Genomic DNA, 144,179 nt, shown 5'->3' with positions numbered 1-144,179 from the left:
CAATCACAGCTCAGCTTCTATTTTGCTACAGTTAATTAACCTGAGCTCTGATTGGTTAATATAGGCAACAAAGACATTCTCAGTATAACAAAGCTAATATATGTTGTGAAATGCTTCTATTTGCTTAGTTTTTGCCTTTTAATAATTACATTTCTATCTATTTGTTTTGTGGTTTTTGTGTGCAGAATAAATTTTTGTTAACACATTCTATTTTGCTAACAGCAGTCATTAACCCGGGCGAAGCCGGGTAGTACAGCTAGTGTCTACATAAATATACACTCACCGGCCACTTTATTAGGTACACCATGCTAGTAACGGGTTGGACCCCCTTTTGCCTTCAGAACTGCCTCAATTCTTCGTGGCATAGATTCAACAAGGTGCTGGAAGCATTCCTCAGAGATTTTGGTCCATATTGACATGATGGCATCACACAGTTGCCGCAGATTTGTCGGCTGCACATCCCAAAGATGCTCCATACAAGGCAGGATGGATCCATGCTTTCATGTTGTTTACGCCAAATTCTGACCCTACCATCCGAATGTCGCAGCAGAAATCGAGACTCATCAGACCAAGCAACGTTTTTCCAATCTTCTACTGTCCAATTTCGATGAGCTTGTACAAATTGTAGCCTCAGTTTCCTGTTCTTAGCTGAAAGGAGTGGTACCCGGTGTGGTCTTCTGCTGCTGTAGCCCATCTGTCTCAAAGTTCGACGCACTGTGCGTTCAGAGATGCTCTTAGGCCTACCTTGGTTGTAACGGGTGGCGATTTGAGTCACTGTTGCCTTTCTATCAGCTCGAACCAGTCTGCCCATTCTCCTCTGACCTCTGGCATCAACAAGGCATTTCCGTCCACAGAACTGCCGCTCACTGGATTTTTTTTCTTTTTCGGACCATTCTCTGTAAACCCTAGAGATGGTTGTGCGTGAAAATCCTAGTAGATCAGCAGTTTCTGAAATACTCAGACCAGCCCTTCTGGCACCAACAACCATGCCACGTTCAAAGGCACTCAAATCACCTTTCTTCCCCATACTAATGCTCGGTTTGAACTGCAGGAGATTGTCTTGACCATGTCTACATGCCTAAATGCACTGAGTTGCCGCCATGTGATTGGCTGATTAGAAATTAAGTGTTAACAAGAAGTTGGACAGGCGTACCTAATAAAGTGGCCGGTGAGTGTATATCTATATATGCACATACTCTAGTTCTGTATCAAACATATCAATAAATATATCTATCTATGCACATACTCTACTTCTGTATCAAACATATGAATCCTGGGAGTCCGCAGCATCCTCTGCCCTAGCGCTTTCATGATTTTCATCTCTCTCTCTATCTATATATATATATATATATATATATATATATATATATATATATATTAGATGGTGGCCCGATTCTAACGCATCGGGTATTCTAGAATATGCATGTCCTCGTAGCATATTGCACAGCCCACGCAGTATATTTCCCAGCCATGTAGTAAATTGCCAAGCTACGTAGCATATTGCCCAGCAATGTAGTATATTGCCCAGCCACTTAGTATATTGGCCAGCGACGTAGTATATTGCCCAGCGATGTAGTATATTGCCCAGCCACAGAGCCATGTAGTATAGAGACTTAAAAAAAATATATTTTTTTATTATTTTTGACATGACATATTTTTACTATTGATGCTGCATAGGCATAGGGGATTACGGAGTAGGGGAGGGACTAATCAGACTTATAAAGTTTATTAACATATAAATATATATATATATACATACACACTCACCTTCCGAAGTCCCGTTGAAGTCCTGCTATACTCACCATCCGCTGCCTTTCCCTGGGACCGGAAGCTGCCGCCTGCAATGGAGCGGTCCCGGGAGCGGGAAAGGCGGCGGAGGGTGAGTATAGCAGGTGTGGTTTTTTTTATTATTTTTGACATGACATTTTTACTATTGATGCTGCATAAGCATAGGGGATTACGGAGTAGGGGAGGGACTAATCAGACTTATAAAGTTTATTAACATATAAATATATATATATACTCACCTTCTGAAGTCCCGTTGAAGTCCTGCTATACTCACCATCCGCTGCCTTTCCCTGGGACCGGAAGCTGTCGCTTGCAATGGAGCGGGAGCGGGAAAGGCGGCGGAGGGTGAGTATAGCAGGTGTGGTTTTTTTTGTTTTTTCTATTATTTTTGACATGACGTATTTTTACTATTGATGCTGCATAGGCATAGGGGATTACGGAGTAGGGGAGGGACTAATCAGACTTATAAAGTTTATTAACATATAAATATATATATATATATACTCACCTTCCGAAGTCCCGTTGAAGTCCTGCTATACTCACCATCCGCTGCCTTTCCCTGGGACCGGAAGCTGTCGCTTGCAATGGAGCGGTCCCGGGAGCGGGAAAGGCGGCGGAGGGTGAGTATAGCAGGCGTGTTTTTTTGTTTTGTTTTTTTATTATTTTTGACATGACATATTTTTAGTTTCAATAGATTTTTATTTTCTCAATAAAATTTAACAGCAATTTTCCCTCGCAGGGGATTATTGTTCAATTGTAAATCATGTAACATAAGAACATGAGTCGTATAAAAGGAACGACTAAACTTATATAAAGTAAACATTTAAAACAGTAAGACATAGACAAAGGAAGAAAACACATAGGGATGGGGGGGGGGATTAAATAGCCATTGAGCATTATGCAACAGGAATGATTGTAAATAGAATTAGAACCATCACAAGGATAATAACAAGGTCTGCTCCAGGTTATTATTAACATCCAAGTCCATCCAGGGACACCAAGTCTGGTAGAAAATATCCCATGTATCATTTCTTGTGGCCTGAATACGTTCGTAAAGAAGTATGGTGTTCATTTTGTCCATAACCGACATCATTGAGAGCGAAGGAGTCTTCCATCTTGACGCAATGTGTAGCCTTGCTGCCATGCAGAGCTGGGCAACCAAATTGTGAAATTTATTAGAAAAACCCGGCACCTTAGTCCCCAGAAGAAACACTGTAGGGTTTAATAGAACTCTCCCACCGAACATTCTCTCCACCACGGACCGCACCACCCTCCACAGTGTCGAAACCACCGGGCACCCCCACCAGATATGCTCTAGGTCGCCCCGCGCCCCACATCCCCGAAAACAACGGTCCGATGTGCTAGGGTATATGGCGTGTAATTTACTTGGAACTAGATAGGTTCTGTGCAAAAGCTTAATAGATGTCTCAATTAACGAAGTTTGACAACGTCCCTTGGTAAGTGTAATACAACTTCTACGCCATTCCTCTAGGGACATTGATACATTCAGATCTGTTTCCCACTGCTCCATGAATGTTAATTTTTCATCACCCTGGGTGTCATTTAAGGATGAGTAAATGAGTGAAATGGTTCCTCCTCCCAAGGGATCCACCATACATCTTTGTTCATACCCAGTAGGGCGCGGAGGGACCCTATACTGCATGATCTGGTTAGCGAAATGGAATATTTGACACATGCGTAATGCCTCTCTTGCTGGTGGGGTAAATTTTTGAGTGAATTCTTGTCGGGTAAGTAACGTGTGGAAAGGGGTGCAAAGCTGCCTCAAGGTGAAAATGCCATTAGAGAACCACCACGAGAAAGGGCGAGGGTCTAGCCCCGGCAGAAAGTCAGCATTATGGAAGAGGTGCGTCAACAGGGAAGATTTAGATTGGAGATTATGCTTAAACCTCTCTTTTCGCCAAATGATTAAAGAATGGAAGGTGAATGGTGCTGTTATGTGTAGACCTTTTGGGAGTTTCTGCTTAGTCCAAAAAAGACCTGGGAGGGAGAAGGGCGCCAATAAGGAGGATTCTAAACCAATCCACCTAGGTTGGGTGTCTTTATCAGCACAAGATGAAGTTAACTGGGCTAGTTGGGCTGATTTGTAGTACAACATGAAATTGGGTAAAGACAATCCACCCAACCTCCTGTGTCTAAATAGGGTCTTTTGTCTGATCCGGGGTCTTTTTCCCAGCCAAAGGAATTTTGAGATCATGGTATGGATCTCATGTAATGTCTTAGACGGTATCGGGATAGGTAGGGACCGGAAGAGGTATAAAAATTTTGGGAGGGAGACCATTTTGATGGCATGCAACCTACCAAGCCAAGAGAGTGCCATGGAGGACCATCTGGTAAGATCTGATTGCAAACTCTTTATTAACGGGAGATAGTTCCATTTAAATAAGGATGACTTGTGTGGGGTCAAGTTTACTCCCAGATAGGTTAGGTAATGATCTTTTTTAGTGAATTTAAATTGGTAAACTATGTTATTCTGCATTTCTCTTGGGGTATTGATGAACAGGGCCTCTGACTTATCTATGTTAATTTTAAGGCCTGAAATCATCTCAAAATCATGTAGGACTGCAAATAGATTCGGAAGTGTGACAGTTGGGTTGGTGAGCGTCAGAAGTAAATCATCCGCAAAAAGACTTGTCTTACACTGCTCACCCAGGTCTCGTGGCCCATGTATATTGGGGTTGACTCGGATTGCCTCCGCCAGGGGCTCCATAGCTAGAGCAAACAGAGCAGGAGACAGCGGGCAACCTTGTCTCGTGCCTCGTTGTATATTGATGGGAGTAGGCTTGTTAGAGGGCAATTTTAAATAGGCCGTAGGGTTATCGTATAATAACTTAAGGCTTGATATAATATTTGATGGAATGCCGAATTTTGCCAAGACTTCGAATAAGTAGGGCCAGGAGATTGAGTCGAAGGCCTTCTCTATATCGAGAGCCAGCACCAAAAGGGACTGTTTGAGGTGGTTATCTGAGTGTATGAGGTTGAGGTTTCGTCTAATATTATCTGGGCCTTGCCTTTTGGGTATAAATCCTACCTGATCACGATGAACCAACGCAGGTAGAATGGCGTTAAGCCTGGCAGTAATGATGGACGTGAAAATTTTAAGGTCTACATTCAATAGGGAGATGGGTCTGTAATTTTTGGGGTACAAATGGTCTTTCTTTGGTCTGGGGATAATTGTCACATGGGCTGTATAGAATTCAGACGGCATTTGTTTCCCATTTAGTAGAGCATTACAATATTGTTGGATGTGTGATGTAAGTATGTCCCCGAATTTTTTATAATAGATCGCAGTAAGGCCATCAGGCCCGGGAGCTTTATTTTTTTTGAAGTTTTTAATCGCTAGTGTTACCTCCTCTGCAGTGATAGCTGTCTGAAGGGAGGCAGCGGCCAAGGTAGATACCTTAGGGAGAGTCAATTTTTCTAGGAAAGAATGGAGACGCCGCGGAGGGGGGGGTTTGGGGGCAGTATATAGCGTTTGGTAATATTTGTGAAATGTATTATAAATTACCTCTGGGTGGGCCGTAGTATGACCAGACGAGTCCCTGATGGAGGGAATATTATTTAGAAGCTCCCTTTTCCTGAGCATACGGGCCAGCATGCTGCTGGGCTTGTTGGCATGCCTGTAGAAAGATGACTTAATCCATGTCAAAGCTTTTTCAGTTCTGTTTGTTAATAGTGCATTTAATTGTAATTTAACATCATGGATCTGTTTTATTAAGTAAAGTGACGTGTTAGTTTGGTTTGCCTGCTCCAACCTAGAAAGTTTGTTTTCTAATTGTGACTGTTGTTCTGATCTTTGTTTCTTTTTAGTAGAGGCAATTTTAATTAGAGATCCAGTTATGAATTTTTTGTGCGCTACCCACACCGAGCCAGGAGAAACTTCTCCAGTGTCATTGGTTTCAAAATAGATATTCAGGTCCTTTTTAATGTTTGTTGAAATGGTAGGGTCCGTAAGCAGTGATTCATTCAACCTCCATTTAAAAAGTCTAGAGGTTACAATGTCAAATTTGAACATTGATAGGACTACGTCATGGTCTGACCATGATGAAGGAATATGTCGGGAAAAGAGGATAGAGGGGAGGGTTGCAGTAGTGGTTAGGTGAAGGTCTATTCTTGAGTAGGACTTTTGCGCTGGTGAGTAGTAGGTGTATCCCCGTGTGGGCCCATTCAATTCCCTCCAGACATCCGCAATATGGTTTTCCCTCATCAGTTGGAGAACCTTTTTCCTATCGGCTTTTGTGATGTCCATACACTTTAAGGAGCTGCTATCTAGTGATGGGTTTATAGTAAGGTTGAAATCACCACACCAAATAAGGTGTTGATATGTGAGTGAGGAGAGTTTTGATAAGATTAGTTGAAAGGTGCGGGTCTGAGCTTCTGCAGGAGAGTAACTATTGACGATGCATATGTTGAGGCCCTGGGAAGTTCCGAGGAGGATGATAAATCTACCCTCTGGGTCGGAGTATGTGTTAGTGCAGTGTAGAGAAAAGTTATTTCTAATAAAGATGGCCACACCTCTCCTCTTACGGTCCCAGGACGACAAATAATGTTGTGAATAGTGCGAGTCAAAGTACTTTGGGAATGAGGAGTTGGTGAAGTGAGTCTCCTGTAGACATATTATATCAGGCTTCTGTTTCTGATAATCAAGAAAGGCCTTCTTGCGCTTCATGGGCGAATTAAATCCCCGGACATTGTGAGAAAGGACTCTACACATAATTGAGTGTGTGTCTATTGCTAATGAACGTGAGACAGTAAACTAAGATCACAGTAACCTCTATCCCATCACTGCGTTTGGTTATTTTGAAATTAGAATGACTATCTCCAAAGGGAGACATGGGGAAGGAGACGGACAGGGGGAAGACAACGACAATCAAAACAGATAGTACATTCAAGAGGACATTAAGTCCGAGAATTATGGCGATCTGGGTTCCCATAATAAGTAGTAAGCCAGGGAGGCCAGGTCATCAGCACATATGTCTGTGATAGGATCTTGTGCTTTTGGCCTGAGGAGGGAGTGAAAGGTGTTAAAAAGTTTCTTGGGGTTGCTGGATAGTGAGATCAGGGTGGTGTAGTAGGTCTGTTTGGCGAGGTGAAGGGCAGAGTTATAGGTTCTTAACATAAATTTGAAGTGTGTGAAGTCTTCTGGTGTGCGTGTTTTCCTCCATAAGCGTTCAGCAGTCCTAGAGCATCGCTGGAGAAATCGGGTTTGCGATGTGAGCCAGGGCTGTTTCACTCTGTGTTTGGAGGTTCTGAGGGTGAGGGGAGCTACTTGTTCAAGGGTGCTTCTAAGAGTGTCATTGTAGTGATGTACAGCCAGATCAGGACATGAAAAAAGGGATTGGGGACAATGATGAGTGTAGGGAGTCTGAAAGTGTATGAGGGTTAATGGCATGTAGATTTCTGAATGTGTTGTAGGTAGGAGAGTGCTGGGGTGGGGGAGGAATTGTGAGTGTGAAGGATAGAATGTTGTGGTCAGAGAGGGGAAGCGGTGAGTTATCTAGGTAGGAGATTGAACAGAGCCGTACAAAGACCAGGTCCAGGGATTTACCGTCTTTGTGTGTTTCAGAGGTTGAGAGCTGTGAGAGGCCTAGAGAAGTGGTTAGTGATAGAAGCTGGGATGCAGATGTGGAAGTGGGGCTGTTAATGGGGATGTTGAAGTCTCCCAGGATAAGGGTTGGAAGTTCTGAGGACATGAAGTGCGGCAGCCAGGCTGAAAATTGGTCCAGGAAGTGGGTGGGTGAGCCTGGGGGCCGGTATATGACCGCTACTCTGAGGGAGAGGGGACAAAAGAGCCTGATGGTGTGGACCTCAAAAGAAGGGAATAAGAATGATGGAACTGGGGGTATAATCTGGAACGTGCATTGTGGGGACAAGAGTATGCCGACTCCACCACCAGGTCTGTTTGTGGGTCTTGGGGAATGGGAGAATTGTAAGCCACCATGGGAAATGGCAGCAGGGGAGACCGTGTCAGAGTCCTGGATCCAGGTTTCAGTGAAGGCCAACAGATTCAGAGAGTTGTTCACAAAGTAGTTGTGCAGGAAAGGAAGCTTGTTACATACAGACCGTGGATTCCAAAGGGCACAATTGAAAGAGAGAGGTGAGGGAGTGCAAGTAATATTAATAAGGTTAGTATGGTTTTGATATGAGGTAGGGTAGCGGTTGGGGGATGGGGGACCGGGGTTGGGGGAGATGTCCCCCGAAATCAGTAGGAGTAAGAAGATAAAAAGCAAGTAGTTTTTGGAAGTGTATGAAGTTTTTTTGTGCAGTGTGTTTGGGCAAGATGGGCTGAGATTTTCCAGGAAGGTGAGAAGTGCATGGGAGCTGTACATGGGAGAGGGAAGGAGAGAGGAGCTGATGTATATGAGTTGTGATGTAGGGGGGATTGGGCGGTGAAAGTGGATTGCAAGGGAATATAGGAGGATAGGAATAAAGCACATGGATAGAAGGGAGAGCAGAGTGTGTGTTACCTCACTCCTGCCCTGGCTAACTACCATGGAATAACTGCTGTATCACGACGCTTAGCTCAGTGACGCTTTGCATCCGTGATGCGTGCACCCCCACATGCGTGCACCCCTAAGGATGGTTCTAAATTTATAGTCCAGACTGCTGGGTCAGAAGAGATGGATTGTGGGACCAGGGTGCGGATAATTTGGCAGCTGGGGCCAGCATACCAGGGGGTGGTTAAATGATCAAACACATTGTGGCAGGCAACATGCTATAACACCTTCACCTGATAGTATCTAGAGTAGCCACAGTCATGGATATACATCAAACAGTGAGTAGATCGTACAATGCAACAAATGAATTACCGTATATACTCGAGTATAAGCCAACCCGAGTATAAGCCGACCCCCCTAATTTTGCCACAAAAAAACTGGGAAAACTTATTGACTCGAGTATAAGCCTAGGGTGGAAAATGCAGCAGCTACCGGTGAATTTCAAAAATAAAAATAGATGCTACATACCGTTCATTATGGCCCCATAGCTGTGCCATATAGTGCTCTGCACCATTCATTATTGCCCCATAGCTGTACCATAGAAAGCTGTGCCATATAGTGCTCTGCACTGTTCATTATTGCCCCATGGCTGTGCCATATAGTGCTCTGCACCGTTCATTATTGCCCCATAGCTGTACCATAGAAAGCTGTGCCATATGGTGCTCTGCCCCGTTCATTATTGCTCCATAGCTGTGCCATATAGTGCTCTGCACCGTTCATTATTGCCCCATAGCTGTGCCATATAGTGCTCTGCACCGTTCATTATTGCCCCATAGCTGTGCCATTTAGTGCTCTGCACCGTTCATAATTGCCCCATAGCTGTGCCATAGAAAGCTGTGCACCATTCATAATTACCCCATAGCTGTGCCATATAGTGCTCTGCACCGTTCATAATTGCCCCATAGCTGTGCCATATAGTGCTCTGCACCGTTCATTATTGCCCCATAGCTGTGCCATATAGTGCTCTGCACCGTTCCTTATTGCCCCATAGCTGTGCCATATAGTGCTCTGCACCGCTCCTTATTGCCCCATAGCTGTGCCATATAGTGCTCTGCACCGCTCCTTATTGCCCCATAGCTGTGCCATATAGTGCTCTGCACCGCTCCTTATTGCCCCATAGCAGTGCCATATAGTGCTCTGCACCGTTCATTATTGCCCCATAGATGTGCCATAGAAAGCTGTGCCATAGAAAGCTGTGCTGCTGCTGCTGCAATAAAAATAATAAAACACATACTCACCTCTCTTGCTTGCAGCTCCTCAGCGTCCCGGCGTCGCTCCGCACTGACTGATCAGGCAGAGGGAGGCGCGCACACTATATGCGTCATCGCGCCCTCTGACCTGCACAGTCAGTGCGGAGAGACGCCGGGAAGACGGAGCGGCGCCCGGCGTGTGGAACGCGGACAGGTGAATATGACATACTTACCTGCTCCCGGCGTCCCGCTCCTTCCCCCGGACAGCTGGTCTTCGGTGCCGCAGCCTCTTCCTCTGTCAGCGGTCACCGTTACTGCTGATTAGAGAAATGAATAGGCGGCTGCGCCCCTATGGGAGTGGAGTCCATATTCATTTCTCTAATGAGCGGTCCCACGTGACCGCTGAACAGGGGAAGAGCTGCGGCACCGAAGACCGTGGGACGGGCAGGGGGAGCGCCAGGAGCCCCGGAAGCAGGTAAGTATGCCTCAGCGCCCTCTCCCCCTCACCCGCCGACCCTGCCGCCGACCGTGACTCGAGTATAAGCCGAGAGGGGCACTTTCAGCCCAAAAATTTGGGCTGAAAATCTCAGCTTATACTCGAGTATATACGGTATACCAATCTTTAAGCAGGCACATTAAAATATGTTGCTAGATAGTAGAGTGGCAGATGACAGACAGCAGACAGAAAGCAGATGAAGTGTATACCATTAGAGTCTATAGCAGCAGATGAGACAGCAATCAGAGGTAGGAAGTTGCACCATTTGAATATGTTGCAGGAGACAGCAAGCAGAGGGACTTTATACCATTAGAGTCTATAGCAGCAGTTGAGACAGCAATCAGAGGTAGGAAGTTGCACCATTTGAATATGTTGCAGGAGACAGCAAGCAGAGGGACTTTATACCAATTTGCATGCTCAATTTAGGGTGCCAACCTCTGCGGCAAGGAAGGGTAAATAATGATGAATAACTAATTGGGCAAGGATTGAGGCTCTATCCTCCCTTCCACCTAACTGACTTTGACCCGATTTAATTTATATGCCCTAGGAATTGTATGCCAATTTGTAAAACTTGTCTGATTAGGATCATATCTAGTAGTTTATTTTTAACTAGCTGTACTACCCGGCTTCGCCCGGGTTAATGACTGCTGTTAGCAAAATAGAATGTGTTAACAAAAATTTATTCTGCACACAAAAACCACAAAACAAATAGATAGAAATGTAATTATTAAAAGGCAAAAACTAAGCAAATAGAAGCATTTCACAACATATATTAGCTTTGTTATACTGAGAATGTCTTTGTTGCCTATATTAACCAATCAGAGCTCAGGTTAATTAACTGTAGCAAAATAGAAGCTGAGCTGTGATTGGTTGCTATTGGCAGCCTGATAAATCCCCAGCCAACAGGAAGCCCTCCCCCCTGGCAGTATATATTAGCTCACACATACACATAATAGACAGGTCATGTGACTGACAGCTGCCGTATTTCCTATATGGTACATTTGTTGCTCTTGTAGTTTGCTTATTAATCAGATTTTTATTTTTGAAGGACAATACCAGACTTGTGTGTGTTTTAGGGCGAGTTTTATGTGTCAAGTTGTGTGTGTTGAGTTGCGTGTGGCGACATGCATGTAGCGACTTTTGTGAGATGAGTTTTGTGTGGCGACATGCGTGTAGCAACATTTTGTGTGTTGAGTTGCATGTGACAGGTTAGTGTAGCAAGTTGTGTGCAGCAAGATTTGTGCATGGCGAGTTTTGCGCGTGGCGAGTTTTATGTGTGGTGCATTTTGAGTATGTGCAAGTTTTGTGTGAGGCAACTTTTGCATGTGGTGCAACTTTTGTACATGTGGCAATTTTTCTGTGTGTGCACGTTTTGCATGAGGTGAGTTTTCCATGAGGTGAGTTTTGCACGTGTGGCGAGTTTTGCGTGAGCCTAGTTTTGCATATGGCGAGTTTTGCATGTAGCGAGTTTTGAGTGGTGACTTTTGTGTTTCGACTTTTATGTGGCGAGGTTGGTGTGTGTGTGTGGTGAAATGTGTGCTGAGGGTGGTATATGTGTTCAAGCACGTGGTAGTGTGTGGCGCATTTTGTGTTTGTGTTCATATCCCCGTGTGGTGAGTATCCCATGTCGGGGCCCCACCTTAGCAACTGTACGGTATATACTCTTTGTCGCCATCGCTCTCATTCTTTAAGTCCTCATTGTTCACATCTGGCAGCTGTCAATTTTCCTCCAACACTTTTCCCTTCACTTTTTCCCCATTATGTAGATAGGAGCAAAATTGTTTGGTGAATTGGAACGCGCGGGGTTAAAATTTCACCTCACAACATAGCCTATGACGCTCTCGGGGTCCAGACGTGTGACTGTGCAAAATTTTGTGGCTGTAGCTGCGACGGTACAGATGCCAATCCCGGACATACACACATACATACATACACACATTCAGCTTTATATATTAGATATACCTGTATGTAATCTCCTGTATATAGTATATACCTGTGTGTCATCTCACCTATATATAGTATATATCTGTGTGTCATCTCCTGTATATAGTATATACCTGTATGTCATCTCCTCCTATACATAGCATATACCTGTGTCATCTCCTCCTGTATATACTATATACCTGTAGGTAATCTGCTCCTGTATATAGTATATACCTGTGTGTCATCTCCTCCTGTATATAGTATATACCTGTATGTCATCTCCTCCTGTATGTAGTATGTACCTGTATGTCATCTCCTCCTCTATATAGTATATACCTGTGTGTCATCTCTCCTGTATATAGTATATATCTGTGTGTCATCTCCTCCTGTATATAGTATATACCTGTGTGTCATCTCCCCTGTAAATAGTATATACCTGTGTGTCATCTCCTGTATATAGTATATAGCTGTATGCCATCTCCTCCTGTATTAGCCCTCGTTCACACGTTATTTGGTCAGTATTTTTACCTCAGTATTTGTAAGCTAAAATGGCAGCCTGATAAATCCCCAGCCAACAGTAAGCCCACCCCCTGGCAGTATATATTAGCTCACACATACACATAATAGACTGGTCATGTGACTGACAGCTGCCGGATTCCTATATGGTACATTTGTTGCTCTTGTAGTTTGTCTGCTTATTAATCAGATTTTTATTTTTGAAGGATACCAGACTTGTGTGTGTTTTAGGGCGAGTTTCGTGTGTCAAGTTGTGTGTGTTGAGTTGCGTGTGGCGACATGCATGTAGGGACTTTTGTGAGATGAGTTTTGTGTGGCGACATGCGTGTAGCAACTTTTTGTGTGTCGAGTTGCATGTGACAGGTTAGTGTAGCAAGTTGTGTGCAGCAAGTTTTGCGCATGGCGAGTTTTGCGCGTGGCGAGTTTTATGTGTGGTGCCTTTTGAGTATGTGCAAGTTTTGTGTGAGGCAACTTTTGCATGTGTTGCAACTTTTGTGCATGTGGCAATTTTTCTGCGTGTGGCAATTTTTCTGCGTGTGCAAGTTTTGCGTGTGGCGAGTTTTGCACGTGTGGCGAGTTTTGCATGTGGAGAGTTTTGCGCGTGGCGAGTTTTGAGCGGCGACTTTTGTGTTTCTACTTTTATGTGGCGAGGTTGGTGTATGTGTGGTGAAATGTGCACTGAGGGTGGTATATGTGTTCGAGCACGTGGTAGTGTGTGGCGCATTTTGTGTGTGTGTTCATATCCCCGTGGTGGTGTGATTATCCCATGTTGGGGCCCCACCTTAGCAACTGTACAGTATATACTCTTTGGTGCCATCGCTGTCATTCTTTAAGTCCCCCTTGTTCACATCTGGCAGCTGTTAATTTGCCTCCAACACTTTTCCTTTCATTTTTTCCCCATTATGTAGATAGGGGCAAAATTGTTTGGTGACTTGGAAAGCGCGGGGTTAAAATTTCACCTCACAATATAGCTTTGACGCTCTCAGGGTCCAGACGTGTGACTGTGCAAAATTTTGTGCCTGTAGCTGCGACGCCTCCAACACTTTTCCTTTCACTTTTTCCCCATTATGTAGATAGGGGCAAAATTGTTTGGTGAATTGGAAAGCGCGGGGTTAAAATTTCACCTCACAACATAGCCTATGACGCTCTCGGGGTCCAGACGTGTGACTGTGCAAAATTTTGTGGCTGTAGCTGCTACGGTTCAGATGCCAATCCCGGACATACATACATACATACATACATACACACACACACACATTCAGCTTTATATATTAGATAAAGTATAAATAAAGTACCTAAAGTTTAATCGTTGAGATTTTTGTTCCCTAGACACATTTACATACACACTCAATTCTGCTCCATACTGTATGTACACTTACATACACTCAGCTCTGCTACATATGCACATTTCCATACACTGTATATACATTAATCTATTTTGCAGTTCCTTCCAGGTCATGTGATTAATTACATGATCTGAAAGGTCCTTAAGCAAGTTGGGTGGAAGGTTCTTCAGCTGCTCACTCAGGACATGCAGACTCTACAGCAGGGCCGGCGTCAGCACCCGGGCAAGCATCTTCTCAGTCAGTGCAGGGCCAGGCACATAGGGGTTAAGAACGCAGCCAGCGTGACATTGTTTGTGGGCGGAGAGAGCACGTTCTCCTTCTCTGCTCTCCGCCCCTGGCTGCACTGCTAAACTTATCAGGCAGATTCCGGAGGAGCTCCTACCTGTGCCTGAGTGAGTGACATGCTATCCCTGTATATTCTGACAGTCTTGGTGACCTGGGGCGGCCATGGGCTGGGCGGCTGCAGCTGACACATATATATATTATATACTAGATTGTGACCCGATTCTAACGCATCGGGTATTCTAGAATATGCATGTCCCCGTAGTATATGGACAATGATGATTCCAGAATTCGCGTCAGACTGTGCCCATCGCTGATTGGTCGAGGCAACCTTTATGACATCATCGTCGCCATGCTGTGCCCGTCGCTGATTGGTCGAGGCCTGGCGGCCTTGACCAATCAGAGACGCGGGATTTCCAGGACAGACAGACAGACAGACAGAAAAACCCTTAGACAATTATATATATAGACTAGATTGTGGCCCGATTCTAACGCATCGGGTATTCTAGAATATGCATCATGTCCCCGTAGTATATGGACAATGATGATTCCAGAATTCGCGGCAGACTGTGCCCGTCGCTGATTGGTCGAGGCAACCTTTATGACATCATCGTCGCCATGGCAACCATTATGACATCTATGTCGATACTGTGCCCGTCGCTGATTGGTCGAGGCCTGGCGGCCTCGACCAATCAGAGACGTGGGATTTCCATTATGACATCATCGTCGCCATGCTGTGCCTGTCTCTGATTGGTCGAGGCCTGGCGGCCTCGACCAATCAGAGACGCGGGATTTCCAGGACAGACAGACAGACAGACAGACGGAAAAACCCTTAGACAATTATATATATAGATTATATACTTCAGCAGCCGCCCAGCTCAGGCCCCCAGCACAGCCTGTATAGATACTGTACAGTATATATAATATACTAGCTGAAGAGCCCGGCGTTGCCTGGGCGTAGTAAATATCTGTGGTTAGTTATAGCACCTCACTTCTCTTATTTTCCCATCACGCCTCTCATTTTCCCCATCACATCTTTCATTTTCCCCCTCACATCTCTCATTTTCTCCCTCACACCTCTCATTTTCCCCCTCACTCCTCTTACTCCCCCCTAACACTTGTCATTTCGACCTCACATGTCATTTTCTGATCACTCCATTATTTTCCCTCACTCCTCTCATTTTGCACTCACACCTTTTCATTTTCACCTCACACCTCTCATTTTCACCTCAGTATATACATGTTTGTCATCTCCCTTATATATAGTATACACCTCTATGTCATCTCCTGTATATAGTATATACCTGTATGTCATCTCCCCTGTATATAGTATATACCTGCTGTGTGTCATGTCCCCTGTATATAGTATATACCTGTATGTCATCTCCTCCTATATATAGTATATACCTGTATGTAATCTCCTCCTGTATATAGTATATACCTGTGTGTCATCTCCCCTATATATAGTATATATCTGTGTGTCATCTCCTCCTGTATATAGTATATACCTGTATGTCATCTCCTCCTCTACATAGCATATACCTGTATGTCATCTCCTCCTGTATATACTATATACCTGTAGGTAATCTGCTCCTGTATATAGTATATACCTGTGTGTCATCTCCTCCTGTATATAGTATATACCTGTATGTCATCTCCTGCTGTATGTACCTGTATGTCATCTCCTCCTGTATATAGTATATATCTGTATGTCATCTCCTCCTGTATTAGACCTCGTTCACATGTTATTTGGTCAGTATTTTTACCTCAGTATTTGTAAGCTAAATTGGCAGCCTGATAAATCCCCGGCCAACAGTAAGCCCACCCCCTGGCAGTATATATTAGCTCACACATACACATAATAGACTGGTCATGTGACTGACAGCTGCCGGATTCCTATATGGTACATTTGTTGCTCTTGTAGTTTGTCTGCTTATTAATCAGATTTTTATTTTTGAAGGATAATACCAGACTTGTGTGTGTTTTATGGCGAATTTCGTGTGTCAAGTTGTGCGTGTTGAGTTGCGTGTGGCGACATGCATGTAGCGACTTTTGTGAGATGAGTTTTGTGTGGCGACATGCGTGTAGCAACTTTTTGTGTGTCGAGTTGCATGTGATAGGTTAGTGTAGCAAGTTGTGTGCAGCAAGTTTTGCGCATGGCGAGTTTTGCGCGTGGCGAGTTTTATGTGTGGTGCCTTTTGAGTATGTGCAAGTTTTGCGTGTGGCGAGTTTTGCACGTGTGGTGAGTTTTGCATGTGGAGAGTTTTGCGCGTGGCGAGTTTTGAGCGGCGACTTCTGTGTTTCGACTTTTATGTGGCGAGGTTGGTGTATGTGTGGTGAAATGTGCGCTGAGGGTGGTATATGTGTTCGAGCACGTGGTAGTGTGTGGCGCATTTTGTGTGTGTGTTCATATCCCCGTGGTGGTGTGGTGATTATCCCATGTCGGGGCCCCACCTTAGCAACTGTACAGTATATACTCTTTGGCGCCATCGCTCTCATTCTTTGAGTCCCCCTTGTTCACATCTGGCAGCTGTTAATTTGCCTCCAAAACTTTTCCTTTCATTTTTTCCCCATTATGTAGATAGGGGCAAAATTGTTTGGTGAATTGGAAAGTGCGGGGTTAAAATTTCGCCTCACAACATAGCCTAGACGCTCTCGGGGTCCAGACGTGTGACTGTGCAAAATTTTGTGGCTGTAGCTGCGACGGTTCAGATGCCAATCCCGGACATACACACACACGCATACACACATACACACATTCAGCTTTATATATTAGATATACAGGACAGGTGCTGGGGGCCTGGGCTGGGGGCTGTTGAAGTATAAGTGCAGCGCCCCAGAGTCCTGGTCGATGCAGTAATGTCGCTCTGCCGCTAAGGGGAGTGATGTTGCGTCTGATTGCACTAAAGGAGTTCACCTGACCAGGTATCACACACACTACACTTCACACTCCGGCCACCAGGGGGAGTGGTTCTATCTAGTAGGCCACTCCTCACACTCTGGTAAAACTGGGGGTTGGACAGGAAAACAGGGAGAAGTAACTGGGAAGAGCTAAAGAGAGGACCTGTCAGGGATGGGATCCTGGCAGATTGATAAGAAAGGACAAGAAGGAAGAAACGGGAATACAGCTAGGAGGCAATAGGACCAGAAGGAGTTGTGCTGTAAGATCGAGGCAACATCCTTCTGAGGCGCAAACAGTCGGTGGCCGGAACGCCGAGCAAGTAAGAGACTCTAAGCATTACTTCAAACCACGGCAGGACAGCCAATTATAGGTTGGCTGTCTCACTTAAACTCCTAAGCAGACAACGGAGGCAGCTGTGGGAGAGGGGCGACTCTAGGGTCCCAGAAGAACTCCAGGCCTACCCCGTCATACGGGTGCGTTCTATCCATATCATCTGGGGGACGGAGAGAACGAACATCAGAGACAGACACAAGAGTTGTGAGGACTATCCCGGGGTGCTCAGCAGGGAAGGACTACAACACACAGGCGCTAGAAGGTAGACACTAATTCCCACCTGTTAAGGGAACTCCTGATGTGCCTTCGGACCGGCCGGTCTCAGACAGCCCTGTTAACAGTGCTCTGGATTGAGTACCTCGAGACCTTCAGTAAAGAGGTAAAGAGACTGCAACCTGGTGTCCTCGATATTCATCGCGACCCACACCACACCACAACAACATCACTCTCCACTTTCACTTGACGCCCCTCAGCAGGGTCACGGACCGGGTCTAGCCACCGTGACACTCCCAGAACCGAGACAGAGAGGCCCGGTACCGGATACCCCTCGGCCCTGCGGCAGTGGGGGCGCTCCATCTTGGCGTCACGAACAGGATCTACTTAAGCCTGAAGAATCAGGTCATGTGTGCCTTGGAACTGTGATTTATTGTGCTAGAACTGTGACTTATTACAAAGACTGTGCATTGCTGTTGCTGCCAAGAGTTTCCGCCACAATTCGCCATCGCCGCACACGGAGGGAGGAGCCTTAGCTTCGTGGGCGGAACCGGTCAAAAAGAGCATGGGACGAGAAAGCGCAGTAAAGCGCCAACCCCGGAAGAGGAACCCCGACCTCCAGCAGGTTAGTAGGAGGAAGGGACGGCCATGTCTGAGTCGGGAGGAGCGGAGGCGGCGGTCGCAGCCGTGGACACAGAGGCAGCTCCGGTCCCCGTAGCGGACGTAGCCGTGGCCCTAATACCACCACCGGTTGCCGCAGAACCCGCTGCCCCCATCAGCCAGTCGGACACTGCCGCTACCACAAAGGCCGTAATGCCCTTCTCTATGCCGTACCTGCCCGGAGCGGCCTGGCTCCCGCGATACTCCGGGGAGTCGCATACATTAACTGACTTTAAAGAAGGGATCTGCAGCCTGCTCGAGTTCTATCCCCTGAAGGAGCCTCAGAAGGTTCATATGATAATCGGCCAACTCTTTGGGGCGGCTCTGAGAGAAGCGAAGTCCTGGCCCGCCGCGGATAAGGGAACGGCACAGCAGGTTTTCGCAAAGCTTAAAGCCACCTTCGATACCCGTACTGCTACGGAAATTAAACTGACTTTCTATGGATGCAAACAGAGACCGCAGGATAGCTTACGGGACTATGCCCTTAATCTCCAGAAGGCTCTGCGGGCCATTAAGCAGAGTGACCCCGACAGCATGCAGGATGAGGATAAACTCCTGAAAGAGCGGTTCATTGAGGGGCTCCTGTGCAGTCACCAAAGGGGCCAATTGCACTTCCTGGCCATTCAGAATTCAGACTTGACTTTCGCGCAATTCAAGGATAAAGCTATCCAGGCGCTGCAGGAGCGACAGCCCAGCCGTGCAGTGCCTCCCAGGCGTCCCGCTCTCATATACCACCAGGATGTGGCGTCGGATGCCCCAGTCGCCGCCGAGGCCGATGCCCAGAGCCTAGAGGACGACTCCCCTGCAGGACTCTGCCTCCAGATGCAGGAGCTGACCAAGAGCATTGCTGCCCTAGCCCAGATGGTGCAGTCCCTACAGGAGGCCCCCAAGGAGAAGATCCAGCTGGCCTCCAGACCAGAAGATGTCCCTTGGATGCGACAGAGGAGGACTCCGCCGACCAGAAGCCGGGACGACGATCACTTCCATCGGGACGGACGACCCATCTGCCGCCGCTGTCACCAGGTGGGTCACCTTGCAAGGTACTGTCCTTTAAACGAGCAACCCCTGGGGCAAAGGGCCAACCCCCAGGAGTAGGACGATCAGGCCCACAGCATTGGAGAGCCAAATACGTTGGAGGGCGACCAGTTCTTCCTGTTGTGATCAACGGTATCCCCATGAACGCTCTGCTGGACACCGGTTCTCAGGTGACTACTATGCCTTATGTGCTTTATAAACGGTATTGGGAGGACACCGATATTACTCGGGGCCCCGATGACGATTTCACCATAATAGCCAGTAATGGTCAGCCATTGCCACAAGTGGGGTATAAAGAGGTCACCATCAAGGTGGGGCGGGTGGAACTGAAGGCCCAAGGGAATGTAATTGTTGATATTGACCGCCGTGAATGTAATCCCATGATGACTATCGGTACCAATGTTATAGAAAATTGTCTTGCAGAAGTTATTGTCTTGTTACAACAGGTAGCAGAAACCGCTGGCTACAGTGAACAACGTGCCCTGCAAAAAGAAATCAGAGCTCTGATGCAGAGACAGCAGGTAGAGATGACGTGGTGAAATTGGTCGTGTCACTGTGAGTGATTCAAACCCTATCGCAATACCCCCCAGGAGTGAGATGTTAATATGGTGTCGGGCAGCCATAGGCCTCAGGGGTAAGGACTACCAGGCCCTGGTAGAACCCGTATATTCAGACAATAGGCCTACTCTCCTGACAGCCAGGGGGGGTGTTCGACGTCCGCCAGGGGAGGGTGCCCGTACGTGTCCTTAATTGTGGGGAGGAAGAGGTCCACTTCACCAAGTATGCCACGCTTGCCAAACTGTTCGCTGTCAATAATAGTGTGATACAGACACCTGGGCCCTTGGTCCCGTCTAACCTGACGGAGGACAACGGTTCTGCAGGGCACTTGAAAGATTGGTGTCGGGAATTGCATGTGGGCACTGACTCCACCCCATCCCATCAGAAACAGGGGGCCTACAGGGTGGTTCACGAGTACGAGCGGGTATTTAGCAAACACCCCTTAGATTTTGGACAGGTGAAAGGGATCCAACATCATATCCCCACGGGAGATCACCGGCCCATAAAAGAGAGATACCGCCCTGTACCCCCAGCTCATTACCAGTGTGCCAAGGACATGTTGCGAGAAATGAAGGAGGCTGGGGTGGTGAGAGACAGTTGTAGCCCCTGGGCAGCTCCATTAGTCCTTGTTAAAAAGAAAGATGGCACAATAAGGATGTGCGTTGATTACAGGTAGTTGAATCGCATTACACATAAGGATGCATACCCACTGCCCAGGATAGAGGAGTCTCTGGCTGCCTTAAAATCTGCTAACTACTTCTCTACCTTAGATCTCACCAGTGGGTACTGGCAGGTTCCCGTGGCTGAGGCTGACAAAGAAAAGATGGCCTTCACGACACCGATGGGTCTCTGCGAGTTCAACTACATGCCCTTCGGATTGTGCAATGCCCCGGGGACGTTCCAGAGGATGATGGAGTGCTGTCTGGGACACAAGAACTTTGAAACCGTACTGCTGTATTTGGATGATGTTATTGTCTTCTCTAAGACCTACAAAGACCATCTGAAGCACCTGGCTGAGGTGTTTGAAGCCCTGTCCAACTTTGGCTTAAAGGTGAAACCGTCCAAGTGTCATCTGCTGAAACCCAAAGTGCAGTACCTGGGCCATGTGGTGAGCGCTGAAGGAGTAGCCCTAGACCCCGACAAGGTCACGGTGATCAAAGACTGGCCGAAACCCAGCAACCTCCACGAAGTCCGGCAGTTCCTCGGGCTGGTACGCTATTACCGGAGGTTCATTAAGGACTTCACCAAGAAGGCCGCGCCCTTGCAAGACCTGTTGGTGGGCGAATCAAAGAAGACCAAGGGGAGGAACACCCCATTTGATTGGAACGAGGGGCTGGAAGGGTCCTTCACTTGCTTGAAGTCGGCACTGACGGGAGAAGAGGTACTGGCCTACCCTGAATATGACCAACCGTTTGTGCTGTATACGGATGCCAGCAATGTAGGATTGGGGGCCGTGCTGTCCCAGGTCCAGAAAGGCAAGGAGAGGGTAATCGCTTACGCCAGCAGGAAGCTTCGCCCCACGGAAAGGAACCCTGACAACTACAGTTCCTTTAAGCTGGAATTCCTTGCCATCGTCTGGGCAGTGACAGAGAGGTTCAAACACTACCTGGCCTTGGCAAAATTCACCGTCTTCACGGATAACAATCCGCTGACGCACTTGGATACAGCCAAACTCGGGGCCTTGGAACAGCGGTGGATGGCCCGGCTGACCATCAAGTACCGGGCAGGATGCAAGAATGCGAATGCCGATGCCTTTATCCGAATGCCCAATTTACCAGAAGCAGGGGAGGACCCGGAGGCACTTGAAGAGGTGGAGCTGCCTGCATTCCATCGCCCCAAAGCCGCTCAGTACTCCCATCATGTGAAGAACAGGTACAAGAACCAACAGGATGCCACGCTGAATCCCCTGCCCCATCACGGATGGGCGGAGACCCAGGATGGTGACCCCGCGGTCCGTCGGGTGAAAGAGCTCTTGACGCAGGCAGGGTTGCATCCCGGCCCGGATGATCCACAGGAGACACGACAGCTGTGGAAGGGGAGAAGCAAACTGTTTATCCATGATGGCAAGCTGTGCCGGAGGAGCATCGATCCACGTACTCATGAATTGGTATGGCAGATAGTGGTGCCAAGGTGAGATGCGCCCATGGTTCTGGGAGCCTACCACGATGGAGCCGGACACTTCGGATGGAGGAAGCTGGAGAGGCTACTCCGAGGGAGGTTCTATTGGATTGGCATGAAGAGAGCCATTGAAAAGTGGTGTCGGGAGTGCGGTCCATGCAGCCTACGCAGGAAGGACCGTGACAGCCAACGGGCTCCCTTGCAGCCCATCATCACCAAATGGCCGCTTGAACTGGTCGCGCTGGATCATGTGAAGCTGACACCTAGCCGGTCAGGCTATATCTACGCTCTTACCATCGTAGATCACTACTCCAGATTTTTGATGGTTGTACCTGTCAAGGACCTCACGGCCAGGACAGCCGCCAAGGCCTTCCAGCAGTACTTTTGTAGACCCCATGGCTACCCGGAGAAGATACTGACCGATCAGGGACCAGCATTCGAAGCAGAAGTGTTCCAAGAGTTCTGCCATCTGTACGGGTGTAAGATCAGAACCACACCGTACCATCCCCAAACCAACGGGATGTGCGAAAAGATGAACCAAGTGGTGATCAACTTACTGAAGACCTTGCCCGTAGAGGAACAGAACCTGTGGCCAACAAAGTTGCCTGACTTGGTGGACATATACAATCACATCCCAGTAAATTCCACCAAAATGCACTCCAGCGTACCTGATGCGAGGAAGGTCTAGCAAGTTACCCGTTGATCTGGACATGGGGGTCCTAACCCCCGAGGATACCTCGCCGGATGTCGATTGGGATAGAGCGGCAGCAAAGGTACCGCAAGGTACAGGAATGCATGGAAAGAATCCTCGCTCAGGCCAGGCAAAAACAGGAAAGGGACTACAACCAGCACGCTCCTGCGATTCCCTTGCCACCTGGTGAGCAAGTACTCAAGCGGAAGAGAAGGCTACACAAGCTTGACGACCAATGGGAAGCGGAACCGTATACCATCCTGCCGTCCGATTTCGACAATATTAAAGTCTGTCTCATCAGCAAAGATGGGGGAGAGACCTCATCGGCAGTATCCAGAGACCACCTTAAAGTATGCCCTGATAAGTTGAGAGAGAGGGAAACAGATCCAAGAACCTCCCCACCTATGGAAGAGAAGATGATACACACTGTTCTTGACGATTTTCGCCAGTCCTGGACTCAGATAAATCAGGCCATCGTGGTACCTGTCCTAACGTTCCGTCAACCGAACCCACTAGAACTGACGGTGGTGCCAGCTCGTCCAGGCCTGCAAACTCAGCAGATCCAGCCCGAAGATGCCATGCCAACTGTTGAACCGGCAAGCCCTTCTTCTGCTATCGGCGAACCTGCTGTACCCACTGTTGGTAGCAGCAGCTCTGAGAGCTCCAGCCTGCCAGTGCTACCCAGACTCACTAGAAGTGTAGCCAGAAGACAGTGCACTACACCAGCGGTAGCAAGTATAGCGGGCCCTGTGAGACCGATAGCAACCCCTGCGCTGCGAAGGTCTACACGCAGCACCAAGAATCAAACTCCCCTCCGCTACAAAACTTGGAGGTATTAATGAGGGCTGCTATTTAGTTGAAAATGTTTGTGTGCATATCTTTTGTTACAGGTTTTAAAATGGACAACGGAGTAATGGACAGTGAATTGCTCCAAAACTTTCAAAAGGGGACCCCTTTGTTTACCCGGGGTCCCCGCTGTTTCAACCACTGAACTGAGAGTCAAACTGTGCATGACCTAACTTTCGCAACGTTCAAGAGTCCTCACCTCCCATAAAGGGAAGCACTGTTATGTTTAGTTGTTCATGATATTTCAAAATTTTGCATGTGTTTTCTGTTAACATGTATTGTTGTTCTTATTTTCCCAGTCTGGGAGTACTGGATTTAACCGGGGGGGAGTACAGCGCCCCAGAGTCCTGGTCGTTGCAGTAATGTCGCTCTGCCGCTAAGGGGAATGATGTTGCGTCTGATTGCACTAAAGGAGTTCACCTGACCAGGTATCACACACACTACACTTCACACTCCTGCCACCAGGGGGAGTGGTTCTATCTAGTAGGCCACTCCTCACACTCTGGTAAAACTGGGGGTTGGACAGGAAGACAGGGAGAAGTAACTGGGAAGAGCTAAAGAGAGGACCTGTCAGGGATGGGATCCTGGCAGATTGATAAGAAAGGACAAGAAGGAAGAAACGGGAATACAGCTAGGAGGCAATAGGACCAGAAGGAGTCGTGCTGTAAGATCGAGGCAACATCCTTCTGAGGCGCAAACAGTCGGTGGCCGGAACGCCGAGCAAGTAAGAGACTCTAAGCATTACTTCAAACCACGGCAGGACAGCCAATTATAGGTTGGCTGTCTCACTTAAACTCCTAAGCAGACAACGGAGGCAGCTGTGGGAGAGGGGCGACTCTAGGGTCCCAGAAGAACTCCAGGCCTACCCCGTCATACGGGTGCGTTCTATCCATATCATCTGGGGGACGGAGAGAACGAACATCAGAGACAGACATAAGAGTTGTGAGGACTATCCCGGGGTGCTCAGCAGGGAAGGACTACAACACACAGGCGCTAGAAGGTAGACACTAATTCCCACGTGTTAAGGGAACTCCTGATGTGCCTTCGGACCGGCCGGTCTCAGACAGCCCTGTTAACAGTGCTCTGGATTGAGTACCTCGAGACCTTCAGTAAAGAGGTAAAGAGACTGCAACCTGGTGTCCTCGTTATTCATCGCGACCCGCACCACACCACAACAACATCACTCTCCACTTTCACTGGACGCTCCTCAGCAGGGTCACGGACCGGGTCTAGCCACCGTGACACTCCCAGAACCGAGACAGAGAGGCCCGGTACCGGGTACCCCTCGGCCCTGCGGCAGTGGGGGCGCTCCATATACACTGCACAGTACCACTCCTCCTGTCCTGTATATATACACTGCACAGGACCACTCCTCCTGTGTATATATATATATATATATATATATACACATACACTGCACAGTACCACTCCCCTGTATATATACACTGCACAGTACCACTCCTCCTGTATATCTATATATATAATTGTCTAAGGGTTTTTCCGTCTGTCTGTCTTTCTGTCTGTCCTGGAAATCCCGCGTCTGTGATTGGTCGAGGCCGCCAGCCCTCGACCAATCAGCGACGGGCACAGTACCGACGTAGATGTCATAATGGTTGCCATGGCGACGATGATGTCATAAAGGTTGCCTCGACCAATCAGCGACGGGCAGTCTTCCGCGAATCACATACTACGGGGACATGCATATTCTAGAATACCTGATGCTTTAGAATCGGGCCACAGTCTAGTATATATATATATATATATATATATATATACATACACACACACACACTGCACAGTACCACTCCCCTGTATATACACTGCACAGTACCACTCCTCCTGTCCTGTATATATACACTGCACAGTACCACTCCTCCTGTCCTGTATATATACACTGCACAGTACCGCTCCTCCTGTCCTGTACAGTGCCTAAAAGTAGCATTCAACCCCTTGCAGATTTAGCAGGTTTAATAAGATGCAAATAAGTTAGAGCCTTCAAACTTCAAACAAGAGCAGGATTTATTAACAGATGCATAAATCTTACAAACCAAAAAGTTTTGTTGCTCAGTTAAATTTTTATAAATTTTAAACATAAAAGTGTGGGTCAATTATTATTCAACACCTAGGTTTAATATTTTGTGGAATAACCTTTGTTTGCAATTACAGCTAATAATCGTCTTTTATAAGACCTGATCAGGCCGGCACAGGTCTCTGGAGTTATCTTGGCCCACTCCTCCATGCAGATCTTCTCCAAGTTATCTTGGTTCTTTGGGTGTCTCATGTGGACTTTAATCTTGAGCTCCTTCCACAAGTTTTCAATTGAGTTAAGGTCAGGAGACTGACTAGGCCACTGCAACACCTTGATTTTTTGCCTCTTGAACCAGGCCTTGGTTTTCTTGGCTGTGTGCTTTGAGTCGTTGTCTTGTTGGAAGATGAAATGACGACCCATCTTAAGATCCTTGATGGAGGAGCGGAGGTTCTTGGCCAAAATCTCCAGGTAGGCCGTGCTATCCATCTTCCCTCGGGTGCGGACCAGATGGCCAGGCACCTGGCTGAGAAACAGCCCCACAGCATGATGCTGCCACCACCATGCTTGACTGTAGGGATGGTATTCTTGGGGTCGTATGCAGTGCCATCCAGTCTCCAAACGTCACGTGTGTGGTTGGCACCAAAGATCTCGATCTTGGTCTCATCAGACCAGAGAACCTTGAACCAGTCAGTCTCAGAGTCCTCCAAGTGATCATGAGCAAACTGTAGACGAGCCTTGACATGACGCTTTGAAAGTAAAGGTACCTTACGGGCTCGTCTGGAACGGAGACCATTGCGGTGGAGTCAGAGGCGTAGCTAAGGGTTCAGCTCAGGGGGGGCGAACCTTCTGAGTGGGCCCCTAACCCTTGATTACAACTATGGTGGCACACTTTAATCATGGGTATAGGGGGAACCTCAGTAGATGATCCTGCTGTAATCGAAAATGTATAATGGCCCCCGCTTTAGCCCCCACGTTGTATCTTTCTTGGATCCTGGACTCTGTCCCTTTCTGTGGGCTGCAAATTGCAGAAAATAAAAACAGCCAGTAAATGCGTATAGAGTCCATCATATGGGAATAGGTCCCTGAATTAAACCAGGAAACCCTAAAAGGAATACTCTTGTCTGGACAAGACCCTAAGGGTATGTGTCCACGTTCAGGATTGCATCAGGATTTGGTCAGGATTTTTCATCAGTATTTGTAAGCCAAAACCAGGAGTGGAACAATTAGAGGAAAAGTATAATAGAAACACATGCACCAATTCTGCATTTATCACCCACTTACAAATACTGATGAAAAATCCTGACCAAATCCTGATGCAATCCTGAACGTGGACACAAACCCTAAAGAGGTGAATGGAAAACAAGAGGAAAGCAGAAGAAAGGGGGGGGGGGGGGGGGGGGAGGTAAAATATCACACAATGAAAGAAGAAAGTGCGCCCCCTGTATGTCATCTCTTCTTTTTTTCCCTTCTCCCCATTTGCGGGCCATGTTATTCAGACTGAGTATACATATGCATCTATATGTGATTGTAATTATCTATACTCACCTACTGGCTGTTCCCATTTTTATTCTATTTGGTTTGTCATCATATATATTTAGGCTACTTTCACACTAGCGTCGGGCTCCCCGACGCTAGCGTTGTCTCCGCCGCACAACGGGGGCAGCGGATGCATTTTTTCAGCGCATCCGCTGCCCCATTGTGAGGTGCGGGGAAGTGCGGGGAGGTGGGGGCGGAGTTCCGGCCGCGCATGTGCGGTCGGAAAAAGCGGACCGTCGGGAGCAAAAAACGTTACATGTAACGTTTTTTGCTCCCGACGGTCCGCCACAACACGGCGCAACTGTCGTACGACGGTTGCGACGTGTGTCAATGCGTCGCAAATGTGTCGCTAATGTTAGTCAATGCAGAAAAAACGCATCCTGCAAGCACTTTTGCAGGATGCGTTTTTTCGGCAAAACGACGCATTTGCGACGTATTGCAGTTAACGCTAGTGTGAAAGTAGCCTTATACTCAACTTTATGGGGATTTTTATGATGTTTGTTACCTTGTATTTACTGATATGAGATGACACACACTGGACTGATAGGACCCTGACCCCAGCTGCAGGACCACATTACAAGAGATAGAGAGAGACTGAGAGACAGACAGAGAGAGATAGACAGAGAGACTGAGACAGAGAGAGCGAGACCTAGACTGAGACAGAGAGACTGAGAGACAGAGAGAGACTGACAGAGAGACAGACAGATTGAGAGAGAGACAGAGAGACTGACAGAGACTGAGAGCGAGACAGAGAGCGAGACAGAGACAAACTGAGAGTGAGACAAAGACTGAGCCAGAGAGAGACTGCCAGAGAGTGACAGAGAGAGACTGACAGAGACCGAGACTGACAGAGAGACACAGAGAGAGCACTAGACAAAGACTGAGACAGAGAGACAGTGAGAGACAGAGACTGACAGACTGAGAGAGTGACAGAGAGTGACTGACCCTGAGAGACAGAGACTCAGAGAGACAGAGAGAGCGAGACAGAGCGAAACTGAGAGAGCGAGACAGAGAGTGAGTGAGACAGACTGAGTGAGACAGACTGAGTGAGACAGACTGAGTGAGACAGACTGAGTGAGACAGACTGAGTGAGACAGACTGAGCGAGACAGACTGAGCGAGACAGACTGAGTGAGACAGACTGAGTGAGACAGACTGAGCGAGACAGACTGAGCGAGACAGACTGAGCGAGACAGAGTGAGCGAGACAGAGAGTGAGCAAGACAGAGAGTGAGAGCGAGACAGAGAGTGAGAGCGAGACAGAGAGTGAGAGCGAGAGAGCGTGAGTGAGACAGACAGAGAGAGCGAGACAGAGTGAGAGGGAGACAGAGAGCAAGACAGAGAGCGAGACTGACAGAGCGAGAGAGACAGAGAGCGAGACAGAGAGAGACTGACAGAGAGAGACTGAGAGAGACTGACAGAGACAGAGCAAAACGGATGCAAGAAATCTCAGGGACTTGTCAGGAGGGGAGCAGTGTCCTGCCTCCTCCTTATTGCACAGTGCAGTCACCTCCAGCCCCCTGCAGCCTGAGCTCCTACGTCGTCCTGTCTCCTGTCCTGCTCCTGTATGCAGGGCTCAGGGAGGGAAGAAGCAGCGTCCTGAAGTCTCTTCAGCTGCAGACACCACACAGCCGGCAATGTGTGCATGTCTGCAGTATGCTGGAGGCAGCAGGTACAGTGCTGGCACCCAGCGTCCCCGGGTACATGCTCCTCTACAGGACAGATCGCGGCAGTGCAGGGAGATTCTGTCCCTGCTCTGCTGCAGAGGCTAGCTCAACTATATTGGCGTGCAAGTAGGCTAATATAGTTAAGGGTAGCGTAGCTCCAGGTGGGCCCCCTCTGAGCTCGGGGCCCAGGGCGACCGCACCCTCTGCCCCCCTGGTAGCTACGCTACTGGGTGGAGTACGTTACTTATGGTATTGACTGAAACCAATGTCCCCACTGCCATGAGATCTTCCCGGAGCTCCTTCCTTGTTGTCCTTGGGTTAGCCTTGACTCTTCGGACAAGCCTGGCCTCGGCACGGGAGGAAACTTTCAAAGGCTGTCCAGGCCGTGGAAGGCTAACAGTAGTTCCATAAGCCTTGCACTTCCATATGATGCTCCCAACAGTGGAGACAGGTAGGCCCAACTCCTTGGAAAGGGTTTTGTACCCCTTGCCAGCCTTGTGACCCTCCACGAACTTGTCTCTGATGGCCTTGGAATGCTCCTTTGTCTTTCCCATGTTGACCATGTTTGAGTGCTGTTCACAAGTTTGGGGAGGGTCTTAAATAGTCAGAAAAGGCTGGAAAAAGAGATAATTAATCCAAACATGTGAAGCTCATTGTTCTTTGTGCCTGAACTACTTCTTAATACTTTAGGGGAACCAAACAGAATTCTGGTGGGTTGAGGGGTTGAATAATAAATGACCCTCTGAAAAAACTTTTCACAATTTAAAAAAATAAATAAACAAAGACATAACATTCTTTTTTGCTGCAGTGCATTTCACACTTCCAGGCTGATCTACAGTCCAAATGTCACAATGCCAAGTTAATTCCAAATGTGTAAACCTGCTAAATCTGCAGGGGGTTGAATACTACTTGTAGGCACTGTATATATACTGTTATGATCCTAGTGGCTGAGGATCGCAAAACGGACTAGCTAAGTTAATGAATATAGACACGAGCTCTAGGGAGGTGGTAACTGGACTGACCGCAAACCTGATCCTAACCAAACACACTAAAGGTAGCCGGTGAATGTGCCTAAAATCCTGGACATCTCGACGCAGCCTTAGAAACTATCTACTCCTAGAGGGAAAGTAAGACCTTGCTTGCCTCAGAGAAATCACCCCAAAGATATAGGAAGCCCCCAACAAATAATAATGGTGAGGTAAGGGGAAAATACAAACGTAGAAATGAAAACAGATTCAGCAAATGAGGCCCACTAATACTAGATAGCAGAAGACAGATAGGGAACTGTGCGGTCAGTAAAAAACCATATGCAAAATATCCACGCTGAGAATACAAGAACCCCCACACCAACTAACGGTGTGAGGGGAGAAACTCAGCCTCCTAGAGCTACCAGCAAGCAAGGAAATCACATATTAGCAAGCTGGACAAGAAACAAAAATAAACCAAGAAACATATGAACACTGATGATCAAAAAAATGAACAAAGAAAAACTTAGCTTCTCTTCAAGAGACTGATAACGAAGGCATGCAGGAGAGCTCCAAAATAGCACTGAAGACATTGACAGCAGGCAACAACTGATAGCTGGTTTCCTATTTAGCTCACCTGGACTAAGAGATAACGAGACAGCTGATCCAGCCTCAGACCTGCAGAATGACAAGGAGCCACCAGAGGGAGCCCAAAGACAGCACTCACACAGTACCACTTGTGACCTCAAGAGGGAGCCCAAAAACAGAGTTCACAACAGTACCCCCCCTTGAGGAGGGGTCACCGAACCCTCATCAAAACCCCCAGGGCGATCAGGATGAGCCACATGGAAGGCATGAACCAAATCGGCCGCATGAACATCAGAGGCGACAACCCAGGAATTATCCTCCTGACCATAGCCCTTCCACTTAACCAAATACTGAAGCCTCCGTCTAGAAATACGAGAATCCAAGATCTTCACCACGTACTCCAATTCGCCCTCAACCAGCACCGGGGCAGGGGGCTCAACAGAAGGAACCACAGGCACCACATACCACCGCAACAAAGACCTATGGAACACGTTATGAATGGCAAACGACGCTGGGAGGTCCAAATGAAATGACACCGGGTTAAGGATTTCCAAAATCTTATAAGGACCGATGAAGCGAGGCTTGAATTTAGGAGAGGAGACCTTCAGAGGAACATACCGAGAAGACAGCCATACCAAATCCCCAACACAAAGTCGGGGACCCACACCGCGACGGCGGTTGGCAAAGCGCTGAGCCTTCTCCTGTGACAACTTCAAATTGTCCACCACATGGTTCCAAATCTGCTGCAACCTATCCACCACAGAATCCACCCCAGGACAGTCAGAAGGCTCAACCTGACCCGAGGAAAAACGAGGATGAAAACCAGAATTGCAGAAAAAAGGCGAAACCAAAGTAGCAGAACTATCCCGATTATTAAGGGCAAACTCGGCCAATGGCAAAAAAGTCACCCAATCATCCTGATCAGCAGAAACAAAACATCTTAAAAAAGTTTCCAAGGTCTGATTAGTTCGCTCGGTTTGGCCATTCGTCTGAGGATGGAAGGCCGACGAAAAAGACAAATCAATGCCCATCTTAGCACAAAAGATCCGCCAAAATCTGGACACAAACTGGGATCCTCTGTCAGACACAATATTTTCAGGGATGCCGTGCAAGCGAACCACATTCTGAAAAAATAGAGGAACCAAATCGGAGGAGGAAGGCAACTTAGGCAAGGGCACCAAATGGACCATTTTTGAAAAACGATCACACACCACCCAGATGATCAAGAAAAACTAAGAAAAAGGATATGCATAACACTGGGATCGACCAAAAAGATAACAACTTTATTCAAAAAGGCACATCAAAACGAGACATACATTTAAAAGCATTTAAAAATGGAAAAAACAGCACATAGCTAGTAAGCTACATGCAACCCCCCAGACAGTTGGAGACAAATGTCATTTTAGCACTGAACAATGTGACAAATATTTAGAGAAGGTGCGTGCATATGAATTAAAACACGTACACTAATATATACTCTTATACCACCAACGTGTACCCTACAGACATCAAGCAGTATTAAGGACAAAGGTATAATATACACACAAATTTAGGCTCAGAGTATGCCCCCTCATGCACCCTAAGAATTCCAATGAAAGCAAAACAATATATAAGATGTTAACCAGAGAACTGGGGGTAAGATAACCACATATTAGATAAAGATATACCACCCAGAAACAATAGCCAAGTTGTAAAGGAATATATCACCTAAAGACCAGGAGCGAGGCAAATAGTAAACTCCAAAGGAGCCTAAAGTGCAAAGATGCCGAGTAGAGATGAGGTAGTTCAAATATAAAGTGCTAATACTGGGGAGAGCTTGAGCCCCATGCATATCGATGCTACAAGGGCATCTTCCTTTGGAGTTTACTATTTGCCTCGCTCCTGGTCTTTAGGTGATATATTCCTTTACAACTTGGCTATTGTTTCTGGGTGGTATATCTTTATCTAATATGTGGTTATCTTACCCCCAGTTCTCTGGTTAACATCTTATATATTGTTTTGCTTTCATTGGAATTCTTAGGGTGCATGAGGGGGCATACTCTGAGCCTAAATTTGTGTGTATATTATACCTTTGTCCTTAATACTGCTTGATGTCTGTAGGGTACACGTTGGTGGTATAAGAGTATTGTTGTGAATTTGGATTCTGGGCTCCCCCGGTGGCCGCTTGTGGAATTGGACTTGTCATCCTCTTTCCTGTTTCACCTGGTTCCATCAGTAGTGGGTGTCGCTATTTAAGCTCATTTCTCTGGTGGTTTCTTGCCGGTCAACAATGTTATCTGATGCCTCTCAGTGCTTGTTCCTGCTTCTAGACAACTACTAGATAAGTTGGACTTTTGTCCATGTTTTGTTTTGCCTATTTGTTCCAGTTCACAGCTGAAGTTTTGTTACTGTGTCTGGAAAGCTCTCGTTGATCAGGGATTGCTACTCTGGCGTTATGAGTTAATGCCAGAGTTTAAGGTAATCTCTGGATGGTGTTTTGTTAGTGTTTTTCTGCTGACCATGAAAGTATACTATCTGTCTTCTGCTATCTAGTAAGCGGACCTCAAATTTGCTAAGACTATTTTCCTGCTGCGTTTGTTGTTTCATCTGAACTCACCGTCATTATATGTGGGGGGCTACTGTCTTCTTTGGAATATTTCTCTAGAGGTGAGCCAGGTCTTATATTTCCCTCTGCTAGCTATTTAGGTCTTAGGCCAGAGCTGGGCATCTAGCGATAAATAGGAAATGCTACCTGGCTATTTCTAGTTGCGCGGCAGGCTTAGTTCATGGTCAGTATAGTTCCATCTTCCGAGAGCTTGTCCCTCTATAGGCTTGCTATGATCTCTGCCTGCAGAGATCATGACAGTTTGACCGGCCAATAAAGTGTTAAAGACCCAGGTTGAGAAAGGAGAGTTATAAGAAGTCTGCTGGAATTTTTTTTTTTTTTTTTTCCCTCCAGTCTGCCTTGCTGCAGTCTTTTTTCTCTCTCTCCTCCTAATCTCTGTATGCTCTGTGTGCACCTGACAATAATGGATCTCCAGAGTGTAACTGCGGGTTTGAATAATCTCATCACGAAAGTACAAAATTTACAAGATTTTGTGGTACATGCTCCGGTATCTGAGCCGAGAATTCCTTTGCCGGAGTTCTTCACAGGGAATAGAGCTAGCTTCCAGAATTTCCGAAATAATTGTAAGCTTTATTTGTCTCTGAAGTCTCGTTCAGCTGGAGACCCTGCTCAGCAGGTTAGGATTGTGATTTCCTTGCTCAGGGGTGACCCTCAAGATTGGGCCTTCTCATTGCCAGCAGGGGATCCTGCGTTACGCGATGTGGATGCGTTTTTTCTGGCCTTGGGCTTGCTTTATGAGGAACCTCATTTGGAACTTCAGGCAGAAAAAACTTTGATGGCACTATCTCAGGGGCAAGACGAAGCTGAAGTTTTCTGCCAAAAATTCCGTAAATGGTCTGTGCTTACTCAGTGGAATGAGTGCGCCTTGGCGGCAACTTTCAGAGAAGGTCTCTCTGATGCCGTTAAGGATGTTATGGTGGGGTTCCCTTTGCCTGCAGGTCTGAATGAGTCCATGACAATGGCTATTCAGATTGATAGGCGTCTGCGGGAGCGCAAACCGGTGCACCATCTGGCGGTGTCTATGGAAAAGACGCCAGAAAGTATGCAGTGTGATAGAATTCTGTCCAGGAGCGAGCGACAGAATTTTAGACGGAAGAATGGATTGTGTTTCTATTGTGGGGATTCTACTCATGTTATATCAGCATGCTCTAGGCGTACAAAGAAGCTTGATAAGTCTGTTTCCATTGGCACCATTCAGTCTAAGTTTATTTTGTCTGTAACCCTGATTTGCTCTTTGTCATCCATTGCCACGGACGCCTATGTTGACTCTGGCGCCGCTCTGAGTCTTATGGATTGGTCCTTTGCCAATCGTTGTGGTTTTGATTTAGAGCCTTTGGAGACTCTTATTCCTCTGAAGGGGATTGACTCCACCCCATTGGCTAATAATAAACCACAATACTGGACACAAGTAACCATGCGTATCAATCCGGATCACCAGGAGATTATTCGTTTCCTGGTGCTGTATAATTTACATGACGATTTGGTGCTGGGATTGCCATGGTTGCAGTCTCACAACCCAGTCTTGGACTGGAGAGCAATGTCTGTGTTGAGCTGGGGATGTAGGGGTATTCATGGGGACGTACCTTTGGTTTCTATTTCGTCGTCCATTCCCTCTGAAGTCCCTGAGTTCCTCTCTGATTATCAAGACGTCTTTGACGAACCCAAGCTTGGGTCGTTACCTCCGCACCGTGAGTGCGATTGTGCCATAGATTTGATACCGGGTTGTAAATATCCAAAGGGTCGTTTGTTTAATTTGTCTGTGCCGGAACATGCTGCTATGCGGGAATATATAAAGGAGTCTTTGGAAAAGGGACATATTCGTCCATCTTCTTCTCCCTTGGGAGCTGGGTTTTTCTTTGTCTCAAAAAAAGACGGCTCTTTGAGACCATGTATTGATTATCGGCTTCTGAATAAGATCACTGTTAAGTATCAATACCCATTGCCATTGCTTACTGATTTGTTTGCTCGTATAGAGGGTGCTAAGTGGTTCTCTAAAATTGATCTTCGTGGGGCGTATAATTTGGTGCGGATCAGGCAGGGGGATGAGTGGAAGACCGCATTTAATACGCCCGAGGGCCACTTTGAGTATTTGGTCATGCCTTTTGGTCTTTCTAATGCCCCTTCAGTTTTCCAGTCTTTTATGCATGATATTTTCCGCGATTTTCTGGATAAATTTATGATAATATATCTGGATGATATTCTGATTTTTTCTGATGACTGGGACTCTCATGTCCAGCAGGTCAGGAGAGTTTTTCAGGTTCTGCGGTCTAATTCTTTATGTGTGAAGGGGTCTAAGTGCGTTTTTGGGGTCCAGAAAATTTCCTTTTTGGGGTATATTTTTTCTCCCTCTTCCATTGAGATGGATCCCGTCAAGGTGCAAGCTATTTGTGACTGGACTCAGCCCTCCTCTCTTAAGGGTCTTCAGAGATTTTTGGGCTTTGCCAACTTTTACCGCCGATTTATTGCTGGTTTTTCGGATGTCGTTAAACCACTTACTGATTTGACCAGACAAGGCGCTGATGTTGCTAATTGGTCCCCTCATGCTGTAGAGGCCTTTCAGGAGCTTAAGCGCCGTTTTGCCTCTGCCCCTGTGTTGCGTCAGCCTGATGTGAATCTGCCTTTTCAGGTTGAGGTTGACGCTTCGGAGATCGGAGCTGGGGCAGTGTTGTCGCAGAAAGGTTCCGACTGCTCCGTCATTAGGCCTTGTGCCTTCTTTTCTCGCAAATTTTCGCCCGCAGAGCGGAATTATGATGTTGGGAATCGGGAGCTTTTGGCCATGAAGTGGGCGTTTGAGGAGTGGCGCCATTGGCTCGAGGGGGCTAGGCATCAGGTGGTGGTATTGACTGACCACAAAAATTTGATTTATCTTGAGACTGCCAGACGCCTGAATCCTAGACAGGCGCGCTGGTCTTTATTTTTTTCTCGCTTTAATTTTGTGGTGTCATACCTACCGGGTTCTAAGAATGTTAAGGCAGATGCCCTTTCTAGGAGTTTTGACCCGGACTCTCCTGGTAATTCTGAACCCACAGGTATCCTTAGGGAGGGAGTAATTTTGTCGGCCGTTTCTCCTGATCTGCGGCGGTCCTTGCAGGAGTTTCAGGCGGATAGACCGGATCGTTGTCCGCCTGATAGACTGTTTGTTCCGGATGATTGGACCAGCAGAGTCATCTCTGAGGTACATTCTTCTGCATTGGCAGGTCATCCCGGAATTTTTGGTACCAGGGATTTGGTGGCAAGATCCTTCTGGTGGCCTTCCCTGTCACGAGATGTGCGAGTCTTTGTGCAGTCATGTGACGTTTGTGCTCGGGCCAAGTCTTGTAGTTCTCGGGCTAGCGGACTGCTGTTGCCCTTGCCTATTCCTAAGAGGCCTTGGACACACATCTCGATGGATTTTATTTCAGATCTGCCTGTTTCCCAGAAGATGTCTGTCATCTGGGTGGTCTGTGACCGTTTCTCTAAAATGGTCCATTTGGTTCCTCTGCCCAAGTTGCCTTCTTCTTCTGAGTTGGTTCCTCTGTTTTTTCAGAATGTTGTCCGATTGCACGGTATTCCTGAGAATATTGTTTCTGACAGAGGTACCCAATTTGTGTCTAGATTTTGGCGGGCATTCTGTGCTAGGATGGGCATAGATTTGTCTTTTTCATCTGCTTTTCACCCTCAGACTAATGGCCAGACCGAGCGGACTAATCAGACCCTTGAGACATATCTGAGGTGTTTTGTCTCTGCTGACCAGGATGATTGGGTTGCTTTTTTGCCATTGGCAGAGTTCGCCCTCAATAATCGGGCCAGTTCTTCCACCTTGGTGTCCCCGTTTTTCTGTAATTCGGGGTTTCACCCTCGATTTTCCTCCGGTCAGGTGGAATCCTCGGATTGTCCTGGAGTGGATGCGGTGGTGGAGAGATTGCATCACATCTGGGGGCAGGTTATGGACAATTTGAAGTTGTCCCAGGAGAAGACTCAGCGTTTTGCCAACCGTCATCGTCGTGTTGGTTCTCGGCTTTGTGTTGGAGATTTAGTGTGGTTGTCTTCTCGTTTTGTCCCTATGAGGGTCTCTTCTCCTAAGTTTAAACCTCGGTTCATCGGCCCTTATAGAATATTGGAGATTCTTAATCCTGTTTCTTTCCGTTTGGACCTCCCTGCGTCCTTTTCCATTCATAACGTTTTTCATCGGTCGTTATTGCGCAGGTATGAGGTACCTGTTGTACCTTCAGTTGAGCCTCCTGCTCCGGTGTTGGTTGAGGGTGAGTTGGAGTACGTTGTGGAGAAAATTTTGGACTCTCGTGTTTCCAGACGGAAACTCCAGTATCTGGTCAACTGGAAGGGTTACGGCCAGGAGGATAATTCTTGGGTCAATGCATCTGATGTTCATGCTTCTGATCTTGTTCGTGCCTTCCATAGGGCTCATCCTGGTCGCCCTGGTGGATCTGGTGAGGGTTCGGTGCCCCCTCCTTGAGGGGGGGGTACTGTTGTGAATTTGGATTCTGGGCTCCCCCGGTGGCCGCTTGTGGAATTGGACTTGTCATCCTCTTTCCTGTTTCACCTGGTTCCATCAGTAGTGGGTGTCGCTATTTAAGCTCATTTCTCTGGTGGTTTCTTGCCGGTCAACAATGTTATCTGATGCCTCTCAGTGCTTGTTCCTGCTTCTAGACAACTACTAGATAAGTTGGACTTTTGTCCATGTTTTGTTTTGCCTATTTGTTCCAGTTCACAGCTGAAGTTTTGTTACTGTGTCTGGAAAGCTCTCGTTGATCAGGGATTGCTACTCTGGCGTTATGAGTTAATGCCAGAGTTTAAGGTAATCTCTGGATGGTGTTTTGTTAGTGTTTTTCTGCTGACCATGAAAGTATACTATCTGTCTTCTGCTATCTAGTAAGCGGACCTCAAATTTGCTAAGACTATTTTCCTGCTGCGTTTGTTGTTTCATCTGAACTCACCGTCATTATATGTGGGGGGCTACTGTCTTCTTTGGAATATTTCTCTAGAGGTGAGCCAGGTCTTATATTTCCCTCTGCTAGCTATTTAGGTCTTAGGCCAGAGCTGGGCATCTAGCGATAAATAGGAAATGCTACCTGGCTATTTCTAGTTGCGCGGCAGGCTTAGTTCATGGTCAGTATAGTTCCATCTTCCGAGAGCTTGTCCCTCTATAGGCTTGCTATGATCTCTGCCTGCAGAGATCATGACAGAGTATATATTAGTGTACGTGTTTTAATTCATATGCACGCACCTTCTCTAAATATTTGTCACATTGTTCAGTGCTAAAATGACATTTGTCTCCAACTGTCTGGGGGGTTGCATGTAGCTTACTAGCTATGTGCTGTTTTTTCCATTTTTAAATGCTTTTAAATGTATGTCTCGTTTTGATGTGCCTTTTTGAATAAAGTTGTTATCTTTTTGGTCGATCCCAGTGTTATGCATATCCTTTTTCTTAGTTTTTCTTGATAGTCTTTCTCATATGCATATGGTTGATCCCTGACTCACTTATGCTTTGTGGTGCCCGCTACCTTCTTTATATACACCACCCAGATAGACATTCTCTGAGAGACTGGAAGATCCGAAATAAAATCCATGGAAATGTGCGTCCAAGGCCTCTTCGGGACAGGCAAAGGCAAAAGCAAACCGCTGGCACGAGAACAGCAAGGCTTAGCCCGAGCACAAATCCCACAGGACTGCACAAAGGAACGCACATCCCGCGACAAGGAAGGCCACCAGAAGGACCTAGCCACCAAATCTCTGGTACCAAAAATCCCAGGATGGCCTGCCAACACTGAAGAATGAACCTCAGAAATAACTCTGCTGGTCCATCTATCTGGGACAAACAGTCTCTCTGGTGGGCAACGGTCAGGTCTATCCACCTGAAATTTCTGCAGCACTCGACGCAAATCTGGGGAAATGGCAGACAAAATCACCCCTTCTCTGAGGATACCAGCCGGCTCTGAAACTCCCGGAGAGTCAGGCACAAAACTCCTAGAAAGAGCATCAGCCTTCACGTTCTTCGAACCAGGCAGGTATGAGACCACGAAATCGAAACGGGAGAAAAACAACGACCAACGAGCCTGTCTAGGATTCAGCCGCTTGGCAGACTCGAGATAAATCAGATTTTTGTGATCAGTCAAGACCACCACACGATGCTTAGCTCCCTCGAGCCAATGTCGCCACCCCTCAAATACCCAACTCCCGATTACCAGCATCATAATTCCGCTCGGCAGGCGAAAACTTTCTTGAAAAGAAAGCACAAGGCTTCATCACAGAGCAATCAAAGCTTCTCTGCGACAAAACAGCCCCTGCTCCAATCTCAGAAGCATCAACCTCGACCTGAAAAGGAAGAGAGACATCAGGCTGACACAAAACTGGAGCCGAAGAAAACCGGCGCTTCAGCTCCCGAAAGGCTTCCACGGCCGCAGGAGACCAATTAGTCACATCAGAACCCTTCTTGGTCAAATCCGTCAAGGGTTTAACCACGCCAGAAAAATTAGCAATGAAGCGACGGTAAAAATTAGCAAAACCCAAGAACTTCTGAAGACTCTTAACAGATGTAGGCCGAGTCCAGTCATGAATAGCCTGGACCTTGACTGGGTCCATCTCAATAGTAGAAGGAGAAAAAATAAAACACAAAAAGGAAACCTTCTGTACTCCGAAGAGACATTTTGAGCCCTTCACAAATAAGGCATTAGCACGCAGAACCTGAAATACCATCCTGACCTGCTTCACATGGGACTCCCAGTCCTCAGAAAAGACCAAAATGTCATCCAGATACACAATCATAAATTTATCCAGATATTCTCGGAAGATGTCATGCATGAAGGACTGAAACACAGAAGGAGCATTAGAGAGTCCAAAAGGCATCACCAAGTACTCAAAATGGCCTTCGGGCGTATTAAATGCTGTTTTCCATTCATCCCCCTGCTTAATACGCACAAGGTTATACGCACCACGAAGATCTATCTTGGTGAACCAACTGGACCCCTTAATCCGAGCAAACAGATCAGATAATAATGGCAAAGGATACTGAAATTTGACCGTGATTTTATTTAGAAGACGATAATCTATACAAGGTCTCAGAGAACCATCCTTCTTGGCCACAAAAAAAAATCCTGCACCAAGAGGGGAGGAGGACGGGCGAATATGTCCCTTTTCTAAAGACTCCTTTATATAACTCCGCATCGCGGCATGTTTTGGTACAGACAAATTAAAAAGTCGTCCCTTAGGGAACTTACTACCAGGAATCAAATTTATAGCGCAATCACAATCCCTGTGAGGAGGCAGGGCACCGGATCTGGGCTCATAAAATACATCCTGGTAGTCCGACAAAAACTCAGGGACCTCAGAAGGAGTGGAAGAAGCAATTGACACCAAAGGAGCATCGCCATGAATCCCCTGGCAACCCCAACTTGAAACAGACATAGCTTTCCAATCCAGAACTGGATTATGGGCCTGCAGCCATGGCAGACCCAAAACGACAACATCATGCAAATTATGCAGCACAAGAAAGCGAATCACCTCCTGATGTACAGGAGTCATGCACATGGTCACTTGAGTCCAATATTGAGGCTTATCCTCAGCCAATGGTGTAGCATCAATTCCCCTTAGTGGAATAGGGAATTCCAAAGGCTCCAGGACAAAACCACAGCGCCTGGCAAACGACAAATCCATCAGATTCAGGGCAGCACCTGAATCCACAAAAGCCATAACCGAGTAGGATGACAAAGAACAAATTAAAGTAACAGACAAAATGAATTGAGGCTGTATAGTACCAATGGTGACAGGTTTAGCGATTTTTTTTAAGCGCTTAGAGCATGCTGAGATAACATGAGTAGAATCACCACAGTAAAAGCACAACCCATTTTGACGTCTATGACTTTGCCGCTCAATTCTGGTCAGAATTCTGTCACATTGCATAGACTCAGGTCTCTGTTCAGAAAACACCGCCAGAGGATGCGCTGATTTGCGCTCCCGCAAACGCCGATCAATCTAAATGGCCAAAGCCATTGAGTCATTCAGACTTGCAGGCGTGGGGAACCCCCACCATAACATTCTTAGTGGCTTCAGAAAGACCTTCTCTGAAATTTGCAGCCAGGGCACTCTCATTCCATTGAGTAAGCACTGACCATTTCCTAAATCTTTGACAATACACCTCTGCTTCATCCTGCCCTTGAGAGAGGGCCAACAAAGCCTTTTCTGCCTGGTTCTCAAGATTAGGTTCCTCATAAAGCAGTCCAAGCGCCAGAAAAAAACGCATCCACATTCAGCAATGCAGGATCTCCTGGCACCAGAGAGAAAGCCCAATCTTGAGGGTCGCCACGTAACAAGGAGATAACAATTTTAACTTGCTGAGCGGAATCACCAGAGGAACGAGGTCTCAAAGATAGAAATAATTTACAATTATTCTTAAAATTCAGAAACCTAGATCTATCTCCAGAAAACAACTCAGGAATAGGTATTTTTGGCTCTGACATAGGGCTATGAACAACAAAATCCTGAATGCTTTGCACCCTTGCAGCAAGATGATCCACACTAGAAGTCAGACTCTGAATATCCATGTCTGCAGCTGAACTCAAAACCACCCAGAGATTAAGGGGATGAGAGAAGCTGGACAGACTGCAGCAAAGGTAGAGGAAAAAAAAAAAAATTGTACTCAGGACTTCTCTTATCCCACTTCTGCGATACATTAAACACTTTTTGGCCTGCTGTACTGTTATGATCCTAGTGGCTGAGGATCGCAAAACGGATTAGCTAAGTTAATGAATATAGACACGAGCTCTAGGGAGGTGGTAACTGGACTGACCGCAAACCTGATCCTAACCAAACACACTAAAGGTAGCTGGTGAACGTGCCTAAAATCCTGGACGTCTCGACGCAGCCTGAGAAACTATCTACTCCTAGAGGGAAAGTAAGACCTCGCTTGCCTCAGAGAAATCACCCCAAAGATATAGGAAGCCCCCAACAAATAATAACGGTGAGGTAAGGGGAAAATACAAACGTAGAAATGAAAACAGATTCAGCAAATGAGGCCCACTAATACTAGATAGCAGAAGACAGATAGGGAACTGTGCGGTCAGTAAAAAACCATATGCAAAATATCCACGCTGAGAATACAAGAACCACACCAACTAACGGTGTGAGGGGAGAAACTCAGCCCCCTAGAGCTACCAGCAAGCAAGGAAATCACATATTAGCAAGCTGGACAAGAAAAAAAAATAAACCAAGAAACATATGAACACTGATGATCAAAAAAATGACCAAAGAAAAACTTAGCTTCTCTTGAAGAGACTGATAACGAAGGCATGCAGGAGAGCTCCAAAATAGCACTGAAGACATTGACAGCAGGCAACAACTGATAGTCCAGGTGAGCTAAATAGGAAACCAGCTAACAGATAACAAGACAGCTGATCCAGCCTCAGACCTGCAGAATGACACAAAGAGCCACCAGAGGGAGCCCAAAGACAGCACTCACACAGTACCACTTGTGACCACAAGAGGGAGCCCAAAAACAGAGTTCACAACAATATACACTGCACAATACCGCTCCTCCTGTCCTGTATATATACACTGCACAATACCGCTCTTCCTGTCCTGTGTATATACACTGCACAGTACCTCTCCCCTGTATATATACACTGCACAGTACCACTCCTCCTGTCCTGTATATATACACTGCACAGTACCACTCCTCCTGTCCTGTATACACTGCACAGTACCACTCCTCCTGTCCTGTATATATACACTGCACAGTACCACTCCTCCTGTCGTGTATATATACACTGCACAGTACCGCTCCTCCTGTCCTGTATATATACACTGCACAGTACCACTCCTCCTGTCCTGTATATATACACTGCACAGTACCACTCCTCCCGAGGTCATTCATCCGTACCTTTACAGCCTTTTTACTAGGCACTGCTCCTAATAGCCAGTTTCCTACTCCACACTGATGAGGGGCAAAAACCCCGAAACAGCTGTCTGTGGATGGATACCATGCTTGGCATAGGTGGTTTTCCTGTATTGGATGTTTTCCTTTATTGGATGCTGCCTTTCCCATGGTTGTTCCTTCCCGGGGAAAGGCCTGGCTATTCATTGCTTGCGTTGAGAAACACATGATGGTGTCTCCGCAGCTACTCTACATGCATTTGCATATTTCCCATAAGGGATGGGGGCAGTGTTCTGGATCACTGCGTTGAGAAACACGTGATGGTGCCTCCGGCGGTGTGGGATGTTTTTGGTCTCCCCGAGGTCATTCATCCGTACCTTTACTACCACTCCTCCTGTCCTGTATATATACACTGCACAGTACCGCTCCTCCTGTCCTGTATATATACACTGCACAGTACCGCTCCTCCTGTCCTGTATATATACATTGCACAGTATCGCTCCTTCTGTCCTGTATATATACACTGCACAGTACCGCTCCTCCTGTCCTGTATATATACACTGCACAGTACCACTCCTCCTGTCCTGTATATATACACTGCACAGTACCGCTCCTCCTGTCCTGTATATATACACTGCACAGTACCACTCCTCCTGTCCTGTATATATACACTGCACAGTACCACTCCTCCTGTCCTGTATATATACACTGCACAGTACCGCTCCTCCTGTATATATACTGCACAGTACCACTCCTCCTGTCCTGTATATATACACTGCACAGTACCACTCCTCCTGTCCTGTATATATACACTGCACAGTACATCTTCTCCTGTCCTGTGTATATACACTGCACAGTACCACTCCTCCTGTCCTGTATATATACACTGCACAGTACCACTCCTCCTGTCCTGTATATATACACTGCACAGTACATCTTCTCCTGTCCTGTGTATATACACTGCACAGTACCACTTCTCCTGTCCTGTATATATACACTGCACAGTACCACTCCTCCTGTATATATACACTGCACAGTACCGCTCCTCCTGTCCTGTATATATACACTGCACAGTACCGCTCCTCCTGTCCTGTATATATACATTGCACAGTATCGCTCCTTCTGTCCTGTATATATACACTGCACAGTACCGCTCCTCCTGTCCTGTATATATACACTGCACAGTACCACTCCTCCTGTCCTGTATATATACACTGCACAGTACCGCTCCTCCTGTCCTGTATATATACACTGCACAGTACCACTCCTCCTGTCCTGTATATATACACTGCACAGTACCGCTCCTCCTGTATATATACTGCACAGTACCACTCCTCCTGTCCTGTATATATACACTGCACAGTACCACTCCTCCTGTCCTGTATATATACACTGCACAGTACCACTCCTCCTGTCCTGTATATATACACTACACAGTACCACTCCTCCTGTCCTGTATATATACACTGCACAGTACCACTCCTCCTGTCCTGTATATATACACTGCACAGTACCACTCCTCCTGTATATATACACTGCACAGTACCACTCCTCGTGTCCTGTATATATACACTGCAGAATTTGCAATAGCGATCACTCATGTAAGGAGTGAAATCTGGCATTGTACTATACCTATATTTTACTGTATCTGGGCATCATGAATCGTGGTATGTGTTAAAGGGGGGGGGGGGCCACTGAGACTCTTTCGCCCGGGGCCCTCAAAAACCTGGAGCCGGCCCTGCTCTACAGGCCCCAATACCTTCCCCTCCTGCTCTGCACCAATTAATTACATAAGTGTGGGGCTGGAGGCGAGAGAGCAGTTCTCTTATTGATCAGGAAGGACATTGTCTCAAATTTCTCTGTCACAGGAAGTTGCCTCCAATCTATAAGACACACTCACTTATTTGCAAGATATTTTTCTTGCTAAAAGTGTGTCTTATAGTCCACAAAATATAGTAACTGCTAAAGTAATTCCATTTCTCATTTATTTATACAACTATCTTATTTATTTTTGTCTTCCTCAACCCTGGGCCTCCCTCCCCCAGTATATATTACTCTCTTCCAGCTGTATATAGACACCCTGCTAATCTTTTTTTTTTTTTTTTTTATAACAAACTTTATTGGTTCCAGAGTAAGGGTACCGTCTCACTATACGATTTACCATCGATCACGACCTGCGATACGACCTGGCCGTGATCGTTGGTAAGTTGTTGTGTGGTCGCTGGGGAGCTGTCACACAGACCGCTCTCCAGCGACCAACGATGCCGAGGTTCGCTGGTAACCAGGTTAAACATCGGGTTACTAAGCGCGGCCCTGGGCTTAGTAACCCGATGTTTACCCTGGTTACAAGCGAACGCATCGCTGGATCGCTGTCACACACAACGATCCAGCGATGACAGCGGGAGATCCAGCGACGAAAGAAAGTTTCAAACGATCTGCTACGACGTACGATTCTCAGCAGGGTCCCTGATCGCAGTAGCGTGTCAGACACTGCGAGATCATAACTATATCGCTAGAACGTCACGAATCGTACCGTCGTAGCGATGAAAATGCCACTGTGTGACGGTACCCTAAGACGATACATTGACCACAGCCATTCAATTAATTGCAATCATTAACCAATAGTACAAGATTTGGTCAATATTCCAAATTACTTCCTTGCAAGGAACCAGATAATTTTTAACAATAACCCAGACTTACACAAATAAGTATTCTGTGCTGCCTAATTGTAATCAAAGGAATGTAATGGATAATTATTGTTAGGAATTTTAATTTATATCAATCACAAGAGTACTTTGAGTAAATAAACCATTTTTCCCAGATAACTTTAAATTGTTTAACCCTGCCCAACCCTGCCCAGGCGACTGGCTATGATGGGTTCCATGATACAATTATAATGAATTTTTCTCATTGTCTCCTGCAATGAAGGAATTGTAACACTTTTCCAATTCTTTGCTATATTGACTATGTAGATGTAAGGGTGTGGCTTGTAGGTACTGTGTCCTTGTATTGGAGTCGCTCAAGTTTCAGAGATAATAAAGCTGTTGCGGGATCCCACACTTTGTCATATACCAGTACCCCTGAAATCATACTATAAACCTTTAACCTGTAAATGCGGATTAGGGGACATGACCACCAAATGTGCAACAAATCACCCACTTCTGAATGACACCTCTAGCATAAAGCTGATGTTTGTGGGTATATCTTATTGAGACGATACAGGGTGAAATACCACATGTACAAGATCTTCCTAGAGGTTTCCAAATGGTTTATGCTATGTGATTTTTTGTCTATCTGGAATGCCTGTGACCATTCTTACTGTGTAAAAGTACAGCCTAAGGCCCTTTCTCATCTTGTAACAAAAGGCAAAGATTAAGGCTATGTGCACACGTTGCGGATTTTGCTGCGGATCCGCAGCAGCTTTCCATGCATTTACAGTAATATGTAAACCTATGGAAAATGCAATCCGCAGTGCCCATGCTGCGGAAAAAAACACGTGGAAACACTGCAGCTTACATTCCGCAGCATGTCAATTCTTTGTGCGGATTCCGCAGCAGTTTACACCTGCTCCACAATAGGAATCCGCAGGTGTAAAAGTGCAGGGGAATCCGCACTAAATCCGCATAAAAACGCGTCAAATCGACGGTAAATCCGCAGGTAAAACGCAGAGGTCCATTCTATGTGTGCACATACCCTTAAGCTCAGTGAAAGAATTTATAGCTTTATATGCTCTAGAAATCCCTTTAGAAGAGTCCTTATTAATAGAAAAATAGTATTCATAATCAGATTTTAAGCTTTCTGACTCATTTTTTATACTGTTCATAAAATGTCTGATTTGAAGATACTTGAAAAAGTCTCTCTTATTAATTCTATATTTATCCACCAGTGAAGAAAAGGGAGACAGAGCATTAGCTTGCATCATGTTCCCCAGTTGAGTTATTCCTCTATCCAATTATCTAGCTTAACCCTGCTGTTCTGTTTAAATTTCACATACACTTGTACTGTTCTGTCATTTTTAACAAAAATTAAAAAAAAAAAAAATTCCCACAGAGAGTACCCCCCTAATGACGAAAAGTCAGGGAGCCTCAAGTCTCAGAATCACACGCTGAATTTTTATAACATTATAGAATTTCAAAAACGGTCATTTTTGACCTAACAGAACAGCAGGGTTAAGGAATGGAATGGCATACTGCAGTGTTTCGAGCAAAACTTTATCCAATCTAAAGGGGACCAGTTTATATCCTATGTTTTTATTCCTCCAAACGTTTAGTCCACCTACAATTATAGGGGAAGTATTGGGAGAGAAATTCCTAGATAATCTTAGGTGCCATAAGAAGTGAGACATTTTCTCATGTTCTACTATACTAGATTCTAGATCTACCCAAAGCTTAGAAGTGTTGTCATTCCACCAGCACCTTATTTGGTCTATCAAAGAAGCCTGATAGTACCTTTGTATATTTGGACATCCCAAACCCCCCTTATTAAGTGGTAAATATAGAATGTTTGCTGAAATTCTGCCTATTTTGAACGTTCCAGATAAATCTCAATATTAAACTCTGCAACTTCTTCAACATAAGTGCTGAAACCAATATAGGCACGTTTCGGAAATAATATATAGTATCTTAGGAAGCAACATCATTTTTACCACAGAAATTCTTCCAATCCATGATATTGGAAATTTACTGTATTTCTAGATTTTCCCGGCTATAGTTTACATTAACGCATGAAAGTTTTCTCTTTCCAGATTTTTGATGGGGAAAATGAGCTAAATACCCAGGTATGGGATAGCCCCTGCTGTCCAACTATAGGGAAATATCTGCTTTAATGAGTTTTTAAGGCTATGCTGAATACCCATATCCAAAATCATTGATTTAGAAGCATTAACTTTATAGTAGCTAGTGTTTCCAAAGCCCTTAATAATTTGAGTTATGCCTCTTAACGACTCCATTGGGTTTGCAATACTTAAGATCACATCATCTGCAAACAGCTTTATTCGATGGTCTTTTTTCTCTATCCTTATACCCGTAATATTAGTGGCGGAACGAATTGTCTGGGCAAAAGGTTCCATTATTAGGGTGAAAATCAGAGGGGACAGTGGGTACCCCTGTCTTGGACAGTTAATGATTGAAAATGAATTGGACAGAACTCCCGAAGAATATATTTGTGCTGAAGGGCAGTTATATAAGGCCATGATAGAGGATAGGATAAGGCCAATAAATTAAAATTTCCTCAACACTTCGCTGAGGCATCCCCAAGGTAATCAGTCGAATGCCTTCTCCGCATCCACCATGAGGAGCAGAGAGGGCATTCATATATTAATGAAGAGGAGAGTACCTCCAAGGTTTGGCGGTTTTTAACAAACCCCACTTGATCTCTATGGACAAGGGCAGAATATCAAGTAGTCTAACTGAAAGAACTTTATGTTAAATTCAGATTTAAAATTATAAACTAGATTGGTCTAAAATTAGAAGGGGTATCCAGAGTTTTCCCAGGTTCGGGAAAGGTAATAATCAGTGCTTTGAGCATTTCCTTAGGAAAAGTTTCTGATTTAATTAAATAATTTTGTCATGTACAGAGACAGGGAACTTTAATATTTTTTGTAATATTCATTTGTTAACCCATCACGGCCTGGAGCTTTATTTAACTTAAGTGAGTCAATTGCTCTAGAGACTTCATCAATTGTGAAGGGGTGGGATAGTGTGGTTAATTGAGTCAAGCTAAGACACGGTAGTTTAACCTTATCAAGAAAGGATGTAATTATATCCATGTTTGGTTGTGAGGTCATTGGGTTAATTCCTAAATTATATAGCTTGTGATAGTAATTTTCAAAGCTCCTGGCTGTAAAATGATTTAACCCCTTCAGATGGATTTACTTCGTGGGACTGACCTGAGCATCCGAAGGTATGAGATATTGTTGTTTGTTTTATTTTTTCTTTGTTACAGAACGAGGGTCTTCAGCTGGATTACCAGTATAATAAAATATTACAACAACCTGTGTCTTTATTTCATTAAAATACTTTGTAATAATGTGTGTGTGTTTTCTTAACCATTTCATACTATTGTATTAATAATGGATAGGTGTCATAATTGACGCCTCTCCATTATTAATCTGGCTTAATGTCACCTTACAATAGCAAGGTGACATTAACCCTTCATTACCCCATATCCCACCGCTACACGGGAGTGGGAAGAGAGTGGCCAACTGCCAGAATAGGCGCATCTTCCAGATGTGCCTTTTCTGGGGTGGCTGGGGGCAGATGTTTTTAGCCAGGGGGGGCCAATAACCATGGACCCTCTCTAGGCTATTAATATCTGCCCTCAGTCACTGGCTTTACCACTCTGGCGGAGAAAATTGCGCGGGAGCCCACGCCAATTTTTTTCGCCATTTCACCCTTTATTTTACAAGCTACAGTGCCCAAATTTTGCACATACACACTACTAACATTAGTAGTGTGGAATATGCAAAAAAAAAAGGGATATGAGATGGTTTACTGTATGTAAACCATGCCTCATATCCTGTTTGTGAAGGAGAAATGAAAAGCTGGCAATTGAATTACTGGCTTTTCTATAGAACACCGCTGCATATTTCTCGCAAGTCACGCTGCTGGTCCATGTGTAATCCGTATTTTTCTCGCCCCATAGACTTTCATTGGCGATTTTTTTGCGCATTACGGTGACAAACGCAGCATGCTGCGATTTTGTACGGCCGTAGAAGACCGTATAATATGGATCAGTAAAATACGGCTGATAGGAGCTGGGACATAGAGAATCATTGGGCCGTGTGTTATACGTATTTTACGGGTGTATTTTCTGCGCTCATACGTCCGTAAAACTCGCCAGTGTGACGCCGGCCTTAGAAGTAGTATCCATTGAGGGCCATAAGGTGTGATTAAAGTCGCCTACTATGATGAGAGAGCCATATCTGTTCATCTTAGCTAATGTTATCATTTTCTTGACAAATTTGCATTGTTTGGCATTGGGCGCGTTTATAGATATCAGGGAATAACAAGATTATTAATTAACCCCTTCACGACATGCCCCGTACTAGTACGGCGCATGTCGTGTCTCCCCCTTTGATGTGGGCTCCGGCGCTGAGCCCACATCAAAGTCGTGGCATGTCAGCTGTTTTGTACAGCTGACATGTGTGCACAACAGCGGCAGGAGGAATCGCGATCCACCTGCCGCTATTAACCAGTTAAATGCCGCTGTCTGCGGCATTTAACTAGCGCTTCCGGCCGCGCGGCCGGAAATGCGAGCATCGCCGACCCCGTCACATGATCAGGGGTCAGTGATGCGTCGGCACAGTAACCAGAGGTCTTCTGGAGACCTCTAAGGTTACTGATGCCGGCTTGCTGTGAGCTTTACCCTGTGGTCAGCGCTCATAGCAAGCCTGCAATTCAGCTGCATAGGAGCGATCTGATGATCGCTGCTATGTAAGCAGAGCCGATCAGGCTATGCCAGCTTCTAGCCTCCCATGGAGGCTATTAAAGCAAGGCAAAAGTAAAAAAAAAAATGTTTTAAAAAATATGAATAAAATGAAAAAAATATAAAAGTTTAAATCACCCCCCTTTCGCCCCTTCCAAAATAAAACAATAAAAAAAAAAATCAAACCTACACATAATTGGTATAGCCGCTTTCAGAATCGCCCGATCTATCAATGAAAAAAAAAGGATTAATCTGATCGCTAAACAGCGTAGCGAGAAAAAAATTAGAAACGCCAGAATTACGTTTTTTTGGTTGCCGTGACATTGCATTAAAATGCAATAACGGTCGATCAAAAGAACATATTTGCACAACAGTGGTATCATTAAAAACGTCAGCTCGGCACGCAAATCATAAGCCCTCACATGACCCGAGATCCCGAAAAATGGAGACGCAAAGGGTATCGGAAAATGGTACAATTTTTTTTTAGCAAAGTTTTGAATTTTTCTTTACCACTTAGATAAAAAATAACCTAGACATGCTTGGTGTATATGAACTCGTAATGACCTGGAGAATGATAATGGCAGGTCAGTTTTAGCATTTAGTGAACCTAGCAAAAAAGCCAAGCAAAAAACAAGTGTGGGATTTCACTTTTTTTTGTAATTTCACCACACTTGGAATTTTTTCCCCGTTTTCTAGTACAAGACATGGTAAAACCAATTATGTCATTCAAAAGTACAACTCGTCCCGCAAAAAATAAGCCCTTACATGGCCATATTGACAGAAAAATAAAAAAGTTAAGGCTCTGTGAAAGAGGGGAGTGAAAAACGAAAACGCAAAAAGGTTGCGTCATGATGGGGTTAAACAATGTAAAATGATGTATCTACCGTTCTTATCTATAATTTGTTTGGTTATTGAGAATGCCACTGAGTCTTTTATGGCACGCTGGGGATGAGAATATAAAAAGGAAATTTTTTGTTGTTAAGCCTACAGAGATAGTTTTCATTCAGGTGAGTTTCTTGAAAACAAATAACGTCGATCTCTTAAATGGGGAGTTTAAACCCTTAGCATTAATTGACATTATTTTAACTACCATGCTGACATTAAAATGGATTGCTGTAAAAAAGGTTGCATTGAGAGACCATGTACTAAACATATATCTGTTTCTGCTGACATAAGTGAAATAGAAACATTTACGTGAGCATAACTTCTTAGGGAATAGAGCAATATACATACAAAAAAAAAAACATTTCCTCAGAGAACCTGAGACAGAAGTTGACCAGGGAGTGAAGAGCTCCTGGTTAGTTTGGGGATCGGATTTCGATGGCGTCCAAAAAGGACCTAAAAGAGAAAAAATAGCAAAAACAATAAAGAATCGTGCCAGCGTCGGCCATTTGTGTTGCAGCATGGGCCTGGAGCAAAGTCATTGCCAAGGGCCCTGTGCGGTGATGCAACATGGTACCCTTCAATTATAATAATCAGGAACCCGAAGGGTTATAGCAGAAATGAGCCATGGTACAAGTCCCTCAGGTGTTGCGTCTTCTACTACTGGATGCCTTAGACCATTCAGTTTGCAAGTGATGGGGAACAGGACTCTCAGAGTTCATGGATGAGCAGTCAGAAGTCAGGTTCCAATTTTTGCACAGAATCATAGCATTTTCTGGGGTATTAGCTATATGTCTGACACCGTCTTGGTTTATAAATAGTTTCACTGGAAACCCTCATTTGCACTGCACTCCTTGCTCTCTCCCTAAGGATTTTAGTGCTTTCAATAAACTCTCTTCTTCTCGCCATCGTGGCTGCTGTGAGATCAGTAAAAAGAGTTATGTTGTGGAAGCGTTCTGGAAGTGGTGGTAGCTAACTTCGATAATTTTAATTAATACTTTAATGTGAAAAAAGTGTACTTTCACAATAGAGTCCTTTGGGATTGAGGTTGGAAGGCTTTGAGGTTTAGGTAACCTATGTACACAATCAAATACTAACTCAGATTGAGATGCCTAACTAACTCTCCTATGCATAAAGACAAGAATACTCTGGACTTGGTCTTCTCCCGACTCTGCTCAGTGCATGACTTTAAAAACTCCGCTCTCCCACTATGACCACAACCGTCTTTCCTGCTCTGTCAAGAACTGTCCCCTCTTCCGAGACACCCTCACTTACCACACTTATAGGAATACACGTACCATTAACACCCAGCAGCTTATGGACAATCTACACTCATCTTTAACTCCCATCTTCTCCCACTTCTGTCCAAACTCAGCTTTGACACACTACAATTATACACTGCAGAGCACCCTGGATGAAGCAGCAACTGCTACACACAGAAAGACCTAACACAGACAACAGCAATCCTGGCAAACAATGCAAACACGCTTTCTTCAGCGTTGCCAAAGGTGCACTGAGTGGCAGTGTAGAAAATCGCTTTTAGCAGAGGATTTCTTCCATTGTAAATTCATGCTCAAAACCTATAACTCTGCCATTCAACTGGCCAAACAATCCTACTTCCCACGCTCATCACTTCACTAGCCAACAATCCAAAATGACTCCCCCTGAGCCCTAAAGCACAGGCCCTGGTCACCAACATCAGCAGTGAGGATCCGGCCATTCATTGCCTAGAAAAAAAATCAACCATATAAATCAGGACATGTCTGCCCAATCTCCTCAAGCCTGGATACCCTTCCCTACCGCACTTCAAGCTCACGTGCCATATTTGAAGCTGTTACAAAAGTTACCCAGCTCCTCTTTGTTAATAACATACAGTGAAGAAAATATGATTTGATACACTGCCGATTTTGCAAGTTTTCCCACTTACAAAGAATGGCGAGGTCTGTAATATTTATCATAGGCACACTTCAACTGTGAGAGGCAGAATCTTAAAGAAAAACTAACAGGTCTGTGTATTTTTTAAGAAGCCCTCCTGATCTGCACTCATTACATGTATTAATTGCACCTGTTTGATTGTGTGGACAGGTGTCTTTTATACAGGTAATGACTTCAATGACACTTCAACCTCTACACCATGGCTAAGACCAAAGAGCTGTCTAAGGACACCAGGGACAAAATTGTAGATCTGCACAAGGCTGAGATGGGCTACAGGTCAATAAGCAAGCAGCTTGGTCATAAGGCAACAACTGTTGGAGCAATTATTAATGGAAGAAACACAAGGCGACTGTCAATCTTCTTCGATCTTGGACTCGATGCAAGATCTCACCTCGCAGGGTAAGGATGATTCTGAGAAAGGTCAGGAATCATCTCAGAACTACATGGGAGGACCTGATCAGTGACCTCAAGAGAGCTGGGACCACAGTCTCCAATATTACCATTAGTAAAACATTATACCATCATGGAATAAGATCATGTGGAGCACGCAAAGTCCTACTGCTCATATCAGAACATGTCCAGGCCCATTTTAAATTCACCTATGACCATCTGGATGATCCAGAGGCATGTGTGGAGACATGAGGAGGGTGTTCAGCGGGTGCCCTGGTTTGCCAGACAAATCCGCATTGACTAGTGATTATTCCACCGAATGCCCACTCTCCTTTATCCATGGGTATAACACTACACAGTGTGAGGGTAAAACAGTGTGGCAATACTTTATTGAACCACAAACCAGGCAGATAACACATGGAACACTACCAGCAAAATACCCAAGATGGTGCAAATTAGAGTCTCACCCTTCTGCTGACTCCCCAGGTTGAGAGCACGTGACTTCAGAATTCCAGGGCCGACTACCCCACCTGTGGCATGCACACAGAGAGGAGGTAACGATAAGCCTAGGAAGATGACAGTCCATTGAGATAAAAGGCCAGTTTACCGGAGGGTCACAACCTGCTTTCTCCGAACATCTCCATGGAGCCAGGCCACTGGCAGGTCCCATTCCTGGCTCCCACAAACATATCCATTGGTTCACGATAGTCGATGGAGCAGATCTGTATTCTTCAAATCGGGGCTGTGGTCCCCTAAACTGGCATCCCGTAGAATGACAAATACTGTATGTGTCCCTCATAATGGAGTCACGATGTCTTGGCTGCTGCCCTGCAGAGTCTCTGGTTATTTGGATCTCTTTGCTGTATGGATGTTTGGAGGTATATCTGATGTTACAGAGGCATATAACCGAATTTTATAGTTAACAACTGTCCTTCATCTAGCATTGTCAGGTAAAGGACAAGAATGGAGAGGACACCAACTCGCATTGTTTGATTATGTAATTTATGTGATCTATTTGCATAGTTATTCCCACGCTGTTTTGCAGGTCAACAAAATAGCTGGCCTGGACAATGTGTAATCAGCATATCAGCAAACATCATTGTTCAGTGACCAGGCATGAAAGTAGAGTCAACATTTCAGACTCTTGACCAACTGAAGAAAAAATGCATACATTCAAAAGTCAACATATAGATAACAGTCTATTCCTCCTGGCTTGCTGAAAATAGATGTCTGGTTAATTAAGATAAAAGACTGTGTCGTCACAGCATAGGAGAATGTCATGTGGTCAGATGAGACCAAAATATAACATTTTGGTATCAACTCCACTTGCCGTGCTTGGAGGAAGAAGGAGAAGTTCATACCCCAAGAACACTGTTCCAACCGTGAAGCTTGGTGGGGGAAACATACTTTGGGGGTGCTTTTCTGCAAAGGGGACAGGATGGCTGCACTATATAGAAGGGAGGATTGATGAGGTCATATATCATGAGATGTTTGGTCCTGATAAAATAAAAACATTTAAACTAACGTCCCATACAGGAGCAGTTCCAGCAGTGTCGGCACTTGAGTTCCTGGGGCTCATGTGAGGTTATCACGTAATGTGAGCCCTACGCCCAATTAGTGCTGGCGTCACTGTCCCCATCTTTGGACAAATCGAACAATAAGAGGAACTCAGAGCACCTACCATCCTGGATTCCAGTTTATATTCCATACATCCTAAGGCGGGAACAGTGAAGTCGGCACTGATTCGACACAAGGTTTATGTTATGTTACAACCTCACATGAGCCCCGAAAACTGGAGTGTTGATTTCACTGGAACAGTCCTGGCACAGAAGGCGAGTATGAATGTTTTAATTTTAACAAGGTCAAACATGAGGAATGACAAGGGGTTGCCCTAGTAATGGACAACCCCTGAAAGAAAATACAATTTTTGAACACTCTGAACATGAAAAAGGCTCCTCCCTTGTGTAGCTTCTCTGATATTTATTAAGAGTTGATTTTCATGTAAACATTTACCACATTAAAGGGAACCTGTCACCAGATTTGGCCGATACGAGTTACAGCCACCCCCTTTCAGGGCTGATATACAGCATTCTATAATCTGACCTGTGAGAAAAGAAAAATAACTATTATACTCACCTGGGGGGCGGTCCGGTCTGATGGGTGTCGCTCTTCTTAGTCCAGCATCTCCCATCTTATGATCCCCATCCTCCTGCTTTCCTCACATGGATGACGCATCCCTGCGTCATCCACACAGGCTCGTCAGAATCGCGCTTCTGCGCACAGGCGTACTTATCTGACCTGTTGAGGGCAGAGCAAAGTCCTGCAGTGCGCAGGCGCCGGGAAATGTTAGAGAGGCCCAGCGCCTGCACACTGCAGGACTTTGCTCTACCCTCAACAGGGGAAGATAAGTACGCCTGGGCAGGAGGGTGATTCCGGGGAGCCTGTGTGGATGACGCAGTGACACGTTATCCACATGAAGCAAGCAGGAGGAAGGGGATCGTAAGACGATGGGAGGTTCTGAACCAAGAAGAGCGACACCCATTGGACCGGACCGCCCTGCAGGTGAGTATAATAAAAGGTATTTTTCTTCTCTTACAGGTTGGATCGGGGCTTATATATAGCATTATAGAAGGCTGTATATAAGCCCTGAAAGCAGGTGGCCGTAACTTGTATTGGCCAAACCTGGAGACAGGTTTCCTTTAAGAATATAAAAAAAGGCTACTCTCCTGTGTGAATTTTTGGTGCCTAACAAAATATGATTTCATTAAAAAAGGTTTCCCTCATTCTAAACATGAAAATGGCTTCTCCCCTGTATGAGTTCTCTGGTGCTTAACCAAATCGGATTTCCGGTAAAAACATTTTTCACATTCTGAACATGAAAAAGGTTTCTCCCCTGTGTGAGTTCTCTGGTGAATAAGAAAAGTTGATTTATTCACAAAACATTTCCCGCAATCTGAACATGAAAAAGTCTTCTTCCCTGTGTGGGTTCTCTGGTGCTTAACCAAATATGATTTCTGGTTAAAACATTTTCCACATTCTAAACATGAAAAAGGCTTCTCCCCTGTGTGAGTTCTCTGGTGGCCATCAAGATGTGCTTTTCGGATAAAACATTTCCCACAATCGGAACATGAAAAAGGCTTCTCCCCTGTGTGGATTCTCTGGTGGTCATCAAGATGTGTTTTACGGATAAAACATTTCCCACAATCTGTACATGAAAAAGGCTTCTCCCCTGTGTGGATTCTCTGGTGCTTAACCAAATCTGATTTCTGGATAAAACATTTCCTACAATCTGAACATGAAAAAGGCTTTTCCCCTGTGTGGGTTCTCTGGTGCTTAATCAAATATGATTTCTGGATAAAACATTTCCCACAATCTGAACATAAATAAGGCTTCTCCCCTGTGTGGGTTTTATGGTGCCTAACCAAATCTGATTTCTGGATAAAATATTTCCCACACTCTGAACAGGAAAAATGCTTCTCTCCTGTGTGGGTTCTCTGGTGCTTAACCAAATATAATTTCAGTTTAAAACATTTCCCACATTCTGAACATGAAAAAGGTTTCTCCCCTGTGTGGGTTCTGTGGTGGCCATCAAGATGCACTTTCTGGTTAAAACATTTCCCACATTCTGAACATGAAAAAGGCTTTTCACCTGTGTGGGTTCTCTGGTGGCCATTAAGATGCGCTTTCTGGTTAAAACATTTCCCACATTCTGAACATAAAAAAGGCTTTTCCCCTGTGTGGGTTCTCTGGTGGCCATCAAGATGAGCTTTCTGGTTAAAACATTTCCCACATTCTGAACATGAAAAAGGCTTTTCCCCGGTGTGAGTTCTGTGGTGACTAAGAAAAGTTGATTTATTCACAAAACATTTCCCACAATCTGAACATGAAAAAATCTTCTCCCCTGTGTGGGTTCTCTGGTGCTTAACCAAATATGATTTCTGGATAAAACATTTCTCGCATTCTGAACATGAAAAAGGCTTCTCCCCTGTGTTGCTTCTCTGTTGGCCATCAAAATGTACTTTTTGGTTAAAACATTTCCCACATTCTGAACATGAAAAAGGCTTTTCCCCTGTGTGAGTTCCCTGGTGACTAACAAAATCTGATTTCTGGTTAAAACATCCTCCACACTTAGAACAAGAAAATCTTTTCTCTGTTGTGTGAATTTTTTGAGGTTTAAAAAAAGACTTTTCAAGGGGAAAACTGTTTCTATATTCTGAAGGTGAAAATGCCTTTTTTGATTTAGGAGTAGTTTGTTTTTTAATGCTTATTTTTTTTCTTTGATTTTCCTCATTTGCCAGTAATGAATAAGAAGTTAGGACATGTTTCAAAGGATCAGATGACAGATCTTTGCTGTGAAGGGATGATGGTATATCTGGAGTAATGGTATTCACTTCAATTGTATCCTGTGGGATCTCAAGATGAACGGATTTAAAAATTGAAGATGTCAGCTGTCCCTCTGATCTCCTGGTACAGTCATCTGCTAAGATAAAGACAAATATTTTTAAATAAAATATTCTTGAATTTTATATTTTTAAACATTTCTACTTAAACTATCTGTAAAAATGGCAAGTGTTTTAAAAATATTGAATTATTCATCAAGACAATGACAGTTCACAGTCTAAAAGAAAACCTCATAGCATGAATCAGTGGGGTGTGCTGTTCAACTGTTTGTTCATTCTGCTTGAAAAAATATTGAATAAAAAGCCACCACACAATGTTTTATAGGTGAAAATTAATCCCAATAAAGACTTCTACCCATCTCACAAAAAAACAAGTACCCACTCAGATCCATTATCTGTCACTGGAAAAAGTCTTAGTTACTTACCAGTAACGGTATTTTTCAGAGCCCATGACAGCACCACGGGAGAGGGGATCCTCCCTTCCTCCCTTCAGGGACAGGAAACCTACAGATACAAAAGGGCGCCACCTCTCCCACACATCAGTTGGATTACAGAGCCCGAGAAGACTATGGTTAATAGCAATAACATCTACAATACTCTAACACCGAACAATTTCACACACAAGAAAACTTATAAGAAGAAGTGCACACCCACACGTGAAGGGAGGGAATCGAAGGGTGCTGTCATGCTCTCCGAAAAATGGCGTTACCAAAAAGACTTTATTTGATCTCCCATGACAGCAACACGAGAGAATTATAGAGATATAACTGCCTTAGGGAGGGACCACAACCTGCAGCACTCTTATACCGAAGGTGAGATCTGAGGAAGCACCCATATCCAACCTATAATGATTATAAAAGGTGGAAGGAGAAGACCATGTAGCTGCCTTACATATCTGGTCGATGGAGATCTCCGACCTCTCTGCCCATGAAATTGCCATGGCTCGAGTGGAATGCGCCCTTAGCCCCTTCGGTGCTGGCCTGCCACTTGATATACAGTATATGCTAAAGAAATAGCCTCTCTAATCCACCTAGCTAAAGTACTCCTTGACACTAAGACTCTTCCTGGTGCCCTGGAAGGATACAAACAAGGCATTGTCCTTCTTCCAAGGATCAGTGACCGATAGATACTCTAGCAGGCATCTTTTAACATCTAAAGTATGGAGCTTCCTTTCTTTCTGGTTAGTAGGATTGGGGAGGAAAGGGAGAACCATCTCCTGCGACCTGTGGAATCTGGAGGCTACCTTGGGCAAGTAAGCTGGATCTGGCCTAAGCACCACCCTGTCATCCAGGAACTGTGTATATGGAGGGACTCTAGAAAGAGCCTGGAGATCACTCACACTCCGCGCCAATGTTAATGTGACCAAGAAGGTTACCTTGAGGGAGAGCACTTTCACTGAGGCTGAGATAATGAGCTCAAACGGGCTCAGTCATGGCTGTAAGAAGCAAGTTCAAGTCCCACGGCATAATCCTTTCTTTATGAATCCGTCTAGATTTGCTTGACTTAAATCTGGCCACCCAGTAAGTACTTGCGATGTCACAGCTAAATAAGGCCCTGGTGGTTGATGTAGGCCACGGCCACCTGATTGTCAGAGAGGATCCTTACGTGATGACCCTGCAGGTATATAAGGAGCCCTTTAACTGCCAGTTCTACTGCCATTAGCTCCTTCGGGTTAGATGAACTCACTAAATGTTGTTCCCATAGGCCCTGGACTACGACCTCCCCTACCGTGGTCTGTCTCTATAAGGATGGCTCTAAAAGGATAAAGCTGAAATGTGCCAGAAAAATAACCCCGTTTTAGATGCTTCATTATTATTATTACTATGCTTCACTATTACCATCAATCTGACAATTGATCTGCTTCATCCTCAGGTATGTCCACTGGCTGCAATACCATCACCCATCTTTCCTGACCCCAATCACCCTGTATCTGTTTGCTATTACTGTTTTCTCACCTTAATTCCTTGATGCCAACACACAGTTGGCTTTATCTGTCCATTTGGATCTGACTATTTCCTGTTTGTATTTTTGCTTCTGACGTCTAATTAATCTTCTCCTGTGCCTGTGATCAGTCTCCCTGCTGCCCCTCCCTCCTGATCACACCTGGCCTATTTCATGTGCACTTAGCTGGCTATAAATGCAGAGTCACAGGTCTGTCCTGACTGTGGTCTGTCTCTATAAGGATGGCACTAACAGGATAAAGCTGAAATATGCCAGAAATGAGAAAGAAGTGAACAGAAAGTACGACTAACCACTGTTAATAAATGTACTAAACTTATTTTTCTTTCCTCCACATGCTGACATATGCTTTAACAGTTTTGGCTCCATTACTCCTCACTCTCCTTCACTATCCCCAAACCTCAGCACCCTCAAGCCAAGTAATAATCTCTCCTTCCCTCTTGCCCCCCACCTGACCTCCTCCGCTGACCTGCTCCTCAACCTCAGATCTCTCCTAATAAAGCACAAAACAAGCTGCCCACTCTCCTTCTCCCACCTGCTCTGACTCTCTCTGCTTCTCCTCACTGCTGGCGACATATTTCTCAATCCTGGACCCCACAGCTCATACCTCCCATTACCCCTTCCTATCGCTCCCAACCCCAATATAAACACCCAAAATCTTGCCCACCTGAATTCCGTGCCCTTGACGCCCACCACTCTGCTACCTCTCTGGATCACTCTGGAATGCCCGCTCCATCTGCAATAAACTCCACGTGATTCATGACCTCTTTACCTCTTGTAATCTTTCCTTTCTGGGCATCACCGAAACATGGTTGACACCCTCTGACACAGCCTCCCCTGCTGCACTATATTACGGTGGCCTTCACTTCACCGACACTCCTCGCCCCGGCAACAGACCTTCTCCTTTCTTCCGACTGTACCTTTAACCCAATCCCACCTCTAGCCTGCCTTATTCTCCCCTATTTTTTAAGTCCACTCTGTCCACATCTACTCTCCCTGCAACCTCCAAATGGCCGTCATATACCGATCTGCAGGCCCGACCACTGCCTTTATTGACCAATTCTCCACCTGGCTCCTTCACTTTCTGTCTGCTGACATTCCCATCATCATCATGGGTGACTTCAACATCCCATTGACACCCACCAGCAGCCTCCAAATTCCTGTACCTTACTTCATCTTTTGGACTTACTCAGTGGTCCTCCTCAGCCACCCACACAGACGGACATACATTAGACCTGGTCTTCACCCATCTCTGCTCCCTATCTAACTTCACAACCTCCCCTCTCCCTCTATCTGACCACCATCAACTCATTTTCTCATCTCTGTCCTCCTCACCTGTCACCCATGTCCAGCAACATGCAAACCCCTGCAGAAACCTCGCACACCCTGACACCTACATGCTCTCTGACTCTATCCTACTACTGGCATCCATATCCTCACTCCAATGCCACACTTGCATCAGCCATCGACTCGGTCGCCCCTGTCATGCAAAGCAGAGTGCGACAAATCAATAGACAACCCTGGCACAATAACATCACTAAAAAGCTTCGGCAAGTATCCAGAATTGCAGAAAGGCGTTGGAAGAAAATGCACTCGTAAGATGATTTCACTGCACTCAAACAAGCAACACTCGCATTCAAATCAGCTCTCACCTCTGCTAAACATGCCTATTTTACATCCCTCATATCTTCTTTATCCCACAACCCCAAACAGTTGTTCAACCCTTTTAACTCCCGCCTCCGCCCACCACTGCCCCCTTCAAGTTCCCTAATCGTTGCCGAGGACTTTGCCACGTACTTCAAAAATAAGATAGACCAAACAAGGCAAGTTTTTGTTGTCAAACCATCACAACCCCTTTGTATTCCAGACCAATGCCCTAACCCCATAACTTCCCTCTCCAAAATGACTGAAGGGGAGCTTGCTCATCTTCTTTCCAAATCACACCTCACCATTTGTGCGCTTGACCCCATCCCATCTCCTCCCCAACCTCACCATTACACTAATCCCATTCCTAACCCATTTCTTCACCTATTACTAACTTCTAGTACCTTCCCCTCTGCTTTCAAACATGCCACAATCACACTTAATCTCAAAAAGCCATCCACTGACCAGAGCGCTATGTCCAGCTATCACCCCATATCTTTGCTCCCATTTGCTTCCAAACTCCTTGAGCAGCACGTCCATTCTGAACTTTCCTCTCACTTTGCATCTAACTCTCTCTTCGACAACCTACAATCTGGCTTCCGTCCCCAGCATTCCACTGAGACTGCCCTGACCAAAATTACTAATAATCTACTTACAGCCAAATCTAACAGACAAATCTCTATACTCTTCCTTCTAGACCTGTCCTCTGCCTTCGACACAGTTGACCACTGCCTCCTACTACAGATCCTCTCTTCCTTTGGTGTCAAAGACCTTGCCCTATCTTGGATCTCCTCATACCTTACCAACCTCACATTTATCATTTCCTACTCCCATACTACCTCTTCATCTCACCCCCTCTCTGTTGGTGTCCCTCAAGACTCTGTCCTAGGACCCTAACTCTTCTCCATCTATACACTTGGCCTGTGACAACTCAAAGTCCTATGACTTTCAGTACATCTATATGCTGATGACACTCAGATCTACCTCTCTGGCCCAGATGTCACCTCTCTGCTCTCCAGAATCCCAGAGTGTCTATCAGCCATATCCTACTTCTCCTCTTGCTTCCTCATGCTCAATGTGGACAAATCTGAACTAATTATCTTTCCTCCATCTCGCATATCTTCCCTACCTGATCTATCTATCAAAATGAATGAAATCACACTTTCCCCTGTCCCCAAAATCCACTGCCTCGGAGTAACCCTTAACTCTGCCCTGTCCTTCAAACCGCACATCCAAGCTCTCGCCACCTCCTGTCGCCTCCAGCTCAAAAATATTTCCAGAATCCGTCCTTTCCTCAACCGTCACTCTACCAAAATGCTTGTGCATGCCCTAATCATCTCCCACCTCGACTACTTCAATATACTCCTCTATGGCCTACCTTCTAACACTCTTGCACCCCTCCAGTCTGTCCTAACTCTGCTGCCCGACTAATTAATCTCTCTACTCGCTATACTCCTGCTTCCCCTCTTTGCAAATCCCTTCACTGGCTACCAATTTCCCAGTGTATCCAATTTAAACTACTAACACTGACCTACAAAGCCATCCATAACCTTTCTCCTCCATATATTTCCAAACTAATCTCTCAATATCCTCACTCACGTAATCTCCGGTCCTCCCAAGACCACCTCCTCTCCTCTACGCTTACTCGCTCCTCACCCACTGGAATTCTGTGCCCCAACATGTCCGGTTATCCACCACATTTGGATCCTTCAAAAGAAACCTGAAAACTCACCTCTTCAAGAAAGCTTACAACCTGTAATGACCACCTCATCACCATCAGAGCTACTGCAACCCCTGACCTACTGTCTCCTTCCCCATAATCCTGTGGAATGTAAGCCCGCAAGGGCAGGGTCTTCTTCCCTCTGTACCAGTCTGTCAGTTAGTTTGTTTATTGTAAGTGATATTTGTATTTTGATGTAACCCCTTCTGATGTACAGCACCATGGAATTAATGGTGCTATATAAATAAATAATATGATAAGCACATTACCCATGCTCAGTTTCCTCAGAAAAGAGGTGAGCTACACTTTAAAAAAAAAAAAAAAAAATTATATATATACATACATAAACAAATATACTGATCCCATAGCTAAATAAGTTATGTATAAAAAAAAAAGAAAAAAGTGTTATATGAAAAAACAATAAAAAGATCTTTTTATTTAACCCCTTTCTGCCAATGGACATGCTACTCCGTCCATGTGGGGTGGGCCCTAATTCCCAAGGACGGAATAGTACGTCCAGCGCGATCGGCCGCGCTCACGGGGGGAGCGCGGCCGATCGCGGCCGGTTGTCAGCTGCCTATCGCAGCTGACATCCGGCACAATGTGCCAGGAGCGGTCACGGACCGCCCCCGACACATTAACCCCCGGCACACCGCGATCAAACATGATCGCGGTGTGCCGGCGGTACAGGGAAGCATCGCGCAGGGAGGGGGCTCCCTGCGTGCTTCCCTGAGACCCCCGAAGCAACGCGATGTGATCGCGTTGCTGCGAGGGTCTCTTACCTCGTATCCCTGCAGGCCCCGGATCCAAAATGGCCGCGGGGCTGCATCCGGGTCCTGCAGGGATTACTTCCGGGTGCAGATGAAAGCTGCAGCCTGCACTGCTGGAAGTAAGATCGCCGATTTGACAGAGTGCTGTGCAAACTGTCAAATCGGCGATCTGTGATGTCCCCCCCTGGGACAAAGTAAAAAAAAAAAAATTTCCACATGTGTAAAAAAAAAAAGAAAAAAAAAATTCCTAAATAAAGAAAAAAAAATATATTATTCCCATAAATACATTTCTTTATCTAAATTTAAAAAAAAAATCAAACAATAAAAGTACATATATTTAGTATCGCCGCGTCCGTAACGACCCCACCTATAAAACTATATCACTAGTTAACCCCTTCAGTCAACACCGTAAAAAAAAAAAAAAAACCGAGGCAAAAAACAACGCTTTATTCTCATACCGCCAAACAAAAAGTGGAATAACACGCGATCAAAAAGACGGATATAAATATCCATGGTACCACTGAAAACGTCATCTTGTCCCGCAAAAAACGAGCCGCCATACAGTATAATCAGCGAAAAAATTAAAAAGTTATAGTATTCAGAATAAAGCGATGCCAAAATAATTATTTTTTCTATAAAATAGTTTTTATCGTATAAAAGTGCCAAAACACAAAAAAAATTATATAAATCAGTTATCGCTGTAATCGTACTGACCCAAAGAATAAAACTACTTTATCCATTTTACCAAACGTGGAACGGTATAAACGCCTTCCCCAAAAGAAATTCATGAATAGCTGGTTTTTGGTCATTCTGCCTCACAAAAATCGGAATAAAAAGCGATCAAAAAATCTCCCATGCCCGAACAGGTTACCAATAAAAACGTCAACTCGTCCCGCAAAAAACAAGAACTCACATGACTCTGTGGACTCAAATATGGAAAAATTATAGCTCTCAAAATGTGGTAACGCAAAAAATATTTTTTGCAATAAAAAGCGTCTTTCAGTGTGTGACAGCTGCCAATCATAAACATCCGCTAAAAAACCCGCTATAAAAGTAAATCAAACCCCCCCTTCATCACCCCCTTAGTTAGCGAAAAATAAAAAAAATTTAAAAATGTATTTATTTCCATTTTCCCATTAGGGTTAGAGCTAGGGTTAGGGTTGGGGCTAGGGTTAAGGCTACAGTTAGGGTTGGGGCTAAAGTTAGGGTTAGGGTTGGGGCTAAAGTTAGGGTTAGGGTTTGGATTACATTTACGGTTGGGAATAGGGTTGGGATTAGGGTTAGGGGTGTTTCTGGGTTAGAGGTGTGGTTAGGGTTACCGTTGGGATTAGGGTTAGGGGTGTGTTTGGATTAGGGTTTCAGTTATAATTGCGGGGTTTCCACTGTTTATGCACATCAGGGGCTCTCCAAACGCGACATGGCGTCCAATCTCAATTCCAGCCAATACTGAGTTGAAAAAGTAAAACAGTGCTCCTTCCCTTCCGAGCTCTCCCGTGCGCCCAAACAGGGGTTTACCCCAACATATGGGGTATCAGCGTACTCGGAACACATTGGAAAACAACTTTTGGGGTCCAATTTCTCCTGTTACCCTTAGGAAAATACAAAACTGGGGGCTAAAAAATAATTTTTGTGGAAAAAAAAATATTTTTTATTTGCATGGCTCTGCGTTATAAACTGTAGTGAAACACTTGGGGGTTCAAAGCTCTCACAACAAATCTAGATGAGTTCCTTAGGGGGTCTTCTTTCCAAAATGGTGTCACTTGTGGGGGGTTTCTACTGTTTAGGTACATTAGGGGCTCTGCAAACGCAATGTGACGCCTGCAGACCATTCCATCTAAGTCTGCATTCCAAATGGCGCTCCATCCCTTCCGAGCCCTTCCATGTACCCAAACGGTGGTTCCCCCCCACATATGGGGTATCAGCGTACTCAGGACAAATTGGACAACAACTTTTGGTGTCCAATTTCTCTTGTTACCCTTGGGAAAATACAAAACTGGGGGCTAAAAAATAATTTTTGTGGGAAAAAAGTTTTGTTTTATTTTTACGGCTCTGCATTATAAACTTCTGTGAAGCACTTGGTGGGTCAAAGTGCTCACCACACCTCTAGATAAGTTCCTTAGGGGGTCTACTTTCCAAAATGGTGTCAATTGTGGGGGGTTTCAATGTTTAGGCACATCAGTGGCTCTCCAAACGCAACATGGCGTCCCATCTCAATTCCTGTCAATTTTGCATTGAAAAGTCAAACGGCGCTCCTTCCCTTCCGAGCTCTCCCATGCGCCCAAACAGTGGTTTACCCCCACATATGGGGTATCAGCATACTCGACAAATTGTACAACAACTTTTGGGGTCCAATTTCTTCTCTTACCCTTGGGAAAATAAAAAATTGGGGGCGAAAAGATAATTTTTGTGAAAAAATATGATTTTTTATTTTTATGGTTCTGCATTATAAACTTCTGTGAAGCACTTGGTGGGTCAAAGTGCTCACCACACCTCTAGATAAGTTCCTTAGGGGGTCTACTTTCCAAAATGGTGTCACTTGTTAGGGGTTTCATTGTTTAGGCACATCAGGGGCTCTCCAAACGCAACATGGCGTCCCATCTCAATTCCAGTCAATTTTGCATTGAAAAGTCAAATGGCGCTCCTTCGCTTCTGAGCTCTGTCATGCGCCCAAACAGTGGTTTACCCCCACATATGTGGTATCGGCGTACTCAGGACAAATTGTACAACATCTTTTGGGGTCCATTTTCTCCCGTTACCCTTGGTAAAATAAAACAAATTGGAGCTGAAGTAAATTTTGTGTGAAAAAAAGTTAAATGTTCATTTTTATTTAAACATTCCAAAAATTCCTGTGAAACACCTAAAGGGTTAATAAACTTCTTGAATGTGGTTTTGAGCACCTTGAGGGGTGCAGTTTTTAGAATGGTGTCACACTTGGGTATTTTCTATCATATAGACCCCTGAAAATGACTTCAAATGAGATGTGGTCCCTAAAAAAAATGGTGTTGTAAAAATGAGAAATTGCTGGTCAAATTTTAACCCTTATAACTCCCTACCAAAAAAAAATTTGGGTTCCAAAATTGTGCTGATGTAAAGTAGACATGTGAGAAATGTTACTTATTAAGTATTTTGTGTGACATATCACTGTGATTTAATTGCATAAAAATTTAAAGTTGGAAAATTGCGAAATTTTCAAAGTTTTTGCCAAATTTCCGTTTTTTTCACAAATAAACGCAGGTAATATCAAAGAAATTTTACCACTATCATGAAGTACAATATGTTACGAGAAAACAGTGTCAGAATTACCAGGATCCGTTGAAGCGTTCCAGAGTTATAACCTCATAAAGGGACAGTGGTCAGAATTGTAAAAATTGGCCTGGTCATTAACGTGCAAACCACCCTTGGGGGTGAAGGGGTTAATTCAGACACGATAAAAACATGCATACGGAATTCTTAAAAGACAGAGTGCCTCAAACCAAAAAGGGCATGCACATGAGGAGATAGCTGGAGCACTCTGCGTCACTGTAAAAGGATATATATCCTGACACATACTTGTATCCTGTATCCAACTGCAGATATAAACATAAATGTATCCAATATAATACATTAATTGTGTAGATAGCAGGAAAGGTATACTATATTATTGTCTGGTACGGCAATGTATTAGCAAAAAGGGCATAATTTGTATTTGTAAAAAACCATGTGCAGCTATTGAATCAAAATAAAGCCATATAATAGCACATACCAGAGCTGCACTTGTGCCTATAATGTAACATATCCTGTACCATCTTAAAAAGCCAGTACCCTATGCCTAATACATATTACCGTACCTGTGTCGGCGCGGTCTCAAAAAATGAAATGCCCCGTGGCACGCTCAAACTCCTGACCCCAAATAAGGGAAATAGAAAAAACTGACATTCACATAATATTTCCCGATTGGGAAAGGCATTGTATCATTAGATCAAGCATGATTTCATACTGGATTTCTCAACCATCCAATTTATCCATATAGATCTTTGATACAGTCTTCAAAGTTCCACCAATCTGGTTAAGTGTCTCAAAGATCCAGCATCTGAAGTGGAGTCCTGAAGCAAACACTCCTGATGTCTTGTATATGCTATCCTGTAAGTCTGCCATCTACAGGGACTGCAGAAGTCGATGTTCCTCAAACTTGTGTCTGTATCTTGTTACCAGAATCAAAAGCGTCAGAACCATTTCCCCACACCATGGCCACATGGTCACCGATGAACATGAATATAAATTCCTATGCAGAAAAAAATACATTAAAAAAAGCACAAAAAAGGAAAACAATACAATATTATGCAAAAACGATTAAATAAAGAAAAAGATAAAAAACATGTGGGAAACACACCACAAAGATACTAAAATACTGATATACCAATAACACAAAGGGCTAACATATACTCGCATGGAAATTAAAGGAAAGAGTCATATGCACAATCACAAAAATGCCCCAAAACCAAGGTTCTCATTTAGACCTTGGGGGGGTCAAAGTGCCTAATCTATAAATCCAGCGGCTCTCAACCTGGGCTAAATTTTTACTTAAATCCCCACCTCTGGGTCCCCATTGTGATAATATCAATGCCCTTCACTTTCATGAGGTGAGGGTTGCATTGATGAAAGTTCTTATAGTGCCATTGGAAAGTCTTGAGAGGTGTACAAGAGGTGAAGATTTTGAGAACCAATCAAAAGAACTAGCAGCAAGATTTTTGGAACGAGGGTATAGTAAAAAAGGGATACGTAAAGGGTATCTACAGGCGAGTAATATATCCAGAAACTAACTTTTATATAGTAATAAAGCTAAGGGTGCCAATGATACTGATAACCTGTGATATACCGTATCTGGTTATCACAACAAATGGCGCCAATTTAAGGGGATTGTCAACAAACATTGGCTGATTTTGCTAATGGACCCGGTTCTAAAATCACTCTTACCCCCTACTCCATCTATTATAGCTAAAAGACCCGGGAATCTTCAAGATCATTTGGTGCACAGCCACTATGAGCCAACCAAAGAAATCAACAAATTGGATAAGACCAAAGCAGGGTTTTTCCCATGTGGCCATTGTAAAGCGTGTTGAAATTGTGTGAAGGCTAAAACTTACAGATTTTGATGGATCTAAGACATATGAGATAAAGAAATTCATTACCTGCACCTCAAAAGGTGTTATTTATCATCAACCTGCCCATGTGGCAAGATATATATAGGCCTGACTACCAGAGAATTGAGGGTCCGGGAGCATCATTTAGACATAGTAAAGGCTAAAACCGTGGAGGACAACACAACTCTCAAGACTATCCCGAGGCACTATAAGAACTTTCATCAATGCAACCCTCACCTCATGAAAGTGAAGGGCATTGATATTATCGCAATGGGACCCAGAGGTGGGGATTTAAGTAAAAATTTAGACCAGGTTGAGAGCCGCGGGATATATAGATTAGGCACTTTGGCCCCCCAGGTCTAAATGAGAACCTTGGTTTTGGGGCATTTTTGTGACTGTGCATATGACTATTTCCGCTAATTTCCATGCGAGTATATGTTAGCCCTTTGTCTTATTGGTATATCAGTATTTTAGTATCTTTGTGGTGGGTTTCCCACATTTTTTTTTATTTATATAATCCTTTTTGCATAATATTGCATTGTTTTCCTTTTTTTGTGCTTTTTTTAATGTATTTTTTTCTGCATAGGAATTTATATTCATGTTCATCGGTGACCATGTGGCCCTGGTGTGGGGAAATGGAAATGGTTCTGACGCTTTTGATTCTGGTAACAATATACAGACACAAGATTGAGGAACATCGACTTCTGCAGTCCCTGTAGATGCCAGACTTACAGGATATCATATACAAGATATCAGCAGTGTTTGCTTCAGGACACCACTTCAGATGCTGGATCTTTGAGACACTTAAATAACCAGATTGGTGGAACTTTAAAGACTGTATCAAAGATCTATATGGATAAATTGGATGGTTGATGGGGTATTGGAAGAGAAAAGAAAAAAACATACACTGAGAAATCCAGTATGAAATCATGCTTGATCTAATGATACAATGCCTTTCCCAATCAGGAAATAATATGTGGATGTCAGTTTTTTCTATTTCCCTTATTTGGGGTCGGGAATTCGAGCGTGCCACGGGGCATTTCATTTGTGGAGACAGCGCGGACACAGGTAACATGTACTAGGCATAGGGTACTGGCTTTTTAAGATGGTACAGGATATGTTACATTATAGGCACAAGTGCAGCTCTGGTATGTGCTATTATATGGCTTTATTTTGATTCAATAGCTGCACATGGTTTTTTACAAATACAAATTATGCCCTTTTTGCAAATACATTGCCGTACCAGACAATAATATAGTGTAACTTTACTGCTATCTACACAATTAATGTATTATATTGGAAACATTTATGTTTATATCTGCAGTTGGATACAGGATACAAGTATGTGTCAGATAATATATCCTTTTACAGTGACGCAGACTGCTCCAGCTTAATCTCCTCATGTGCATGTCTTTTTTGGTTTGAGGCACTCTGTCTTAAGAATTCTGTATGCATGTTTTTATCATGTCTGAATTAAATAAAAAGATCTTTTTATCGTTATCGTTTTTTATCTATACATAACTTATTTAGCTACGGGATCAGTATGTTTATAAATAAATAATAATAATAATAATAACAATAATAATAATAATAATAATAATATGTGCCCCCTAACCAGTAGTTTATGTAATTTTCCCAGGGAACCCCCCTGGACAGGTTATCCCGGTTTAACCACCACCTCAGGGTACGAATAGAAGCCGGGTACAAGGTCAGCAGTCCCTACAGGTACCCTCTAATACGTCCCATTGTAAGGTTCTTGCATGAAACTGCGCCCACCGGACCGCCAGGATGCAGGAGGTTAATGAACCTAACAGGGACATAGCCCGCCTAAGGGACATGGTGGGATTGTTTGATGCTCTCAAAACTTGGGGCCGAAGGTGAATCAACTTATCAGGCGGTAGATGACACTCCTGCCTCTCGGAGTCCAGAATGAGCCCCAGAAACTGCTGCACCTTTAAGGGTTGTAGCTGAGATTTTTTAATGTTCAGTAGCCACCCCAAGCGCTCCAGAGTGGACATCGTCCTCTCTACCTGATCTAAGCAATGATCTGTTGACCTGCTTACAATAAGAAAGTCGCCCAGGTAGGGAATAATCAGGACGTTGGTTTCAGGCAGATGAGCCAAGACCTCGGCAACTAACTTTGTAAAAACACGAGAGGCGAGCTCTAAACTGGAAATGTCTAACTGCCTCCCCCATGACTACGGCCACCTTGAAGAACCGCTGATGATCTGTGTGAATAGGCACGTGGTAGTATGCATCTTTTAGATCCAACACCACCATAATACAGTTTAAAAAAAATTAGTTTTATTGCAGAGCCAATCGATTCCATCTTGAAGGGGCGCACCACCAAGAACTCATTTAGAGCTCTTAGATTAAGTTAGTCCTAAAGGAGCCATCCAGTTTCCGAACCAGAAAGAGGGGGGAGTAGAATCCTCTACCCCTCTCTGACCCCGGAACCTCCACCAGGACCTCCTTATGACCTCAGCCCTGATGATATTAGACTATGCACCCAGTCACTATTGGTAATCCGGGACCAGGTTGGGTAGAAGGCAGACAGTCTACATGGGGGCCGCCAGTCATTGGGATGGTTTCTTACACTCTCGCAATGAGCCTCCAAACATGAACCCCGTACCTCTTTTCTTCCCCTCATCCCACCTGGCTTGGTCCCTGGAAGGCTTCCTACGATTAAACCTTCTTCTACTGAAGGGACGCTGGTAGGAAGGGATCAACAAGCTGGGGAATTTATTTTTATCATCCCCTGCCTTCTCCAGAAGCTCATCCAGGACCAGTCCAAAGAGGTACTCTTCTTCGCATGGAATGGAACAAAGTCTGGACCTTGCCTGAATATCCCCCAGCCAACACTTTAGCCATAATGCCTTCCGAACTGCATTAGAGAGGCCCGCTGTTCTAGCTGCCATCTTAACTGAATCCGCTGAGGCATCAGACAAAAACGCCGTGGCACCCTGAATCACCGGTAAGTCGCTTAGTATAGTCTCACGAGAGGCTCCCCCTTTCAACTGAGTCTCTAGATGGTTCAGCCAGACCATCATGGCCTGGTCGTACAAGTGGATGCCACTGCTGGTCTCGGGGAGCCTTAAGGAATATGCCTGCTTTCTTATCCAGAGGGTCCTTCATGGTCCCCAGGTCCTCAAAGGGCAGTGAGGATTGTTTTGATGCCTTGGGCTACCACCGCATCAAGTTTCGGGGCTTTATCCCAAGTATTTACTGCGGGCTCCTCGACGGGGTTTCTTCGCCTAAATGCCAAAGGCAGGGAGACCCATTTTTTCCGGCCTCTTCCACTCCCGGTGTACCAGAGACTGGATTTTTTCATATAAGGGGAAAGACCTGCTCTTCCTCTGATCTAGTCCCCCAAACATGATGTCCTGAACAGAACGTTCCAGCCTGGACTCTACTACCCCCATAGTGCCCCTGACCGCTTTCACTAATATGTCCACGCGGTCTAGTGGGAAACAGAAGTGTCCGGAGTCCTCTTCCAAAGAGGAGGACGATGAAGGAGATGAACCAGAGGAGTCCTCATTTCTCACATAGTTAATAGAGGAGTCTAAATCTGGAAAGTTTGTTTTACGTCCTTTCCCTTTCTTCCCCTTGGGACCCTCTCCCTGGGATAGGGACTTCATGGACTCCCTCATTTCTGCTCTAATAATCTCCTTCAGGCATGCGGCGAAGTTAGGTGTCTCCTCCGCTACCTGTGGGGGGCAGCAAGCATGAGGTAATGTACCCTACCCTACTGGCTGTTGGCTCTCCCCCACTGCGGTGAAGCCTCATCGTCTGCTGGACACAGGCCTGACACAATCTTTTCGGACAGGAGTCTGGCAGGGGGCATCTGACATTCCTTGTGTCTTGACTATCCTGTACATTTCTTTCCCTGGCAGGACAGGAAAAATAAGAGGAAGACTGCATCACAGAGTGAACATTCACGAAGAACACTTACCAGTGTTGCAGTAAGTAGGTACCAGTTTACGAGGGGGGCACAGCTCAGCCAACGCTGCTGACTCATCCACTCTGGAGGAGCTCTTGCGGCTGGACAGACCATTTGCCTGGCCATTACCCATATCGTCACTGGTCTTTTTGCCAGGCATTCTGAACAGTATCTCCGTGCTGCTGAACAGGGTTCTCCTGCTCCTGCTGCTCACTTACTTCCATTATGACAAATAGGCTCAGAAGCACAGGTGCCTGTGCAGTGTCTTTCTTTATGCACGCCTCCCCCCGATATCCAGGTCAGTAGGTCCTGGCAAGGGTGCCTCTTCCTTCCACAGAATTGTCACACCCCAAGTGTGATATGCCGCCCTATACCCCACAAGTAACCGACACATCGGCTACCGACGTGGACCTGAGTGCCCTCGACCCTGTCTGCAGCCCCAACGGCTCCACCTTGCACGTGACCACAGCGCCATTATGTCGCTGAGCCAGAAGCCATTCGGCAGCTGGGATGCATCCCCAGGCCCCGCCCCTGACGCATCGCAATGGCGACCCAGCACCATCACCGAGGATGCCGATCGCGTCAGAGGGTCCGCCCTGGAAGTATAACCAGTCAAACCCCTGGCCTGCCCTGGTCTCGTCACCCAGCACGCCCCCAGAACACATACAGCCCCAGCAGCATGCTGGGCAGCGCCACACTGGGAACCGCACAGAATCGTAAGAGGCATACTTACCTTCTTACAGCGCTGGCCCTCAGGAGTCGGTAATCCTCCAGACACGGCTCCACCAGCACCAACCACGGACTGTGAGGTCCACCCTGCACCCACTGTAGCGCTTCGAGGAACCCCCCACCGGGCGAGGTAGGGAACCCCCACTACCTAAAGCGATAAATTCTCACAGGTACGTCTGTAGGAAAAGGGTTCCCATCAGGGACATGAAACCAACTGATGCGTGGGAGAGGTGCCGCCCTTTTGTATCTGTAGGTTTCCTGTCCCTGAAGGGTGGATCCCCTCTCTCGTGGTGCTATCATGGGAGACCGAATAAACAGAGGTTTCCACATTATTAGTGGCTCAAAAGCTCTTGAAAAGAAAAATGCCTTCCATAAACCAATCCAGCAATATCTGCTCTCCCAAAGGTACCTCTTGGTTCTGAGCCTTGCAGTGTGCCCAAACCACATTTAGCATCCATGTATTTGCCATTACTATAGTGAGAAGAATCCACTTAATTTATGGTGTGTGTGTCTCCTGGAGCACAGTTTGGGCAATATGTGTTGGGTAATAAAATGGCAGACTTGCAATTTTTACTCTCCAACATCCATTGTGTGTGAATTTCCAGAAAGTGACTGTGGAATCTAAATACTCACTATTCCTATAGATCAATTCATTGAAGGTTAAAATTTCCACAATGGAGTCACTTTATGGGGATTTCTACTGCTCTGGCTTTCTGACATTTTATCATACTAGGGCTTTTTTTTTGGTGTGTCTCATCTCATCTCTGTGCACGGCTCCTGCGACTTCTGCTTTTTTCACCAGGAGCCAACTTATTCATTCATTCTCCCCTGGTGATGGAGGAGACGTTGGAACCAGAAGCTTTGGGCAGCGCAGGCTCTGTCTAGCCACTAAGACTAGGCTGCCTGGGATCTGTAGTACCATCAAGTCTGGCAGTATAGGTGTGTGCGCCGTCCAGCTGGAGTAATGTTCTCCCTGCGTCAGCCAAATGGAAAGCACCACACTCTATTAAAGCTTGAAGCATATTGATGGAAGATGCCAGATGCAGCCTTGTTGTCCATTTACTGACTACTCGTGTCTTGATTTTTGTATTTTCTATGTTTTCTGGTTCTGACCCAACTACCTGATTATTCTTTTTGCCGTCTCGCACCACAGAACAGCAGTTAACACCGTTACCCAAGCCTAGAGGTTTCTGCATAAGTCAAGATCCACATATACCATGTTCAAAATTATTATGCAAATTGGATTTAAGTGTCATAAAGATTTAATTGTTTTGTTTTTCAAATAAACTCGTAGATGGTATTGTGTCTCAGGGCTCAATGGTTCACTGAAATCAATCTTAAACACGTGATAATTAGTTTTCCAGGTGATTCTAATTAAAGGAAAACTACTTAAAAATGATGTTCCACATTATTAAGCAGGCCACAGGGTTCAAGCAATATGGGAAATAAAAAGGATCTCTCTGCTGCTGAAAAGCGTTAAATAGTGCAATGCCTTGGACAAGGTATGAAAACATTAGATATTTCAAAAAATTAAGAGTAGCGATGAGCAAATATACTCATTACTCAAGATTTCTCGAGCACGATCGGGTGTCCTCCAAGTATTTTTTTAGTGCCCGGAGATTTAGTTTTCATCACCTCAGCTGAATGATTTACAGCTATTAGCCAGGCTAAGTACATGTGGGGGTTGCCTGGTTGCTAGGGAATCCCCACATGTAATCAAGCAGGCTAGTAGCTGTAAATCATCCAGCTGCGGTGAAGAAAACAATCTCCGAGCACTAAAAAATACTCGGAGGAAACCTGAGCGTGCTCGGGAAATCTCGGGTAACGAGTATATTCGCTCATCACCACTTAAGAGTTCTTACTGTGAAGAAATTTGTGACAAACAGAGCACAGACAGAGTTCATGCAGATAAAGGCATAATGAGAAAGGTTTCTGCCAAATTCATTGGATTAAGAGAGCAGCTACCAAAATACCATTACAAACAGCTATTTGAAGCTGCTGATACAGTACCGCTGGAGTCCCTCAAACCTCAAAGGTGTAGGATCCTTCAAAGGCTTGCTGTGGTGCATAAACCTACTATTCGGCCACCCCTAAACAGTGTTCACAAGCAGGAACGGTTGCAGTGGGCCCAGACATATATGAAGACTAATTTTCAAACAGTCTTGTTACGGATGAGTGTCGAGAAACCATGGATGGTCCAGATGGATGGAGTAGTGGATGGTTGGTGGATGGCCACCAAGTCCCAACAAGGATGCGACGTCAGCAAGGAGGTGGAGGAGTCAGGTTTTGGGCCGGAATTATGTGGAAACAGCTGGCAGGGCCCTTTAAAAATTCCTGAAGATGTGAAAATGACCTCTACAAAGTATATAGAGTTTCTGACTGACAACTTTCTTCCATGGTATTAAAAGCAAAAACGTACCTTCAGGAGTAAAATCATCTTCATGCATGACAATGCACCATCTCATGCTGCAAAGAATACCTCTGAGTCATTGGCTGCTATGGGCATAACAGTAGATAAACTCATGATGTGGCCACCATCTTCCCCTGACCTCAACCCTATAGAAGAACCTTTGGAGTATCATCAAGCAAAAGATCTATGAGGGTGGGAGGCAGTTCACATCAAAACAGCAGCTCTGGGAGGCTATTCTGACTTCATGCAAAGAAATACAAGCAAAAACTCTCCAAAAACTCACAAGTTCAATGGATGCAAGAATTATGAAGGTGATATCAAAGAAGGGGAGTTAAATAGCTTTTTTGTTCAGTGAAGGTGACCTCCTAATGCTGAAAATTCCACAAATGAGCATTTTCAGTTATTTCAAACATATCAAATGTTTAGAAATTCTACTGTGCCTAATAATTTGGAACAGTGCATTTTGAGTTTTTATTCATTTTGGAGATTATACTGTTACTAGATGGTGGCCCGATTCTAACGCATCGGGTATTCTAGAATATGCATGTCCACGTAGTATATTGCCCAGTTACGTAGTATATTGCCCAGTCACGTGGTATATTGCCCAGCCACGTAGTATATTGCCCAGTCACGTAGTATATTGCCCAGCGACGTAGTATATTGCCCAGCCACGTAGTATATTGCCCAGCCACGTAGTATATTGCCCAGCCACGTAGTACATTGCCCAGTCACGTAGTATATTGGCCAGTTATGTAGTATATTGGCCAGTTACGTAGTATATTGCCCAGCGACACAGTATATTGCCCAGCGACGCAATATATTGCCCAGTTACGTAGTATAATGCCCAGCCACGTAGTATATTGCCCAGCCACGTAGTATATTGCCCAGCCACGTAGTACATTGGCCAGCTACATAGTATACAGCACAGCGACGTAGGATATTGCGCAGCTACGTAGTATATTGCAGCCACGTAGTATATTGCACAGCTTTGTAGTATATTGCCCAGCCTTGTAGTATATTGTCCAGCCACGTAGTATATTGCCCAGCCTTGTAGTATATTGCCCAGCCTTGTAGTATATTGCCCAGCCACGTAATATATTGCCCAGCCACGTAGTATATTGTCCAGCCACGTAGTATATTGCCCAGCCTTGTAGTATATTGCCCAGCCTTGTAGTATATTGCCCAGCTTTGTAGTATGTTGCCCAGCCTTGTAGTATATTGCCCAGCCTTGTAGTATATTGCCCAGCCTTGTAGTATATTGCCCAGCCTTGTAGTATATTGCCCAGTGACGTAGTATATTGCCCAGCCTTGTAGTATATTGCCCAGCCACGTAGTATATTGCCCAGCCTTGTAGTATACAGCAGAGCCACGTAGGATATTGCCCAGTGACGTAGTATATTACTGAGGCACGTATGTCACAGGTCCAAAAAATAAAAAATAAACATACTCACCTAACGATCCGAGGGCCCCTTGTAGTGTATCATACTCACCATTCTTGTCGCTGCTCCTCCGCGTCCCGTGTCTCCTCTTCCTGGGATCCTGTGCAGATTGTAGTGCTCGGCTTCAGGAAAATGGCCGCGGGATGCCGCGCGTGCGCAGATCGAGATCGCGGCGGCCATTTTCCTGAAGCCGAGTTCCATTGCAAGTGCCAGGGCTGGTGGGAGCAGGACCTATGAAGACGTCGCGGTCACGTGACCGTGACGTCACGGAAGGTCCTTGCCGCACACCAGCCCTGGGACGGGACCTCACCGCAAGCTGCCGCTTGTAATGGAGCGGTCCGGGGAGCGTGGCGAGGAGCGAGAAAGGCGGCGGAGGGTAAGTATAGCAGGTTTTTTTTTTAATTTATTATTTTTAACATTACATTTTGTACTATTGATGCCGCATAGGCAGCGTCAATAGTACAAAGTTGGGGACACACAGGGTTAATAGCAGCGGTAACGGAGTGCGTTACCCGCGGCATAACGCGGTCCGTTACCGCCGGCATTAACCCTGTGTGAGCGGTGTATGCGGGCGCCGGGCAGTGAGTGCGGGGAGTAAGCGGCCATTTTTTTCTGGACTGTGCGCGTCGCTGATTGGTCGCGGCAGCCATGACAGGCAGCTGCCGAGACCAATCAGCGAACGAATAACGTTGACAGAAAGACAGAAGGACAGACGGAAGTGACCTTAGGCAATTATATAGTAGATCATTGGGAGGTTTCTTCAATAAAATTCGATGTATACTCTAACAGGTGATGACTTTTATTAGACTGACTGTCATTTGCATCGACCATTTAGGAAAGTCGGAGAAAAATGTAATTTGCATAATAATTTGGAACATGGTGTAGAGGGGTTAAAGAGTGATGGGCAAAGCAATGCCTATTTTGGACACTAACTACTGTAGTGAAAAACTGCAATTATAGACAACATATCTACTGAAATGATCACAGGATTCATCATTAAAGAATGAGTATCCAGTGGTGAAACCTCTCTGGGGTAATTAGAGTATGGGATTCGATGGGTCTTTACAATATAAACTATCGTATAGGCCAATATTTTCTGTCAGATGAGTTTCAAGAACAAATATTAGATATTTAAAGATAATTTTGTATAATAGTGCAGAGCTGAGGTGACTTAAATTTAGATCTTGGACATTTGGAAGAGGTAATGGAGACCTTTGCTTGTTTTGTGCTGTATCCAAGCATATTAATGGAAAGTTGAGTGGAAGGAAAAAGTGTGGTAGAAAAGGTGCACAAGCAACTGGTATAACCGCAGCCTTGAAAGGATTGTTAAGAAAAGGTAATTCAAACATCTGGGGGATATTCACAAGGAGTGGACTGCTGCTAGAGTAATTGCTTCAAGAGCCACCACACAGACGTATCCAGGACATGGGCTTCAAGTGTCACATTCCTTAGGTCAAGCCACTCATGACCAATAGTAAACGCCAGAAGCATCTTACCTGGGCAAAGGAAAAGAAATAACTGGACTGTTGCTCAGTGGTCCAAGGTGTTGTTTTCAGTTGAAAGTGAATTTTGCATTTCATTTGGAAATTAAGGTGCCAGAGTCGAAGAAAGAGTGGAGAACAGGGGCGGACCCTGCAGGGCAGCTAACACTGTGGGCAATGTGGCCTGTTTATCCGGCCCTGGCCAGATTGCCATCATGTGCAGCGGGCAGGGAGCAATCCCTGCAGTCGCCGCTGCCTACAGGAGAAAATGCCAGCGGAGAGGACCTGTTGGGATCTGTCCCGTGCTTCCTGCCTGCGCTTCCAGTCTGACACAGCAGCGTGGCTGGATGACGTCAGCATTCAACGCACTTCTATGTCAGAGAGAAAGCTGTCGGTGATGAAGATCCTGCGGGGAACGTGCAGGGAGGAGTGGTTGTCTGTGTAGGTGGTGAAAAGGGCAATGATTGTGGTGGTGAAAAGGGCAATGATGGGGGTGGTAGGGGAGAAGGCAATGATGGGGGTGGTGGAAAGGACAATGATGGGGGGTGGACGGCAATGATGGGTGTGGTGGAAAGGACAATGATGGGGTGGTGGGGGAGGTAGCAATGATGAAGGTGGTAGAAAGGACAATGATGGTGGTGGTGGAGAAGGCAATGATGGAGGTGGTGGAGAGGACAGTGATGGGGTGGAGGGGAGAACAATGATGGAGGTGGTGGAGAGGGTAATGATTGGGGTGGTGGAGAGGTCAATGATGGGGGTGGTGTAGAAGGCAATGATGGAGGTGATGGAGAGGGCAATGATGGGATGCGGGGGAGGACAATGAGGGATGTGGGGGATTGGGTGGAATGGGAGGAAGAGGGACTTACCAAAAGGGGGAGGAGGACGTTAGATATAGATATAAAATGAATTGGGTGGTGGAGGAGAATAAGCCTCTGATAGCATCACAATGAATTGTGTGATGGGGAGGATGCTATCGGGGACTTAAAATTTATTGGGGAGTGGGAGAAGAGGGGGTAAGGTGCATAGGACCCTGCATAATGAACTGAAAGGTGGGAGAAGATGCTGTCAGGGACTGGTAATAAATTGGGAGGATGCTCAGTACCTGATAGCATCATAATGAATTTGGAAGTGGGAGAAGACGATATCAAGGACTTATAATGAATGATGGGGACACAGGACAGGGACTAAGGCTATTTGCACACATTCAGGATTTGCAGCAGAAAATTCTGCTGTATGTTCTAATGTGTTGACAAAAAGAAAGTTGTGTAAAATACATTTATTTTTTCCACGGTTTTGTTGCATAATATTCACCACTCATTAATACGGGTGAAATATGCTGCAAGAATTGACATTATGCAGATTTTAATCTGCGGCAAATCTGCAAGAAAAAAATAAGCAGGATGTGCATGAGACTTCAGGGATCTCACTCACTTCGCTTGTACTGTAAGGGTATGTGCACACGATCTGGAATTTTCGCGTTTTTTGCGCGTTTTTTCGCGATAAAAACGCTATAAAAACGCATAAAAAACGCTTGGATATGAATCCTATCATTTAAAATGCATTACGCAATTTTTGTGCACATGATGCGTTTTTTTCCGCAAAAAAAAGCATTGCGGGAAAAGAAGCATCATGTTCATTCTTTTTGCAGATTTTTTGCGGATTTCCCATTGTTTTGGAGTGAAGGGAAAAAACGCGTCAAATCCGCAAAAAACGCGTCAACCCCGCGCAAAAACCACAAAAAAAAACACATGCAGAATTCCTGCGGAAAACCTCAGGTTTGTGTCAAGAAAATTCTGCATGCATTCCAGGCATGAGCACATAGCCAAAAACCTTGAATATTTTCCATGTGCACAAAGCCTTAGAGTTAATTTGGGAGAGTCACAGACTGAATTATTTATATTATTGGGCGGCAGAGATTATAGTTAATGGCGGGCACAGTACTGCTTATCACTATGTATTTTTAATGGTGCGTGGCTAATAGTAAATTAATGGTGGGGTACATATCTGTATTCAGGGGGGAGCCACATGTATGTATACAATGTATGTGACTTTGTTGTTTTCAGGGCTGTGAAGATCATCGTGGCAAGACGAGTCGTGTCTGGGAGATGTCGACATGAAGGTCTGACCAAATGGAGAAAAAACAGGAGAAAGTGGCTCTAATCAGACGAGATGTGAGCAGTAAGTGCCTGGATGTAAATATTATTCTGTATATGTTCTGTGTGATATGGAGTGATAATGTTATCTGTAAAATCCCTTATTCTACATTCTCACATTTGTGTGAAATGTCCGTGTGCTTCCAGGATTTTTTTTATCAGATAGCACATCGACTTGTAGAGTTTTATAGGTCCATTCAGACAAACATGAAAATTACGGCTCTGAGAATGAGTTCCGTGAGGGTCAGAGAATGTTCTATTCTGATCTGTAAAATCAGAACAGGACATGCTCAATGCGTCTGTAAAAGCAGGCAGCACACAGAAAATTCAGAACACGGATACAGGGATGTAAGCCTTATTATGTATAGCACAGTCCCTTAGTATATAGTGTACTCACTTATTATGTGTAGCACAGTCTCTTAGTATATAGTGTACTCACGTATTATGTATAACACCGTCCCTTATTACGTACCATCCTCTCTAGTTATATATGGTGCCATCTCTTATTATGTAGCTTCCTATAACTGTTATGTAGACTGCGGTCTCTTGCATAGTGTATTCTTATTATTTTTGTTATTCACAGCGCCCTCTTTTACTACATAGTCCCCTCTCTTGTTAGATATAAAATGACTGCTGATGGAGGAGCCGGTGACCAGACGGACGACCAGTCTATCAGCTCCTCCATTAGAAAAGATGCTTTCCCATGCTCAATCAGCCGTCATTGCATTATACATCTAACAAGGCAGGACGGTATTTAATAAAGACAGGGGGTGCTGTAAGTAATCCAATATGTAAGGGACGGTGATGTACATAAGAGAGGGCACTGTGTGTAATAAAGGTACCTTCACATTAAGCGACGCTGCAGCGATAGCGACCACGATGCTGATCGCTGCAGCGTCGCTGTTTGGTCGCTGGAGAGCTGTCACACAGACCGCTCTCCAGCGACCAACGATGCCGAGGTCCCCGGGTAACCAGGGTAAACATCGGGTTGCTAAGCGCAGGGCCGCGCTTAGTAACCCGATGTTTACCCTGGTTACCAGCGTAAAAGTAAAAAAAACAAACACTACATACTCACCTGCGCGTCCCCCGGCGTCCGCTTCCCACACTGACTGAGCGCCGGCCCTCACAGCAGAGCGGTGACGTCACCGCTGTGCTGTACTTTCACTTTCACTTTACGGCGCTCAGTCAAAGCAAGAAGCGGACGGCAGGGAACGCGCAGGTGAGTATGTACTGTTTTTTTTTTTTACTTTTACACTGGTAACCAGGGTAAACATCGGGTTACTAAGCGCGGCCCTGCGCTTAGTAACCCGATATTTACCCTGGTTACCAGCGTAAAACATCGCTGGCATCGTTGCTTTTGGTGTCAAACCTGACGATACACGCCGGTCTGACGACCAAATAAAGTTCTGAACTTTGTTCAACGACCAGCGATATCACAGCAGGATCCTGATCGCTGCTGCGTGTCAAACTAAACGATATCGCTAGCCAGGACGCTGCAACGTCACGGATCGCTAGCGATATCGTTTAGTGTGAAGGTACCTTAAGGGACGGCAATATACATAATAAAAAAAGATTATGTAAGTGTGTGTGGATATCTATCTATCTATATGTAGCTTTGTCACCATAAAAGGAGGGGGGCCCAGACACATTTCTCGCACAGGGGCCTCAAGCTGTCAGTGTCTTCCCCTGGTGGAGAAACACAAAATCAAATTCAAGCTGCTTGAGGTCTACTGTGAAGTTTCCACAATCAGTGATGGTTTGGGGAGCCATGTCACCTGCTGGTGTAGGTCCACTGGGTTTTATCAATAACAAAGTCAGCGCAGCAGTCTACCAGGAAATTTTATAGACACCAGACTCAACAATGCAGACGAGCTGAAGGCTGCTATCAAAGCAAACTGGGCTTCCATAACACCTCAGAAATGCCACAGGCTGATGGTCTCCATTTTACGCCGCTTTGATGCAGTAATTGATGCATAAGGAACCACGACCAAGTATTGAGTGTATTTACTGAACATACATTTCAGTAGGCCAACATTTCGGATTTTACAATCATTTTTCAAGATGGTGTTATAAAGTATTCTAATTTACTTAGATAATGACTTTTGGGTTTTCATTGGCTGTAAGCCATAATCAAGAACATTAACAAAAATAAACACTTGAAATAGATCACTCTGTTTGCAATGACTCTATATTATATAAGAGTTTCACTTTTTGTATTAAAGAACTGAAATTAATTAACTTTTTGATGTGTGAGGCAGTGACCCCTGTTACAGCTAGGGGGCACTGTTTGTGCTCCCCAGAATGCGCACAGAGGCATATGAAGACTATAGGTATGCATGGCAGTCGCAGGTGTAGCTGTGATTGCAATGTGAGGTAGTGATTCGTGTCACAGGTAGGGGTCGCTGTGTTCTCCCCAGGTTGTGCATGGAGACAGATGAAGTCCATAGGTGTGCATGGAAGTCACGGATTTCTGGTCTGGGGTTTTCCATGTGGCTGACGGCCACTGGTTTGTGTGTTAAAATACCTGCAGTAAGGGGTGTGGGTGTGTCAGGCATGAAGTGCAACGTCAGTGTCAGTCTGGTGTGTTCTGGCTGAGTGCATGGAGGCACAGGCCAGCACCCAGGGCAGCTGAATAGCCTGGCACCCGCAGCATATACAGCGATTCAAGTTGTCCATGGTACTGGTCTCGGATGTGGACAGTCCTGTGCCCGAAGGTGGATGTCCTGTGCTCGAAAGAGGACTGGCACGGGTAACGTTTGCAAACAGGTGGATATGGTGCCCGGCTGCTATCTGGAGGATATCTTTGGCTGTGTACGGCTGTGTGAGTAAAGAGACTGTGATACAGTGATGCAGGACACACACGGGAACTAGTCAGAGGAGGACTGGCGTGTAGTGTCTGCAACATGTAAAGCTGTGCTTGGGGACTTTAACCCCTTTCTGACCTCGGACGGGATAGTATGTCCGAGGTCAAAACCCCCGCTTTGATGCAGGCTCCGGCGGTGAGCCCGCATCAAAGCCAGGCTATGTCAGCTGTTTTGTACAGCTGACATGTGCCCGCAATAGCAGTGGGTGGAATCGCGATTCACCTGCCGCTATTAACTAGTTAAATGCCGCTGTCAAGCGCTGACAGCGGCATTTAACTAGCGCTTCCGGCCATTGGGCCGGAAATGAGCGCATCGCTGACCCCCGTCACATGATTGGGGGTCAGCGATGCGTCGGCGTGACAACCAGAGGTCTATTGAAGACCTCTATGGTTGTTGATACCAGATTGTTGTGAGCGCCACCCTGTGGTCGACACTCATAGCAATGCAGTAATTCAGCTACATAGGAGCGATCTGTGCATTGCTCCTATGTAGCAGAGCCGATCGAGTTGTGCCTTTCATCCTATTCAAATTAAAATAAAAAAATCAAATATACACATATTTGGTATCGCTGCGTTCAGAATCGCCCGATCTATAAAAAAAAAAAAGGATTAACCTGATCGCTAAACAGCGTAGCGAGAAAAAAAATTTAAATGCCAGAATTAGGTTTTTTTGGTTGCTGCGACATTGCATTAAAATGCAATAACAGGCGATCAAAAGAACGTGTCTGCACCAAAATGGTATCATTAAAAACATCAGCTCGGCATGCAAAAAATAAGCCCTCACCCAACCCGAGATCACGAAAAACGGAGACGCTATGGGTATCGGAAAATTGCGCAATTTCTTTTTAGCAAAGTTTGGAATTTTTTTTTTACCACTTAGATAAAAAATAACCTAGACATGTTTGGTGTCTATGAACTTGTAATGACCTGGAGAATCATAGTATCAGGTCAGTTTTAGCATTTAGTGAACGTAGCAAAAAAGCCAAACAAAAAAACAATTGGAATTGCACTTTTTTTTACAATTTCACCGCACTTGGAATTTTTTTCCCGTTTTCTAGCACATGACATGCAAAAACCAATGATGCTGTTCAAAAGTACAACTTGTCCCGCAAAAAATAAGCCTTCACATGGGCATATTGACATAAAAATAAAAAAGTTATGGCTCTGGGAAGGAGGGGAGCGAAAAACTTAAAACGAAAAAAAGCTGGGGTCACGAGGGGTTAATATGGCGTGTGGTCGCCCAGGGAAACTGGACAAGGGAAGTCCGGCCTGTTTAGGGACTGCAATCTAAAGACGTATGATGTGTAGTGCTATGAACTGGGCACTGAGACGAGATGAACTGGTGTGAGTTGAACACTGATAATATGCACTGTAGTTATATGCACTTGTGTGGACTGGAACTTTTTCTGTGTGAAGATAACACATTAAAGAGACTTTTGTGTTTGAACTTTGTGGGTCACTGCCTCTTCACTGCGTACGATGCTACCGATGCACTACAGATGATATTCTAATTTTGTGAGAAGCACCTGTATGAGGGGAGAACTTCAACACTACAGCGCTACTATGAGTCCTGACCAGAAGAGTGGATAAAGTATTCGTGCCTCCATTTCAGGAGAGATTGTGCAGTAATCTGAATTCCTTAGGATTGAAAAACTTCATGGAATTTATGATGTGGAGTGAATCCATGAAACCAGGGCTCAAGCCATGCCAACGCATCTACTGCAGGTGTGAATAAATGTATATTACAGCTATCAGTCACGCACAAATTAGAGATATATCATGGCACAGGTGTAATTTTTTTTATGTAGTTTACCACAATCCTCCTTGAAGTTAGTCGGTTTTAAAAGAATTTGAAAAGTCAGGATAAAGGGAAACTGTTGTTAATGTTCAGAAATTCACTCTTGGTCTCACTGCACATTCAATGTTGTCGATCATGAAAGTGAAGTTTGGCCAGATAGACTGGACCTGGTCTTGTAGGGACCGTAAGAGCACATTCAGCAGCACAGAAAGGAGAGAAGGTAGATTCATCCAAAGAGATATTAGGGTTCTAGGAAGCCAACAGCATCATTACCCTCCGCTTTCTCTTACAGGCTCATCATAATATTTTTCTTCAAATGATTTTCTAACTTGTCAGCACATTCTATATACGCTGTCATTTGGCTTTGTAGTTTACAGATCTGGGCAGGAAACGGTCAACGCCTCCTAATCCCAGGGGGTAGGTAAATCCTCCAGGTTGTAAGTTCTATAGAAAAGAGCTTTCAAAGCCTAAATTCATTTGAACAGTTTTGGGTGGAGGGGAGTGTTGTGCTTTAGAGGCAAAATGGTGATCACGCAATTATGATACGGCCGGACTACACGACTGATAAAGCAGACACAGCCGGTGACTGAGAAGGATCTGTAACTTCCCTGTATTTAGTGGTTACTACTCACCTGGGTAGTCATATGTAGGAATCTCCTCTTTACACCACTTATCGCCCCTCAAATATGTCTCTGTAGTATTAATATGGGTCAGCTCTTCACCCTGAAACAAATATTGTAAAAGTCACAGGCATGTGGAAAAGCCACATATATGATCAGCTTTAATCCGGTCATCTCCACCCTTCTCATTACACAAGTATAAAACATATAATACTGGGGGATAAACCAAGACTGGGCACAAGACCTTCACAGCCGTCTACACATCATATGGGAGATCTCATGACACTTTCTCTGCATCTACCTGATGATCCTGAGGAACATTGGGATCTTCTTGTTTACAGTCCTGTGGAAGAAAAGGACATCTCTCTGGTGTTGTCCTCTTACTGGATAGATCTGGAGGAAACACATACAGGGACTGAATTCATTCTTTACATACAGATAATTATAGGCCATGTGTACTTAGTCTTGTCTATTACCTGACGATGTGAGGGACTGAGGAACCTCCATCATGACGTCCTTGTACACATCTTTGTGTCTTTCTAAATACTCCCACTCCTCCATGGAGAAATAGACAGCGACATCCTGATACCTTATAGGAACCTGACACATACAATATCGTCATCCCCCTGATACATTCATAGCATTACTGTATAATGTCCCAGCATTCCCAGTGTGTCACCTCTCCAATCAGAACAAAGAAAAAACGATGAAATAACGGTCCAACTCAAAATAAATGCAAATATAAACTTTTATTATTTACTTAAATGTGACCAAAAAGTAAGGAGGGAAAGTTTGACACTACCAGAAAAACACTGAAAGCAGCAGGAGGCGCCTGCCCAGGACCATGTCTACAAATAACAATAGGACCCAATGGATATGGCTTTGCTGAAAAAACTAAGCAAAAAATACAAAGTAAACGAAAAAATTTTTGAAAGAATAACGCAAAAACCCAGTACTTATTAGTACATAAATGTTGCGGCTAATAAACCAATAGTCAGCAACAATGCCTAGGCCATTAGTAATGCAGCGATACACAGAAGTAGCTAAAAGATCACTAGAAGAGGTGAGAGGTACCATGAGCTCAGCTAGTATACAATACTAAAGCCAAATGGTAATTACCATTAGCATAACAGCTACTAGGATCGCTGAAGTAACTCACCGCACAGTAGGACAATGGTGCCTGGGGACGCGCCTCCGCCCCTACGCGCGTTTCGGTGGGGAAACCTTCGTCAGGGGTTTCCCCACCGAAGGTTTCCCCACCGAAACGCGCGTAGGGGCGGAGGCGCGTCCCCAGGCACCATTGTCCTACTGTGCGGTGAGTTACTTCAGCGATCCTAGTAGCTGTTATGCTAATGGTAATTACCATTTGGCTTTAGTATTGTATACTAGCTGAGCTCATGGTACCTCTCACCTCTTCTAGTGATCTTTTAGCTACTTCTGTGTATCGCTGCATTACTAATGGCCTAGGCATTGTTGCTGACTATTGGTTTATTAGCCGCAACATTTATGTACTAATAAGTACTGGGTTTTTGCGTTATTCTTTCAAAAATTTTTTCGTTTACTTTGTATTTTTTGCTTAGTTTTTTCAGCAAAGCCATATCCATTGGGTCCTATTGTTATTTGTAGACATGGTCCTGGGCAGGCGCCTCCTGCTGCTTTCAGTGTTTTTCTGGTAGTGTCAAACTTTCCCTCCTTACTTTTTGGTCACATTTAAGTAAATAATAAAAGTTTATATTTGCATTTATTTTGAGTTGGACCGTTATTTCATCGTTTTTTCTTTGTTCTGGTATATGCATTTGATGATAGGCCCTAAGGGTCAGTGGTCACTTTTTGGTACGGATGGCCGTTGTATTATGTGGTACCATGGTGACTAGCTTTATAAGTTTCAATTTACCTCTCCAGTCAGCAGCTCAAGCATGTTGTTGAGGAGTTGTAGAATCTTCTGGTTATTGATGTCCCCATGTATCAGGGGGTGAGGTGGAGGCCCCGTGAATGAGCTCAGGGGTCTTCCCCATCCCTCAGATACAGGGTCCTGGCAGCGCTCACTAGAGGTCTTCTTCACTACTGTGTAATCCTGGTTATGGAGAGACACATTAATAAATCTCACTACAGACATTTCCAGAGTCCTCACCTCTCCAGTTCTGTCCATCTGTTATTCCCATTGATAAGAATGATGTAATGTGATGTCATCAGAATCTCTCACCTCTCCAGTAAGCCGGAAGAGGATCTCTAGGGTGAGGTGTAATATCCTCTCCGCCATCTTGTCTCTGCCCATATCTATCTTTGATGGGTAAACCAGGAAAATTCTCTTATATAAAAGATCTTCACTGAGAGGACCAGATATTGTAGAGACCTGAATGAGAAGAAGATGAGAAGAAGATAAGCTGATGGAACATCATAAAATCCTGTGCAATAATACAATTACTGGAGATAATAAGTGGAAACATATGAGGATATTTATTATTTTACAGTTTTTATTTTTATTCTTTACATCTACTAATAAAACCTATATATTTTAGGCCTCAGACAACAAGCAGTTTCTTCATAGACTCATCTTCCAAAACGCTAATTCACACCTCATTTACCGACAACGGAATCGGCATTAGCAATACTGCAGGAGATATTCATTACACGTGACATGAGAAATAACTATTTCATGATCAGGACGACTTCTTCATCTTCTACTATGGCTCTAGAAACATATTTGGCCAGAGTCCGTCACTGACTCCATCACTACCTGCCGTCTATATGAATGTTTCCCATCTTCCCGGCACTGTAATCTTCTATCACGTTAAATCTCATGTCTGATTCACACACAGAAGTTTGAGGCTTTTATAAAAGATTATTTGTTTCCACAAACATCGAGGACAGAAATTATCTGATACCAAAGTCTCCATGTACAGTGTTTTATGGGGTTTATTTCTGGCCTTAGGCTTTCCTATATTACAGGAAAAACACGAGAAAAAGCAGATATTAAAATGTTTCAAAAGAAAATTGGCACCAACAATTCTTGGAAAAGGAAAAAAAAAATAAAAAAAAAATCAGTAGACACATTTTAGCTTTTAACACCCTAAACATTATTTTAAAAATAATTACCGTATTTTCCGACTTTTTAACCCCTGAAAATCATCTCAAAAGTTGGGAGCCGTCTTATACGCCGAGTACGGTGTGTGCAGGTAGCGGTCCTGGATGGTTCCCAGGGTCTGGAGGAGAGGAGACTCTCACGTGACCATGACGTCATCGAAGGTCCTTCACTCAATGCATCCTTAGGAATGGAGGCCGCCGCTTGCACCGCTGAGAGCCGGGGGCCGTCGTAGGGCAAGTATATCCCATATTTTTTATTTTTATTCTTTTTTTTACATGAATATGGATCCCAGGGCCTGAAGGAGAATCTCCTCTCCTCCAGACCATGGGAACCATCCAGATCGCACACGCCGTATAAGATGACTGGGCGTATAGGATGACCCCCATGTTATATGGCGAGAATATGCCAAACTCCATATTTTATTTGGAAAAGTTGGGGGTCGTCTTATACACCAGAAAATACGGTAACTCTTTTGGGCACCAGAACATAGATGTACACCGCAGGGATGGCACAGGTCTCCTGATATCTCGTCTCCCAATATTTCAATCTACATATACGGATTATAAGATCAAATTTGAGGGAAAAAAGTGTGTTTTATAATCCAAAAAAATATGGTACATCAGATAGTAGGCACAACACTTTATGAATGCTTCTTTTGCATTATTCAGAGTCAGGAACTTTCCGGTTACATGTGGCAGTACATAACTTTTGTTACAAGATACAATAATCCAGCAAACCATTATGGGAAGGCCTAACATCCCCTGTGGGGACCATACGGGCTGAGATGTGTCGCTTCGGCCCCTCAGAGCTACTCTCAGCTCCCTGTTGATCTGTGAGGACCTCACTGGCTGAGGTGCATCGGTAAGACTCCTCACTAGTGCTCTCATACAGTACATTCAATGAAGACCACACACTCCTTGCTGTGGCACTGCATCCGGTGTCCGCTTCCCACACTGACTGACTGCCAGCCGTAAAGTGAAATTACAGCAAAGCGGTGACGTCACCGCTCTGCTGTTAGGGCCGGCGCTCAGTCAGTGCAGGAAGTGACCGGTCACATGCGGTCTCGCGACCAATCACAAGACCGTGACGTCATCGCAGGTCCTTCACCGCCCAGCAGCTATAGGAACCGAGGCGGCAGCGTGCAGCAGAGAGGCCGTAAGACTGCGGGGGACATCGAGGGTGAGTATATCGCTATTTTTTATTTTAATTCTTTTATTTTTTACCAATTATATGGTGCCCAGTCCGTGGAGGAGAGTCTCCTCTCCTCCACCCTGGGTACCAACCGCACTTGATCTGCTTACTTCCCGCATTGTGTGCACAGCCCCGTGCGGGAAGTAAGCAGATCAATGAACTCCTATGGGTGCAGAATCGCCGCGATTCCGCAATTTTAATGAACATGCTGCATTTTTTTCTGGAATGCGATTCCGCTCAGGAAAAAAATGCAGCATGTGCACAAAAAATGCGGAATGCATTCTATTACATAGGATGCTTAATGATAGCGTTTTTTTCGCGGTTTTATAGCGAAAAAACGCGAAAAAAACGCGAAAAATATGCTACGTGTGCACACAGCCAGACTGTAGCTTCCTCTCTATAGACAATTGTTTGCTTAAATCCTATTTGTCTAAGATAAGAAATCTTCCCTAAATTAACCCCTTTTAATTAAACCTTTTCCTCACCCAGGACAAAGTTCCATAACATTTAGGCTGTGTGCACACGTAGCATATTTTTCGCGTTTTTTTCGCGTTTTTTCGCTATAAAAACGCTATAAAACCGCGAAAAAAACGCTAACATTAAGCATCCTATGTAATAGAATGCATTCCGCATTTTTTGTGCACATGCTGCATTTTTTTCCTGAGCGGAATCGCATTCCAGAAAAAAACGCAGCATGTTCATTAAAATTGCGGAATCGCGGCGATTCTGCACCCATAGGAGTGAATTGATCTGCTTACTTACCGCACGGGGCTGTTCACACCATGCGGGAAGCAAGCAGATCATGTGCGGTTGGTACCCAGGGTGGAGGAGAGGAGACTCTCCTCCACAGACTGGGCACCATATAATTGGTCAAAAAAAAAGAATTAAAATAAAAAATAGTCCTATACTCACCCTCTGATGTCCCCCGAAGTGTTCCCGCCTCTCCGGTGCATGATCTCTCTTCCGTTCCTATAGGTGGTGTGGTTCAGGACCTGTGATGACGTCACTGTCTTGTGATTGGTCGCGTGACCGCTCATGTGACTCACGCGACCAATCACAAGCCGCGACGTCATCGCAGGCCCTTCACCGCACACCAGCTATAGGAACGGACGCCGCTGAGGTCTGCAGGTGAGTATAACCATGTTTTTTATTTTTTTTATTATTTTTAAACATTCGATCTTTTACTATAGATGCTGCATAGGCTGCATCTATAGTAAAAAGTTGGTCACACTTGTCAAACACTATGTTTGACAAGTGTGACCAACCTGTCAGTCAGTTTTCAAAGCGATGCTACAGATCGCTTGGAAAACTCTAGCATTCTGCAAGCTAATTATGCTTGCAAAACGCTAGTTTTCTGCGGGTATATGCATGCTAATTCTGCATGCGATATACCCGCGGCAGGAGGCGCAGAATTGCCGCGGAAATTTCCGCGTCAATTCTGCAACGTGTGAACTTAGCCTTAAAGGGAAGGTGCCAAAAAAAATTTTTTTTTCAACAATTGAAAAAATGCATAGCATTATTGTTTTAATTAAAAAAAATATTTGTTTTTAATTAAGTAAAATAAGAAAAATAATGTCAAAATGTTTGGTATTTCCATTTTAACACTAGGGGGGAGCAGCTGCTGAAATTTGTCATGAAAACCTAGTGTACAACTTGCCCACATTACGACAGCAGTAAATGTGGGTGGGGTCTGGTCACATGTGTGTGATGTCTCCTCTCTTCCCCTTCTGGGTGTTAGTAAAAAGATAAGTGAGGATGAGGTTTAGGATCACAGTGAGGAGCCATTTTGTTGGTGACTGCAAAGTGATGCTGACAAGTAGACTGTCACCGGTGACAGCTGGCAGCACCGATTCTATTAATTGGTGCTGCTCGCTTTATCATAAGCTGGGGTCAGGTACATGGAGTATCTCACATGTTGCGATTAGATATGCTTAGAGTAACACATGCCAAGATTAGATACAGGGCTAAGGCTAAATTCAGCGTTTCGTACACAACCGCAAACGCATGCAAACGCATAACGCTGCATTTTTTATCCACATGAACTTAAGCATGATGGATAAAAAAACACAACGTTTGCACACGTTTTTGCATGCGTTCGCGTTGTTTATGCGCATGCGTTTGTAATGAAAAAAAATTTTCAAGGAGAATTTCCTTGACACAAGCCACGCCCAATGGGCGTGGCTCATGGGATTTCTGTATATAGACCCTTGTCCAAACGCAAGCAACGCATGTCCTTGCGTTCTCATAGACTGTAATGTGTTTTTTGACGCACTCCTTCTGCAAGCGTCCGCATGCGTATGACGGCGGAAATTTGACACCAAAAAATTCTAACATGGTGTTTCAGCCGCGCACCGCGAAAATACGCATGCACAAGCAAACACGGGCGAATGCATGCACCCGAGTGTACAATGTAAACCCCTTAAGCCCCGAGGGTGGTTTGCACGTTAATGACCGGGCCAATTTTTACAATTCTGACCACTGTCCCTTTATGAGGCTATAACTCTGGAACGCTTTGACGGATCTTGGCGATTCTGACATTGTTTTCTCGTGACATATTGTACTTCATGTTAGTGGTAAAATTTATTCTATATAACTTGCGTTTATTTGTGAAAAAAACGGAAATTTGGCGAAAATTTAGAAAATTTTGCAATTTTCCAACTTTGAATTTTTATGCCCTTAAATCACAGACATATGTCACACAAAATACTTAATAAGTAACATTTCCCACATGTCTACTTTACATCAGCACAATTTTGGAACCAAAATTTTTTTTGTTAGGGAGTTATAAGGGTTAAAATTTGACCAGAAATTTCTCATTTTTACAACACCATTTTTTTTTAGGGACCACATCTCATTTGAAGTCATTTTGAGGGGTCTATATGATAGAAAATACCCAAGTGTGACACCATTCTAAAAACTGCACCCCTCAAGGTGCTCAAAACCACATTCAAGAAGTTTATTAACCCTTCAGGTGTTTCACATGAATTTTTGGAATGTTTAAATAAAAATGAACATTTAACTTTTTTTCACACAAAATTTATTTCAGCTCCAATTTGTTTTATTTTACCAAGGGTAACAGGAGAAAATGGACCCCAAAAGTTGTTGTACAATTTGTCCTGAGTACGCTGATACCCCATATGTGGGTGTAAACCACTGTTTGGGCGCATGACAGAGCTCGGAAGGAAAGGAGCGCCATTTGACTTTTCAATGCAAAATTGACTGGAATTGAGATGGGACGCCATGTTGCGTTTGGAGAGCCCCTGTTGTGCCTAAACACTGAAACCCCCTACAAGTGACACCATTTTGGAAAGTAGACCCCCTAAGGAACTTAACTAGATGTGTGGTGAGCACTTTGACCCACCAAGTGCTTCACAGAAGTTTATAATGCAGAGCCGTAAAAATAAAAAATCATATTTTTTCACAAAAATGATCTTTTCGCCCCCAATTTTTTATTTTCCCAAGGGTAAGAGAAGAAATTGGACCCCCAAAAATGTTGTGCAATTTGTCCTAAGTACGCTGATACCCCATATGTGGGTGTAAACCATTGTTTGGGCGCATGGCAGAGCTTGGAAGGGAAGGAGCGCCATTTGACTTTTCAATGCAAAATTGACTGGAATTGAGATGGGACGCCATGTTGTGTTTGGAGAGCCCCTGATGTGCCTAAACATTGAAACCCCCCACAAGTGACACCATTTTGGAAAGTAGATCCCCTAAGGAACTTATCTAGATGTGTTTTGAGAGCTTTGAACCCCCAAGTGTTTCACTACAGATTATAACGCAGAGCCGTGAAAATAATTTTTTTTTTTTTCTCAAAAATGATTTTTTAGCCCCCAGCTTTGTATTTTTACAAGGGTAACAGAATAAATTGGACCCCAAAATTTGTTTTCCAATTTGTCCTGAGTACGCTGATACTCCATATGTGGGGGGGAACCACTGTTTGGGTGCATGACAGAGCTCGGAAGGGAAGGAGCGCCATTTGGAATGCAGCCTTAAATGGATTGGTCTGCAGGCATCACGTTGCATTTGCAGAGCCCCTGATGTACCCAAACAGTACAAACCCCCCACAAGTGACCCCATATTGGAAACTAGACCTCCCAAGGAACTTATCTAGATGTGTTGTGAGAACTTTGAACCCCCAAGTGTTTCACTACAGTTCATAACGCAGAGCCGTGAAAATAAAATCTTTTTTTTCCCCACAAAAATGATTTTTAGCCCCCCAAATTTTTTTTTTCCCAAGGATAACAAGAGAACTTGGACCCCAGAAGTTGTTGTTCAATTTGTCCCGAGTACGCTGATAACCCATATGTTGGGGTAAACACCTTTTTGGGCGCACGGGAGAGCTCGGAAGGGAAGGAGCACTGTTTTACTTTTTCAACGCAGAATTGGCTGGAATTGAGATAGGATGCCATGTCGCGTTTGGAGAGCCCCTGATGTGCCTGGACAGTGGAAACTCCTCAATTCTACCTGAAACCCTAACCCAAACACACCCCTAACCCTAATCCCAACGGTAACCCTAACCACACCCCTAGCCCTGACACACCCATAATTCTAATCCCAACCCTAATCCAAACCGTAAATGTAATCCAAACCCTAACCCTAACTTTAGCCCCAACCCTAACTTTAGCCCCAACCCTATCCCTAACTTTACCTCCAACCCTAGCCCTAACCCTACCCCTACCCCTAAACATGACTGAAATACGTGGCACTGAAATACGTGGCACTGAAATACGTGGTACTTAAATACGTGGCACTGAAACACGTGATACGTGGCACTGAAATACGTGGCACTGAAATACGTGGCACTGAAATACGTGGTACTGAAATACGTGGTACTTAAATACGTGGCACTGAAATATGTGGCACTGAAATACGTTATACGTGGCACTGAAATACGTGATACGTGGCACTTAAATACGTGACACTGAAACACGTGGCACTGAAATACGTGATACGTGGCACTTAAATACGTGGCATTGAAATACGTGGCACTGAAAGACGTGGCACTGAAATACGTGGCACTATGACTGTCAGAAAATGTTCATTAAACGGTTAGGGGTGAGGTTAGGGGTAGAGTTAGGGTTAGGGTTTGGATCGCTTTATCACCTTGATGGTGGTGGGTGGCTTTTCAGTGTGTTTTCTGTTTTTTTTCGATAAAAACGCATGCGTTTTTAACGCAAACGCATGTGCTTAAAAACGCAAGAAAATACTGCAGGTTGTATTTCTGAAAATGAACGCATGCAGAAAAAAAATGCATGCGTTTGAAAACGCGACCAAACGCGTACAAAAAAACGCATGCGTTTTCAATGTTAAATATAGGGAAAAAACGCATGCTTTTTTTGTGCAAAAAACGCTGCAGACAAAAACGCAAGTGTGAAACCAGCGACGCTTTTTACAGCAAAAAAGTTTTTGCGTCTCCACATTTCACATTTTGAGAGCTATAATTTTTCACATTTTGCTCCACAGAGTCATGTGAGGTCTTGTTTTTTGCGGGACGAGTTGACGTTTTTATTGGTAACATTTTCGGACACGTGACCGTTTTTGATCACTTTTTATTCCGATTTTTGTGAGGCAGAATGACCAAAAACCTGCTATTCATGAATTTCTTTTGGGAGAGGCGTTTATACCATTCCACGTTAGGTAAAATTGATAAAGCAGTTTTATTCTTTAGGTCAGTACGATTACAGTGATACCCCATTTATATCATTTTTTTATGTTTTGGCACTTTTATACGATAAAAACTATTTTATAGAAAAAATAATTATTTTGGTATCGCTTTATTCTCAGAACTATAACTTTTTTATTTTTTTGCTGATGATGCTGTATGGTGGCTTGTTTTTTGCGGGACAAGATGACGTTTTCAGCGGTACCATGATTATTTATATCCGTCTTTTTGATCGCGTGTTATTCCACTTTTTGTTCGGCGGTATGGTAATAAAGCGTTGTTTTTTGCCTCGTTTTTTTTTTTTTCTTACGGTGTTTACTGAAGGGGTTACCTAGTGGGGCAGTTTTATAGGTTGGGTCGTTACGGATGCGGCGATACTAAATATGTGTACTTTTATTGTTTTGTTTTTTTTATTTAGATAAAGAAATGTATTTATGATAATAATATATATATTTTTTTTTATTATTTATTTAGGATTTTTTTTTTTTTTTTTTTTTTTTTACACATGTGGAAAATTTTTTTTTTAACTTTTTTACTTTGTCCCAGGGGGGGACATCACAGATCGATGATCTGAGAGTGTGCACAGCACTCTGTCAGATCACCGATCTCACTTACATCGGTGCAGGCTTACCAGCGTCTGCTCTGAGCAGGCGCTCGGTAAGCCACCTTTCTCCCTGCAGGACCTGGATGCCGCGGCCATCTTGGATCCGGGACCTGCAGCGACGAAGGAGGTAGGAGACCCTCGCAGCAACGCGATCACATCGCGTTGCTCCGGGGGTCTCAGGGAAGCCCACAGGGAGCCCCCTCCCTGCGCGATGCTTCCCTATACCGCCGGTACACTGCGATCATGTTTAATCGCGGTGTGCCGGGGGTTAATGTGCCGGGGGCGGTCCGTGACCGCTCCTGGCACATAGTGCCGGATGTCAGCTGCGATAGGCAGCTGACACCCGGCCGCGCTCCCCCCGTGAGCGCGGCCGATCGCGTATGACGTACTATCCCGTCACTGGGAATTAAGTCCCAGGTCACCTTGACGGGATAGTACGTCAGATGGGATTAAGGGGTTAAAGATAGGAAATCAAGACGTATGCGGATGTATGTGTCAGAAATGCTGCAGACACAATCGCAAATGTGAAACCAGCCTAAGTGTAGTGCATTACATGATGGGATTAGATATTGAGCTCAGTGGAGTGAATCACACAGGATGGGATGTGTGACCCTGCTCGATCTATTTCTTTGGCAGCAGTGGTGTAATGTTTGACCCCGCTCCATCCTATACATTACTACTCCCATAGAAGTAGACCGACCGGGGTCACACATTACACCACTGCTCCTACAGAAGTGGATGGAGCGGGGTCACACATTATACCACTGCTCCAGGGCCGGTTTTAGGCAAAGTGGGGCCCTAGGCAAAGTTTAAAATGGGGCCCCAAATGCTAACATATTGCACATCACACAAAAGCATTTTGGTTGTATTTACATGCGCTGATCTCAGGCCGCTAAATGAGTGTGATCGACAATACTGAAGTTGTTCAACACTTGTTTCCTGGCCTCTTTCCACCAGCTGAGGAATAATGATGGGACAGAACGATCACTAATAGATCACTAACAGATTACCATACAGTATCATGTTATCAGCAGCACATCTACAGTTTACACCGGCGATGTCCTGCTGAGAACAATGATTTCTGTTTCGGCATAAACAATCCAATCACTGAATTGATTAATGAATATGCAGCATTTTGCTTGTTTAGTAAAATACACCCCATAGTCCTCCATATATTATAATGTGCACCACAGTCCTCCATATACTATAATACACTCCCTATAGTCCTCCATATATTAAAATCCAATGCTCAGCCCTCCATAAAGCATAATACACTCCTCACAGTGCTCCATATAGTATAATGCACCGCCATAGTCATCCATGTACAGTCATGGCCAAAAGTATTCACACCCCTGCAATTCTGTCAGATAATACTCAGTTTCTTCCTGAAAATGATTGCAAACACAAATTCTTTGGTATTATTATCTTTTTTAATTTGTCTTAAATGAAAAAACACAAAAGAGAATGAAGCAAAAAGCAAAACATTGATCATTTCGCACAAAACTCCAAAAATGGGCCAGACAAAAGTATTGGCACCCTCAGCCTAATACTTGGTTGCACAACCTTTAGCCAAAATAACTGCAACCAACCGCTTCCGGTAACCATCAATGAGTTTCCTACAATGCTCTGCTGGAATTTTAGACCATTCTTCTTTGGAAAACTGCTCCAGGTCACTGATATTTGAAGGGTGCCTTCTCCAAACTGCCATTTTTAGATCTCTCAACAGGTGTTCTATGGGATTCAGGTCTGGACTCATTGCTGGCCACCTTAGAAGTCTCCAGTGCTGTCTCTCAAACCATTTTCTAGTGCTTTTTGAAGTGTGTTTTCGGTCATTGTCCTGCTGGAAGACCTATGACGACCAGAGAACATTCTTCCAAAACGTTTTAGGCTTTTTCAGGTAAGTTTTGGCAAACTCCAGCCTGGCTTTTTTATTTCTCGGTGTAAGAAGAGGGGTCTTCCTGTGTCTCCTACCATACAGTCCTTTTCATTCAGATGCCGACGGATAGTACGGGTTGACACTGTTGTACCCTCGGACTGCAGGGCAGCTTGAACTTGTTTGGATGTTAGTCGAGGTTCTTTATCCAACATCCGCACAATCTTGTGTTGAAATCTCTTGTCAATTTTTCTTTTCCGTCCACATCTAGGGAGGTTAGCCACAGTGCCATGGGCTTTAAACTTCTTGATGACACTGCGCACGGTAGACACAGGAACATTCAGGTCTTTGGAGATGGACTTGTAGCCTTGAGATTGCTCATGCTTCCTCACAATTTGGTTTCTCAAGTCCTCAGACAGTTCTTTGGTCTTCTTTCTTTTCTCCATGCTCAATGTGGTACACACAAGGGCACAGGACAGAGGTTGAGTCAACTTTAATCCATGTCAACTGGCTTCAAGTGTGATTTAGTTATTGCCGACACCTGTTAGGTGCCACAGGTAAGTTACAGGTGCTGTTAATTACACACATTAGAGAAGCATCCCATGATTTTTCGAACAGTGCCAATACTTTTGTCCACCCCCTTTTTAACACGTGAGGAGCGGATAGAAATTGTGTTGATCTCTGGTGAACGCAGTAACCGGGTCATTGCAGCAGATTTCAATGCAAGACACCCTACGCAAGAAAACTGTCACCATTCCCATGTTATTTAGGTGTATCCATATAATTGGCCCACCCAAAAAAGTTTGCCTCATCACTGAACATAATGTTCTGTGTAAACTGAGGGTCCTGTTCCAATTATTGTTTTGACCATTCTGAAAATTCAGCGCGCCGGTCTGGCTCATCCTCGTTGAGATGCTGCAGCAGCTGTATTTTACATGGGTTCCATTTGTGAGTAGCTAACATCCGCCAAAGGGATGTTCGACTGATGGCAGATCTGCGTTCAGCAGACATCAACACAATTTTTATCCGCTACTCATGTGCTAACCTCTGCGACATGTCAATGGCTGTAAACAAAGAGAAACTTGTAAATAACTCATGAAAGAATAAAGTTACATTTAAACCAAGCACACCATTGTTTTTCTTGTGAAATTCTCAATAAGTTTGATGTCACATGGCCCTCTTCCCATTGGAAAAAATAAAGTTTGATCCAAAATGGCCAACTTCAAAATAGCCGCCATCGTCACGACCCATCTTGAAAAGTTTCCCCTCCCATATACTAATGTGCAACAAACAGGAAGTTGATATCACCAACCATTCCCATTTTATTTAGGTGTATTCATATACTTGGCCCACCCTGTATAATGCTATAGACAAGCCCCCGATCGAACCTAAAAGATAAGAAAAATAAGTTTTATTATACTCACCTGTGGGGCGATCCAGCATAATGGTTGTCGCAGGTCCGGCGCCTCCCATCTTCTTATGATTGCCGCCCTCCTGCTTGCTTCATGGCTCCTCGGCACTGTGCTCCTGCACAGGCATACTTCAGGAAAGTACTGCAGTGAACAGGTGGCGGGAAAAGTCAGAGAGTCCCAGATAAGTACGCCTGCGCAGGAGCGTCTTGCCGATGAGTCTGTGAAGCAAGCAGGAGGGCAGCATCGCAAGAAAATGGGAGGTGCCGCATCTGGACTTGCGACACCAATCGGACCGGACCACACCCCCCCCCCCCCCCAGGGTGAGTCTAATAAAACTTATTTTTCTAACCTTTCAGGAGAGAGCAGGGGCTTATAGAATGCTATAGATAAGCCCTGAAAGGCGGTGGCCGTATCTTTTATCGCCAAACCTGGTGACAGGTTCGCTTTAAATCAGAGAGTCATGTCACACAAAATAGTTCATAAGTAACGTTTTCCACATGTCTATTTTACATCATCATCAATTTTTTAAACAATCTTTCCATTTCTCATCTTACCATAAAATTATACAAAATTTATACAAAAAATTTTCTCCTATGCCTCATTGGGGGACACAGGACCATGGGTGTTATGCTGCTGCCACTAGGAGGACACTAAGCAAATACAGAAAGAATAGCTCCTCCCCTGCAGTATACACCCTCCTGCTGGCTCTAAGTGAACCAGTTTTTACTTAGTGTCTGTAGGAGGCACTTGGGTCTGCTTTCAGACCCCACGGTTTATATTTTGGCTTTTTACTTTTTATTCTATTTTTTCCTTTATCGGAGCGAATGGGGGTGACGGATCCTTTCTAGGTTCCGATCTCTCCCGAATCATCAACAGGTGGGTACGTGGAGCGTTCGTCCCGTATCCCTTCCTGCAACGTTGGATGCCAGCCCTAAGCTCACCTTACGGGCGACGGTTCCTTCGCGTTCCGATCTCCCCCCTCCATAGCAGGTGACCACATGGAGTAGCCCTTCATCTACTTCTCCTGGAGCCAGGGGCATAGCCGGACATAATATGTATGGCATCCGTGCAGCCCCCCCACTGTATCACCAATGATATAGCGGATGACACAAGGCGGCAGAAACTCTCCAACCCCTCCCTGACTATGGCGACGGTGGATTGATCACCGGCCCACCGCATCTACCGTGAGTACACCACGGGGGCCGAGGCGCTGGGGGGTCCTGGGCCCCGGGGTATGGGAGGTCCGCACCTAAAAGCCTGGGTCCGTGGGTGGTCTGCAGTGCGGTAATTCAATGAAGGAGTGTGGCTTAAGGATGGCGCTAATAGCAGTCGCGGCGCTGCAGGCCGCAACCGCAGGTTTAAAATTTAGCCCCCGGCTTTTCTCATTCATACAGGCCGGAGTTTTGGCCACGTCCACTGGCAGTTACTCCGCACACTCTTTCTGGTGCTTCTCGTTCCCTGAGAAGCACTCTCACTTCCTGATCTCGGCGGCCATTTTGGGACACCCACAGGGCTGATGCTGAAGCGCTGCTACAGCCTTTTGAATCACAGCCTTCAGGACTAGCGATTTCTGGGCATACACTGCGGACCTCCCCTGGGGACTCAAGACACAGGACCCGGGAAAGCTGCAGAAACATAGCTTACCCTTCCCCTGCTAGTAAGCGCTCTCCTCAAGCCTATGCTATGTCTCAATCAAAGCCTCACAAAACGTCTGGGAAAACCCACACTGTGTTCTTCGCTGCATGTACCTCTTGTAAGGTGTCATTACCCCGGGGTCACAATACTGCATTGTTCACAGCTTGTGCACCGGTGACTGCTCAGGGACCACCTGTTACTGATACCAAACCCAGTGAGCCTAGTCCCCCTGAGTGGGCTACCTCCCTTACCCGGTCTATGGCATCCCTGGCAAAAGAGTTAGATTCATTCCGAGACCCTTCCTCTAACCAGGGCACTATTTCGGACGACGCTTCCGATCATCAGAACCCCTCGTACTCCAGGGGTTGTACCTTGCCAAGGAGCTCTCGCTCTTCCAGGAAAAGGACTCATGCCATATCCCCAGACCATCACCGAGATTTGGGTTCTGAGAGCTCCATTTCTCGCTCCCCTTCCATTGGGGCTAGTAGAGAACCTGTTTCAGAGGACAATTCTGACACGTCCCTACATCAGGAATTTCATCACGATCAGGAGACTCAACTCTCTGATTGAGTCAGTGAATAAGGCTTTGAAGCTTGATGAGGAACCTTTATCTAAAACGGATCATGCCGTGTCCTTTAAGAGGACCAAGCGAGCTCATAGAGTGTTTGCCACTCATCCCGAATTTAAGGAAATCGTTGAATCTCACCGGATCCGTCCAGATAAACGATTCACAGGTCAGAAGACCATGGAGTCAAAATATCCCTTTGCCCAGGATCTAAGAAAAGATCGGTCGCAGTCTCCCCCGGTAGATCCTCCGGTATCGCGCATGGCTCTGTTTTATCCTGTTCGGAGGGCGCCTCGATTAAAAACCCGTGCTAGGAAGACGTGTGCACTACAATCTAGTGGTGCCTGGGTAGGTTCCCAAACCGTAGTGATAAGTAAAATATAACCCGGCACTCAACTTAGCGATGAAATACACTGTGTTCCAAATTATTATGCACAAAGCGTTTAGGAGTGATAGGGTTAGAATTTTTTTGTTTGTCATTTAAACTCATTGATGGTGATGTGTGTCAGGGCTCTTTATATCACTGAAAGCAATTGCAGATACCTGTGCAAATTAGTTTGGCAGGTGTGTCCAAATAAAGGCAAGACTACTTAAGAAGGCTGTTCCACATTATTAAGCAGCCTACATTTTTGGCCAAAATGGGAAAGAAAAAGGATGTGTTGGCTGCTGAAAAGCAACAAATTGTGGAGTGTTTAGGTCAAGGCATGACTACAATCAACATTGCCAAGACACTTCATCGTGATCATCGCACAATCAAGAAGTATGTAGCGGATTCCCAGCACACAAGTGTGCGTGCTGATAAGGAAAAATTGAGGACTCTTTCCAACAGGCAATTGCGTAAGGTTAAAAGAGCAGCTGCAAAAATGCCTTGTCATAGCAGCAGACAAGTTTTTGAAGCTGCTGGTGCCTCCAACGTCCCCAGAACAACAAGATGCAGGGTCCTTCAGAGGTGCGCGTAAGCCATCCTGTCGACCACCTCTATCCACTGCACACAAGCAGAAACAGCTCCAGTGGGCCAAACGATACATGAAGACTGACTTCCAAACTGTTTTGTTCACCGATGAGTGCCGTGCAATGCTCGATGGTCCAGATGGATGGAGTGGAGGATGGCTGGTTGATGGACACCCCATGAAAACACGGCTAAGGCGCCAACAAGGAGGAGGTGGAGTAATGTTTTGGGCTGGAATCATGGGGAGAGAGATTGTCGGCCCCTTTATGATCCCTGAAGGGGTAAAGATGAACTCCATAATCTATGTGGAGTTTCTAAAACAAACACTTCCTGCCATGGTTCAAGAGGAAGAACCGTGCTTTCCGCAGCAAGATCATTTTCATGCATGATAATGCACCATCTCATGCTGCAAAAACACATCTGCATCTCTGGCTGCTATGGGCATAAAAGAGGACAAACTTATGGTGTGGCCACCATCTTCCCCTGGCCTCAACCCCATTGAGAACCTCTGGAGCATCATCAAAAGGAGTGTCTATGATGGCGGGAGGCAGTTCACATCTAAGCAACAGCTCTGGGAGGGGATTCTGTCCACATGCAAAACAATTGAAGCAGAAACCATCCAAAAACTGACAAATTCAATGGACGAGAGAGTTCAGAAGCTTCTTTCGAACAAGGGGTCCTATGTGCAAATGTAACATCACCTAGAATAAAGTTTTCACTTGAAAACTGTTTGATTTCATTTTGTAATAAGCTGATAATGCTTATAACTTCACAATTGACCATTTTTTGTTCAAAATAAAATAAAAAAGGTTGAAAACTCTGCTGTGCATAATAATTTGGAACATGCATTTTGAGTGTTTATTTTTTTTTTTTTTAAAGATACTGTTTTTATAGGCAGTTTGTTCCAAAACATTGCAATTATACTAGAATAGTAGATGACTGGAAAATAACAATGACTGCAATTCAGACAGGTAATTTAGAGAAAATATGAGGAAATATTATTTGCATAATAATTTGGAACACAGTGTATCGTAGTAGATTTATTGATCCCAATATATAATAAGACATTTCGGTCCCAAGCCGGGACCTTCATCAATCACGTATAGAGGGATATATAATGGTGAGAGACGGCTGTGTAAGCCACTAGTTATAACGAAAGATATGAGGGAGAGATATCCAATAGAAGATGGGACATAGCCTGTGTCCCAAATGCTGCCGCATTATATATTGGGATCAATAAATCTACTACGATATTTCACCGCTAAGTTGAGTGTCGGGTTATATTTTACGTATCGATTAAAAACCCAACCGATTGTCAGATCGACAATATGGCGCGTTCAGCCTTTGAAGCCTCAGCAGCCGCACTCTTCCCATCTTTTGCCGCTACGTGGGTAGCTAAGGCTATGACCCACTGGGCTGAGGTCTTGTCTTTAGAGGTGCTGGATACCAATCTTCCCCCCGAGATAGCAGACCTCGCTACTCAGATAGCCAGAGCTGGAGATTTTGTAGTGACCGCGTCCCTGGATGCTGCTAACTGTGCTTCTCAAGCAGTAGCAAACGCCATCACCATCCCGGAGGTTCTTATGGCTCAGGGACTGGCATGTGGATTCTGCTTCCAAAAAGTCATTGACTTCTTATCCATATCAGAGCGGACACCTTTTTGGCGAAAAGCTTGACCAATTAATTTCCGATGCCACTGGAAGGAAGACTAAATTTCTTCCACAACAGAGACCCTTTCGGCCCTTTGGGAACCAGCAGCAGGCTCGGTCCCGATTTTTTCGTTCCAACTCAAATTGGTCCTCTACTTCCACATCTTCCGGACCCGGCCGGGCACAACGTAGGGATAGAGGTCCCCAGACCTCTTACAAACTTCATGGAGAGGCAGGCCTAGGCAGTCAGGATCCAGGGGGTCCAGACCGGGCAGGTCTCCCACACAATGACTCCCTGTGGTATCCGGAGGACACCCTCAAAGTAGGCGGCCGCCTGCTTTCCTTCAGTGATGCGTGGCTCTCGGTCGTTCACGACGAATGGGTCCGCGACCTAGTGTCCTCTGGATACAAGATAGAATTCTCCTCTCTTCCACCAAATCGTTTTTTCCTGTCTTCTCCTCCCAGGGCAAAAGCATTAGAGTTCTTCCAAGCTATAAGCTCTCTGAGAAAAGAAGGAGTTATTATTCTGGTCCCTCAAAGCGAAAGGTTTCAAGGTTTTTATTCAAACCTCTTCATTGTTCCAAAGAAGGACGGTACAGTACGGCCCATACTGGACCTAAAACTGCTAAACAAGTTCGTCAGGATCTGACGGTTCCAGATGGAATTGCTTCGTTCTGTAATCGCCTCCATGGAAAAAGGCAAGTTCCTGGCATCTATAGACACCCAGGACGCGTACCTCCACATTCCTATTTTAACTTCTCACCAAACGTTTCTTCACTTCGCAGTTCAGTAAGATCACTTTCAATTCATTGCTCTGCCCTTCGGCCTCGCCACCGCTCCCAGGGTATTCATCAAGGTCATGGCGGCCGCCGTGGCCATCCTTCACACCCGAGGCGTGGTGGTGCTACCGTATCTAGACGATATCCTCATCAAAGGCCCCTCTTTCTGCACCTGCAAGGAGGCCGTGAACATCACAATAGATAAACTTCCAAAAATCTTCCCCAGTACCGGCTCAGCGAATTTTCTTTCTAGGAATGATACTCGAGTCATCCCGGGGGTTGGTTCTTCTTCCCCTAGAAAATATCTCAGTCTTACAGCGAGAAGCTCAGAAGCTCTCTCAGCCTTGCACTCACTCTCTGCGCCTCAGTATGAGAGTGCTCAGCAGGATGGTAGCAGCTATTTAGGTGGTTCCATTTGCTCAATTACACCTCCGCCCCCTACAGCATGCCCTCCTGGCTGTTTGGGACAGGAACCCGTTCTCCCTCGATCGTCGGTTCCTCCTTCCCCAGCAAGTCAGACAGTCTCTCAGATGGTGGACATTGAAATCCTCCCTGAATCAAGGGATGTCCTTTCTTCCAGTACATTGGTTAGTTCTGACAACAGATGCCAGTCCTCTAGGCTGGGGAGCGGTGTTCCTTCATCACACTGCTCAGGGCCGCTGGTCCACCCAGGAATCACGCCTTCCGATCAACATCTTGGAAATTCGGGCAATCAGGTTGGCGCTTCTCCAATTCCATCCCTTCCTGGCGGGTCACCCAATCAGGATTCAGTCCAACAACGCCACTGCAGTGGCATACATCAACCGCCAAGGGGGAACCCACAGAAAGACAGCCATGACCGAGGCAGGCTACATCCTCCGATAGGCCGAGGAAAACCACTCAATGATTTCTGCGGTTCACATCCTGGAAGTGGACAATTGGGAGGCAGATTTCCTCAGTCGTCAAGGCCTCGACTCCAGGGAGTGGTCTCTCCATCCGGAGATCTTCCATCAGATCTGCTGTCGTTGGGGAATTCCGGATGTGGATCTGATGGCCTCACGGCTAAATTCCAAAGTTCCCGACTTCATAGCTCAGTCGCACAATCCGGCAGCCATCGGGGCAGATGCTCTCGTACTCCCGTGGCATAATTTTCGGCTTCCGTACATATTTTCCCCGCTTCCTTTACTGCCGGGAGTCATCAAGTAGATCAGAGCGGAGAGGGTACCAGTAATCCTGATTGCGCCAGATTGGCCCGTGGTAGGCGGAACTAGTTCAACTAGTCGCCAATGTTCCCTGGCGATTACCGAATTGCGCAGACCTGCTATCACAGGGCCCCATTTACCACCAAAACTCAGAGGCCCTGTGTTTGATGGCATGGCCGTTGAGTCCTGGGTTCTAACTCAGGCAGGTTTCTCCCTGGAAGTCATCTCTACCATGATCAGCGCTAGAAAGCCTACGTCTATGCGCATTTATTATCGCACTTGGAAAACCTTCTTTTCCTGGTGCAACGACCGGGGATGTTCTCCTCTTAAATTTTCCATCCCTGCCATCCTCGAATTTTTACAAACGGTTTGGACTTAGGTCTCGCCCTTATTTCTCCCAAGGGGCAGATTTCAGCCCTGTACGTTCTGTTCCAACGCAGGATTGTCAACAGATTACAAGTGAAGACGTTCATTCAGGGAGTCTCCCATAGGGTGCCACCCTATAGGATGCCATTGGAACCATGGGACCTTAATTTGGTCCTCGGAGTTTTGCAACAGGCTCCTTTCAAACCTCTACAGGAGGTTTCCCTGTCTTTTCTTTTATGGAATTTTGCTTTCCTAGTTGCGGTCACCTCTATTAGATGAGTCCCGAGCTGGCGGCTTTGTCTTCTCAAGTTCCGTTCCTGAATTTTCATCAGGATAAGGTGGTGTTGAGAACATCCCCGTCTTTTCTATCGAAAGTTGTCTCCTCTTTTCATCTCAATGAGGACATTGTTTTACCGTCACTCTGTCCGGCACCAGTACATCGCATCGAGAAGGCCCTACACACACTGGATTTAGTGAGAGCTCTTAGGAGATACGTCTCGCGGACAGCGTCTTTCCGCAGGTCAGATGCCCTATTTGTGCTCCCGGAAGGACCAAGGAAAGGGTTTCCCGCTTCCAAGGCGACAATAGCCAAATGGATTTGTATGGCTATTAAGGAGTCCTACCGAGTCAGAGGTCTTCCTGTCCCAGCAGGGATTAAGGCTCACTCCACTCGGTCAGTGGGTGCGTCTTGGGCCATCCGGCACCAAGCTTCGGCAGCACAAGTTTGCAAAGCTGCGAATTGGTCCAGCCTGCATACATGTACAAAACATTACCATATTCACTCTCAGGCCTCGGCAGATGCGACCGTCGGCAGACGAATTTCACAGACAGCAGTGCCGCATCTGTAACTTGTGGGTACAAGGAGCAATTGCAGTTGATTGTCTCCTACCCAGGGACTGCTTTAGGACGTCCCATGGTCCTGTGTCCCCCAAAGAGGCATAGGAGAAACAGGGATTTTTGTGTGCTCACCGTAAAATCCTTTTCTCCGAGCCAATCATTGGGGGACACAGCACCCACCCTGCTAGCCTATTGGCTTTGGTTTTTCTGTGTTGACTTGGTTTTGTGTTGTGAAATTGGATTCTGGGCTCCCCCGGTGGCCACTTGTGGAATTGAACTTGTGTGCATCATCCCCTCTGTTCACCTGCTCCTATCAGGATGTGGGAGTCGCTATATAACCTTGCTCCTCTGTCAGTTTCTTGCCGGTCAACAATGTAATCAGAAGCCTTCTGTGCTTGTTCCTGCTACTAGACAACTCCCAGCTAAGTTGGACTTTTGTCCTTGTGTGTTTTTGCATTTTGTTCCTGTTCACAGCTGCTGTTTCGTTACTGTGTCTGGAAAGCTCTTGTGATCGGAAATTGCCACTCTGGTGTTATGAGTTAATGCTAGAGTCTTAAAGGAATTTCTGGATGGTGTTTTGATAGGGTTTTCTGCTGACCATGAAAGTGTCCTTTCTGTCTTCCTGCTATCTAGAAAGCGGACCTCGATTTTGCTAAACCTATTTTCATACTACGTTTGTCATTTCATCTAAAATCACCGCCAATATATGTGGGGGCCTCTGTCTGCCTTTTGGGAAAATTTCTCTAGAGGTGAGCCAGGACTGTCTTTTCCTCTGCTAGGATTAGGTAGTTCTCCGGCTGGCGCTGGGCATCTAGGGTTAAAAAACGTAGGCATGCTACCCGGCCACTTCTAGTTGTGCGGCAGGTTTAGTTCATGGTCAGTATAGTTTCCATCTTCCAAGAGCTAGTTCTCATATATGCTGGGCTATGTTCTCTCGCCATTGAGAATCATGACAGTTTTGACATAGTTCATCCTTGTTAAATGTTAAGCTCCTACTGCTTTGTTACCGAACTGGTTCACTTAGAGCCAGCAGGAAAGTGTATACTGCAGGGGAGGAGCTATTCTTATTGTATTTGCTTAGTGTCCTCCTAGTGGCAGCAGTATAACACCCATGGTTCTGTGTCCCCCAATGATGGGCTCGGAGAAAAGGATTTTACGGTGAGTACACAAAAATCCCTGTTTATTTTTTAGGGACAACACATGTGAAGTGACTGAGGGGGCTATATGACAGAAAATACCCCAAACTGACAATTCTAAAAACTGCATCCCTCAAGATGTTCAAAACCACATTCAAGAAGTTTATTAACCCTTCAGGTGCTTCACAGGAATTAAAGGGAACCTGTCACCCCCAAAATCGAAGGTGAGCTAAGCCCACCGGCATCAGGGGCTTATCTACAGCATTCTGTAATGCTGTAGATAAGCCCCCGATGTATCCTGAAAGATGAGAAAAAGAGGTTAGATTATACTCACCTGGGGGGGCGGTCCGGTCCGATGGGCGTCGCGGTCCGGGCCTCCCATCTTCATAGGATGACGTCCTCTTCTTGTCTTCACGCTGCGGTGCAGGCGTACTTTGTCTGCCCTGTTGAGGCAGAGCAAAGTACTGCAGTGCGCAGGCGCCGGGTCTCTCTGACCTTTTCCGACGCCTGCGCACTGCAGTACTTTGCTCCGCCCTAAACAGGGCAGACAAAGTACGCCTGCGCCGGAGCGTGAAGACGAGAAGAGGACGTCATCCTATAAAGATGGGAGGCCTGGATCGGACCGCGACGCCCATCGGACCGGACCGCCCCCCCCCCAGGTGAGTATAATCTAACCTCTTTTTCTCATCTTTCAGGATACATCGGGGGCTTATCTACAGCATTACAGAATGCTGTAGATAAACCCCTGATGCCGGTAGGCTTAGCTCACCTTCGATTTTGGGGGTGACAGGTTCCCTTTAATAGAATGTGGAAGAAAAACTAAACATTTAACTTTTTCCCTCAAAAATGTTACTTTAGCGCCAAATTTTTCATTTTCACAAAGGTAACAGGAGAAAATGTACCATTGTTGGGCAATTTCTCCTGAGTATGCAGATACCCCATATGTGGTGGAAAACTACTGTTTGGGTGCATGGGAGGGCGCCGAAAGGAAGGAGCACCGTGTGAGTTTTAGAATGTTAAATTGCATGGAATCGATGGCCGACACCATGTCACGTTTGGAGAGCCCCTGATGTGCCTAACAGTAGAAACCCACGAAAATTACTCCATTTTGGAAACTAGACCCCTTAAGGACTTTATCTAGATGTGTTGTGAGTAGTGTTGAGCGATACCGTCCGATACTTGAAAGTATCGGTATCGGAAAGTATCGGCCGATACCGGCAAAGTATCGGATCCAATCCGATACCGATACCCGATACCAATACAAGTCAATGGGACTCAAGTATCGGACGGTATTCCTGATGGTTCCCAGGGTCTGAAGGAGAGGAAACTCTCCTTCAGGCCCTGGGAACCATATTAATGTGTAAAATAAAGAATTAAAATAAAAAATATTGCTATACTCACCTCTCCGAGGGAACCGGCAGCGTTGTTTGCTTAAAATTCGCGCTTTTCTTTCCTTAAGTGAAGTCCCGGCTTGTGATTGGTTGCGTGTCGCCCATGTGACCGCAACGCAACCAATCACAGCAAGCCGTGACGTAATTTCAGGTCATTCAGTATTTTAAAATTACGCTCCGGCTTTGTGATTGGTTGCGTCGCAGTCACATGGGCGACGCAACCAATCACAGCAAGCCGTGACGTAATTTCAGGTCCTTAAGGATTTTAAAATTACGTCCCGGCTTTGTCATTGGATGCGTCGCAGTCACATGGGCGACGCAACCAATCACAAGCCGTGACGTCACGGGAGGCTGGACACGCGCGCATTTTAAAATGCGCGCGAGTCCAGCCTCCCGTGACGTCCCGGCTTGTGATTGGTTGCGTCGCTGTCAACCAATCACAAGCCGGGAAGCCATTTTAAAATGCGCGCGTGTCCAGCCTCCCGGCTTGTGATTGGTTGACAGCGACGCAACCAATCACAAGCCGGGACGTCACAAGAGGCTGGACACGCGCGCATTTTAAAATGCGCGCGTGTCCAGCCTCCCGTGACGTCACGGCTTGTGATTGGTTGCGTCGTCCATGTGACTGCGACGCAACCAATCACAAAGCCGGGACGTAATTTTAAAATACTGAATGACCTGAAATTACGTCACGGCTTGCTGTGATTGGTTGCGTCGCCCATGTGACTGCGACGCAACCAATCACATAGCCGGAGCGTAATTTTAAAATACTGAATGACCTGAAATTACGTCACGGCTTGCTGTGATTGGTTGCGTTGCGGTCACATGGGCGGCACACAACCAATCACAAGCCGGGACTTCACGTAAGGAAAGAAAAGCGTGAATTTTAAACAAAGAACGCTGCCGCTTCCCTCGGTAAGGTGCAGGCTGCGTCGGAGAGGTGAGTATAGCAATATTTTTTATTTTAATTCTCTCTTTTACACATTTTTACATTAATGTTGTTTCGATACCGATACCACAAAAGTATCGGATCTCGGTATCGGAATTCCGATAGCCGCAAGTATCGGCCGATACTCGATACTTGCGGTATCGGAATGCTCAACACTAGTCGTGAGCACCTTGAACCCTCAGGCGATTCACAGAATTTTTGAATTTTCACAGCTCAACATTATAAAACACATTTTTCCAACAAAAATCTCATTTTAGCTCCAATTTTTAATTTTTACAAGAGTAGCAGAAGAAAATGTATGCCAACATTTGTTGGGCAAATTTTCCAAAATATGCAGGTACCCCATACTTGGAAAACGACTGCTTGGGTGCATGGCAGGGCTGGAAAAGGAATGAGTACTATTTTGGCTGGAATAGGTTGCGGATACCATGTCACATTTGAAGAGCCCCTTGTCACGATAATGTAAAAATGTCATATTGTGAGTTTAGTCCAGAAGGTTCCATGGAAGACACGCTGTGCGCCATTCCGACCCCCCCTCTGCTCGCTCTGCCTGCTGCGCGCGCGCGTGCGTGCGTGCGTGCGTATGTATAATCCTAAAGCCCTCATTTCCCCCCTCCCACAAGAATATTTATGGTTCTATCCTGCAAGCAGACAAATCTCCCTAAAACTACTCATTCCCCCTCCCACATTATTATTATTATTTATTTATTTATATAGCACCATTAATTCCATGGCACTAGTTGAAACTGGTATAGCCACTTCCTAACTGCATGCATTTCTATTGTTCTATTAACGTGTTAAAAATGGGCACCGATCCGGGCTAGAAATATAGGAATTATATATTCCGGATGTCCATCGATAGGTCTGTCACTCACTGAGAGTACAAGCAGCTAAATGCAACGAGTGCAAAGCATGGATTTCTCCTTAAGCGGTTCATGTAAGTACGTCGTGCTTACACTTAAAAGAATTGCCCCGACGTGGTGCACCTCGGGAACCTGGTGTATTTCGTATACGAGATCCGTACAGCGAGATATGTGTAAAAAAAATAGTTTTTATATTCTAAGTAAAGGGGAGGTGTCAGCCTCTAAGTGATGTCACCACAGTGGGAGTGCCTGGGTTTTAGGCTAAGAAACAAGTAGTGAAGCAAGCAGTATTCTGAAGTCTTGTGTCCGGGGTGGGGGGGTCTAGCTGCTGTCTAGATGTGTGGTATGCATCTAGATGTGACCCCCCCATCCTTTGCACACGGCCAGTCAAAAAATGAAATGATCAGAACGAAATGTAAGTGTTCTTCTTTCAATTTTAATCCCTGTTTACTTTTAATTGCATTGTACATATGAATTGTCTTCTTTATAATATCTTTTTATACTTTGCAAACACTGCCTACCTTTTTTGGAGTAAAATATACAATCTATTAGCTTGTCTCTCCTTGTTCTATAACGAACTGTCGCGTCCTCTGAGGTGAATTACGCTACTGATTTGGGTTGGCTCCAGACCCGTTAACAATTAAAGAGAATCGGAGCTGGTGGCAGCATACTTTGTTCTGTGAGTTTGGGAGGCTTTGTAGCGACAGCGGCGTTGATAATTATTGTTCCTGCCTGAGTGGGAGTAGTTAAATTCCCTAGCTGCTGCATGCTCAATAGCCAGTACATAGCAGGCAACCTCTCTGGCGCCTAATTTCCCTAGGCGCAGTACCCTGACTGGCCTGAGGGTAAGGCTGGTTTCACACTTGCGTTTTGATCTGCAGCGTTTTTACCCAAAAAAACGCATGCGTTTTTTCACCCTATGTTTAACATTAAAAACGCATGCGTTTTTTTGTGCATGCGTTTTGCCGCGTTTGTCAACGCATGGGCTTTTTATCTGCTTGCGTTTGATTGCAGAAATGAAACATGTAGTAATTTCTAGAGGCTTTTTTTGCGGCAAAAAAATGTATTGCTGTCTATGTAAACGCATGCGTTTTTAAGCACATGCGTTTGTTTGCATTAAAAACGCATGCGTTTTTATAGAAAAAAAAAAACAGAAAACACACTGAAAAGCCACCCCCCACCATCAAGGTGATAAAGCGATCCAAACCCTAACCAAACCCTACCCCTAACCTCACCCCTAACCCTAGGGATCCTAACCCTAACCCTACCCCTAACCCCACCCCTAACCCTAGGGATCCTAACCCTAATCCTAACCCTAACCCTAACCCTACCCCTAACCCTAGAGATCCTAACCCTACCCCTAACCCACCATAAATAGAAATAGTTAGGGGTAGGGTTAGAATCCCTAGGGGTAGGGTTAGGATCCAGGTTATGGTTAGGATCCCTAGGGTTAGGGGTGGGGTTAGGGGTAGGGTTAGGATCCCTAGGGTTAGGGTTAGGGTAATGGTTAGGATCCCTAGGGTTAGGGTTAGGCCCTAACCCTACCCCTAACCCTAGGGATCCTAACCCTAACCCTAGCTGTTTCTATTTATAGTGGGCTTTCTTGTTGATTTTGATGATTGGCAGCTGTCACACACTTCTCAGCATGCGTTTCAAAAACGCAAACGCAAGAAAAATCACATGTAAACGCGGCAAAACGCCGCGTTTTTATTACAGCATGCAAAAATGCATGCGTCTAAAAAACGCAGCGTTTGCATGCTTTTACATGCGTTTTTTTCACCACCTGCGTTTTTTTTAAAAACGCTGCAGATCAAAACGCAAGTGTGAAACCTGAGGGGGCGCCAGAGAGCTGCAAGTTCCAAACCGGAACTGGGATATAGATAAATCCCCTTCAGAAGTAACCAGGGGCAACCAAACAACCCCGGTTCATGACAAATTGGTGAGAGTGGTGGGGATGATAAAGGCATCTTCCTCGTGAACCGCGACAGATTGGTGTGATCTCTGACGTATCCAGTGGCTTCTGTGACATATTCAGTGGGATCCTTGACATATTAGTGGCAGCATAGTGGGATTCCTGACATACTGGTGGCAGCACAGTGGGATCCATGACATATTGGTAGCAGCACGGTGGGAGATCCGTGACACCCCTGACATGACAAAACAGCAGAAAACCTCACAGGTGCTCCCATTTGGTAAACTATACCTCTCAAGGAATTTACACAATTAAAATTATTTTATAGAAAAAATAATTATTTTTGCATAGATTTATTCTGTGAGCTATAACTTTAAAATTTTTCCGCTGTTGGAGCTGTATGGCAGCTTGTTTTTTTGAGGGACAAGATGACATTTTGATCGCTACCACTTTTATTTCGATTTGACTTTTTGATTGCGTTGCATTCTACTTTTTTTGTTTGGCGGCATGATGAAAAAGCAAACGTTTTTGGTTGTTTTTTTCTTTTTATGGTGTGCACTGAAGGAGTTAATTAGTGCAACAGTTTTATAGGTCAGGTCATTCCGGATGTGACAATACCAAATATTTGTACTTTTTTTGTTTTTACAGAAATATATGTATTTATTGGTTTAACCCCTTAACGACCGCCGATACACCTTTTAACGGCGGCCGCTAAGGGTACTTAAACCACAGCGCCGTTAATTAACGGCGCTGTGGAAAAAGTGAATAGCGCCCCGCAGAGTCGGATTTTCTCTGGGGCGTCGGTTACCGGGGGTAGCCGAGACCCCAGAGAACATGATTCGGGGGGTTTTTACCAACCCCCGAGTTACGATCGCCGGTAATTAACCCCTTCACCCCCGGAGCTTTTTCCGTTTTTCCGTTTTCGTTTTTCGCTCCCCTCCTTCCCAGAGCCATAACTTTTTTATTTTTCCGTCAATTTGGCCATGTGAGGGCTTATTTTTTGCGGGACAAGTTGTACTTTTGAACGACATCATTGGTTTTAGCATGTCGTGTACTAGAAAACGGGAAAAAAATTCCAAGTGCAGTGAAATTGCAAAAAAAGTGTAATCCCACACTTGTTTTTTGCTTGCCTATTTTGCTAGGTTCACTAAATGCTAAAACTGACCTGCCATTATGATTCTCCAGGTCAGTACGAGTTCATAGACACCTAACATGACTAGGTTATTTTTCACCTAAGTGGTGAAAAAAAATTCCAAACTTTGCAAAAAACAAAACAAAACAAAATTGCGCCATTTTCCGATACTCGTAGCGTCTCCATTTTTCGTGATCTGGGGTCAGGTGAGGGCTTATTTTTTGCGTGCCGAGCTGGCGTTTTTAATGATAGCATTTTGGTGTAGATACGTTCTTTTGATCGCCCGTTATTGCATTTTAATGCAATGTCGTGGCGACCAAAAAAACGTAAATCTGGCGTTTCGAATTTTTTTCTCATTACGCCATTCAGCGATCAGGTTAATGCTTTTTTTTTATTGATAGATCGGGCGATTCTGAACGCGGCGATACCAAATATGTGTAGGTTGGGGTTTTTTTTTATTGATTTACTTTGATTGGGGCGAAAGGGGGGTGATTTAAACTTTTATATTTTTTTTATTTTTTTCACATTTTTAAAAACTTTTTTTTTTTTACTTTTGCCATGCTTCTATAGCCTCCATGGGAGGCTAGAAGCAGGCACAGCCCGATCGGCTCTGCTATGCAGCAGTGATCATAAGATCGCTGCTACACAGCAGATTTGCAGGTGTGCTGTGAGCGCCGACCACAGGGGGGCGCTCACAGCCACCGGCAATCAGTAACCATAGAGGTCTCAAGGACCTCTATGGTTACAATGGAGGAGCATCGCCGACCCCCGATCATGTGACGGGGGTCGGCGATGCGCTCATATCCGGCCGCACGGCCGGATGCGGTAGTTAAATGCCGCTGTCTGCGTTTGACAGCGGCATTTAACTAGTTAATAGCAGCGGGTGATCGCGATTTCACCCGCCGCTATTGCGCGCACATGTCAGCTGTAAAAAACAGCTGACATGTCGCGACTTTGATGTGCGCTCACCGCCGGAGCGCACATCAAAGCGGGGGTCCCGACATGTGACGTACTATTCCGTCACATGTCGGGAAGGGGTTAACCGTTTACCGGCGGTCGCAAAAAAAAAACAACGCGATTTCCCATTTAATTTCTCTGTCTTCCGATGTGATCGCACATCAGAGGACAGAGAAATGGGGTCCCTGATCGCCCCCCGATACTCACCTGTCTCCCCCGGTGCTCCTCGTGGCTCCCGATGGGCGCCGCCATCTTCTTCCGGCAAAAAGAAAATGGCGGGTGCATGCGCAGTGCGCCCGCCGGCCGGCACCCGGGAGATCTTTGGGGTCTCGGCTGCTGGGGGTAGCCGAGACCCCAAAGAACATGATCGGGGTCGGTTTCTACCGACCCCTGTTTTGCGATCGCCGGTAATTAACGGTTTACCGGCGACCGCAATAAAAAAAAAAGCGACGTGTAATTCTCTGTCCTCTGATGTGATCGCACATCAGAGGACAGAGAAATAGGGGGAATCGGGGACCCTATCATACTTACCGGTGTCCCTGGGTCCTCCTTCGTCCTCTCCTGCCCGCCGGCTTCTTCCTATGGAAAGAAAATGGCGGGCGCATGTGCAGTGCGCCCGCTCTCTGCTGCCATCTGCCGGCCGGCAGGAGAGAGGAGTTGGGGCTAAAATTAGGGTTAGGGCTAGGGTTGGGGTTAAATTTAGGGTTAGGGCTAGGGTTAGGGTTGGGGCTAACGTTAGGGCTAGAGTTAGAGCTGGGGCTAAAGTTAGGGTTAGGGTTGGGGCTAAAGTTAGGACTAGGGTTGCGGCTAAAGTTAGGGTTAGAGTTGGGATTAGGGTTTGGATTAGGGTTGGCATTAGGGTTACGTTTGGGATTAGGGTTAGGTTTGGGATTAGGGTTAAGGTTAGGGTTGGGATTAGGGGTGTATTGGGATTAGGGTTAGGTTTGAGGTTAGTGTTGAGATTAGGAGTGTGTTGGATTTAGGGTTCTGATTAGGGTTATGGTTGTTTTGGGGTTAGGGTTGCGATTATCCTTAGGGTTGTGATTAGGATTATGGATCGGGTTGGCATTAGGGTTAGGCCTCTTTCACACTTCAGTCTTTTGGCGTCAGTCTGAAACCACCATTTTCATCAAATAGCGGATCCGCCATTTTTTTTGGGCGGATCCGCTATTTTCCCATAGACATGCATTAGCGATGGATTGTGGTGGATGGTCGTCCGTTCCATCCGCTATGCGACGGATCTGTCGAGATTTGGCGGACGTCAACTAGACATTGACGGCCATTGTAACGTTTTTTGTCTGCGCCGAAATGGCGGTTCGCGACGGATCATTCCATAGAATGGCCGCCTATGGGCGACGGATCCGTCGGTACTGTCATTTCGGCGGATCCGTCGCCCCAATCCGCTTTTTCAATTGCGCATGCTCCAAAAAGTAGATATTTTTCCCAGACAACCCCCAAGTAACGAATCCGTCAAAAAACCGGATCCGTTAGAACCGTTTTCTCAACAATTGTGACGGATCTGTCGATCCGTCACTATGTCGGAGCTGAAGTGTGAAAGAAGCCTTAGGGGTGTGTTGGGGTTAGGGTTGGAGTTAGATTTGGGGGGTTTCCACTGCTTAGGTACATCAGGGGGTCTCTAAACGCCACAGCCAATTTTGCGCTCAAAAAGTCAAATGGTGCTCCCTCCCTTCCGAGCTCTGCCGTGCACCCAAACAGTGGTCCCCCCGCACACATGGGGTATCAGTGTACTCAGGACAAATTGGACAACAACTATTAGGGTCCAATTTCTCTTGTACCCTTGTGAAAATAAAAACTAGGGGGCTAAAAAAAATATTTTTTGTGGAAATTTTTTTTTTTATTATTTTCACGACTCTGCATTATAAACTTCTGTGAAGCAATTGGGCATTCAAAGTTCTCACCACACATCTAGATAAGTTCCTTGGGGGGTCTAGTTTCCAAAATGGGGTCACTTGTGGGGGGTTTCCACTGTTTAGGTACATCAGGGGCTCTGCAAACGCAACATAACGCCCGCAGACCATTCTGTCAAAGTCTGCATTCCAAAACGGCGCTCCTTCCCTTCCGAGCTCTGCCATGCGCCCAAACAGTGGTTTACCCCAACATATGGGGTATCAGCCTTCTCAGCATAAATTGCACAATAAATGTTGGGGTACAATTTCTCCTTTTACCCTTGAGAAAATAAAAAATTGCAGGCTAAAAAATCATTTTTGAGGAAAAAAAAAAGGATTTTTTATTTTCACGGATCTACATTATAAATTTCTGTGAAGCACTTGGGGGTTTAAAGTGCTCACCACACATCTAGATAAGTGGTCTAGGTTCCAAAATGGGGTCACTTGTGGGGGATTTCTACTGTTTAGGCACATCAGGGGCTCTCCAAACGCGACATGGTGTCCGATCTCAATTCCAGCCAATTCTACATTGAAAAAGTAAAACGGCACTCCTTCTCTTCCAAGCTCTGCGGTGCACCCAAACAGTGGTTTACTCCCACATATGGGGTATCAACGTACTCAGGAGAAATTGCACAACAACTTTTGTGGTCTAATTTCTCCTGTTACCCTTGTCAAAATAAAAATTTGGGGGCAAAAAGATCATTTCTGTAGAAAAAATGCAATTTTTTTATTTTCATGGCTCTACTTTATAAACTTCTGAGAAGCACCTGGGGGTTTAAAGTGCTCACCACACATCTAGATAAGTTCCTTAAGGGGTCTAGTTTCCAAAATGGTGTCACGTGTGGGGGGTTTCCACTGTTTAGGCACATCAGGGGCTCTCCAAACGCGACATGGCGTCCAATCTCAATTCCAGCCAATTCTGCATTGAAAAAGTCAAACAGTGCGCCCAAACAGTGGTTTACCCCCACATATGGGGTATCGGCGTATTCAGGAGAAATTGCACAACAACATTTATGGTTACATTTCTGTTTTTACACTTGTGAAAATAAAAAAAAATGGTTCTGAAGTAAAATGTTTGCAAAAAAAAGTTAAATGTTCATTTTTGCCTTCCACATTGTTTCAGTTCCTGTGAAGCACGTAAAGGGTTAATAAACTTCTTGAATGTGGTTTTGAGCACCTTGAGGGGTGCAGTTTTTAGAATGGTGTCACACTTGGTGTCACACTTGGTTATTTTCTATCATATAGACTCCTCAAAATGACTTCAAATGTGATGTGGTCTCTAAAAAAAATGGTGTTGTAAAAATGAGAAATTGCTGGTCAACTTTTAACCCTTATAACTCCCTAACAAAAAAAATTTTGTTTCCAAAATTGTGCTGATGTAAAGTAGACATGTGGGAAATGTTATTTATTAACTATTTTTGTGACATATCTCTCTGATTTAAGGGCATAAAAATACAAAGTTTGAAAATTGCAAAATTTAAATTTTTTTGCCATATTTCCATTTTTTTCATAAATAATTGCAAGTAATATCGAAGAAATGTTAGCACTAACATGAAGTACAATATGTCACGAAAAAAAATCTCAGAATCAGCAGGATCCGTTGAAGTGTTCCAGAGTTATAACCTCATACAGTGACAGTGGTCAGAATTGTAAAAATTGGCCTGGTCATTAAGTACCAAATTGGCTCTAAGGGGTTAATATGTTTTCTTCATTTCTTTATTTATTTTGTGATTTTTATAATAGTTTTAAAACATTTTTTATCATTTTTTTACTTTTTTACTAAGTCCCTGTATGGGTCTTCAATTTGTAGTTCTCTGATCACTGGTCTCATAGAATGCAATACACATGTATTGGATTGCATGAGACGTGACAGTTTTACACTGTCAGATCACTTGAGACTCAGCCAGTCTGACGGTGGCTGAGTCTTACAAGCCACCGTAGCTGGCAGGCGCGGAGGTCATCACGTGACTTTCAATTGACATGACAATGTGGGATCCCCGTTATGTGATCAGATCTCATCATGTGGGGCATCGGAGAGGTGGGTACAGCAGTGGTCTCCCTCTGCTATCTTCAAAATGCTGCGATCGCGGCATCTAGAAGATAGCAAAGGGTTAACATCATCGGGACCTGATCCAATCAGGTCCCGATGAGGTCACCTGTCAGAGCTATTGCTCTGCACAGAAATCACAGAACTTTCAGGACGCTGGGAGTTCAGAGCGCTGCGAGACCACTGACTGCTCATAAACATCAGCCCTGCTCAAAGTCAAGCAAACGCAGACGTTTATATAAGTATGTGGTCGGGAAGCGGTTAAAGTGAGCCGGAGAATTCATTGTATACAGTGGCATGTTAAAGTTTTGGGAATAACTGTTATTGTGGACAGTGAAGCAAGTTGAAGATGAAATGATCTCTAAAAAGCCTAAAAGTTGAAGATGACACATTTCCTTTGTATTTTAGGCAAAAAATAATATATATATATATATATATATATATATATATTTTTTTTTATTTTTTTTTTTTTTTCTTCATCTTTTTCATTTTAAAAATTACCAAATTACCCAAAGGAACGTGGGCAGATACAAAAGTTTGGGCCCCCTGCATGGCTAGTACCTAGTAGCACCCCCTTTTAAAAGTATCACACCTTGTAAACTCTTTTTGTAGCCATCCGAGAGTCTTTCAATTCTTGTTTGAGGGATTTTCATCCATTCTTTCTTGGAAAATTCTTCCAGTGCTGTGAGATTCCTGGGTCGTCTTGCATACACTGCTGTTTTGAAGTCTAGCCACAGATTTTCAATGATGTTCAGAACAGGAGACTGTGAGGGTCATTGTAAAACCTTCAGCTTCGACATTTTGAGGTCATCTATTGTGGATTTTGAAGTGTGTTTAGGATCATTATCCATTTGTAGAAGCCATCCTCTGTTCAACTTCAGCTTTTTTACAGATGGTGTTAGGTTTGCATTTAGAATTTGAAATGTAATTGAATCCATTCTTCCCTCTATCCATGAAATGATCCCCATGACATTGACTTCAACACTACCTCAAAGCATGATTGATCCACTCCCATGCTTAACGATTGGAGAGATGATCTTTTCCTGAAATTCTGTGACCTTTTTTCTACACACATTGCTTTGATCATTGTGGCCAAACAGTTCTATTTTAATCTCATCGGTCCACAGAACTTGTTTCCAAAATGCATCAGGCTTGTTTACTTGCTCTTTTGCATACTTCTGGCACTGAATTTTGTAGTGATGAAGCAGGAGAGGTTTTCTTCTGATGACTCTTCCATGAGGGCCACATTTGTACAGGTGTCTCTGAACAGTAGAACAAATGTACCACAACTTCAGAGTCTGCTAAATATATCGGAAGGTCTTTTGCAGTCAAGTGAGGGTTCTGATTTGGCTCTCTAACAATCCTACAAGCATATTTAACTGAAATTTGACTTTGTCTTCCAAATCTTATCTTTCCCATCACTGTTCCAGTCACATTCCATTTGTTTAATTACATTTTGAAATGAGGAAAGGGCAACTTGAAAACTCTTTGCTATCTTCTTATAGTATTTTCCTGCTTTGTGGGCCTCAACCATTTTCAGAATGCTAGGCAGCTGCTTACAAAGATGAAACTATATATTTTTTTTGCCTAAAAAGGAAATATCTCATCTTTAATGTTAGTCCTTTTAAAGATCATGTAATCTTCCACTAGCTTAACTGTTCACAATAACAGTAATTTTTGACCAGGGGTGCCCAAACTTTTATGTGCCACTGTATAAAACATAATACTGGTGGATAAAACAAAGAATTAACACTAGACCTTTACAGCAGTCTATACATCATAGGGAAGAACTCATGACACCTTATCTCCATCTACCTGATGATCCTGAGGTACATTGGGATCTTCTTGTTTGTAGTCCAGTGGAAGAAGAGGACAGGTACATCTCTCTGGTGCCATCCTCTTACTGGATAGATCTGAAGGAAACACATACAGGGACTGAACTCATTTTTTACATACAGATAATTATAGGCCATGTGTATTTAATCCTGTCTATTACCTGGTGATATGAGGGGCGCCGGAATCTCCATCATGACGTCCTTGTACACATCTTTGTGTCTTTCTAAATACTTCCACTCCTCCATGTAGAAATAGATGGAGACATCCTGACACCTTATAGGAACCTGACACATACAATGATACCGTCATCACCCCGATCCCTTCATGGTGTTACTGTATAATGTCCCAGCATTCCCAGCAGTGTCACCTCTCCAGTCAGATGCTCAATCATCTTGTAGGTGAGTTCTAGGATCCTCTGGTCATTGATGTCCTCATGTATCAGAGGTTGAGGTGTAGGCTCCGTGATTGGGCTCAGGGTTCTCCTCCATCTCTCAGACACAGGGGCCTGATCGCGCTCACTAGAGGTCTTCTTCACTACTGTGTAATCCTGGTTATGGAGAGACACATTAATAAATCTCACTACAGACATTTCCAGAGTCCTCACCTCTCCAGTTCTGTCCACCTGTTATTCCCATAGATAAGAATGATGTAATGTGACATCATCAGAATCTCTTACCTCTCCAGTAAGCCGGAAGATGAGCTCTAGGGTGAGGTGTAATATCCTCTCCGCCATCTTGTCTCTGTCCATATCCATCTTTGATGGGTAAATTTGGAAAAATCCCTTATATAGAAGATCTTCACTGAGAGGATCCGATATTGTAAAGACCTGAATGAGAAGAAGATGAGCCGATGGAACATCATAAAAATCCTGTGTAATAATACAATTACAGGAGATAATAAGGGGAAACATATGAGGAGATTTATTATTTGATAGTATTTAGTTTTCTTCTTTACATCCACTAATAAAACCTATATGGGGGCGTGGCCTAGCACCTGATGTGAGCGGTCGGCTTCTGGAGCTCCTCCGCTGTGACCCTGCATTTATTCTGAAGATAAGATCTCTCTGGGAGTTGATAACATGTGGTGCGGCTGAGGGAGTTCACCGGAGGTCGGCCCCAATGGGTGAAACTGTGCAGACCTGCGGATATGGTCCGGAAAAGGCAGCAGGACGCCAAGGCAGGAGCAGTGACCCGGACCCACGATGGTGCCGACAGCGTGGAGGCGCCTGAGAGAGCGGACGCTGCAAATGCCTCATATGCAAACAGGCTAGAGGTGGCTGCTAAGCTTGAAAAGTATGCCTGGGTGGAAGGAGCAGGGAAGGAGACAGCTGAAGAGGAACAGGCTGGAGAGAAAATGAAAGTGCAAGGAGAAGGCTCAGAGGGTGATACCTTACAGGGGGGGCCGGAGGGGGAGGAAGGAAGGCAGGAAAATGATGGTGTGAAGCAAGAGACTGTGGAGGAGCTTATAATAGGGGAACCCACTTTGCAAGACATTTATGATCTGATCAGATCATGCAAAACTGCAATAACAACTCTCACTCAGAGTGGATGGGACTATAGAAGAAGTTAATACAATAAAGGCAGACATGACTAAAATAGATAAGAGTGGGAGAGCTGGAGGAGAGAGTAAAGGTACCTTCACATTAAGCGACGCTGCAGCGATAGCGACAACGATGCCGATCGCTGCAGCGTCGCTGTTTGGTCGCTGGAGAGCTGTCACACAGACCGCTCTCCAGCGACCAACGATGCCGAGGTCCCCGGGTAACCAGGGTAAACATCGGGTTGCTAAGCGCAGGGCCGCGCTTAGTAACCCGATGTTTACCCTGGTTACCATCGTAAAAGTAAAAAAAACAAACACTACATACTCACCTGCGCGTCCCCCGGCGTCCGCTTCCTGCACTGTGTGAGCGCCGGCCCTAACAGCAGAGCGGTGACGTCACCGCTGTGCTTTTACTTTCACTTTAGGGCCGGCGCTCAGTCAGAGCAGGAAGCGGACGGCAGGGGACGCGCAGGTGAGTATGTAGTGTTTGGTTTTTTTACTTTTACGCTGGTAACCAGGGTAAACATCGGGTTACTAAGCGCGGCCCTGCGCTTAGTAACCCGATATTTACCCTGGTTACCAGCGTAAAACATCGCTGGTATAGTTGGTTTTGGTGTCAAACCTGACGATAAACGCCGGTCTGACGACCAAATAAAGTTCTGAACTTTATTCAACGACCAGCGACATCACAGCAGGATCCTGATCGCTGCTGCGTGTCAAACTAAACGATATCGCTAGCCAGGAAGCTGCAACGTCACGAATCGCTAGCGATATCGTTTAGTGTGAAGGTGCCTTAAGTGTGCTGGAGGATCAACTCTCTAAAATGCAGAGGTCCCATACTCAGTGTCTGCAAAAGTGTGCTGCTTTGAGTAATAAAAATAATGATCTGGAGAATCGCTCACGGAGGAATAATGTGAGACTAGTGGGTATCCCTGAGAAGACTGAAGGAAATGACCCTACAACATTTTTTGAAAAATGACTCCAGGATAAGATAGGCGCTGATAACCTGTCTAAGTTATTTGCGGTGGAAAGGGCGTACCGCGTTCCACTGAAACCTCTCCCGCCAAGGTCACCCCCTCGTGCTATCCTTGCTAGGATCCTGAACTATAGAGACAGAGATGCCATATTGAGAAGTGCTCGTACAGCTGAGGAAATGTGCATTAACGGCCAAAAGATCTCCATTTACCCAGATTACTCGGCTGAGGTGCAAAAGCAGAGGATGAGTTATGGAGCGGTTAAAAGGAGATTGAGAGACTTGAAATTGATTTATTCTACTCTATACCAGGCGAAATTAAGGGTTGTAGCCCTGGGGGCGGTTCACTTTTTTCCAACACCAGAAGAAGCCACTAAGTGGCTGGACTTAAATAAGCAGAAGCTTACAGCAGAAAAAGGGAAGTGAAAGGAAGATTCTGGAGATGAAGATGATGCTGCCTTATTGTTACCGCTGGACTTTGGTTTAATAGATATTGGGGTTCTCAGAGGACTTATTGCAATAATGTTGTTCTATATGCGGAGGGGTTGGGGAGGTGTTCTAGTTACAGCGGTTTACAGGTACTGAGGGAAGGGTAGCTAGACGCTGGACTTTCTACTCTCTGGTAAGAGAGGTGAAAATCAACAGCGAATCAGTTAAGGGTTACTGTGTTAGTGTTTATTGGGGAGGGAGGAGGGGGGGGGCTGGGGTCTATTGCTGGAAATTAGGACTTATAGCTTACTGGAAGCAGCATCCTATTTCAAGGGGTCAGGAATTTGTATTTGTGAGGCGTTATGGTAGGAGACAATTAAAATTGTTAGTTGGAATATAAGAGGACTGTTATATACTGGTGGCCTAGGAGCGGCATGAGACGTACTCTGGAGAATGTGGTAACTATACTGACTGCAGACCCTGGACTTAACACCGCAACTAGAAGTAGCCGTGGGATGTACCTACCAATCCTAGACACCTCGACACAGCCGGAGGACTAATTAACCCTATAGATAGAAAAGGGAAAACTATCTTGCCTCAGAGAAAATTCCCAAAGGATAGGCAGCCCCCCACAAATATTGACTGTGAGAGGAGAGGAAAAAACATACACAGGCTGAAAACAGAATTTAGCAAAGGAGGCCAATCTAGCTAGATAGAAAAGATAGGATAGAGAACTATGCGGTCAGTATTAAAATACTAAGAAATGTCCACCACAGATAATACATAAAACTCCACATCTAACTAAAGACATAGAGGGTAAATCTGCCTCTCCAGAGATTCCAGCTTGGCTGCATAAATCCTTACACAGATTAAGCTGGACAAGAAAAAACATGCAATGCACTGAACAATGAGGCCCACAACATGTGGGCAGAAAAACAAGCAGAACTTATCTTGAAGAAATGAACTGCAAGCAGGAGCGACCAGGAAGGGATGTGAATCCTCCAGAACAATGAACAACTGGCACTCACTAAAGGGTGAAGCCAGACTAAATAGCCCCGTCCGAAGTGGACGCACCTGATGACTGTTGTGAAGGACAAACAGCAGCACTACCACTTATAACCACCGGAGGGAGCCCAAGAGCAGAACCCACAACAGAAATCACAACAGAGGACTGTCGGAGGGAATGTATGAGAAAACGGGGCCCGGATGTCATTTGTCTCCAGGAGACACAGTTGCTTACAGAAAAGGTAGATGTGTTAAAAAGGAGGTGGATTGGGAACTCTTATCACTCTACCTATTCTTCATATGCTAGGGGGGTTTCGGTTTTGATTGAGGCGTCAACGCCTTTTGAAGAAATTGAGAGTCATGTAGATAGAGATGGGCAATATGTTTTGCTATTTTGCAAAATTTATGGGCAACCAATATGTCTGGCGGCTGTTCACTTCCCACCCCCATATTCTGGGAAAAAGGCTCAAGAAATATTTGAATTGTATAAACGAGGTATGGGATTACCAATGTGAATTATTGGGGATGTCAATAATGTAATGGATGATGGGTGGGACAGGTATAAGAAAGGTTTGGGCAAAGGCATTAAAAAACTGTTGCCTGTGGAAACTATATGAAAGAATTGGGGACGGTGGACCTTTGGAGAGTGAGAAATGAGAATGTAGGCTGTTATTCCTGTTATTCTGCAACTCACGGCTCGCTTTCCAGGATTGACCTAGCACTGGGGAATGATTTAATGACGCACATGATTTGTGGGATTGAATATCTCCCGAGAGTTATTTCGGACCACAAACCTATAGAACTCTTAATCAAATGGACAGGAGGGAGGACTGGATGGAGAGGTGGGTGGAAATTTCACCCCTTGTGGTTTGAACATATTAATATGGATGTCATCAAGAAGGAGATCATAGAATACTGGCAGTTTAATGAGGAAAGCGTTGATAAGCGGGTAGTTTGGGATGCAATGAAAGCTTTTCTGAGGGGCCTTCTTTTTAGGGAGATTTGTAGATGTAAATCCAAGACTAGGATGAATGATAGGGAGATCATTGAGAAATTAGAAAGAGCAGAAAGGGACATGTCAGACCCATCTGCGGTAACTCAATGTAGACTAAGGGAAGCCCAGGAAGCGGTTAATAAATTCTACATGAAAAAAGGTGAGAGAAGAAGAGCTTTTCAGAAACTACAGTTTTTTGAGGAAGGAGAAAGAGTGGGGCACTTGCTCTCAGTGGTAACAGCAGCTCAGAAAGAATCATCGTATGTGTACAAATTAAGAACAAATGGAGGTACTGTGTTGACAGATGTAGTGGATATATTGGGTGAGTTTAGAAGTTTTTATGAGCAACTGTATTCATCTGGGTTGAGGGCTACATTGGGGGACATTGTAAACTTTCTGGGTGAGGCGAAACTTCTATGATAGGAGGAGGTTGGATGAACCTATAACGGAGGAGATTAAACTTGCCATCATGTCAGTGACTAATAACAAGGCCCCTGGAGTTGATGGACTCCCGGTTGAGATATATAAGAATTTAATGGATATTTCAGTGGCTAAATTAAAGATAGTCTTTGATGAGGCGCTGCAGGAGGGAGAATTGCCGGTGTCCATGAGAGAGGCGATAGTAGTGGTTATTTTAAAGGAAGGTAGGTACCCGGGATTGGCAGAGTCATATAGGCCAATTTTGTTGCTGACGGCGGATGTTAAGATTTTGGTTAAGGTAGTGGCTAACCGGTTGGCAAGTGTGGTCCAGAATCTGGCCCATCCTGATCAATCTGGTTTTATGCCAAATAAGTCTACAGCGATAAATTTACGTAGATTATTCCTGAACTTGCAGCTGCCGTTGGACAACGAGGGTAATAGAGTTGAAGTCTCACTGGATGCGCGTAAAGCGTTTGATAGTGTGAATGGTGCTATCTTTGGGAGCTTCTAAGATCTTTTGGTTTCAGGCCGACTTTTATCTCGTGGGTGAGGTTGTTGTGCTCTTCTCCGACTGCTAGGGGGAGAGTTAATGGTGAGTTGTCTGGAAGTTTTGGTTTATATAGGGGGACTAGGCAGGGGTGTCCACTGTCTCCGCAGCTTTTTGCATTGGCAGTGGAACCCCTAGAACAGACATTTAGGAATTCGGTTCTGGTTAGGGGGTTCCGGTATGGCATGATAGAGGAGAAAATAGCCCTATATGCAGATGACATGCTATTATTTTTAGAAAATTCTGGAGAGGCCTTCGAGAGTGCGATGAATATTCTCAGGACATTTCGTGATATATCGGGTCTTGAAATCAATTGGGAGAAGTCAAATATCTTGATAGCGGATAAAGGGTGCGATGACATCCCAATATCAGGGGAAGGTAATAAGCTGACAGTGGTTTCACAGCCCAAATATTTGGGTGTTCAAGTGTCTATTCCTCTTTCGAGCTACGTCGTTCTGAATCTGTCCCTATTGCTGGACAGCTTTAGGAAGAAAATAGGGGCATGGTGCAAACTATACCTTTCAGTGATGGGAAGGATAAACTTAATTAAAATGATTCTTATGCCCCAATTATTGTATGTATTGCATAACTCCCCCCATCTGGTTGCCCCGAAAGTGGTTTCACACCATTAACTATTTCGAGACCTTGTTTGGGGGAAGAAACAGCCAAGAATTATGCCAGAATTGCTTCAGTGGCCTAAAGATGGGGATGAACTGGCCCTTCCAAATCCCTGGATCTATTTTTTGGCAGCGCATGGTCAGCAGATGAGAAGTTGGAGAGAGGTGAATGGACTCGGCTCGGTTCAACGGATTTTGGTCTGGTTAGTGGGAAGGGACCCATTGGTTCAAGAATTGGAGGCTGGGGGATTCAGAAAGTTTGGAACGGCTTATCCTACCTTGACATTGATTCAAAAGGTATGGGAGACAATTAAAAAGACAAGGGGAGTTGGACTTTTAACAAATCTCTCCCCAATATGGCACAATGAAATATTACCTGAATTTATTAAAATGGGGGAATTCAAAAATTGGAAAGCATTAGGTATTCAATATATGGCTCAGATTCAGGACGCACAAGGACTTTTATCCTTTGAGGCACTGCAGGAGAATTATGGGTTGCAGGAGACCTGTAGGTTCCAATATGGACAGTTAAGACATGCCCATCTTGCGCAAAGCAAAACGGTTGATATGGGAATCTATAGAGATATTCTGGTAGACTATGTCTGTGTGACAGGAGGAACGAAAGGGGTAGTCTTGGATATTTATAGTGATTTGTTATATACCTTTCTTAATAGATTTCCTATTAAAGCAAAAGAGAAATGGGAGGAAGAGCTGGGAATGATAGAGGAGGATAAATGGGAGGATATCATGGAGTATATTCCCCAATTATCATTAAGTGAGCAGGGTAGACTTTTGCAATTATATGTACTTCACAGAGTATATAAAACTCCAGATAGACTATATAAGGCAGGGCTGAGACAGACCTCCGAGCGTCCTAGGTGTCAGTCCGAGGGGGCAGGGATTCTACACATGTTATGGCAATGTACGAGATTGAATTCATACTGGTTGGATGTGGGAGAAGCAATTGGAAAATTGTATGGCTGTGCAATTGAAAGAGATCCTGTGATATATATTTTGGGATACGTGGAAGAGATCCGAGTTCCAAATCATCATAAAGTGGCCATAGCTAGATTACTGTATGTTGCGCGAAAGCTAATTGCCAGGCACTGGTTGAGTGAGGTACCACCGACTCTACAGGAATTTTATAGATAGTCTGATATGGTTATTAACATGAAAAAGGGTATTTATGAAAAAAGGAAAAGTGTGAAAACCTTTGAAACCATGGATGGAGAGGAACTGATTCCAAGGGAATGTGTCTTTATTATGTAAGCAATGTATGCTATTGTCCTATTCTTGTTTATAGAGGCTTTAAGGGAGGGGGGGGTAAGGGGGGAGGAACTGGGAGACTGTTTCAAAAACTTTTTGTAAACATGTTTATTCTCCTTTTTGACACAATTGTGTCTGTTTGTCAACTTGACTACTGTTAATAAAAATTATCTGATTTAAAAAAAATAAAACCTACGGTATATATTTTAGGCCACAGACAACAAGCAGTTTCTTCCTCGGAGTCGGCAGCTGAATACGTTTCTCATAGACTCATCTTCCATAACGCTAATTCTCATCTCATTTACCGACACTGGAATCGGCATTAGCAATACTGCCGGAGACATTCATTACACGTGACATGATGAGGACGACATCTTCATCTTCTACTATGGCTCTAGAAACATATTTGGCCAGAGCCGTCACTGACTATCACCACCGGACGTCTATATGAATGTTTCCCATCTTCCCGTCACTGTAATCTTTTATCACGTTAGATCTCATGTCTGATTCACACACAGAAGTTTGAGGCTTTTATAAAAGGTTGTTTGTAAGAAGAACAAGACAGGAGTCATGTGATGCCAAAGTCTCCATGTACAGTGTTTTTTTTCTCTGGATATGATGGGGTGGTTTTTTTTAGCATTTTCTTGTAGGCTTCCGTATATTACATGTAAACCACCCCTCAAAAAATGGAGATACTGTGGAAACATTACACTGTGTGTGGGAACCAAGAAAGCGGCACCTTACTGCATCAAGAATGGGGATAAGTGAGGAATCATTGTGTACTGGTTTGGGTGGTAGCAGATTGTGTGGGGCATCTTGTATCATCATAATCTGCATGGTCATACTGGGGGAACATTATACTGTGTGGGCCAATAAAGAGGCACTGTACTATGAGAGTAATATGATTTCTTGTTTCCAGTCTTTCATAGTTGGGTTGTATGTACCCATCAGTGGAAAAGGAACAAAACCATTGTGATTCTTATAAGGAGGCAACACAAAAACTCCTTAAATCTAACATTTTTATAACAATCCCACAATTTGTGAATCTTCAGGGTAAATCGCTTATCTAGCCATTGGATTGGAGCTGATACTATTAACCCCTTTCTGACCTCGGACGGGATAGTATGTCCGAGGTCAGATCCCCCGCTTTGATGCAGGGCTACGGCGGTGAGCCCGGGACATGTCGCAATAGCGGCGGGTGAAATCGCGATTCATCCGCCGCTATTAACTAGTTAAGTACCGCTGACAGCGGCATTTAACCGGCGCTTCCAGACGGAAATGAGCGCATCGCTGACCCCCGTCAGATGATCGGGGGTCAGCGATGCATCAGAATGGTAACCATAGAGGTCCTTGAGACCTCTATGGTTACTGATCCCGGCTAGCTGTGCGCGCCACCCTGTGGTCGGCGCTCATAGCAAGCCTGTTATCTGATGATCGCTGCTATGTAGCAGAGCCGATCGAGTTGTGCCAGCTTCTAGCCTCCCATGGAGGCTATTGAAGCATGGCAAAAGTAAAAAAAAAAAGTAAAAAAAAAAAAATGTGAAAAAAAAAAAAAAATAAAAGTTTAAATCACCCGCCTTTCGCCCCATTCAAAATAAATCAATAATAAAAAAAAAAAATCAAACCTACACATATTTGGTATCTCCCAATCTATTAATAAAAAAAGGATTAACCTGATCGCTAAACGGCGTAGCGAGAAAAAAATTCGAAACGCCAGAATTACGTTTTTTGGTCGCCGCGACATTGCATTAAAATGCAATAACGGGCGATCAAAGAACTTATCTGCACCAAAATGGTATCATTAAAAATGCCAGCTCAGCACGCAAAAAATAAGCCTGCACCTGACCCCAGATCATGAAAAATGGAGACGCTACAGGTATCGGAAAATGGCACATTTGGGTTTTTTTTAGCAAAGTTTGGATTTTTTTTTCACCACTTAGATAAAAGAGAACCTAGGCATGTGTGGTGTCTATGAACTCGTAATGACCTGGAGACTCATAATGGCAGGTCAGTTTTAGCATTTAGTGAATCTAGTAAAAAAGCCAAACAAAAAACAAGTGTGGGATTGCACTTTTTTGCAATTTCACCGCAGTTGGAATTTTTTTCCCGTTGTCTAGTACACGACATGCTGAAACCGATGATGTCGTTCAAAAGCACAACTTGTTTCGCAAAAAATAAGCCCTCACATGGCCAAATTGATGGAAAAATAAAATAGTTATGGCTCTGGGAAGGAGGGGAGCGAAAAACGAACCCGGAAATACGGAAAATCCTAAGGTTATGAAGGGGTTAATCTAAAGTGACAAAACAGACTTTCTGTCACATCCATAAAGGGGCACGTTTCCGTGTTAGTCAGAACTGTCCCAGGATTATTAGAGGTGAGAGTCCCCCCCTTAATTAGAGGGGACACCTGTGGATATTGGGGTCCTTACCGCCTACAGTCCTTGGTTGGAGCCGCCAGCACCTACCTCCACCTGCAGAACCGCACACCACATATATGGCTGTTCTGTGTGCACAGGACCTGTGATGAGGTCACAGGAGGGGAGGAGTCAGGGGTCACATGATCAGGGGCCTCAGGGTATGCAAGACTGAGCTCTGCTGTGCTGGTTGTCATGGTGCTGGATGAGGGGAAGTTTGTGTGTGGGTTGTACGAGGTGTACCGAGCAGAGCCGCGTGTGTGCAACGTGTACAGAGCGGAGCCATGTGCGCAACATGTACGGAGCAAAGCCGTTTGTGCGAAGTGTACGCGGCGGAGCCATGTGTGTACGGAGCAAAGCCAGTGTCACATGTGTACGAGGTGTACAGATCAGAGCCGCTTGTACATGGAGCAAAGCCGTGTGTGTGCGAGGTGTACAGAGCAGAGCTGTGTGTTTACAGGGTGTATGGAGTGGAGCCGCGTGTGTACGATATGTACGTAGCAGAGCCGCGTCTGCATGTGAGCTCCCCTGTGACTATACACAGTAACTGATGAGCACTATATACTGTAAATGATGGGCACTATATACAGTGACTGATTAGCACACTATACAATGACTGATGGGCACTATACACAGTGACTGATGGGCACTATATACAGTGACTGATGGGCACTATATACAGTGACTGATGGGCACTATATACAGTGACTGATGAGCACTATACACAGTGACTGATGGGAGCTACATGTATATACAGTAACTGATGAACACTATATGCAGTGACTGATGGGCACTATATACAGTGACTGATGGGCACTATATACAGTGACTGATGGGCACTATATACAGTGACTGATGAGCGCTATATACAGTGACTGATGGGAGCTACATGTATATACAGTAACTGATGAGCACTATATGCAGTGACTGATGGGCACTATATACAGGGACTGATGGGCACTATATACAGTGACTGATGGGCACTATATACAGTGACTGATGGGCACTATATACAGTGACTGATGAGCACTATACACAGTGACTGATGGGAGCTACATGTATATACAGTAACTGATGAACACTATATGCAGTGACTGATGGGCACTATATACAGTGACTGATGGGCACTATATACAGTGACTGATGGGCACTATATACAGTGACTGATGAGCGCTATATACAGTGACTGATGGGAGCTACATGTATATACAGTAACTGATGAGCACTATATGCAGTGACTGATGGGCACTATATACAGGGACTGATGGGCACTATATACAGTGACTGATTAGCACTATATGGTGACAGATGGGCACTATATACAGTGACCAATGGGCACTTTACTGTGTACTATAATGGGCACTATATACAGTGACTGATGAGCACTATACTGTGACTGATGGGCGCTATATACAGTGACTCATGAGCACTATATACAATGATGAGCACTATATACAGTGACTGATGAGCACTAAATACAGTGACTGATGAGCACTATACTGTGACTGATGGGCACTATATACAGTGACTGATGTGCACTATATACAGTAACTGATGAGCACTACAGGTCCTTCTCAAAAAATTAGCATATAGTGTTAAATTTCATTATTTACCATAATGTAATGATTACAATTAAACTTTCATATATTATAGATTCATTATCCACCAACTGAAATTTGTCAGGTCTTTTATTGTTTTAATACTGATGATTTTGGCATACAACTCCTGATAACCCAAAAAACCTGTCTCAATAAATTAGCATATTTCACCCGTCCAATCAAATAAAAGTGTTTTTTAATAACAAACAAAAAAACCATCAAATAATAATGTTCAGTTATGCACTCAATACTTGGTCGGGAATCCTTTGGCAGAAATGACTGCTTCAATGCGGCGTGGCATGGAGGCAATCAGCCTGTGACACTGCTGAGATGTTATGGAGGCCCAGGATGCTTCAATAGCGGCGTTAAGCTCATCCAGAGTGTTGGGTCTTGCGTCTCTCAACTTTTTCTTCACAATATCCCACAGATTCTCTATGGGGTTCAGGTCAGGAGAGTTGGCAGGCCAATTGAGCACAGTAATACCATGGTCAGTAAACCATTTACCAGTGGTTTTGGCACTGTGAGCAGGTGCCAGGTCGTGCTGAAAAATGAAATCTTCATCTCCATAAAGCATTGACCCTGCCCTTGATGAAACACAGTGGACCAACACCAGCAGCTGACATGGCACCCCACACCATCACTGACTGTGGGTACTTGACACTGGACTTCAGGCATTTTGGCATTTCCTTCTCCCCAGTCTTCCTCCAGACTCTGGCACCTTGATTTCCGAATGACATGCAAAATTTGCTTTCATCAGAAAAAAGTACTTGGGACCACTTAGCAACAGTCCAGTGCTGCTTCTCTGTAGCCCAGGTCAGGCGCTTCTGCCGCTGTTTATGGTTCAAAAGTGGCTTTACCTGGGGAATGCGGCACCTGTAGCCCATTTCCTGCACACGCCTGTGCACGGTGGCTCTGGATGTTTCCACACCAGACTCAGTCCACTGCTTCCTCAGGTTCCCCAAGGTCTGGAATCGGTCCTTCTCCACAATCTTCCTCAGGGTCCGGTCACCTCTTCTCGTTGTACAGCGTTTTCTGCCACATTGTTTCCTTCCAACAGACTTACCATTGAGGTGCCTTGATACAGCACTCTGGGAACAGCCTATTTGTTGAGAAATTTCTTTCTGGGTCTTACCCTCTTGCTTGAGGGTGTCAATGATGGCCTTCTTGACATCTGTCAGGTCGCTAGTCTTACCCATGATGGGGGTTTTGAGTAATGAACCAGGCAGGGAGTTTTTAAAAGCCTCAGGTATCTTTTGCATGTGTTTAGAGTTAATTAGTTGATTCAGAAGATTAGGGTAATAGGTCGTTTAGAGAACCTTTTCTTGATATGCTAATTTATTGAGACAGGTTTTTTGGGTTATCAGGAGTTGTAGGCCAAAATCATCAGTATTAAAACAATAAAAGACCTGACAAATTTCAGTTGGTGGATAATGAATCTATAATATATGAAAGTTTAATTGTAATCATTACATTATGGTAAATAATGAAATTTAACACTATATGCTAATTTTTTGAGAAGGACCTGTATATACTGTGACTCATGAGCACTATATACAGTGACTGATGAGCACAATATACAGTGACTGATGGGCACTATATACAGTGACTGATGGGAGCTACATGTATATACAGTAACTGATGAGCACTATATGCAGTGACTGATGGGCACTATATACAGTGACTGATTAGCACTATATGGTGACAGATGGGCACTATATACAATGACCAATGGGCACTTTACTGTGTACTATAATGGGCACTATATACAGTGACTGATGAGCACTATATACAGTGACTGATGAGCACAATATACAGTGACTGATGGGCACTATATACAGTGACAGATGGGCGCTATATACAGTGACTGATGGGCACTATATCATGTGACTGATGAGCACTATATACAGTGACTGATGAATAGAGATTAACAAATATTTCGATGTTCGATTCGGATTACATTCGCCGAATTTGCAATATTCGCTGATTAGTTTATTGAATATTCGTCGGACATTACCGAACACCATTCACCTCAATGAGAGGGAAAAAGAAGCGCATGCACAACACCTTAGAACGGCTCCAAATGCTGCCAAAACACATCAAATAAGGGACAGACACCAGGAAAGTGGCCTCAATTCACCCACAGTACAAATTGCAGCATGGAACTGCAGCAATCAGCCAGGCATGAGGTATCGGGGTCTGGGACAGCATTTAAAGCTTTCCAATGAACATCACAGTAAGACAAGGTGGGTGAGGGATCGGTGTAGGGCCCCTTTGCTGGGAGTCCTGACACCACATGCAACTCCTCTACCTGCTTTCATGCTGAGCCATACTCAGGTGGCAAAAATATCAGTTTTCTAGACTACCATTATCAGAAAAATGTAAGGATAGTAACATGGGTAGTTGAGTACAAGGAAGCGGAGGCCTGACGGTCTTGGAGGCCTACTGCTACAGGCAACACTCATGAAGGAGACCCAACCAGGAGTCTACACATTTACATAAATTAGTTGCAGACACCAACAAAGTGGCATAAATTGCAATAAAGTAGAATTAGTATAGTGGGGACCGACACCTCTTTCAGTACAGCCAACCCAGCAAATGGAGACTGTAACTGGCAAGGAAGTGGAATCACTGTTCCGTATCCCTCTGAGAGCCTTGAAGGGGCGTAGCTAGGTGGCCTACCAAATCCCTACTCGGACAAGTGGCAGCAGGCGAAAACTGCGAACCAAGGAGGTACAAAGAGGTAGCACCAGGTGCTGCTCCATGGCTGACCTACGGAATGTGGCAGCTGACCCCCTACAGCGGGTGAGCTGCTAAGTGTCAAAGGAGGGATGAAAAACGCAGGCAGGCACAGTAGGGACTCTGGAACCACGGGTGCAGATGGGACCGGCTGAGGAACAGAAAAGGCACTGGAAGATGCGGTCTGGACTGGGTGTTATACAGATGGGTGCTGGCAGGTGCGATCTGGACCGGCTGATGCACAGAATAACGCAGACAGGTACGAGCACACAGGCACAGACAGGTAAGAGCAGATGGGTACAGGGTAGACAAGGAGACAGGCAGACCTGTGGAAACTGACAACTAGCAAGCATGCAAGGCAAACTAACAACGTAGCTCAGGCACCTTCATATTGGAGAAGCCTTAAATAGAAGGTGTCGCCCAGCTATAGGTTGGGAATACAGAGGTGGGAGGACAGTTCCAAATAGACATGTTCTAGTAGTTTGGTGGCATAGGGAAGACGTAATATGGGGCGATAGGTAGACACAGAGGATGGGTCAAGGGTGGGCTTTTTGAGGATGGGTGTGATCGAGGTATGTTTCAATCAGGATGGAAGACACCAGTTGTTAGTGACAGGTTGAAGAGGTGGGTTATGCTTGTGATGGGACGTAATTGTGTTACGTTCACAGGTGGTGAGGCAAAGTATACAGATGAGAGGAGAGGGAGGGGGAACTGGTGGACACAGGAAAGAATTGAAAGTACTGAATAGCTATTTAGGGTTGTGAGACAGGTATGATATGAGGGATGAGAAGTAGGTTTGTTTTGCTGCAGTCAGAATTTGCACAGCATTTTTACAACTGCTGTTACTGGACGGGCAACTCCGCTCCCTTTCTTTGGCAGCCATACAATGGTATGCTTTATAGATGAGGGCCAGAAAGAACATGTGCTCCAGTAGATGGCAAGCGCTGCATCAAGTGGCCTCTGCTCCTCTTCCTCCACCTTAACATCACACACAGTACAGTCCTCAGTGATGGCACCCTAATTAACCTTTTATTTCCCACATCACAACTCTCCAAGTGCCCAACTGACTGTTGGGAACCACAGATGGGCCATTCTGCAGAGTTGTTCACACATTCTATTCCATGGGGATCAGAGGTCTGCTCTGAATATTCACAAGAGGAGGAAATCATCGGCACCAATGGCCAAATATTTTCTGACTTAGATCTATGGCCGGACGAAGCTTTGTCCGAGCATAAACAAAACCCTCTTCAACAGACGTTAACCCCGTTGGGTGAAGGTGATCCATTTGTGATGAGACTCATATTTTAGGCGCCCGCGGACTGTACTGTGCTGTCAAGGCAGGAAGAGGGGGAGGGTAACTCTCAAGGAGAGGAGTGGTAGAACAGAGAGGAAGACGATGAGGTAGTAGATCACACTTGTAAACCCAGAGGCATGCAGCTGAGTCTCAGCACAGGAGAAGGATGAAGATGAGGAGGTTACATACACACAGAGTTATGCAATCACGACTACCAATGCATCCTGAGAACCAAATCTGGCAATGAACAACAGCGTTTGCAGTTCTGCAGTTGCCTAGCTTGGGTCTTTTCTTCATACTGGCAAAAATCTTAAAAATCATGATATCTCTCAACTTTTTTAAAAACGTCCTAGTAGAGTAAAAAAAAATTACATCAATTCAGTACTACATGCATGACCTGCCACATGCGTGATCAACATGTGTTAATCTGGGAATTTCATTGTGCTAAAATTGTTAAATATTAATTAATTGACATATTCTTGGTCTCAATCCTGTACCGAACATATTGTTTCATGCTGACGTTACAAAAGCTATTTATGTATATAGGAGCTCAGAGCATAAGTCCACTCCATATACAGGGCAACACGTGATCTGTAGAGAAGAGATATAAGCGTCTCTTAGGAGGGTGTGGGGGTCTTTTGTCACGTGGGACTGTCACCTCCCATCTTCTTCACTTCATTCTCTCCATGGATGTCCGAGAAGAAAGGAACAACAGCTGGTAGCTGCAGCCATGATGACCTTCAAACTTCAGACACACAGACCGATGGTTTCCATTCAGGACTTGGGAAAGAGGGGTAACTAATGATGATCTCTACACATGGACAATCTGTTCGTAACTATTTTGATCTGTTTTATGTTTCTGCTGCAACCTGATTTTTCTATGGACAATTCAATAAACCACTATACTTTTAAGTGAATATGACGACATTTTTCTTTTAAGAATAACGCACCTGGTTAAGTCCTGATTTAAATGAATGTGCAGAATAAGCATATTTAACATTGGCGAAGCCAGCCAGTTTTGATTTTTGTGCTATTTTTTTCGTGAATTTCCTTCATTTTTGCACACGGGGGGAAGACAGAACAGTTTGCAAGATTTTGTGCAAGTATTCAGAAATTTCACTTCAAAACTTCAAGTCACAAAGATCTCAAGAAGAACCTATGACTTTGTACAGAGACTAACGGGTGTCAGATGAATTGACAAGTAGTAGGAGTACTACAAGTGCCGGACGTGTTGAAAATAGACGTGCTAAAAATAGCCGTGGTGAAGCGAAGGTCCGGAGCCCAGCAAAAGAACTACAAGCTGAGATTTCAAGGTAAGGACAAATGGATTTGATTTATTCATATGCTAAATCAAGTCAGATGGAATTTGTAAGTTTATACAGATCTAGTGTAGAAATATTTTGGTTCTCTTTATTTGCGGAATGTAGAATTGCGAACTTGAAGTTAGATTCTAAGCTAGTATCTAGAAAAAAAGAAAAAGAGCAACTGAAAAATATATTACATATGGTTAATGTATTTCATGAGTTTGTTACAGAAAAGTCCAAAAAAGATTGTGTAGAAAGAATTTCTAAGGAAAAGGGAATTAATGATGTCCCCAAAATTGAGTGTAAAGTAAAGAGTGAGGAAGATGTGACGCACATGTCTGTAATGGCAGCCACTCTTGACTTTGTGCCTCATGATGAAAAACAAGATGGAGGACACGTAGGAGACATGACAACTGACAGAGATGATGTGGAAGTGCCACTAAAAATAGAAGACGGCTTAGAGGCCCAACTCCAAACTAAATCTAGGAAGACCTTGTTGAAATTATGTAAAATCATTCCTGCATATGATGACAAAATCGATGTGTGCAGAAATTCAGAGATTTTTGAAAGTTTTGCTGATAAGTATGATCTGACTAATCAGGAGAAAAATAAATTATTTAAAATTTGGCTACCAGTAAGTTTCTCCAGAAAATTCTCATTAAAAATGCAGAATGAAGAATTCCATGAAGGGATGACTGATGTAGAAAGATTAAAAATTTTTATATTTTGTGGACTAAAAGAAAATTATCCAGATCTTGATATTCTTCTAAAATTGAGGATTGGCCGGAAAGAATGTATGTTTACATTCATGTCCATTTTTGAAAGGGTTTACAAACTGATCAGTACTAATTCCAGTAAAAAATCAATGATAAATTGTTTTGTGAACAAATTTCGATTCCTAGATCCTGTATCTCGTGATATTGCTTCACAAAAAGGTTCTTTATATGAATGTGCACAGTCCATTGAATTTTTTAGAAAACATGAGAATCTTGAAAGGAAAACAAATCATACTAAGGTTTTTAAACCAGACGGAATTATATCTTATCTGAAGCCAAAATTAAAATCTCCAAAACTGACCCAAAATCAAATCTATGAAGAACGAAGAAAATTACATATCTGCTACAAACCCTATAAGTCTTCCACTGAAGCTGCACTGAAAGGGTTAAAAGCTGCAGGGTCAGATTTCCCTGTAAAAATGGCGGAAATTGACAGACAGAAACAAGTGGTGAGTATAGGGGGTGCTCAACTGAACACTCCATTATTGCAGCTCTTCAACTTCAAAGAGTCCTTAGGGTTAATGACCTTATTAAATAGTGCTGTCCAACAAATTATCAACAGAGAGGTAAATTTTGGGTTAGGAATTGGCTAAAAATGTAATCAATTATATAAGGTGTAGGGGAGTTATACAATGTATTATTTATTAATATGTAATTATTTTATACAATATATTTCTGCAGTTATATATATATATATTAATATAGTATACAGTAAATACTGTAGCATATTTGTATAGGTATAGATGATAGTAACTGTATTTATATATATATGTATAGTGAAATAATTAAAATTTATTCCAGTAATAATACTTAGAATTACATTAATTACATATTGTGATGCAGCGGTATGACCATACACAGTGAAACGGCAGTGACCCAAACAAGTTCAAACAAAACGTTCTTTTAGTGTGTTACTTCACACAGTCAATAGAGTATACGCCTTCTTCATACAGTCCATTAATAGTGCATGGCTATATGACGCAGTCAATACACAGGCCGAACTTCCCTCTATCCAGTTTCCCTGGGTGACTGCAGCCGGGTATAACAAGTCTCTGTACTCACTCAGCACACTGCACTCTTTATCCTCTGGAGTGCAGCCGGGTACAACATAAGACAGCCCAAGACGCAGGGTGTCAGTCTCTCTGGTTCCTTCAGCCTCTGTGCTGCTCCACACAGAGAGATCTCTGCAGGCAATTGCCCTGTCTGCTTCCAAGAATACACTGACACCCCTCCCCCACTATTCCAGGGCTTTTAACCAGTCACTGTCTCACAATATATATTAAATATATACATATGTATAACATATTTAAATTATTTTGGTTTTAAATAAATATGAAATTAACCTTATCTTTTATTTTTCCTTAGAGCTTTCATTTCAAAACAGGAATTGAAAAAAAAAAAAAAAAAACCCTCTTTCATGAATTTATGTTTTATTTACACAGGAAGCTATAATAACTGCATGATTGTATATATATATTTAACACTTAATAAAAAAATAATATATAACTAATAAACTAAAAACTTGTTTTTTTCCTTTGCATGGAAATAATGTAGTTTTTCTCCTTCGTTGCATGGTGTGACAGGTCACTCTCTTGTTTCAACTTAAAGCTGTAAGAAGAAACTTTAGAAGCTCCTCAGCCTTTGCATTCAAACGGATTCAGTTGCAGACTTGTACTAAATATAACTGTACAACAAATGCACACATTTCATATGGAAGAGTCCTATCTATAGGTTGGAACATAGTGTTAGATATGAACTCAGTGAAACAAAAGACGTGCACACTGTTCAGCCTGAGCTTCCTGTTTCACCTCCCTTTGGCTTGGAAATGTTTTACTACCACTACGGATCAATGGTGCTCATTCGGAAAAAAGCTAATCCACATGAATCAATTAAAGAAAAGGAAGAGCACTCACCATCCGTGTATTAAGTCCGGTCTTTATTAAAGTGGCTTATGATAAAAACAGAGCATGGCAGGGAGATGCAGTGGAGGGACCATAGTGTTAGATATATTTGGGGAATATTCAAATAAATATTAGAATACTAAATTTAATAGTATACAATGCGCATTGATTAATAATTGGGACACAATATTTTGGGTTAATATACATGTTGTTTATATGTGAAATATGTATTGTCAACTTCTATGTGAATCATAGTTTGAGTGACATATGACAGATGAGCATTTGCTAAGTGCACTTAACGCAAGAATGAAGTGTAACGTAAGGAGCGTGGAGCGTGGTACGTGCAGTGTGTAAGAGGCCTCATGATTTATGGTATGTTGAGAGAAAGAAAGAAAATAACAAAAAACTTGTGTGTATGAAAATAAGAGTCAGTTAAATTACAATGTTAAGATATATATTTAAATATTATTTACTCAACATATATTTACATATATTTCTTTAATTATTATTTCTTGATTTAGTAATTAGTGAATAAGTGCAATCACACATCAATATGGTTAAATTATAATTTTTTTCATATTCAATGTTTTTTAATGATTACATAAATGGATACCCATTTTCAAACAAATATATGGCACAAGCTGATCTGACAGTTCTAAAATTAATTATTTTAAATTTTGGTTTTTACAAATTAATTTTTTCATAAAATAATATTTTTTGATATTAAGGGGGAAATGTGTTTTTGATCCAGATTACATCATCACATTTCATCAATACCTCTTTTTCACACATTTTAATAAAAAAGAAATATTAATAAGGTATTATTGGGTACAATACAATAAGTATTATAAAAGTCTTTTTTTTTTCTCTAATGAAGGTTATTATATGCAAAGCTGCATAATTTCAATATTTTGGTAATCCAAGGTTATGACAACATCTAGATAATGGAAATATTTAAGGGAATGTGTTATTGAGACATAACCTCAACATTTGTCATCAATATATAAAGGCCTTATTTTTATTTTTATTTTATTCTCATTTTTCATTTTTCACTATTTCTTATTTTTATTTGTTTATCATTTTTATTTTTCATTTTTTCATTTTTTTCTTCAATTTTTATTCTCAATTTTCATTTTTCATTTTTCACTTTTTCTTCAATTTTTATTCTCAATTTTTCATTTTTATCTCAAAAAGAAAAATCAATATTTAATAAAGTAATGTCTAATACAAGAATATTGCTTTATCAAATATAATGATCATATGGTTTCATTATATAAGAAATGTTTCAATTCTGAGTTAAATAACAATTCTTTCACTCATTCATTCATTTATTCATATTCATATATATATATATTCTTATTTTGGTTCATGGTTACACATTCTTACATATTATTGGTTATAGGTTATTAATAAAGTTTTAGTAATAACAGCACTTGTTACATAAAAGACACACTGACATCTATGGGTTCAAAAAGAAATTACATCCATGACATAAAAATGTCCTTTTACATGAAGAATATGGCTAATAACATATTATCATTTTTCATTATTATTATTTTATTTTTCCAAATATAAGTTCCATATTAATATTCCGATAATTATATGGATATTATTGATTGCTATGGTAAGCTATGATATTATAAGTTAGGAAATTACCAGATTTGGTATAGAATAGGGAATGAAGACTTCAATCAAGATACTAAAGTTACGTTAATAAAGACTTTTCATATTTTTAAATTCAATTAAAAGTTGCAAGAAGAAAAATCCGTTATTCAGAAGATTCACAAGGTAACAATGCAATGATTTCTGAGTAATAATAGACTGTGTCGAATACAATTCATGTCACCACTCACCACTACAGCATCCATCACTGACAAGTATGAGTACAATATCCTACCTGCCAACCACGGAGAGGACGATGATCCTATGATGCTAAGATGAACTGTGTTATTATGTTCCAGTGGTTTCCTATCACCTATAAGACTTCAATGAAAGCTGGTGAACTATCAGGTAATTGTCAGGATGCTACAACCCTGACATGTGTCCAGTGCACCAAAGACTGGTTATGGTGCTATGTTTAGCAGGGAAGAGTCAATTTAACCCTT

General features: G+C 44.4%; 1 protein-coding gene across 1 annotated transcript; it reads right to left on the bottom strand.

The window, feature by feature from the left end:
* Window positions 1–55,949: 55,949 nt before the first annotated feature.
* On the bottom strand, window positions 55,950–132,535 carry LOC143765019 (uncharacterized). The gene is made up of 11 exons (XM_077251237.1): window positions 132,481–132,535; window positions 122,938–123,087; window positions 122,629–122,808; window positions 122,422–122,545; window positions 122,241–122,338; window positions 88,547–88,696; window positions 88,238–88,417; window positions 86,820–86,943; window positions 86,645–86,736; window positions 86,356–86,446; window positions 55,950–57,777 (listed from the first exon to the last, which is right to left on the bottom strand). The coding sequence occupies exons 2-11, from the start codon at window positions 123,013–123,015 to the stop codon at window positions 56,078–56,080; spliced, it is 2,817 nt and encodes a 938-aa protein (XP_077107352.1). The 5' UTR covers window positions 123,016–123,087; window positions 132,481–132,535; the 3' UTR covers window positions 55,950–56,077.
* Window positions 132,536–144,179: the final 11,644 nt, after the last annotated feature.

Source organism: Ranitomeya variabilis, chromosome 4 (assembly GCF_051348905.1).
Source record: "Ranitomeya variabilis isolate aRanVar5 chromosome 4, aRanVar5.hap1, whole genome shotgun sequence".
Lineage (NCBI taxonomy): Eukaryota > Metazoa > Chordata > Amphibia > Anura > Dendrobatidae > Ranitomeya > Ranitomeya variabilis.
Note: the sequence above shows the minus strand (reverse complement) of the source record. Positions and strands in the feature narration are given on the sequence as shown.

Excerpts from the sequence above, each read along its gene's own strand:
- LOC143765019 (XM_077251237.1), bottom strand. The coding sequence starts at position 123,015 with ATGGATATGGACAGAGACAAGATGGCGGAGAGGATATTACACCTCACC. Across the intron at positions 122,339-122,421 it reads GGCGCCCCTCATATCACCAG|ATCTATCCAGTAAGAGGATG; the intron begins GTAATAGACAGG and ends TGTTTCCTTCAG. Across the intron at positions 86,737-86,819 it reads TCAGTCCCTCACATCGTCAG|ATCTATCCAGTAAGAGGACA; the intron begins GTAATAGACAAG and ends TGTTTCCTCCAG.